The 144179-nt window shown below is 40.7% G+C and overlaps 3 protein-coding genes and 1 pseudogene across 18 annotated transcripts in view; 2 read left to right on the forward strand and 2 right to left on the reverse strand.

The window, feature by feature from the left end:
• The window catches only part of Pik3c2g (phosphatidylinositol-4-phosphate 3-kinase catalytic subunit type 2 gamma), a 352621-nt gene extending 340342 nt beyond the window's left edge, over positions 1-12279 (forward strand). For 5 of the 6 annotated variants that reach the window (XM_006976490.4, XM_015995399.3, XM_076568125.1 and 2 more), the window contains one exon: positions 10955-12279. In XM_006976490.4, the coding sequence (XP_006976552.1) occupies positions 10955-11107 (153 nt within the window). In that variant the 3' untranslated portion in view covers positions 11108-12279. The remainder of the gene's footprint in view (positions 1-10954) is intronic. The other variant, XM_076568126.1, reaches the window with a different exon arrangement.
• Positions 12280-31559: 19280 nt separating this feature from the next.
• Plcz1 (phospholipase C zeta 1) lies at positions 31560-78514 on the reverse strand. 3 transcript variants are annotated; one of them, XM_076568130.1, is made up of 14 exons: positions 78386-78514; positions 77543-77704; positions 76171-76292; positions 69609-69840; positions 64799-65000; positions 58973-59117; positions 56331-56480; positions 53233-53472; positions 50560-50716; positions 47296-47412; positions 45521-45693; positions 34854-34980; positions 32501-32650; positions 31560-31700 (listed from the first exon to the last, which is right to left on the reverse strand). In XM_076568130.1, exons 2-14 carry the CDS (start codon positions 77577-77579, stop codon positions 31612-31614), a joined length of 1941 nt encoding a protein of 646 aa, XP_076424245.1. In that variant the 5' UTR covers positions 77580-77704; positions 78386-78514; the 3' UTR covers positions 31560-31611. The 3 variants fall into 3 exon arrangements, with proteins under 3 accessions (XP_076424245.1, XP_076424246.1, XP_042130148.1); XM_076568131.1 differs by having other exon boundaries at positions 77543-77699; positions 78386-78501; XM_042274214.2 differs by lacking the exons at positions 76171-76292; positions 77543-77704; positions 78386-78514 and adding an exon at positions 68696-68825 and having other exon boundaries at positions 69609-69747.
• Capza3 (capping actin protein of muscle Z-line subunit alpha 3) lies at positions 78237-106575 on the forward strand. 9 transcript variants are annotated; one of them, XR_006070661.2, is made up of 5 exons: positions 78262-79535; positions 87030-87152; positions 87640-87873; positions 93767-93900; positions 97210-97413. XR_006070661.2 is itself a non-coding variant. In XM_042274219.2 (3 exons), exons 1-2 carry the CDS (start codon positions 78702-78704, stop codon positions 93887-93889), a joined length of 957 nt encoding a protein of 318 aa, XP_042130153.1. In that variant the 5' UTR covers positions 78279-78701; the 3' UTR covers positions 93890-93900; positions 97210-97413. The 9 variants fall into 9 exon arrangements, 5 of the variants coding, with proteins under 5 accessions (XP_006976550.1, XP_042130153.1, XP_076424247.1 ...); XR_006070660.2 differs by lacking the exon at positions 87640-87873 and having other exon boundaries at positions 78243-79535; XR_006070662.2 differs by lacking the exons at positions 87640-87873; positions 93767-93900.
• Positions 105076-105887, reverse strand: LOC102906697 (TAR DNA-binding protein 43 pseudogene; annotated as a pseudogene).
• Positions 106576-144179: the final 37604 nt, after the last annotated feature.

The raw sequence follows: 144179 nt of genomic DNA on the forward strand, positions 1-144179 counted from the left end.
CCAAGTAGTTTGTATTTTTCTTACCAGGTTTTTGTTTGGGTTTTTTTTTTCAGCTTCACAACCAAATATGGAGAATTTTCGGTAATTGGAAGCATTGTTCCATACAGGAATGATTTTGCCCAAAATAGTCCCAGCATTCTGAACAGTGCTCTAGATGCTATGGGAACCGGAAAGTACAGACTCAGCCATCAAAGTTCTGACAGGCCAACCTCCAGAAGGCATGGGAGGCTTGTTTTGCATACTAACACTTTCCCTGACTCCATTGTATTTTCTCTACCAAGTTCATCTTATTCTTTTAAGTCTTATTCTGGTGCACTTGATTTTCCTTACCTAATCATTTTATCACAAGCCATTGTGTGAAGAACAGTGAGTCTCATAAAATCTCTTTTGACAGAATGAAAAAGAAAGTAAACATACAGAACACACATCAAAGCTGCAGCATGCTGCAGACGGCAGATCCACTCTGGGTTTCTCTCTAAAGCCACTCCCTGCATTTGTTCTCTTGGACCTCGTCTCTCCTGACCCAGTTGTTTGCCTCTTTGTTCTTGCTTCGTCGTCATCGTCGACCACACAGTCTCCTCATAAATCTCTAAAAACAAAAGCATCTTCCCTTGATGTTTCAGCTGTTTGTTTGTTGGGATGGGTCTTACTGTGCAGCCAGGGCTTCACACTAGCAGGTATCCTCCTGCCTCAGCCTCTCCGTGTGCTAGGATGACAAAGAGTGTTGGCTCCTATCTCAACCTTTCTGAGCAAAAATGTTCCTTCCCTTGCTACCAGCTGCAGACTCTCCTGCCATTACCTCATATGTGCTGTTCCAGTCCTCGGCTTCCTCTTCACCCTTCAATACTCTGTTGTGTGGCTTCTCACCTTTACTGGTAGGGCTCCACTCAAGCTATCAGCAAGCTCCGAATGGTTAAATCCAATGGGTGCTCAGGCTCTTCTCCCACTGCAGGCGCAAATTGACAGTGAGGTACCTTGCAAACCACTCTTGTGCCTCCACGTTCCACCTTTTCCTAATTCTCTTCTATTTTTCTCTGCCCATCATCTTGTTTTCATTTGTTGCCATTCTTCCTCTTAAAATTCTGTTTGCTGAAGTTCCACAGTCCACCCTGGCCTGCCTCCCCTTAAAAAACAGCCCTTACTAACCAAAGGTTTTGCATCTGGAAATTCAACCAACTTTTGATGGAAAAAAAAAAGTCTTAAAACTATGGGTAGCATCTCCAAGTTCCTTTTCTCTCAGTATGCTCTAAGAATCACAGTAACATGCATGTGTTTCTTGAGGAGTTATGAATGAGCTACCGATGATTACAGTACCCAGGGTGAGGTGCACAGGTGTACCTAAACACGGAATATTTTATTCCCTTGACACCTGTAACATGAATTGCTATGTGGTCTTAACAACAGACACCCTTTGGTTTGAGCATCCTCAGGAGTTCTGGAGTCAGTCTCCACTGGACACTGAAGGATGGTGACAGAGACTCATAAAGTCTGGATACAGTCATGAGTTTTCTATCATGATCTCAGTATAAGCTGTGTATGTATTGATTCCTTCACACCCCAACTTCTCATATGACCCAAGCTGGCCTGGAACTCATTTTGTGGCCATGGATGACCACGTACCTCTCATTCTCCTGCCTCCACCTCAAGTGCTAGGATTACAGATGTGCAAACCACACCTTATATCTCTCATGGTTTGGTGGTATTGTGGTCCCCAAAATATTGTGCATGCTAATAAACTTATTTGGGGTCAAAGAACAGGACAGCCACAATATTAAACATAGAGGATAGGCAGTGGTAGCACACGCCTTTAATCCTAGCCTTCCAGAAGCAGAAATCCCTCTGGATCTCTGTGAGTTCAAGGTCACATTGGAAACAGCCAGGCATGAGGACACACACCTTTAATCCCAATAAGTGAGCCTTTAATCCCAGGGAGTGATGGCAGAAGGCAGAAAGATATATAAGGCGTGAAGATCAGAAACTAGCAGCATTTGGCTGGTTAAGCTTTTAGGCTTTGGAGCAGCACAGTTCAGCTGAGAGGCATCCAATCTGAGGAAACAGGATCAGCTGAGGAATTGGCAAGGTGAGGAAGCTGTGGCTTGTTCTGCTTCTCTGATCTTCCAGCATTCACCCTAGTACCTGGCTTCAGGTTTGCTGTTATTAACAAGACCCTTTAAGATTCCTGCTACATGTCCCCTCGTCCTCATTGCTGGAGCATGACATGTGAAGTTCTCCTGGGCTCTTGGAAGGCAGGCTTGCTTCTTTGCCATCTCAAAAGATGGCTTCTTTGGGGGAGGGTAGGGGTTAGTTTTTATTCTTTGACAGCCTCAAATATGTATATATTTTATAACTCAGTGTGTCTAATTAGTACACTCTGCATGCACACACGTGTGGGGCTATCCACAGAGTGATCACACCCCTGAAGGGAAATGACTCCCCTATCCCAGTAGCCCCTCAGATGGAGGTGGGGCCACCTGAGCCCCTTCCTCATCAGGGTTAGAGTGTTGACTGGCTTAATTATGTGAAAATTCAAAGGACACCTTCTAACGGCACCTTCTTCTCCCTCACGCACATGTTCAGCTAAGCACAAAGCTGTGCCTCTTCTGCTAACACTGTCAGACTTGAATCTGGTCTTCTTTTCTTGGTGAAATTCTCTCTGAGGTCCCTGCCTTTCTAGCCATTACAAAGCTGTTCTCCTTCTCCTCTAGAGTGTTGATTCTTTGTCTTGAGACAGGATCTCACCGTGTAACCTCAGCTTGCCTAGAATTGGCTACGTAGACCAGGCTGGCTTTGAACTCACAGAGATCTACCTGCCTCTGCCTCCAAGTGCTGGGGTTAAACGCATGTACCACCAGGACTGGCTCTGTTAAATAGTTTTATTTAGTCTTTTACATTTCTACCTAGAGTGTTATCTAGACATAGTTATTACTCATTCATTTAAATTATTTGAAGGTTCCTTACTGCCGACTGATGACCAAAATTTTAAATGTGGCATTTGCATCCCTTAAATTTTAACTCAGTAATTTTCTTTGGTTCTCCTGTGGAAGAATAGCACCAAGTGTTCCTTTCTTTTTTAGATTTGTGTGCAGTTAACAGAAATAATTCAGATCTCAATGCCCCTCAAGGTCTTTCCCCTGGTGTAAAAGCTAGCATAACTGTAGTTTGTATGGACACCAGGAAATTGAGATTGGTATGGTCCAAATAGCTCACTTTAACTTTAGCATCCCCCAAAAACCCCTTCTGTGGATGTAGATGTCTAGCTCTGAGCTTTGGTTGAGTCACATACTTGATCCCACAGTCAAGGCACACAGCAGAGCCATCCAAGGTTTACAAAGACCACCCTACTATAGCCACAATTGTCTGCCTCTGACTGCTACTGGATTTCTGTCCCTATGAATTTATCATTTTAAATGTTACATGAATGGAAGTGTACCCTTTATAACATTTGAAGTTGGCTTTTGTGTCAGTTACTTTTTCTCATGGCTGTGACAAAATACGTAAAAAAAAAAAAAAAAAAAAAACAGCTCAGGAGAGGCTTTGTTTGTTGGAGCTCACGATTGTAGGATGCAGTCCATCATTGTTGGAAGACATGACAGCAGGCACTTCAGGCAGACGTCATGGTGTTGCCCACATTCAGGGTGCATCTTTTTGAAATTCCTTCACTGGCATGTTCAGAGGCTTGTTTCCATGGTGATTCTGAATCCCATCAAGCTGGCAACCAAGATTCACTGTCAAGCCTTTTTTGTCACTGTAACTCCATACTAATTCACTTAAATAGCTGCATATGGTGCTAATGACCCACTCCAGCCAGTCATCCCACTCTGCCCTTCTCTGCTGCTGTGACCTGTGAATACTGGCACCTCCAGCTCTTACACTACTTTGTACCCTTTAGACCTAGAGTGTAAATTTCCTGAGAATAACGGAAATGTCTCCTTTTCCCTCATATATTTAACACTTGGTGACTTGGAAAAGATATGTCTTTAAATAGTTCAGGTAGGTTTGTAAGTGATACTGTGTGTGTGTGTGTGTGTGTGTGTGTGTGTGTGTGTGTGTGTGTGTATAAAATGTATATAAAGCATTAGTGTGTATACATGCATGCCTACAAGGGATTCTCTAAATTAGTAGCAATATTTTGATGTCTTATTATTCACAATAATGTCCATTCCAGTCATAGCTAAAGATACACATCCAGCAATATGGAGTCTATATCCTTGAATATAAGACACTCGACCTCACTGTTAAGAAACTTTTCAGAGACCCTGTATCAAAGGATAAGAAGGGGACTAGAGAGATTACTGGGTAGTTAAGAGCATCAGCTGTTCTTGCAGAGGACCCATGTGTAGCTGGAGAGTTTCTCTCCAGCTCCCACCAAGCCTCGGCAGTCCTGCAGCCCACTTATAAAATAAAAACACAGATGCTTACATTATTTAATCTGTTTGCCCTAATGGCTCAGGCTTCTTGTTATCTAGTCCCTATATCTTAAATTACCCATTTCTATAAATTTATACCTTGCCACGTGGCTCATGGCTTAGTGGTACTTTACATCCTGCTCTACATCGTGGTGGCTGGCAGCGTCTCTCTGCCTCAGCCTTCCACTTCCCAGAATTCTCCTCTCTCCTTGTTCTGACTATACTTCCTGCCTGGCTAATGGCCAATCAGCACTTTATTTATCAATCAATCAGTCATCCACAGCACCCATGTTTGTGTCCCCGCACCAACATGATAGCTCACAACTGTCTGTAACTCCAGCTCCAAGTGATATGACATCCTCTTTTGTCCTCCATGGGCACTGCACACATGTGATACACATATATATTCAGGCAAACACTCATACACATAAAATATTTTTAATCTAAAGATAAATGAATTAGGTGGATGGTGCCCTACGGAACAATATCTGAGGTGGTCTTCTGGTTGCCACATAAACAACACACAAACACACACACACACACACACACACACACATACACACACACACACACACACACAAATCTATAGCTGTTGCAATAGAAAGAAAAGAAGAAGGAAGGAAGGAAGGAAGGAAGGAAGGAAGGAAGGAAGGAAGGAAGGAAGGAAGGAAGGAAGGAAGGAAAGAGTCTCCACCCTGCAATTTAGTGTTTGCAATCTAAGGAAACACTTAAAAAGTCACTAGACAGTCAGTATTATTTTAATAAGGTGGAAGTTAATTCATCAAAAGCTCAATGAATTATAAAATCAGCAGTAAGTGCACATGCATGAAGCTTATTTTATAATTCTTGCTGTGGACATAAATTTTCTGATGGCTTTGAAATAATCCTAGGTCTTCCTAAATCCATGGCCTGGTGATTCAAAATCACTACAACTCCTTTAGGTAGCTGAAGCCTGCCTAAAGCACAAACAAGCAGTATTTGTATTTTGTACACATTTTAAAGGACAAACAAATAACGTGCATGGAATCCAAACCAGCAGAAATCTGAAGGAATGTGAGCATCAGAGAGTAGATAAAGACTGATCCAGGGACAGTGAGAGGCCAGTTGAATTTAGAGAGCCACAAGACAGAAATAGGTCACAAGATTCTAAGTTTTCTCATGTCATGTTCTTCATCTGTATCAATACAGCAATGCTTATTATAAAAGATACACAAAACGTACATTTAACTTGACATCTGACTTTATATTCTCTTGCCCTCAACTGCAATATACGATCCAATTTCTACGATAAGGCTCTGCTTTATTTCTGTGCATCTTCAAGGGCACCCTAATAGATGTCCTTAGTAAGAGACCCGGCGCTTATTAAAGAGCTCAGAGGCCGATCGCATGGCACCCATGGGTTTTAAATAGCTCTGCTCTTCCACCTCATCTAAAGCACGCTCATTGCATCAGCCACTCACTACAGCTGGGATTCCTCAAACTGCCAAGGCCTTGCAGCATACTGTGAGGTGAGAGAAAAAGACATTGTTCCCATCTTTGATCTTTGTGTACATCTCTCAGACACATAAAAAGGAGATAAGATATTGCATATCGACGTCTTACCACAATTTCACTAAAGTTATTCTTCCCTTTTTTTTATTCATATGTCCCTCAGAGGAAGGGCTAGTTCAAGGACTTGGTCCAGTGGCAGAGGCTCCACCTTTCAATGACCAAAGCTGTGCTCCAGGGCCCAGCTTGTCTATTTGACACTTCCCAGTGTGCATCTCAGCAGGCTTTGCCAGCAGTCTCTCTGAATTCCTGTCTTACAGAAATCCCATGGTGCATCTAGGTCAGAGCAGGCTGCTTAGGGCACCATCCTGACAGCTTTGAGAAACAGAGCTGTGTGTGATTCTAGACCTCACACCATTATTCTGTGTGCTCAGCTACCTCTAACATCTGGTTTAAAACTATCATTGTTAAGGGATTCACGTAATCAGTAATGAAGGTAGACTCTCTACCCTGTAACAGAATTACATGATTATAGTCCATTTGTTCCTACACTGTCCTTTTGGGGGGTATTATACAGAAATTCTAAAGGAAACACTAGAAAGGACAGGACAGGCATGTTACATGTTTTACCTGCCTAATGCTCTCTTGCAGAGTACCTAACCTAACGAGTGGTGAAGGTACACAGACAATGCTTTAGGTCTAGTCAGCAAGCTGGAGCCATTGTTACCTGTTCAACATCATCATTCTCTGTCTCTACTCTGTCTCCTTTTTGTGTGTGTGTATGTGTGTGTGTGTCTGTCTGTCTGTGTGTATACATGTGTGCTTATGTGCATGCACGTCTCTATGTATTAGGTGTGTCCTTCCTCAGATGCTGTATTTTCACTAGGTTTGTTTGTTTGTTTGTTTGTTTGTTTGTTTGTTTGTTTGTTTTTGAGACAAGGTCTCCCAGATGTAAGCTAGGCTGGCTTCAGATTTACAGAGATTCTGCCCTCCTCTGCCTCTGCCTCACGTCCAAGTCCTGGGATTGAAAGACATGCACTACTACACCCTGCTACACCTAGTTTTTCTTCCCATGGGTTCTGAGGCTTAAACTCTGGTCTTTGTTCTTTGCTGATGAGCTATCTCCCCAGCCTCAACTCTTCTGATATTCACAAGATGATAAAACTTGTTCAGTTATATACTACAAGTTTCAGGGGATTGATCCACTATAAGACAGTACTCCCCTAACTTTGTCACCTACAACACTGTGATCATCTTCACAAGAGGACAAAGGTCACCAAATGACAATGTTTCAGGATACATCTTTTCATTAAATATCAGGTACCTGTATATGTAAAAGATATTGAAGCCCAGAGGGCACAAAGTTTATTCAGTCTCAGATGTGACTGATTCCAAAACCCAAATCCACTCCACCACAGGATACTGTCTCTCTCACACTTCTCTGTTCTCAGGTGTGCTGAGCTGCCTTTCATCCCTGCCTCCCTGATATTCTTCCCACTAGCACGGCCACACTGATCTCCTTTTTATTACTCTCCCACCACACTCATGAAAACGCTCTTTAGCAATATTTATTAGGCCCTTGTGTCAAATAATGTACAGTGAATGCCTGTGTATGAGTTAATAGATACTCATTACACTCAAAGCTTTCTATTTGAGGTGCCAATTTCAAGCCCACAAATTCTGTATTTGTCAGAGGAACTGAAGACTTGCCTCATGCTCATAGGTAAAAATGTATGTATATACTATAAAACTTAATTAAAAGAAATATTTATTCTTTATTCCATTTATATCAAGACATACTAAGTCATTTGATGAAAACACCACAAAGAATATATTTATCTGTGTTCTTCTCTAGCATGACCCATCAACTATTCATTGTATGGTAAAAGAGTATTAAAAAACAAAACAAAACACAGCACTATGGGTGCACAGAACAATTAGGAGCTGCTATATACCGTCAATGCTGTAACTTTGGTCACTTTAAGGAAGTGATTTGCATGACTGAGGAAATGTTAAAGCTACCAAGTAACATAAGATTTATAAGTCCCAATGTTTACATTTGGTGTGGGGGTGGGGATAAATTTCACTTCCCAAGTGAAGTCACTTCCCAAGACTTCCTACTTTTCTGGGTGCATTTGGGAATCACTTGTGTCTGGAAGAATATTCCTCAGCCAAGTGATGAAAAAAAATCCCTCTTCTAGTGTATTTGATGGATATTTTAAGTTGATTTATGAGTGCTGAATATTTGGCATAAAACTTGCATTATTCTTTCATTAATTCTTTTTCACAGTGCTGCAGGTTAGTGTTATTATTAACACATGCAAAAGTTCACAGCTGATGACAGATTGGTGTGAATATGTTATTGCTGTATTTTGTTGAAAAATTCTCCTTTTAGAATTGACTTGTCCAATTCACAGAGTCCTTGAGCCAGACCTTTCCCACTGCTTGGGATTGTGCCCCCTCCCCCTCCCCCTCCCCATCCCCACTGTCATTCCAAAGGGCCCTTCATCTGTTTTGTCTGTAGGACAGACAGATGAGGAATTCATTGTTGACACGTTACAGGAAGGAAAATGGAGAACAAGTCAGAAAGTTGAAGGTGGCCACTGTGGAAGGAATGGGGGGAGGGGCGCTTTCCCTGATGTTCTGGATGGATTTCTGGGCACTGAGCATCCAGCTACAGTGAAAGAACATGAGTTACAGGGAGTGAATTTGGGGATATTTGAAGCATTCTCTAAAATCTTTCATTTATCCCAGGCCTGGCTTGGAATACTTCGAACAGAAATACTAGAAATTTGAAGATAATTTTCCATGTGGAACTGAAGTAAGATTCTATAGGATGAAGTAGCTGGATGGGGAGACTGGATAACGTTGCATGCCATGTTCCGAGACTGAGTCAGTTTTTACTTGCTAAGTAAATTTTTGTCTAAGGCAGAGAACAGGTTGATCTTGAACTAAATGTCATTGATAACTTCTGTTTATTCAATATCAGGAAAGAAATCATGGGCAAACACATGCTCAGCAATGGATTACCTTTGGGGCCTCAACCAATGATGACATCAGGCATGATAAAGGGATGCCAACACCTTGCAATTGCTCAGAAACCCTATCCCCAAGCACAGAGGAGGCCATCCAGCTGTCTGGGGACTTTCCTCTCAAGCTGCCCCCTATTTTGCATATACAGAGAACCCTTCCTTCTGCCTTAAAATGTGGCTGTAAATAGCAAACCTATAGCACTGTGTGAAACTCCTTCTTTTCAATGTGTTCTAACATGTTTCCCTGACAACCGTGTTGGCTTTCCACTCAAGGCCTCCATTCCTTTCACGTCTCATAACTAACATCTTCATCCATACCCCACTTCCAATGTCTCTTGACCTCAACAAGTCTATAATTGTCATGACTGTAATGTCCTGAATATTAGAAAGCAAAGTTGAACAGACCCCATTGGGAAAAAAATTAAATCACATGAACAACCATTTATTTATACATATAATACAAGTCATATCTTTAAAAAGAAAAACAAGTAATTGCATATATAAAACCAGAAGAACATCAAAATGTTAACTGTGATTATCTCTCTATGGTAGAAAGGCAGATTTTTTCCTTTCTTTTTTGTTTTTGTTTGTATGTAAGTATTGATTGAATAAACATATTTTTCATAATCAAAAGTCATGCAGTTTTAAGTAAAAGAAGTAATCAGAAAATGATTCCATCACATGTGCAAGGAAATATTACCTTCTCTGTTCAAGCAGCACAAGAAAAACATATGAGCTTGCCTGTCTTTCCCCACAGACCTGTAGCACTGTGGGGTACCCAAGCTCCTATGGCAGTCAATAGATTCAAGGGTGGTTAAAGACAGAGAGTATTTGACTGTATTCCTAGTGAATAATTGACAGAATCACTGAATTTGGAGGGGAAAATTTTAATGGAATCAGTAACTGTTAAGATTCTTGGAGAAGTAGTCCATTATAGTATTAGACCTAGGCTCTTCAGGGTTAACATTGGAAACAAAATATTTTGACATAAACCTATTGTCTCCAGGGTATCAGATGTTAGCATCATTTTTAAAATTCAAATCAGCATGGTGATATATTGTGTACCCCAATAAAACTTATCTGGGAATCAGAGGACAGAGCCAGCCACTAGATTAGACATAGAGTCCAGACAGTGATGACACACACTTTTAATCCCATCAAGCGAGAAGCAGACATCCATCTGGATCTCTGTGAGTTCAAGGCCACACTGGGAACAGATTCAAACAGCTTTAATCCCAGCACTTGAGATCTCATGTCTTTGCTTGGAAAGCACACACGCCTTTAATCCCAGGAAGTGACATGGCTGGGTGGAGAATGGTATATAAGGCCTGAGGAGACAGGAACTAAGAGCAGTTCAACTGAGACCCTCAGGGGTGAGGACTCAGAGGCTTTCAGTCTGAGGATTCATGGAAACAGGATCAACTGAGGAGTTGGTGAGGTGAGGTTGGTTGTTGCTTGTTCTACTTCTCTGATCTTTCAGCTTTCACTCCAATATCTGGCTCCAGGTTTTTGTTTTTTGTTTTTTTTAATTATAAAATGTAGTTGGAAGTTTTCCTGTGTCCCAGTCAGGCAGTGGTTGAAATAAATCTCTCGCATTCACGTCCCCCAAGTAAATACACAGAGGCTTATATTAATTATAACTTCTTGGCCATTAGCACAGGCTTATTACTGACTAGCTCTTACACTTAAATTAACCCATAATTCTCATTTATGTTTAGCCATGTGACTTGGTACCTTTTCACAGTTCTGCCTTGCCATCTTGCTTCCTCTGTGTCTGGCTGGCAACTCCTGACTCAGCCCTTCCCATTCCCAGAATTCTATTTGTTTGCCCCACCTATACTTCCTACCTGGCTACTGGCCAATCAACATTTTATTTATCAACTAATCAGAGCAATACATATTCACAGTGTACAGAAAGACATCCCACAGCAATAAGACCTTTTAAGATTCATGTTACAAATCAGTATTGAAAAGAAAGATGCATTCAATCATATCTGATTTATATGTTCCTTCTCTTTCCATTTTCAGGTGGTGTATGATGAAGTCTTGGAGCTCCAAGGCCATGTCTTAATGCTTATTGTGAAGAGCAAAGCTGTATTTGTGGGAGCAATTAACATTCAACTCTCCAGTGTTCCCCTCAATGAAGAAAAGTGGTACCCTCTAGGAAACAGTATTATCTGACCAATGCCATGAGCATATGCATTATTGATTAAGTACTTGCAAGTTTTTAATTTCTAATTCCCTCTATCACATAAACAAGATATCTTTCTTATGGAAGATAGCAGAGTATGAAGGACATAGGGGAACCAGATCAAAATCAGTCGTTTTTAGTTATTTTGTCTCTATTCTTTCATTGTTTCCCTATCATATTTTCACCTTGGAATATTCACCATGTAAAATTCCATATACAAAATAATGAAAGAATGATTAATTTTAATATGTGTTTTGAATCAAACATAGGTGCACATCTTGTCTTAATTGCTTGTTGTAGTCAAAATTATACTTTCAAGATGTTTTCTAAAGAATGACAGCTAGAAAATGCTCATGAATGAATTTGAAAGCTAAGAACATCTGCAATTGATTTAAAACTTAAATATGTGTACAACCCACATGTCTAGTCATGATCATATTTATTGAGAGAATTGGTGAACACCTGCCATGTATTATAATTTTTCTATCAAGAAAGCTAAGATTTTCTATTATTACTTAGATTTTTTTTTCTTTACCGATTTATGTGTGTAGGTAATGCCTTTCATTACTCTCACCTCTCACCGTATCTCAGTTCCCTCCCGCTCCTATCAACAACCACTCTTCCCCATATTCATGTAGGGATTTTTCTTTTTGAGACGGGCATCTTACTACATATCTGTAACTGGCCTAGAACTAGCTATGTAGACCAAGCTGGCCCCAAATTCACAGTGGTCCACTTGCCTCTGTCTCCCTACTGCTGGGGTCCCAAGTCGTTGGATGTGGCCTAGAATTCTTAAGTTCAGCTCTTAGAAGGATTTCCTCTTGATATCAGTTAATTCATTATCATTGTTTCTCCCAACCATGATCATGTTCACACCTTAAACCTTGCTAATGCCCAAACCCAAAACGTCAGACCTTTGAGTTCACTGTCAAAACTCCTTTTCATTTGTTAAACATCATCATTGCTCTTGAACCTTCCCCTGTGCTCCCCATGGTCTGACTAGATAATCTTATAGAGTGTTGCCTGCAGAGCAGGCAGACCCAGGCTTGTATGCCTTCAAAATCATCAAACTGGACATTTAAAAATTAAAACATCTGCCGTGTAAATGGTCATTGGTTTTGCTTCTGTAATCTTTATTTGCTTCATTAAAACAAGGAATTCAGATTGTTTTGTTTGGTCATTAATCATATAAACATATGAAAGCCTCTATATTTAGTCACTGAAAACTACATCAATTACTTATATTAGCCAACAGGGTCTCACTAAAATGCATGATGGCTCCATCCCAGAAAGTCATTAACATTGGGAGCAACTGCTCTGTTGCTTCTTACACTATCCCCTGTTCTGTCTTATAGACAATGGTGGCACACCCTCTCTTCTGCTGAAACCTCCTCAGCATCTTCTCCCTTTGTCTACATTCCCCCGGGTGACTTTTTTCCCCCGCTTGGACTCCATCAAAGGAAACTTCCACAGTCTCCCACGGCTGCCCTGCCTGCAGCACTAGCAGCTTCTGTGGTTCACCTCCCCACTGGGAAAGAGTGATGGGTGCTTCTCCCAAATCAGTCCCCAGCTGTGCGTTTGACACAGCTCCTTAGCCACATCATCCCAACACTCTGCTCCTCTTCACAGTTTTCAAATGGCTGTCTCTGCCTGCTGCGGTTTCTGTCCTCCAGTGTCCTTCCATGCCCATCAGAGGCAGATGTTTGCCCCACCACTTCAGTAAAAACCTCCATGCAGCTAAACCCAGCTCTCTGTTTCCATCTCCAGTCTGATCTCTCTCATCAACAGTATCAGTGCACTCAGTGACTGCCATCCACATACTCTCTTCCAGTGACTTCTCACACACCCTCCATGTTTTCTATTTGAAACCTTGGCTTGTTGTTCTCATTCTCCAGCTCAAGGGTCTCGTGCCTCCAGGAGACCCCTGGGCTGCAGTAACCCAGGCTCCCTACTTAGTGCTCCCTTCATCCCTGGTAATAGTCTCATCCGTTCTCGAAGCTTTAAATGTTATCTGAATGCTAATGGTTCCCAGGTTTATAACTCCATCCGACAATCCCTCCCAAACTCCAGCTGTGAGTGTCCAATTGCCTGCTAAACATTGCTCTGAGTAGCTAATAAAGATCTCAAATTTGCTATCTCAAAAACAGAGTTCCTAATCTTCCCCTACATGTCTTATACTCTGTATTTCTCTTTCTCTTGGTTAATAATAAGCCTACCTTTCAGGTGTCAATTGAATCATACTTAACACCTCCTTATTCTCTCTGTCTCTCTCTGTCTCTCTCTCTCTCTCTCTCTCTCTCTCTCTCTCTCTCTCACTCTCTCTCTCCTCTCTCTCTCTGTCTCTCTCTCTCTCTCTGTCTCTCTCTCTCTCTCTCTCGTGTGTATGTCAATTAAGTCAATTAAGAAGGCCCATTAGACCTATCTTCAAACTACATCCCAAGCCCAGTCACTTACATTCTTTTCCTACTTCCTCTCTAGTCCAAGTTCCTGCTGTCATCTTTATCGTGGATTACCACACATGCCTTCTACGCAGCTCCTGGTTTCTAGGAACCCTCACCCCTTACATTCTCTTCCCAACACCCTGGCCTCTGGGATGCTGATGTCATTCTGCTCTAAACTCTGTGGGGGCTTCTAATCTCAGAGCAGAAGCCCTAGCCTTTAAAATAACCTGAAAGGCCCTATTGCTGACTTCTCCACAGCTGTCTGTCTCTCTGATGTTAACTTTCGTTGTGTCCCTCTATCCTCACAGATCAAGCCCATGGCCTCCTTTCTGTCCCCTGGGCACCCGGGCATGCTCCGTCCTTGGAATCTTTGATCAGCCAACCCCTTCTTCCAAAAATGGTTCTTTTGGCCCCCATGTCCACTTTTCTGACTCCCACACATCCTTCAGATCTTGAGCAAATGTCTCCATCTCTGTCAAGCCCATCCCATGACACTGTAGTGACATAGTACACTGTGCTGTCCCCAGATACACACCAGGTCCATCCTACACTACTCTGCTTCTCTGGACACTGAATACTCACTTTTCATTTTACATCTTATTGAGATCTGCTTCCCTAAGCCAGGTTTTAAGCCCTAAGCCTACACCAGTTTTCCTCATTGACAGTGCATCCTCAGACAAAGCAAAGGGGAGCTCTTATCCTGGTGTTCTCACTGTGAAGAACCCTGCCTCCTCCAGAAGTGACTATGAACCACATCCAGAGCCTCATTCTAGACCAGCCTTGGTACAAAGATCTAATTCTCTCTCCAGGCCTTTGACTTCCTCTCTGGATCTGCTCACCTCTAGTCTGACTGTACAAGAGAATGAAAGGGGTTGGGGGGAGGGGGAACCATGACAAAGTTAGGGAATGTCACACCTTAAAGAGTGAGGGCCTTGAGGCTGGAGAGGTACTCCACGGTTCAGAGCACTGGTTGCTCTTGCAGAGGATCTGGGTTTGGTTTCCAGCACCCACATGGTGGCTCACAGCCGCTCATTACTCTAGCTACAGTGAATCAACTCTTCTGGCCTCCAGTTCCCATACTTGTGTAGCCACGGCCCTCACACAGACTCACGTGCATAAACATTGACTAAAGATAGAGTCTGTAAATTAAAGAATAAGCACCTGGAAATTTTTCCATTAATTCTTAGGGATCTAGAAAAACACACAAATGCCCAACTTAAATTCACAGTGAGAGAAGCCGAGAGTTTATTGGAAGTACCCATCTCTGACTGCCTTCCAGACTCTGCAAGGTTGGCATAAAGGTGAAGGTGGGACGGAGATCCAGATGAAGGCATGTTTTGCCATGCACAGAGACTCAATAAAGACTGAGAAGGATTTATTTATTTACTTAGGTTCTAGGAGTTTAAAGAAATTGGTCAAATTATAGTTGACCTCTACGCTAACTACAAAGATGTCAGACACAACAGAGAACACACACTTTAAAACAGGTTCCAAAAGGCACAAAGCAAACTATGATAATACTTCAACAACAAAACCAAGCACAACCTGGAGGCAAGAAAATGTGATGGTTAAAGTTGCTACTTTATAAAATTCAAAATATAGAGTCTTCTGCAAGGAAGGAAAAAAGAAAGGGAGGGAGGGGGAGAGTGAGGAAGGAAGGAAAGGAAGAGGGAGGGAGGGAGGGGGAGAGTGAGGAAGGAAGGAAAGGAAGAGGGAGGGAGGGAGGGAGGAAGCTGGGCATGGTGGGTGCCATGTGTAACCCCAGCCTCACAATGCAGAAAGATTGTGAATTTGAGGCCAAACTAGGCTGAAAGTAGGACTATGTGTCAAAAATGAAATGAGATAAAACTGAGAGTTATAAAAAAATGAAAAAGGGAAGGAAGGCCTTTAATTATACATCAGGCTTTACCTACAATAGTTAAGGAGATAGCTCACTGATGGAGTATTTGCCTGGAAGGTGAAAAGCCTTTCTTTTAGTCCCAGGCAATAAAAAACAAAACAAAGAAAAAAAAATCTGCCATAGTTGAAGAAGAGGCCACTGTTATTCCAGAATGTTATTATTTAAATACCTGGCTTTTTAAAATGATGTATGATAACAAACCACAGAGACTCTCCCACTCAAAGGAAACTAATCAACAGCAAGTGCTCTTGGAGAAGGGCCTCAGGGCAAATCCATGTAATAAAGCCCTTAAAAGCCTGTGTCAAAGATGCCCAAGGCCTTGAGGAAGATAAGAGAACATTGAGCAACATGGAAGGATGGATTCAAAGAAGATTTGAATTTTAAATTCTACAGCTAAAAAAGTAAAACAATCAATGTCCAAAGTTCAGTAGAAGAATTTAAAGAGAGATTTCAGCAGGCAGGATATGGAAACAGCAAATACTAAGATGAAATAGTGGGGGGTGAGAGGCAGAGAAGGAAGTGGCTATAGGCCTGGAGGAAAGGGCAAAACAGACTAACACAGACAAGAGTAGGAGCTAGGAGCGAATGTTACAACCTTGTCTTGTAACATTTTGATTTTTATATGAGTTAAGAAACTAATGAGGGCCTAGAGAGGTGGCTCAGTGGTTAAAAGCACTGTCTGTTCTTCCAGAGGACCCGGGTTCAATTCCTAACAGCCACATGGTGGCTTACAACTGTCTGTAACTCCAGTTGCAGAAGACCCGACACCCTCACACAGACATACATGCAGGCAAAACACCAATGCATATAAAATAAATAGTAACTTTTAAAAAAACATTACTGGTTAAAAATCAGTTATTTGTCGATGTATTTGGATCACTATGTATGAAGATGTGATCTTGCCATATCAGCAAGTGAAAGGGGTGGTGCTGAAGAGAAAAAGGTGAAAATGTGTGTGTGTGTGTGTGTGTGAGAGAGAGAGAGAGACAGAGACAGAGAGAGAGACAGAGAGACAGAGACAGAGACAAAGAGAGACAGAGACAGAGTGTTAAGCTGCTATAAAATCATATTTCCAAGATATTAAGCATAAATCTCCTTGTAAATACAAGGAAAATAGGTATAAAATGTACACCAAAAGAAACTAGAAGAGATTTTTAATGCATCACAGCAAAAATAGTTGACTAAGCATAAGAGAAGACAGCAACACAGAAAACCAAGAATGTAAAATCAATATAGTAAACAGAAAATAACCACAAAATTACCAGAGTTCCTTCTTATCAGTAAATACTCTGATGTAAATGTATTAAACTCTCTCCAATCAAAAGATGCAGATTAGAAACTTCCTTAGTGGGCTAAAATCCATAGCTATGAAATCCACTAAACATCACTCTCCATGGAAAAAGACTTAAAACTTTCTGTCAAAATCCAGAAGAAGGGACCAGCAAGAGGGCTCAGCTAGGAAAGGAGCTTGCTGCCAAGCCTGACAGCCAGAGTTCAATCTCTGGAACCCAAACGGTGGAAAAAGAAAATCGACTTGCATAAGTTGTTCTCTCTCTCTCTCTCTCTCTCTCTCTCTCTCTCTCTCACACACACACACACACACACACACACACACACACAAATGTGAAAAATAAAATAAAATGTCAAAGACCAGGAAAAGGGCAAGAATGTACTATTCAACTCTGTACTGAGTGTTGTAGTTGGAGCAATTAAGCAAGAAAAGGAGATACATTCAATAGAAAAAGAAGAAAGACATCTGTGATCAAAGATAAGGTGTCTCACATTAGAAAACCCTGAAAGCTCCACCAGAAAAAGAAGAGCAAACAAATCTAACCAAGCAGTATAAAATACAACACAATAGTCAACTGCGTGTCTGTTCTTGAAAAGAACAAAAATGTAAATTTGCACTTTTTAATTTCCAAGCTTACTACAAAGCTACAATAATCAAAACTGTGGCACTGACATAAAGACAGTCATATGACTGGTGGATATAATTAATATCCATGAAATAAATCCTCCTATATATGGCCAGTCCATTTTTTGATGAACTTGTCAATTCCATTCAGTGGTAAAGGCAGTCTTCTCAACCAACAATGCTGAAATTACTGGATATTTACATGCAAAGAATCAGAAGGATCTAGTACCATACGCAAAATTAACTTTAAATATATGCAAGATCCAAACATAAAATTGTAAACTATAAACTCTCAGAAGAACACACTGGGCAAAAACTTCATGAAATTGGATCTACCAATAATTTTTGTTGCTGTGGAAACAATATGTGGTTTTGCAAAAATGAGAAAAAAAGAAAAACACAGACTTAACTAGGTTGAGTACACAGCTCAGTCATCTTGCTTTGCAAACATGAATATCTAAGTTCATATCTCCAGAACCCACATGAAAAGCTGAGTGTGGTGTTGTGTGTCCATACCCCCAACAGCAATGAGTGGGAGAGAAAGGCAGACAGATGCCTGGAACCTCCTCCATGATGAAGTTTGAGGACAGCGAGACCTTGTCTCAGCAAAATATTGGAATACTCTTAAGATACAACACCCCAGTTTTACTCTGCCCTCCACACACAGATGTGCACCTGCACCCATACACATGAACATGCATACACATACATGTGGCCCATGCTTATATGCAATAAATAAATAAATAATTTCAAAAGCTAAATTGCTATGTTATCCTGCAATTCTCCTTCTGGATTTAACCCCCAAACACTGAAAGCAGAAACTCAAAGAGATCTATGTGCGTCTGTGTGCATCTTTGTTCACAGCAGCATTGTTCATAGCTAAAATGTGGAAGCTATACAAATGTCAAGTATCGAATGTATTGTCAAACTACAGTGCATACATACAGTAAGATATGACTCTACATGGAAAATAAAGGGAATTTTGACATAGGCTACCACATAGATAAACTTGTGTGTGTGTGTGTGTGTGTGTGTGTGTGTGTGTGTGTGTGTGTGTGTGTACATGTACATGCATGCCATGGTGCACATGTAGAGGACAAAGGACAAACTGTAGGAGTCAGTTCTCTCCTCTCACCATGATGGTCCCAGTGATTGAACTTATATCACCAGGTTTAGTGGCAAGCACCTTTACTTACTAAGCCATCTTGCTAGGAATACCACAGCGTGGTGGTATTGTGTTCCCCAAAATATTGTGCATGCTAATAAACTTATCTGGGGTCAGAGAAGAGAACAGGCACAATATTAAACATAGAGAATAGGCAGTGGTAGCAAATGCCTTTAATCCTAGCATTCCAGAGTCAGAAATCCCTCTGGATCTCTGTGAGTTCAAGGTCACACTGAAAACAGCCAGGCATGGTGACTTGCACCTTTAATCCCAGGCAGTGAGGCAGAAGGCAGAAAGATATATAAGGCATGAGGACCAGAAACTAGAAGCTTTTGGCTGGTTAAGCTTTTAGGCTTTTGAGCAGCACAGTTCAGCTGAGATTCATTCTGAATGAGGACACAGAGGCTTCCTGTCTGAAGAAACAGGATCAGCTGAGGAACCGGTGAGATTAGGTGGCTGTGGCTTGTTCTGCTTCTCTGATCTTCCAGCGTTCACCCCAATACCTGGCTCCAGGTTTGTTTTTATTGGTAAGTACCTTTAAAATTCATGCTACACCACACAGATAAACCTTTGGAAACATTGTGCTAAGTGAAATAAACCAATCACAAAAAGCTAAATACAGTCTGGCTACATTTATTTGGGGGAGAAAAACAGAAAACACAGAATAGCAGTTACTTGGAAGTACTGAATGGGGAGCAAGATACTGTTTAATGGGTATTTAATATCAGTTTTCAGGATCAAAGAAGTTACAGGATGGATAGTAGAGGGAAATGCACCAAATGAATGTATTTAATACCACTGAACTATTCACCTAAATAGTTATAAGGATCTGTCATGTGCATTTTACAGCAACAATAAGACAGAAAAATAGATCAGTATTGAAGTGTTTTAGGCTTAAAATACTTTTGCCTGCATTTAAAAGATTATTTGATAAAATAATAATTCTGGGACTATGTCAATGAACACATCAAATAAGTTGTATTTTGTGACAATAAAAACAAAGAGAGAGATGAAGTTACATAGGGCCACAGCTTTCATAATACTTGATACTGCATTGATAACAGTGTAAACTGGATTATTATACTCTAAGATGTTAATTTGGGTGTTCAGGCATAGCATTAAGAAAATAACTATGCTAGGAGAAACAGGAATAAAAATGTTACTTAATATGTCTAACACAAAAGAATGAAATCATAGAGGCCCCAAAGAACCAGAAGAATGTCATCATCAGAAAATAAAGGGAAATTGGTAGGGTTAAGCACTTGTGTCTCTGTAATTACATTAAATGTAAATGGATTAAACTCTCCAATTAAAGGCAGGGCTTGAATAATGCATTTAGTAAAGCAAGATTTAATTATAAACCATCTACAAGAGACTGTATCCAATGATGTAAATAGGCTAAAGGGGGAAAAATAAATTTATGCAAATAGTAACCAAAAGAGCTTAGTAACTATGCTAATATTTGAAATAGAGAAAATAATACTGAAATTGAGAAAATTACAAGAGACAACAAAGAAATAATTATATATAACTTATTATATATGGTTTATATGCAACTAAAATGTTATACAGACATGTTTAGGTTAGTTATATCTAATAATAAATGTAATACTAAAACATTAATAATATAAATATATATAAGGATAAATCCACTAAAAAGTTATAATGAACACACAAAACAAAAATGGACAAAATTGAAGGAAGAAATAAACATCTTATCAACATTTAAATATTATTTTGGTGTCTCATTATAAATAACAATGTGGATCATATAGACAATCTATGGGTATATAGGACACTTCAGACAACAATAAGAGTACAATATAATCTCAAGACCTCAAGGACCATTTCCAAGTATAGATAATTAATTAGGTCACAAGTAACACTCTAAACTTCAATGTATTGAAGTCTATGTATCTTATTTCAATTTTTCTATAAATATAAAACTATTATAAAAAATGAAAGTTATTTAAAGAAACACTCCCCAAAAGACAGATGTCTTGTGAAGTTCCTAAACAATAGAAAGAAAAATTGTAGTTTTAGTACACAATTGAAGTGCCTGCTTTTCCTAATGCTGTAGCTTCCATCATCAGATAAAGTCCATCCTTTATGCATGACAGGGCCAGAAGTCCCCTCCTCCCCCAAAATGGCCTCAGATTGAGAATGAAAAACACTGTGTTTATTTTCATTTTTAAACTCATTTTTAATTCTGTGTCTATATACATGTTTTTCTATATGTGCATCAGATGCATGCAGGTGCCCACAGAAGCCTGAAAAGTGTGTTAGATCCCCTGGAGCTGGAGTTACTGGTGATCATGAGCTTCCAGGTATGGATGCTGGAAATCAAAGTCAGGTCCTTTGCAAGAGCAGTAAGTTTTCCAGCCATTTTTCCAGCTCCTGAGAGACATTTTAACACACTGGGGTCCTAAATAAGTACTCATGAAAAAGGCTGCCTCCATTACAAAGTTGAAAGGAGTAGAGAGTGCAGGAATCATTCACGTTATTACCACCTAGTTATTACTTAGTTTGTGACTAACACTTAGCAACGTGACTGCACAGTACCTTAGAGAAACCTCCCTCCAAGGCAGTGATCATGAACCATGAATCTTCACCTCATGTAGCCTGATGGGCACTTGTCAGAGCTGAAACCCAGGTGAGTGTGTTCATCCACACTCAGTCTCACATCCTAACTTCTTGTGATACTCTGTGGAAACTTTCTGAACTATGTCTTAAAAACATAATTTTACTAAAATAATCTAGTTTGGGGGTGTAGGTTAATTTTCAAGTTTTTAAGATAACTTTTTCTTTTATCTTACCCTTTCTTAGTGAGCCTCATTTACCAATTTCTATAAAATATATTTAGTATAGCTAATTTAATATGGTATATGATATAGAACTCTGTAAACTAAGCAATGCAATAATTTCTTCCTAACTTTGAGTTTTAATTCCCCCCCATTAAAATCCATGCTGATAATTTTCTTATTATTGAGAATGTAAACTTTGAGGTTTTCTTGCTGTCCTCCACCTCAATGCATTAAACCTGACTTCTATTTTTCTCAACTACTGCCATGAACAGATGAGATACCATGCTCCATTAAATGGCTGTTTACTTTCATCCACATTCTACAGTGGATGTGGTATAATGATACTCCTTTCTTGCACTCTTGGAATACTTCTACCAGCCTTTGAAGAAGTCCAGGAGGAAAGATAATGTGGGCCCAGCTGTATTAGCCATCACAAATGAGGAACTCATAGCGTAAGTGAAGCCATCTTGGAACCCTCAGCCCAAAGTCAACTCTACAGCAGAAATTCCCAATGTCATTTCCTGCAATGACAGAAATGATCCCCCCCATCCAATATGACAGCCACTGACATAATCTGTTAACCACTGGAAATTGTGGCTATGATTTTTGAATTTCAATTTTATTCCATTGTAATGGATTTAAATATAACAATGAATTGAACAGATCCAATCTTGGTGACTATAGTAAAGAGTAACCCAGGTAAATCTGACCAAATTACAAGCTCACAAACAGATGAATAATTGTTTCAAATACTATTTGGGGTGGGGGTATTTTTGTGATTATAGACTTCTAGATATATTAAAGTGACAAAATCAGTGTAAATGTGTCTATCTCTGCTTTCATCATTCTTCCAATTTTACATAGAATCTGCAGGAGCTTCTGACAGTCATCTTGTTTACATAGATATTTCCAGGAGCTTCTGACAGTCATCCTGGATGACTGGTGGGAAATGGAGACAAAACTGCATATAGAACAGAAAATAAGAGGGAAACAAGGTCCTAGTCAGATATTTGGCCATTTAAGTCTCTTTTGAAGCAAAATTCACCCATTCTATTTAATAGTAAGGGCCAATAAGCCTTGTTGCTCGCTTAAGCCAATTTGACACATTCTCTGTATTTTATAGCAGAAAGAATAATGTATAACCCATGTCTTATTTTTAATATTTTTCTAAATGTCCTCTTAGCAATCTGGAGTTCAGTGAAATTGTGTGGAATTGCCTTTGAGGTATCACACTGAGGGTCTTCCAACTGAAGAATGCTGTTTTGACTTATTCATGTGGTAGCTATATTATTTTTATAGTTAGGTATTTAAGAAAAAAAATGTATTCCTGATGCTATAGTGACTCTGATGTAGACTGCAAAGAGATACTGCCAATGTGTGAGGACAAAAGCCTCGGCTTTCAGAATGTCAGCTCAGCCACTCAAACCAATAGCGACAGCGGAGAGACAATGTTAAAAGAAAGGGAGGAGACCTAATCAGCATGCTCCTTCTGAGAACAACTAACACAGAGATCCTGAAATATCAAAGCCATCTTCATAAGGCCAACAAGAACTTTGTGGTTTTATTTATTTTAGAAAAAGAGAAAAGAAAAGGGAGGCCTGGGCTGTGAAGAGTTAACAGACCAGCTGGTCTTGACTGGCTAGTGATCTGGTGGATCATTATCTCCAGTCTGGCTCTACAAAGGATTTTGGGGATGTCAAAATCACTGTCATCACTTGAAGGGAACAACTGAATTTCATGAGATGATGACTCTGGCTTCAGAATGCAGCCCCACAATTCTGGGTTGTTGTCCTCAAGTGGAAGGTGGCCTGCCTTTGAGGTTCATTTTTGTTTGGGGGCAATTTTACATCTTTGTCATAAAGACATTTGCAAATCCTGAAGTTGACAGGATCCAGTGTAACTGAAGAAAGGGATGATGCGGGAGAAAAAGACCTTTAAATGACAAAAATTGAGAAAAACAAAGTGGACTTAAGTTAGTAACCATGGTTCTCCTTCCAAACAGCCCTGCTAGCCAGGCTGAAATAGCCTAGCAAAGTGGTTATGTACATGCGGGACAGTGGGTTCTTCTTAGATGCACCTGCTCACAAACCAGCTCCACTCTCTTGCCTTCCTCTTCTCAGCAAGGTGCTGAAAGAAGAGTCAATATTAGAGAAACCAGGTTAATAGCTTTCTGGGAAGATGCTTTGAGGAATAAAGAAAGACGTTTTGCTTTTGTAACCTTTGGGAGTCTGAACTCTTGTGTAAATGATGAGAGCTTACATCTTCCTTCTGTCTCCTTGAATAAGTACAACCATCCCCAAGGCTGTATTTCTGTTCCCACACGCATATATTGTTTTTTCTTACTATGGGTGAGCACTCGGGCTCAGCGTCAAGCATTATCGACAGGCGTTCTGGTGACACTGTATGATACTAGAGAGGCAAGACTGACCATGATCAAAATTGAGTTTCTAGAAAACTAAAGCCGGCACGTAACCCACAGTGAATCTGCAGTGTATCAGTGTGGCAATGATTAGAGGTCCAGCCCACAGTCCTCCATTCAACCCCCAATAACAATAGCCTCAAAATTGAGCATGAATCTGCATCACCAGGAAGGCATTTTAGATCACAGGCCGATGGGCCACAGCTTCTGAGTTTCTAATTCAAGTCCTGGGGTGGCCAGGCTGAGTAGCATAAGCCTATAATCCCTTCACTTAAGAAATAGAGGGAGGAGAACTGGGAATTCAAGGTCATCCTGTTCTATATAGCTAGTTCATAATGAGCCCAGACTGTGCGGGACCCTGTCTATGAATAAACAAGAACTTTGAGGTGGAGTCTAGGGGTTTGTATTTCTGAAATATGTTCTGAACTAATGTTACTTTTCCCTGTCCTGAGGGTCATATTTGAGGTCCTGAAGTACTCAATGAAATCACTGTACCCAGGGCAGGCAACCTATTTCATCACAATCTCTAAAAATAGAATGAGGGCATCTGGCTGTTTTAAGATGCTCTCTGTGATTCCAGTGTGCAGATTAAACTGAAACCACTGGTCTAGTCTAAGAACAACACTAAATGTTCCTAGGAATCTTCATAAACCTTTCTGCACTGAACAGCCTCTTTCATTTGACTTTCTGCAAGGCTGATTAACTGGTTAGAACTTCAATGATTGGAGTTCCAAGACTGGAGTCTGGAATGTTCCAAGTCCAGAGACAAATGTCATCGTCATTTAATGCCCTCCTCTGTTCCTGACCTGACATCTTTGTGACCATTAGGTCAGTCCTTTGAAATGTACAGAGTATGAGGTCCTAACCAAAAATAGTGTGAGTTTCTTTGAGGAAGATCAGCTGGTCTCTGCTGTTTCCAAGTAGCTAGGCTTATCTAAAAGTGTTGTGACTGCTTGTGTAAGTTTGGAGAAGGGATCTAGAGAATCTTGTCAAATTCAGGGACTTCCTAGAGCTTTTGAGTTGTTTACTCTCTGAACTTAAGAAGTTTCCCTGCAGACTGGAATGTTTCACCTCCTCACAGAACATTCTACTATTTCACTTCCTCTTAGAACATCCCTGGCTTTAGGAGCTTCCCTCCAAGATTGACAGTTTTATCTCAGAGGAAATTGCGACATTACATCCAGTTACTGATTTCTTCTGTTACAATTTTTATTCATTTGCGTGATTTTTTTTAGCTTCATTGATATTGATGCATGTATCAATAGTAATCTTTTATTTCATTTAATAATGTACTATTATATGGAAATAACACAATTTATTGTCCATCCCCTGACAAGACATTTGAATTGTTTCTAGTTTGTGATTATTTTAAATCAAGCTGTTGAGAAGATAAGGAAGTTTTAAATGTATTGTGTTCTTTCTGAAGCTTTGTGATTTTATTCTATCATCAAACTGGTAGCATTCAGACTTAAGGAAACAATAAATTTATTAATATATCTAAACACAGTAGCCACAACCATACACAAGGGGGCCGGACAGTTGAAGCTCATAACTTATGTAAAGTTAAACAAAGTGGTTATGGACTTGGACTTCTGGGAAAAAAGAAGAGCCAACATGGTACGGAAGGCTGGCTAAGGAGACATACTGGGGAGAAAAACTGACTCACTGTGCAGTAACAGTGTCTCCCAGGTAACAGAGAGCTGGGGCCAACTCTATAGAAACAAAAGATACCCCACACACACACCAACCTCTTCCTGTGAAAAGATCTTTCCTGGTCAGACAGAAGAGTGTAAGTGGAAAGCTTACTTATATCACTAGTGTAGTTTTCCTTTCTAGATGTATGGACAGCTGTGTTTCACAGAAGGTCAGTCTGTGTCTGCAGAGGCCTGCAGTTTCTCTGTGTAACAGGGAAGAAATCAAGGAAACATATCTGTGGTGGAGTATTTTCCTCTCCACTCCATTGTGTAAAATCCTTGTTAAGACTGTTTTGCTCCTCTTGAGGTAATATCTGGGGGTGAATAGCTGAATAGCTGAATAGGCAGATGGTTAGTATATTCATTACATTCTGTTGCTGTGATAAAACACCACAACCAAAAGCCACTTATGGAAGAGTTTATTTTGGCTTACGGTACCAGAGGGAGAGGCTATAACAGTGGGGAGGCATGGCAGCAGGCAGCTGGAGCCGGAAGCTGGGAGATCACAACCCCAACAACAGTAAGAGAGCAGAGAGAGCAGAAGGTAAGTGGGCCAAAGCTGTAGACTCTCAAAGGCCCCCCCATGATGCAGTTCCATCTGCATGGTACTACATCCTAAATATCCCATAACCTTCCCAAATAGTGCCACCAACTGGACACCAAGCACCTATAGGGGACTTTCTCACTCTACCTACCACACTTAGCTTTATTAGAAACTGCCCAGCTGATTCCAAAGTAAGTGCCCCATAGGATGGGTGTGTGAGAGCTCCAGGTTTCTACTCCTCCTCAGAATTTTCTATGGGAATCTTATTCTAGGGAGAGCTAATTAGTTTTAATTTGCATTCCTCTGATGACAAATGATATGCAGTTGATATTTTCAAGTGCTTATTGGTCATACACATAATTTCCCTTGGGAAATAACTATCCAAATATTTGTTATATATGGAACTAGTTCATATCATAAACATGTGTGACACATACCATGTATACATTTTACACATATACTAGCACATTACATATGTAACATATTGTTTATACTATTTATGTCTGTGCTGGGGATGCTGTGAATGTGTTGCTCTGAATGATCGATAAATAAAATGCTGATTGGCCAGTAGCCAGGCAGGAAGTATAGTGTAGGAAGGATAAGGAAAGAGGAGAATTCTAGGAGGTGAAAGGCTGAGTCAGGAGACCGCTGCATCCAGGAGAAACAAGATGTAAGATACTGGTAAGCCACGAGCCACCTGGCAAGGTATAGATTTATAGAAATGGGCTAATTTAAGATATAAGAACTAGATAGCAAGAAGCCTGAGCCATTAGGGCAAACAGTTTAAATAATATGTGTCTGTGTGTTTATTTGAGTCTGAGTGCCCACTGGCCCAGGTGGGACTGGAAGTAGCTCTAGCTACGTGTCTAAGTCTGTTGATGTGAAAAAAACAGTATGAACAAGGGAACTTATAGAAGAAAGTGTTTGATGAGGAGTTGCAGTTTCAGAGGGTTAATTAATCCACGACCATTATGTGAAGAAGCATGGCAGCAGGCAAGCAGACATGGCACTGGAGCAAAAGCTGAGTGCTCACATCTTGAGGCACAACCACAAGGCAGAGTGAAAAAGCGAACTGGGAATGGCATGGGCCTTTTAAACATTAAAGCCACACCTCCTAATCCTTCCCCAACAGTTCCACAAACTGGGGACCAAGTATTGAAATATATGAGACTATGGGGTTCATTCTTATTCAAACTACCACATATAACTATAGATATGGTTATATGATATATAATATATAAATATGGAACTATTTTTTCAGAGAGTTGTTCCATTGAAAATAAAGCATTTCAACTTTTTTTTCTGTAGTATTCATAAGGATTTTAACCAATAGTAAACATTATTATTTTGGGAACTCACAGGGTCTTAACTATCAACCCAGAAGAAAGGCAATGAACTCATGATCTTCCTGTCATAGTCTCAGGAGTGCTAGGATTATAGATGTGGGAATTCTGCTATTCAGCCCAATGACCAATTGGATGGAGTCCTTTGGATTTATGGGTGTGGCCTTCTCTAGGATACATGACACCTTAAAAGCCATGGGGCAGGGTTTGTGTGCTTTCTTGGGTGGTCTGAGCAGGAGCAAGTGGCAGAGAAGTATGGCTTGCAGTTTGTTCCCATCGCCCTTGGGCAGAACAGCAGGACACTGACAGCTGGATCAACTGCGGCATCTACTTTGTTTTGTGTTGTGAGTGTACCTTATTGATGTCATTCCCTAAAAAACTTTACCTGGCCCATTGAATCAGTGTCCCACTTCATATAGGCATGCATCAGAGCCCAGCAACAGTAAGAATTTGACTCACTGCTTACTTCTAACATGATCCTCTCCCTGGGGAGACTCCCAAGTTTCCCCTGCGATGGGCACAAGGATTCTGGTTGAGGCTCCATTCTACAGTGTATGCTCTGTATCAGAACATTCACAGACCCTTCCTTATGCAAAATTCAAAATGAAGAATCTTCTTTTTGATAGCTGAATGGAAAGCAGCTTTCAGAGACAGGGCAGCTTCTCTGTTTAGCAACCAGCTTGTCATTTAACCTATAGTGCTCACCATTTCCCACTCTGAAGTCAGGCGCATGGAGGCTGAGAGATTTTGTTTTGACTTTTTGTAACTGAAGGCTCTGAACCAGCAGAAACAAACTGTGGTCAGAGTATAGTATATGAGAGAATCTATTTTCAATTAAAAAAATAAATTTTTTTTAAAAAAGCTCAGAGTTGACAGCATTTAACTTCCATGTCACAGTGATCCACATAAGATAATGGGAGATGTCTAAGCTTGTGCCATTTTCTCCAGCCACAGACCCCCAGAGCCAAATATAGTTGGATTCATTGCTCTTTGCAATGAGGGGGGTGCACACGGGGCATCACTGGATGTCTCTGTAGAGCAGCGGCTCTCAACCTGTGAGTGGCAACCCCTTTGGTGTCAAACGACCTTTTCACAGGGGTCACATATCAGATGTTTACCTTACAATTCATAACAATAGCAAAATTATAGTGATGAAGTAGAGACAAAATAATTTTATGGTGGGGGTCACCACAACATAAGGAACTGTGTTCAAAGGCCACAGCATTGAAAGCAGTTATGAAGGGTCTCTACTGGATATGGGCTTGGGTTAAATGAGTTAAGTGGAAGAAGTAAAAGTCTCCTCTGCATTGGACGTGTCGGGATTAGGTACTGAAAGCACTGGAGAGGTGGTCCTGTCAGTAAAGGCCTGCTGAACAAGAAAGAGTACTCACCCACATAAAATGTCCAAGTGTGGCAGCATGCACCTAATCCCAGCACCAGAGAGGAAGAGATGGGAGGATGGCTCTCTGGCCAGCCAGTCTAGGTTCAGTGAGTGATTCTGTCTCAAAAAATAAGATGAGAAAGAGAGATAGAAGACAACACCTGACATCAACCTCTGGCTTCCACACACATGTGCAAATATGCATACAGAGAGAGAGAGAGAGAGAGAGAGAGAGAGAGAGATTAGCAAAAAAAGAATGAGAAGTGAGTCCATGATTGGAAAAACCATCTTATCTATACACAGATATAAATGGAAGCTAAAGCTGTAACTGGTGATGAGTCAACCCTTTCACATTAGCCGGAAGAGGGGAGTACTGGACACTTCAGTGTTCCAACAATGCCGTGTCTCTGACACACACTGAGCATTGATCACACACTTGCTCCATCACAGTAGAATGGGTGGATCTGGAGCTGTTTATGTTCTGCAAGGAAACCCCAACCCCAGTGAAAATTCCACACTAGCTTCTAGCCACCCCAGTGCCCAACTCCAGGTGCAAAGCCTGTACCTAGCTGTCAGTTTTACCAGTTGTAAGCATAAGCGAGCAAAACCAGGAAATATAACCTAGCCTGAGCGAGCATGCACAGCTTCCCTGAGGAACTGACATTTTTACTAAGTCTGAAATGCAAAGGCCTTCTTCATCACGGTCCCAGGAGTTCATTTAGCCTTTTCTTCCCCTCATGACACTATTATTTCTTACAAATGAATTATGCTTAAGAAGCAAGAGTTGAAGCTGACTTCCCACACTATTCCCAGTCTTCCTAAGATGTGAGAACATCCCACGGCTGTGGAGCCTCTGTGGGTAATGTCAAATAAAAATTCTTGGGAAAAATATAATCAATAACATCAGTTCAAATAGTAAATCTTAAACAACACACATTTTTGAAATGTAATCAAAAATGTTTAGAGACAGCACAAAATGCTTGGATGGGAAGTAAAACAATATTTCTTCAAAAATCATAGACAGAGTAGAATATTTAAAAAATTAGTAGGCAGGGGCGGGGTGATAGTTTAGTCAGTAAAGTGATTGCTTTGCAAGCAGGAGGAGCTGAGTTCATCCCCCAATACCCACACAAAGAGAGAGGGAGAGAGAGAGAGAGAGAGAGAGAGAGAGAGAGAGAGAGAGAGAGAGAGAGAGAGAGAGAGAGAAACAGTCAATCTCTGAGGACTGCTGGATAGCCAGCCTAGTGATCTATGAGTTCAAGTAAGAGACCCTCTTTCAAGAAACTAGACTGACAGTTCCTTGAGAACGACCCAGGACACCTATGGCCTCCACGTGCACATACACACATGTGCATGCACACAAGCACATGCAAGTGCTGCTTCACAAACACACACGAATAAAAAAAATAGGTTTCAAAGCCAGTGAGTGAGTTTAATTGGTACCTTTGGGAAAGGTAAGAAGAGAAGGCGTAATCGTTTTCTCGTCTAGTTCAAAGCCTAATGGTGCAAACAAGACATAGTCTATTACAGTGCAGAATTAACACATTGTTTGGAAAACTTACTTGAAGAAAGCCTTTAAAAGCCAGTGGAATTCCAGATCTTCTAAAGACCTTAGAGATTAGAGGTTAGAGCCTTGAGTCAGTGGCTGAATGCCCCCACCCCTGCTGCGGGTTTACAATAGGGAACTCAGCAAGATCCACCCACTGTCTGCTGAATGGAAGCTGAGCATTACTCCTGAGAAACCTAAGCACTGTGGAGGGCAGACTTTCCACAATAACCCATACAGCCCTTAAAAGAGTGTAAGGCCATGCCTTGAATGCCATAGGACAGCACTTGCTCCTTAAGCTTGGGAATATCAATTCACAAGGTATTTACATTTTTACTATTTGGTGTTGAAGGTGACATCTGCTAAAAGATTGCTAGATGAGCCATCAAAGGATAATGAGATTGGAATACATCTTAAATAAACGATTGTATATTGGTTTTTTAGTTACATGTGAAGTTGGATTTGGTATCAATAAATTTCTACTGGGGTGCAAAATTGCCAGATGTACTCAATGTGTCTGCATGGTGGACCCATCATTAATGGTTTTGTTGTTTGTTTTTGTCTGTTCATTTTGGGTTTTTTGATTTTTTTTTTTTAAGAATAGTTAATAAGGAACCGTATTGTCCACCACTTTTAGCCAAGTAAAATCTCACTGTTGGTGAAAAATTGAGGACTGACCAAGAGACAATCTAAAAGTACATTAAGGACAGATTCAAAAATACTGTAAATTAATTCAAGACCCAAGCATGTAAGTATGCATAATAGATTTCTTTTATAGATACGGAGCCTGACTATAGTGGGAATGCAAATCAATTTCATACACACTTATAAAAATGTCTGTATAATTACAGGGTACCAAATCAAGCACACGGCATCTAAGAACTAGATTGAGAATTCAGGGGCTAATTACTCTCTAGGATAGAAGAGGGCACAAAGGGCCTGGCAATCTAATTCCTTCCCACTGCAATAGGTGGTGGTGGGTGTCAGGAAGTTAAAATGTTCTTCAATTTCACATCTTCTGTGCTGCTAAATATTGGCCAACATGTCTTATATGAACAGGCATACTTTTAAAAGCTGTAAATTCTACTCATTAAAAGTGACACAAGCAATTGAAAATGCAACCCTGGAAGCAGACACACAGGAGAAATCAGCAGCTGGAGAATGGCACGTGTGCACCCTCTGATGCCTTTAATTTCCCCCTTTCTGTTTTGCCCACTTAAAGAGGAATGCATTGGGTATTTCTGACTTAATGAGTTTTTTTTATGATTAATAAAAGAAAAGGTACCAACATTCCTTTGAACTGTTTATTGTGATGTGTAGCTAACATGTCAGGTACATTTAGTCACTCTCTGATGTACCAAACGTAAATGAACAGTGAAGAAGGTTCAAGGTTTGCACCTGCTTTGGAAAACAGAGGAACACGACGATAACCTATGGAAGAGGAATTATATCAAATTAGAAATAACAAATTAAGAGTGATGGCCTCTGTTGAAGAAGAAGGTGTCATCTGCTAAGTGTCTTCACATAGTTAATACTGTGGCTGCAGTCATAGTTTTTTCAACCTAGTATGATACTTTTTCATAAAAATGAAACATTTCTAGCTTCTGTTCTAACTTCCATAATTCTGTGTGTCCCCATGATGAGTCCACACCTCATGTGTCTCCTCTCACAAGGGCATCATGATCCAAAATTACCCATCACCCTCTGCTTCCAAAAGAGCCTGCCTGCTTCCTGGCATGCTTCAGCTGGTGATAGAAAAGTGAGCATCCTGAGAGGAAGCCATTTGTAGCACTAAGTAAACCATTCTGGGAAGGTGACTCTGCACCATGCTGGCAGCCCAGAAAATGATCCAAAAAGGTCTGGCTCCCAGGCTCTTAGGACTGTGCTCAGGCAGAAGAATGAGTCAGGGTTTCCTTCTGTCTTATCCCTCTCCTTCACATCTTCTTGTCGCCATGACTACCTTTTACTGAAAGAGAAGATTTACGGTACTGGCAAAGAAGCACACACCAAGTTTCCCTAGCATCCTAGCACGCAACATCCCTACATCACTGTCCACACAAAGAACATATCTCTGCAGTTCCACATAAGAAAGTACATGGATCCACTTCAAACTCCCTTTATATCCCATTGATGTAGGTAAAGAGACAGAGAAACTTGATATGACCAAAGTGTGGCTTTGATAGAGGTAGACGTAAATGATAATAACATCATCTTACATTTGATAACATTACCTTTGTTCATGCAAAGAACTGGTAAAGTGTACTGCCCAAGAAATTCATTTCCTGTTATAAAGCCTTGATTTTCAACAACAAAACGTATCAGTGCTAGTTCTGGCACTTGAATAACAAATGTAAATGTTTCATTCCACCTCGGACTAAAAGCTGGAATATAAAGAAGGGGATACAAGAATATCACAGATACTTTCTCTAAGGAAAAGGCAAATAGTAACAGATCTCCACAATTTTTCTTCCTGATACTTGGCCAGTAAATAACAACAGTAATAATATGTATTTTGGAGCACTTAAGTGTTTAATGTAGTCAGTGGGTAGAAAAATCGCCTACCAACAATGATACTGGGTTTTGAAGACTTTATATAGATCGAAGCCCCATCAGGGTTAACTAGTGAGAAAACTTCAAAGATGTCACCCCACCCCTTAGTGATTCATAGGACAAACTGTAGCACAGAGATGCAAGCAGGGACTGAATCCTTACGAAACCTTCACAAGGAAATGGAGACATGAGGAAGTTAGAGGTGAGGTTTTTCTGTACCGGATTGTTACATGAAGAACTCCACACACAGCTGGACAAGAAAGGCTGTGAGGTGAGCGCTCTGCCTTACTTTTCACTAATGATGATTTCAAAGTCCCAAGTTGATGAATAATTTGGGACTCTAGTAAAATAAATCTTCCCAAGCAATTAGTCCCTTGCCACAGCAAGAAACCCAAGCTGTTTTTTGACTTGACCCAAATCATCCGAAACTTAGACCCTGAGTTAATGGAATCAGGATAATTACACCCAGATAAAATCTGTGCTTATAGGTCCAAAGGTTGAAAGAAAAATTATACTTGTTCAGGTACAAAGACAAACATTCCAAGTCATGTCAGTACTCTTCGTTATTTTTAGGACCACTGACACTACAGACCACCTGCAGTCACTGGGTAACCTTTACCTAGCCTTCCTTATCCAGCTGTACACAACATTCATGTAACAACCTGGTACACAGAAACCTCACATCTAACTTCCTCATGTCTCCATTTCCTTGTGAAGGGAGGGTCTTCTCTTCAGTCATGTTGCGTAAGGATTCAGTCCCTGCTTGCATCTCTGCGCTACAGTTTGTCATATGAATCACCAGGGGTGACGTCTTTGAGCAGTTTTCTCACCTGTTAACTCTGATGGGGTTTCAATCTGTATAAAGTTTTCAAAACCCAGCATCATTGTTGTTCTAAGTGGCAGTCCTGACTGTGTTCTTTGCCTATGGAAACAGTAAATTAATTATCTTATTCTGGAATAATGACCTAAGAATGGAAATAATTCTGTAGGGCGAAGGGGTGGATTTAGATTTGATTCTTTACAAACATTTGGAAACCTCCATAGAAAATCTGTATGCAAAGTCATTGGACCTCCTCTAACACCATTTCATCCTGTATCCTACCTGCCTCCCTCCCTTCCCCTATATCTGATCTCTGTATCTCGCTCATATACACACCTATGCAAAAGTAACTTGCAACTTTTATAGAGAGCATGCAAAATGTGAAATTTGATTAGTGAGTGTATTTTCCATCTGTGACTAAACTGATGAATTAACCATGCCTTATCCAAATATGATCTTTCTTCCAGGACATTCATATCACTAACTACGGTGATTGTCCTAATAGTCTTACAGTTCTTCCTGTCCACCACCCTAGATCTTTATCCTGCGGAGTGGCTTGAATACACACCCTCCATTCCTTTCTGTATGTCACCGTATTCCTTGTAACTTGACTTCTATATCTTTTAATCACTGGATTCATATCCCCCGACACTTTGTATTTCCCATTTCTCTCTTGTATTTTCCCCCTTACCTACAGAAACAACCTCCTTAAAGCTCAGTGCCTTATTCCTCTCAAGACATCTTAATTTTATCTATGCCTGTAGAGAACTCCCTAAGAGCAAGCATGGCTTTTGAAATTGTCCAACAGCAATCCCAATATAACTCACTCCCTCTGTCGCTCACTAGTCTTTCTTGAGCATTCTATAGTCCACCCACCTTGAGCTTCTAGGCTTCTTCTTAGCATCTCGTAATTGTGTCTTCTTCATGTTTGAGAGTCATGTTGTTCTTTCTCCCTTAAGTTCCCCTATCCCCAACTGTGGAAAAGTCTATGCTTTTTCCTATGGCCATCTTCTGGTGCTTCTAAAAATCACGAGGCTTTAGTAAAGCAGGAGCTCAAGTCTGATGAACCAAACCGAATTTCCTCAGAGACATTCCCACAAAACCCAGAGGTATAACCAACATTCTCTCTGAAGAAATTACTTTTAAATTAAATTTTTTCTAAGAATTTGTTTCTGAAAAAAAATAAATTTTTTCTAAGTAGTGAAAGAGCTCACCGTTTTTCTTAACAACACGAGTCTGGTGTTTTATGTGGTCATTTGGAACACCGTACACCTCCACGATCACTAATGTGTCATCTTTGCCAGGGAACAAGCTGACAGGCAACTGGATCCCACTGATGAGCTGTGCAAACAGAGATGAGCAGGAGAACTTAGCCAAGCAGAAAACTGCATCACTATAAGCACAGTTAGCAAGAAGCCTGCCACGGCCATACAGTTTGTAAGCAATATAAGTCTCTGTGTTTACTTGGTTGGGTCTGAGCGGCTGTGGGACTGGCGGGTGACAAAGATTTATCCTGACTGTGGGCAAGGCAGAAAAACTCTAGCAACAAATGGCGCCCAACGTGTTGGCAAGAGTTTCCACCTAAAACTTGAGAAAAAAGATTCTAAAATGGAACTAAAAACAGCTTGTTAATTGTCTCTCTCAAATGAGCAGCAGCTGCCGGTTTGAGTTACTGGCGGGTTCCTGGCGTGTGCGCTTGACCTGCAGTATGGCGGGAATGAGGCCTCTGCAAATGGAACATTAAGCTGCGTGGCGGATTTAGCCTTTGCTAGTACAAAACAAAAAAAGAGGTTTCTGGGCTACACGCTGCTTGGATAAAAGTATAGACCCACTATTTCTGAGACTTGATGGCTCCCAGAGCTGGTGGAAAACGTACCACCGCCAAGTTGGGAAATTGAAGGGGGCGGAGCCAGCAGCCACAGAGCCGTTTCAGGCTTAGAAGGCTACAGTTTAAAGCAATAAGTTCGCAATAAGACAGATTCAGATGGAACAAGACTTTAAATGCTTTACAATGTGTGTAAAAATGTACATAGGCTTGGAAGAGAGAGGAAAAGGAACATAGACAGTTATATAAAGAAATAGAAAGTTTAAAAAAATAAAGTCTTTAAAGAGAAAGTAAAAGTAATATAAAAAATAAGCCACATAAAGATGGCTATCACACAGAGAATCTGGATTATGTTCTCTTTGATATTTGTAGCTGAAGAAAAACATTTGATTGCAAAGGCTGTTGAGTTATGCCAAAATGTATATTTTAAAGGTACCTTGACTTCAAAATTTAGATGTAAGGATATGTTGCTTTGGAAAAGAGGCTCTGTTTTTGTCTCTACAGAAAGCCAGAGGCTATGGATTTGTTCCAGATTAAGATACATCAGGTTTGACCAGCCAAGACCCCCTGAAAGGTCTCCGATGACACCATGGCCCAGATGATCCAACATCCAGAATCGTTTCAAGGCAACTGGCTCAGACGATACAGTCTCACGGACTACTCCATGAACCTAAAATTTTCTTTGTATCCCCATAAGATACTGCGCCCCCCTCCAGCAGGAAGTAGTAAGAGAAGCTACGCCCAAATTCCCAAATATAGCAAGCTGGCTTTAAAGATGTGTAAAAGTTAAAACCTTCCTTTTAAAAAAAAAAAAGAAAAGGGGAAGTGCTGTGGGATGTTCTGTATGTCCTGTGGGAGCCCTTCTTGGGTTCTTTGTGGCGTTACCCAGCAGGTCCGCATAGAGGATGATTAGGACCATGGGCCTGAGTGCAGGTGTCTGAGATGGTCTGCACTTGGCTGTGCTGGGGGATGGTCTGTATGTCAAGTTGTTCTGATTGATCAATAAATAAAACCTGATCAGCTGTGGCTAGGCAGGAAGGATAGGCGGGACTAACAGAGAGGAGAAATAAAAGGACAGGAAGGCAGAAGGACTGCTGCAGCCGCCGCCATGACCAGCAGCATGTGAAGATGCCGGTAAGCCACCAGCCACGTGGCAAGGTATAGATTTATGGAAATGGACTAATTTAAGCTATAAGCACAGTTAGCAAGAAGCCTGCCACGGCCATACAGTTTGTAAGCAATATAAGTCTCTGTTTACTTGGTTGGGTCTGAGCGGCTGTGGGACTGGCGGGTGACAAAGATTTATCCTGACTCTGGGCAAGGCAGAAAAACTCTAGCAACACTACTTGACCCTAACCAGGTGGCATATCCTCCCAAAACAAAGGCTCTATATCAGCTATAAAAAAAAAAAAAAAAAAGCTGGCAGAATCATGGTAATCTTACATTTTAAGCCTTTTACTATCAAATATTACTAGATATTGACCAAATAACTCACTTCCCTCAAGTGCATTTATGGTGGAATTCACAATGTCCAAGGTTTGTGATTTATTTGTATGTATTTTCATTTTAAAAACATAATCATTTTTTACTATTTCAATATTACTGCTTTACTCTGATAATCTGCACTGTCTTTAAATGTATGTTATATATACTGAAATACTTAAAAAAATATGAGGATTACTTTTCAAATATAAAACATTGCACCATATTATTTTCATAATAGCATTTTCAAAAAAGAATTTACATTTGAATCATTTGAATTCATAAATTTTATTATCCACTGTTACATTACCATAACAAGGAACTGGAGCTTGATAAGACCAACTATCTCATATGTAATTTAGGGACAGGGACCAAAAACATACTTTAAAAAGTTACTAGTTATATTTTTATTTAGATTTTTTATTGTTTCAGCTAATTAATGAAGAAAAATGTTGTTTTTATTTTAAGAATAAACATAGACCCAGGCGTGGTGGTGCACGCCTTTAATCCCAGAGCTTAGGAGGCAGAGTCAGGTGAATCTCTCTAAGTTTGAGGCCAACCTGGTTTACAGGGCGAGATCCAGGACAGGCACCAAAACTACACAGAGAAACCCTGTCTTGAAAAATAAATAAATAAATAAATAAATAAATAAATAAATACGAAGTATTTGTAATGTGTTGATTTAAGGTGAGAAATAAAAGTTACAAACCTACAACATAGCCCTTGCTATAGCTACTACTTCGAGCCACACACCTCCTACATGCCTCCTGACTACACACCCAAGCTTCCTAAGATCTCCTCTCCAAGATACAGCAGCTGGACTTGGAGAGCCACGCCAGAAGTCAGTAGAGGAGAGGGCCAGCTAGAGGTGTGCTGACTCTTGGGTAACATCTTTTTACACAGACACTAGCAAAAAGACTAGAGATAGAGCCCACAACCCTCAATACAAGTTCCATAAAAGAAAACAGTGAATCAAACCTCTTTCAACTTAATCTTCTCTTGAAAATTGTACATGTCTACACTGCAAGAGGAAACTTGACAAGCAAATACAAAAACAAAGACACAACTAACAAACTGCTTCAGATTCACAAGTCCCAGAACAGAAGTAAAAGTAAAAAACAAACAAAAAACCATAAAAAAAAAAACCAAGACAACATGTCCCACCCAAAAATGACTAGTCCAATAGTAATGAATCCCAATGAAAAGAACCAGGAAAAGCCTCCAGACAGAGTTCAAAAGAACAATCATAACTATGTTCAACCATCTCAAAGAAAACAAAAGCAAAGTGCTGAATGAAATGCTGAAGTCAATCAAAGATACAAAAATTCAATTCAATACAGATAGAATAGAAAAAAATTAATTCTAGAAATAAATAACTCAGTAAGAAAGAGAAAAACATCCCTAATAGAATAGGTCAGCAGGAAAACAAAGAATCAGGCTGAAAGACAAAGTAAAGGAAATGCATTACTCAGTAACGGTGAATAAAATGTAAAATATATATGGAAGCTTTGGGACAGGATACCATGAAAAGACATAAGTTTTGAATTGTGGGCATAAAAGAAGAAAACCAAAAAAAAGGCACCAAGAATATTTTCAATAAGGTCAGAGAAGATGGCCCAAACCTAGAGAAAAAGATTCCTACCCTTGTACAAGAGACTTACACAATACCAACTAAACAAGACCAAAAAACAATCCCTCTATTACATATTATAATTAAAAAATTAAAAACAGAGAATAAAAAAGGTATTGAAAACTGAAAGAGAGAAAGGCCAAGTCACCTGTCAAGCCAGTTCCTCCAGAATAAAAATTGATTTTTCAACAGAACCTTTTAAAATCAATAGGGTCAGGAAAGACATATTCCAATTTCTGAAAGACCACAACTGTCAACTTAGACTATTATACCCAGCAGAATTATCCACTAAACTAAAGGAGAAATAAAAACTTTCCATGATTAAAACAGATTAAACAGACTTATGAACGGTAAGCCAGAGCTCTACAGAGGACACAAGAAGGAATATTTCAGTATGAAGAGGATGATAAACACACCAAGAGTTCATAGGGAATAAGTAAGCAGAGCAAGAATAGTTAATCAGAAGTCCAAGAAAACACTACAAAATGACAGGAATTATTATACATCTTTCAATAATATAGCTCCCAATACTAATGTATGCAATTCCTCAAATAAAATGATGTATTATAGCAGAATTAATGAGCAATAGGACTCATCTTTTTCCTGTCTCCAAGAAATGCACCTTATCATCAATAATAGACACCACCTCATAATAAAAAGATGGAAAAGGGTTATACCAAGCAAACAGAACTAGGAAATAAGTAGGTGTAGGTATAGTTATTCTAGTATATGACAATAAATTCAAATCAAAACAAATTAATCAGAGAGTACAAGGAAGGTCACTTCATATTCATTAAAGTAACAACCCACCAAGAGGACAATGCAAATGCATGCACCAAATAGGTGCACCCAACTTCAGTGAAGACATGCTACTATATTTAAAACCATAGATAAACCCAACACACTGGTTATGAGTGGATTTAATTCCAACTATCACCAGTAGACAAGTTATCTTAGCAAAAGCTAAACAGAGAAACTCTGGATACCATAAATCAAATGGACTTAACACATCTACAGCCTATTGTACTCAAACACTAAAGAATACACATTCTTCTCAGCAGCCCATGGAACTTTCTCCAAAAATGATGATATATTAGGACTTAATTAAATCTCAATAAATAGGAGATAATTGAAATAATATTTTGCATGCTTTCTGACCTTGATGTAAGACCCGATCTGCTGAGTCTTTTAGAGAAGAAAGTTGAAGCTATATTTCAACCTACAGGCAGAAAAAAAGGACTTTCCAAACAGGATCCTGACAAGACAGACATAAAGACAGACAGCTCATGAATGAGACTTCATGAAACCAAAAGGCTCCCATACAGCAAAGGGCATCATCATTAAACTGGAGAGACAGCTTACAAATGGGAAAACATTCTTTGTTAGCTATAGATCTGACAAAGAGCTAGTGTCTACAATGAACTAAAAAACAAGCAGCAAACAAAGAAAACAACTAAGCATCATAAAAACGAACAACCAATTAAAAGATGCGCCATGGAACTAAACAGAGAAAATTACACTGTATATGTATATTAAATTCTCAAACAAAAAAAAAATCTATAAGCCTAAAGATGCAGTTATAAAAACTGAAGCACAGTCTCAGTCACTGAAGATGAGTATATGTTTGTATATAAATAATTACTCATATAAAAAAATAAGAGAAAAGTAGAGAGGCAGAACAGAGAATGGGAGGGAAAGGGAAAAGAAGAATTGCTGGTGTGTAACCTGTCCAAAACCTACATGTTATGACATCAACTATATACTGAGGTGACTAAAAATAGTGGCCTTATTCAGGAGGCAGAAGTCATTCAGCATAGTTAGACATCTGCATGTTTAAGAAGAACATTGCTTAGAGATATTACTACACTACTCCCAAATATGAGTGCTTGCCAGCTAATTATCAGCTATTCCGGGAAAGGGACTTACCAAAATGGGCCATTTTAGTGTTAGTACACTTTATGCCAAAGAACAGAACAGAATGAGCTAAACTAAAACTCTCAGTTCACAGGTGACAGAATAAACTGGAAGTGCTGATTGTCTTCATCAAGGACTCCAGGAAGCTTACAGTAAATCCAAACCTTCCGGTTTCCAAGTTATGCTCCCATAACCTGTAAGATTAAAGTAACCAACTACAAAGCTCCTGAGAATAAGCATTGAAGAGAGGACTCACTCACATGGCTGAGGTGTGTGGCTGCGGTGGCTGCTTCCTGGGAGACTCACTAACCTGTCTGAGTCCAAGCCACTTAACACCTCAACATGAGATTCTCGGAATACAAGCCCAGAACATTCATAAGCATCTCTGAATACAAACTACCTTGAAACTTCCTTTCCAACAAGATAGCACAGATGCTTTGTCCTATTCTCAGCATGTAACAGATGTTGTCACTCGTTCCATTAACTCCTATCTATGAAGCATGTGGTTTATGTCAGACCCTGTCAATGAGGCTTGAACAGAGCACAGTTCTTATCCTTAAAGAATCCTTAGATAACTCTGAATAAGGACAAGAAAATGACTATAATGCAGTATTCTAAGTACTATATAATATGTACTTGTGCAAGTTGGGACAGAAAAACAGAAGGAAACTAGAAAGAAAAGAAAGAAAGAGAGGGGGGAAAGAAAAAAAGAGGAGGACAACCAAGAAAAAAAAAAGGTTTCCAGAAAGTAATGATTTTTTAAGTTGTGAGTCAGTCAGGTCATGTTATCTAAATTTAATCCCAGCACTCAAGAGGAAGAAGCAGACAAATCTCTATGAGTTCAAGGCCAGCTTGTTAGCCTAGATAGCAAATTCCAAGGTAGCTATGGTTACAGAGTAAGATCTTATCTAAAGACACAGAGAGAGAGACAGAGAGACAGAGACATGGACAGAGACAAAGAGTGGAGAGAGAGACAGAGACACAGAGAGGCAGAAAAGTGAATTATAAAGGAAAAAAAAGATTGCAATTCAAGGAAGTAAATCCTGGGCATGGCTATAGACTAAGTTAAGGCTGGACATGGTGAAACATGGGTAGGGAGAAGTAAGCCAAGCCTTGACCAGGAAAGTAACTGCTAGACAGAAAGGAATGTTAAGTCCTAATGAGATCATCATTGCAGAAAAACCTAGTTTTCTTTTTAACATAAAGAAGAGTGGCTAGGAGGATGGGAACAGGCTGTTTTAGTTTAGTTTCTGTATTGTGATAGAATACCCTGACAAAAGTAACCTTAAAGAAGAAATACTCCTAGCTCTTGGGAAGGAGGGGGACAGAAGCAGGCAGATCCCAGTGAATTCAAGGCCAGCCTGGTCTACAAATCAAGTTCCAGTTCTGGCTGTCACACAGAAAAACCCTGTCTCAAAAAGGAGGAGGAGGATGAAGAAGAAGAGGAGGAGGAGAAAGAGGGAGAAGAAGAAGGAGGAGGAGGAGGAAGAAGAGAAGAAATGCTTGTTCAGCTTACAGTTCATCATCATCGTGAGGAATTCAAGGCAGGAACATGAAGGAACTGGTCACATCCACAGTTAAGAGCAAAGAGAATCAATTCATGCAAGCTTGCTGCTCAGCTTACCTTCTTTTATACATCCCAGGACCCAAACTTAGGGAATGGTGCCACACACTTTCAGGCTGGGTCTCCCCAGACCATTTAACCCAATAAGACAATCTCTTACTTGGAACTAGAGAGATGGGTTTGTGGCTGCATTCCCACTGAGCTACACCTGGCCTGGGCTCCAGAGAGCAGCACCTAGCCCTAGTCCATCTTTTGTTTAGCAGACACCTTTTGTTTCTCTTGTTGCCCTATGTGAATCTTGTCTCAGAGTCTCCTAAGGATACAAAGGCCTGTGCAAAATTTGGTTCAGGAAACCTGGAAAATGGTGGTACCTAATGAATCCAGGAATTTGCACTTGGCATTGTATTTTTGGGAGCTTCTTTCAGGTTGTTTTGAACATATGGAAATCAAGTGGCTAAAATGTAAATATTGAGAAAAATAAAATTGCCCTGGGCAAAAGGAAAGTGCATCGGTTTTTAGAGACTGGATCCCCCTGCAACTGCAAAAGGCTAAATTCATTCTTAAGGTTCCTCTGTGTTTTCTTTCTATGGATCCGCATGAACCCACACACATGCCGCCACATTTCAAGACATGGGTCAGTGGTTAAGAGCACTTGCTGCTCTTCCAGTGAAACAGAGTTAGATTCCCAATACTCACTTGGCAGCTTACAACCTTCTGTAACTCCAGCTCCCAAGGATCCAACACCCTCTTCTAGCCTCCATGGGCACCAGGCATGCACAAGGTACATAAACATATACACAGGCAAAATACCCATAAACATAAAGTAATAAAATATTTTTAAAAGAAAATCTCTTGTAGACATGCCCACAGACCAACCTAATCCAGTCTCTCACGGAGACTGTCTTCCCTGGTGGTTCCAGACTAGGTCAAGTTGACAGTTAAAACTAACCATCATATAGGCTGATTGGACATATTTAAAAAGCCAAAAGAAGAGACCTAGTGATGGATAATGAATTCCTGAAACAGGACAGCAGCAATTGTAGACTACGGGAATGGATAATGAAGACATGTAGTGGGCTGGATAGATTTTTAAAATGGATGACATAGGAAGTGAGGGAGATGTATAATACCATCCTGTTTTCTGGTCTGAGCTGGTCAGGTGAATGGTGCCATTCATTGACATGTCAATAAAATATTTAAAGGTAGATTGACTAGGAAGGGATGTTCGGGTTTAAAGTTTTTAAGTTTGACAGACTACTTACTGATTTAAGAGTGTGGATGCTTGCTAGACTGTTTAAAACATGCTTTTAAAAAAAATGAGATCAGGTTAAAAATTTGAGCCTTATTGGTGCTTAAAATCATGAACCACTGCATAAGAGAATTTGAAAAGAGTCATTAGTTTGGAACAAGGGTTAGATAAAAGCTTTATTCAATATAAATATTTTAGGAGTAGGAATAGAAAAAGGAATCCATCAATGAAAGTGAAACAGATTCCCGTGGCAGACAGACAAAGAATTCAGTGCTAGACAAGCACTTGAGTGTGCTATGAAGGGCTCTTAGGAGTGGCTAATCCACCTTTCCCACTGAATCAACTACTTAAAAGATTCAGAAAGGAGGCTAATATGATGATCCCCTTGTTTAAAAAAAAAAAGCCCAGTGGTTAATAGTACTTCCCCAGATGCCAGAAAAAGTGTCAGCTAGCCAATACTTGGGGTACCTGCTGTATGATTTCTAGGTTTCTACTTTGACTAGGTTATAGTGTCACAGCATCCTAACAGCAGGGGCAGAGCCAGCTGTGTCCCTCCCCAGCTGCTTCCTACCAGCCCCAAAGAGTTTCCTCCCTGGCCATCTTTGCTCTAGTCTCCTGTCAAAACTGGTTTTGGAAAGTAGCATAAACTTCCCCCTGATGCCTGTTCTTCACTGGGATTAAATGGCTCGGGCCTGAAAGCAGGGAGAGTGGGCCCCCGAGTCCTGACAATGTAGACAGAGATAACACAAAAACTGCAGGGAAGCATATTCTGGGGACTCTGGGGTTTCAGGCACCGCAGCCGAGAGTGGAGATCGAGAAGCCACTCAGCAGCTGGCATAATCCCAGCATAGACCATATGGCTGGAAACAGCAAGACCGCTGACCCGAATTCCAGAAGAGCATCTGAGATGGGTCCTATGGTTGTAGGAGCAACTGGTGAAACAGAAGGAGCCACTCTGCAGAGGCCACACGGACCCAGTTCCTTAGCTGACAAATCCTCCAGTTGCAGACTTTCTAGGTAGAGGTACAACCCAAAGGAGTGGCTTGAAACTAAGTGGAGAGAAAAATGCAACCAGGCTCTGTAAAGGTTCTGTGACATTTTACAAAGTAAATAAACACTGAATTTAGGTCATAGAGAATGAAGAAAAGTCTGTGCTAATGGAGACAGCTGCTTTTGCTCTCAAGGAAATTGTATAGGAAGCAATAAAGCAAGAGACGAAATAATGAGGCAGGGAAACAGGAAGGGGCAGGATGCAGCTAGAGACAAAAAAGGAAGCAACCTGAGGTAACTGGCAACTGGAGACCAAAAGTGCAGGAGAAAATGCACATCTATATTAAAAACGAAAATAAATTCAGATACAGGATTCTGAGAGGATGGCTCCGAAGTTAAGAGCATGCACTGCTGAGGACAAGAGTCCAGTTTCTAGCACCCACAATGGGCAGTTCACAACCAGCTGTACCTCCAGATCCAGGAGGATCTGATGCTCTCTTCTGAACTCCCCAGGTACACACACACACACACACACACACACACACACACACACACACACACACAAAAAAAAAAAAAAAAAAAACTAAATAAATAAATCTAAATATTAAATCTAGATTTTTGAATCATCTATTTAGGGAATAAATGTTAAAGCTCTCCCAAACTACAGGGAAAAAATCAAGAACATTCTAAGCTTGTAACACATTAATAGACATCCTTGTATGGATGGGTACAGAAGAAAGTATATACATACCTTCCTTTATTTGCAATCAAACAGAGTTCAGAGACTAGTGGGGAAAGAATACTGCACCACAGAAGTAAGAGATTAATGAGAAGGAAATAGCTCCTAGAATGTGCTGGTGAAATTCTTTAAACTTAAGGGACAAAAAGTCGCATGTCCACAAGGTCATCAGCGGGCAGAAATCAAACCACTCCATCACAGTGCTAAATGGCGAAATACAATGGAATAATATAAATAGATCTCTCGGAGGAAAAGGTTTTAGCCTCAATATTTCTATTCCCTGGCAGAAAATCATTCATGTGAAAATGCACAGAACGACATTTTTCAGACAACAGGAAAAGATGCTAAAACGGCATCCATTAATTGTGTCTAAAAAGATTAACAGGAATTTAAGAGGCATTAGAGCAGATCAGTAGGATTGAAATATTAATGTACACTATCTAGTTTATGTAACAACCAGCAAATACAGAACAAGGCATTCATCTTACTCGTATTGTGAGGGTAATTGGGCGGCCATTTCCTGTTGCTTCATTTGGGTTAAAGCTCAGGGTTGCATCTCTTAGAAAGTCTGGCTTCAAAATGTATCCAGAGCCTCCATTATCCAAAAATTTCCCATTCTGCAAATCCATAGGCAGTCCAGGGGTTTGGAAATTCAAGGCCACTGTGATAAAAAAAAGTATGTTGTCAGGAAACAGGGAGTGCAGTTAAAAAGACTCAGTTCAGTGGTGTGTCAAAATCATCACACACTGCTTATCTTCATGTATTCCAAGAATATGGATCATTCCTCTAATAATTCATGGTTCTTAAATATTTTATTGCTGTCTTACTCTGGTAATTTGAATGAAAATGGTCTCCATAGGCCCATAGGGAGTGACACTATTAGGAGGTGTGGCCTTGTTGGAAGAAGTGTGTCACTGAGGGTAGGCTTTGAGGCTTAAATTACTCAAGACAGACCCAGTGTCTCTCTCTCTTCCTGCTGTCTGAGGATCCAGATGTAGAACTCTCAGCTACCTCTCCGAGATCATGTCTGCATGCATGCTGCCATGCTTCCTGACATGATGATAAAGGACTAAATCTCTGAACTGTAGGCCAGCCTCAATTAAACTCTTTCATAAGAGTTGCAGTAGTCATAGTCTCTTCACATGTCTCTTCACAGCAATAGAAACCCTAACTAAGACACTTGCCTATGTTAGTGTGCATCTGTGAATTGTCACATTTAATTTGTAAATTAAATTATTATATAGTTGTTGGTTGGAGGGCTAGTTTTTGAGACAGAGTATCATATAGCCCAGGCTGGCCTCAAACTCTCCATGTAAGAGAGGAAGACCTTGAACTCCCAAAGCCCTTGCCTCCCTTTTCCCCAGTACTGAGATTACATGCATGCCTCATGATATCCATCTACTAGACAGCTTGGAATAAGGAAATAAAAGTGGCATTCAGTATGGATTACAGAAAAGCAATGTGTGTGTCAGATAACATTCATTAAATATAAAAATAAAGAAAATAAGGCTGGGGCTCTGACAAAGGGGTAGAGTGTTTTCTTAACCTGTGTGGGGCCTTAAATTCACTCATCAGTACTGGTATATACTATTAAAGAAGAGAAGGCACCAACTGTATCACAAATATCCAGGTCCAAGAGGTGGATATGTTTTCTAAGAAGGTGAGTATATATAGTGCCTAAAAAGTGGTCCTGGTACACAGTCCTTCCTCAAGCCCTCCACATTGCATCTGACCCCACTCCCCATCTCCTTAGGCCTACATGTGCACCTCTCCACAGTCCAGGAAATGAAGAGTGATCAGTGACAATGACACTGAGTGGTTAGTGCTGGTGCCATGCCTGCTCTTTGGTTAGGAACAAGGCAAATCTGGAATGGAAAAATAACCAGCCCAGTGACCCTACTCACCTTTTGAGGCTATGAATATCAAAGCTCCCACAAAAGTGAAATGATGGAAGATACTTGGCTTGAAGAGGGCTCGAACTTAACTCAAGCAAGGCACCTGGTCTTCAATTCCCCTCCTGTCCCTCTGGTCTTCCTGTCCCTCAAGCATACATGTTCCAGTATCAAGTCCTTGTGAATTAGTCTAAAACTTCCAACCTTCTCTAGTCATTTCGGGAAAACTTAAGCTCTAGAAACCAGTGACTTACCATGAGTGCCTGATCCCACTTCCAGAACCAAAACTTTTCCAGAAATGTCCATTAACTCACACAATGAGTTAATTTCTACTTACATTTGCAGATAGCTCATTATCCTATGTAACATACCCATCTGACAGCCTACATTCCAAAACTCTTGAGGGTTAAAATTAGAAGAGTCTGCTCTCATAAGTTTTGGGTAAACTCTGGTAATGAATGTCCTGGTGTGGAGAATGAATTCATGTGCTAAAAGAAGAAAAAAGTAATACAACTTTGTGAAGCATTTGTAATCAGTGAAACAAGCTATTTTTGTATATTACTCATATGTGTGAAACAATTCTTTGCATGTCCTTGACAAAAAAAAATTATCACAAAATAAAAGAGAATCCCATACATTTATGCTTGTAGAATAATTCATAATATTTTATAATAACTTCATGGAATAATTTATGTACATTGACTATATACTTGAACTATTTCACTTTTACACATCCAAATTAATTCCACATTAATACAAGAATAAACACAATTCCAAAATAAATTTTTTTAAGTAGCACATTTACCAATTTGGTTTTTTTACCCTCAATTTTCATATTGAGATGGACTCACATGTAAGTCATACAAGGCTGTGTGTTTCTAGTTAAATTAATTTAGCGATCTTTTCACATAATTATAGACTTTGGAGGGACCATCGAGTTATTGGCTTAGTCCCCAGACCTCTGGTCCAGCATCTTTCTTTTCAAGTGTATCCAATCTCTGCTTTCAACCTTCCATTTTATATCTCATATCTCTGTTGCTGGGCTATCTACTTGCTTGTAATATGTACATATGTATGTATGCATGCATATGTAACCAATATGTACTCTGTGTATTTCTGCTTGTCTATACCATTAGTGGCTTGGGATTAAAAACTAATTTGCATCCTTTACCATTTGACTGACATCCCTTTAGTTTTTTTTTTTTAACACAGATGCCATGTTTTCTTCAAGATTTTGCTTCTTTCACTGAACAGATCTCACTGCCACAACCATTTCTGACAGTATGACAATCAACATTGAGGGAAATGGTTGCTATGTATAGCCCATGGTATTTGCTAATGGGACAGAACTCTTTCCTCCTTGTCCTAAATATTATTCTTTAAGAAGTATTGCTAATTTAAAAGCCAAATGTTGTTTTGAAATCATGCTCCCTTCTGTTCTCTGAAGAAAGTCTATCTGTAAACACAATATGCACACTTGGGACCTAGAGCTTACCATCTACATAGTGACACATGAATGATAACTAAGGCTTCAGTAATGATAAACTCAGAGTGTTAACATGATTGGATTAAGAAACACCCAGGCATCAGTGAGGCACAACTACATGTGTGCCCATGAGGGTATTTCTACAGAGGATTAACTGAGAAAGATCCCCTTAATATGGGTGGCATCAATCCATGGACTAGGTTCTTGCATTGTTAATAAAAAGGAGAAATGAGGAAAGTCAATTGATCACAAACATCCATCTCTCTTGCTTCCTTATCTAAAGAGATGTGAGCAAGCAGCTGCTTCATGCACCCACCACCATGGAATTATAGCCATCATACTTTCAAGGCCAGGATGGACTATGTTTCCTCAAACTGTGAGTCACCTCAGCTTCCTTCCTGAAGTTGCTGCTTGTCAGGCACTTGGTTATGACAATGAGAAAAATAGCTAACACAGTCTTGTAATGTGGTATCCCTGTGTTGTTTCTGAAATTTGCCACCAGAAATTACACATAATTTATTACAAACGCACTTCATAGTCTTCCTAGAAACATATGGAAATCAAATAAAAAAAAGAGGAAACAAAACTACATACAATCTCATCACTCAATTAAGAATTACCAATAACTGAATGGTGTGTTTCTTTCCATTCTTTTCTATCTATATGCTAATTTTTCAAATGGATTTATGTTATGTATTCCCTTTTACTGGTTGCCTTTTTAAAAAAAACTTAACTGGAATAATGTGAAAATCATTCCATTTTTGATAACATTCCCAGATTTTATTTTTGTGATGTGTATAATGATAAATATAGTAATAGTAGGTATCTATGCAGTCAAACCTTTGCCACTGTTATTAATTATTTAATTACTGACTTTTGGTACAAGAAAAATGTTCTACTCTCTTTATGATGCTATGCACTATATCTGGGCTTACCCTTACCCAATCACTTTCTAAAATTGTTTATGTGTGTTTGTGTGTGTGAGAGAATTGTGACCACTCCCACTATGCCCAGAGTTCCTGTTCTTATAAATCTAAAAAGCTGCCCAACAGTTTGAGGTGTCAGATGCCAGCTAGTAAAGTAGGTCATCTTGACCACACTGTGCAGTAAGACATATACACAACTCAAGTTGGGGTGATCAGTCAGCAGATAAGAGTTCCTGCTGAACAAATATGCAGCCCCAAGTTTACATCCCCACTGCCCATATAAAAACCCAGCATGGCTACATGAGCACCTGTAGCCTCGGCGCTGCGGCAGGATGGGGATGCACTGGGTGGATCAGTGAAGCTTGCTGACTACCAGCTTAGCTCCAGGTTCAGTGAGAGATCCTGTCTCGAGGGAATCAGGCAGAGTGACACAGTAGGAACCTTATATCTTCAACTGGATTCTGCATGATCACAAGTTCATACATCCACATATACATATCAGTCTCCTCTCTCTCTCTCTCTCTCTCTCTCTCTCTCTCTCTCTCTCTCTCTCTCTCTCTCTCTCTTTCTCTCTCTCTCTAATGGTTTCATAAAATATTCCTTCTTGTTCCATTCTACTCTGTTTTTTTTTCATTCCACACCATTGAATAGTACTCTATCTTTTATTTATCAGACCCTCCGCTGCTGTGCAATGCACCTTTCCAAAGCATGCAGTAATTCAGGCCACTCTTGGATTGCAGCCTGCTTCTGCTGACACTTTCTCCGAGGGAAACCCCAAGTGTTTGACAGTGAGCCCTGTCACTCAGCACTCCGTAGTGCCATCTGCTCACCACAGATTTGCCCACAGAAGGGTCCACACTTCACACTCTCAATTCAAATGTCATGACTTAAAGAAGGCACTTAAAGCAAAATGTTGACACACCTTTAATCCCAGCACTTGGTAGGCAGAGGTAGGTAGGTCTCTGTGAGTTCATGGCCAGCCTGCTCTACAGTGTGTTTCAGGCCAGCCAGGACTCCATAATTATACCTTGTCTAAAAAATCAAGGCAAAGTTTTGTGATGTGAAAGAATGCAATTCAAAAATACAACCCCTTCAATTTTAATATAACCCCTAATAATTTAATAAGAATATATATTCATAAATATGCTCAACCCATGTTAACCCCCCTAGCAGTGAATAAAATTAACTTAAATACTCTATCCTTTGGAGTTTTTAGCATTTACCTCTCAGTTTTGAAAGTTTTCGAGCTCGAGACTCCCCAATAGAATTATTCTCATTAAATTGCTGATAGAGTCTTGAATGTTGTAAGCTCCGGAACTTCTCGGCTTTAGTATAAATGACAAGATCAGATAAGGCCAGAGCTATTCTTAGCTTCCTGCTCTAAAAATAAAATGCAGTGGTTTCACATTTTTACACTAATCATTTGAAAAGTTCCTTTTCTAATAACAAAAATATGCTTTTAAAGAGATCATTTCAGTTTATTCTTAAGCTTATTTCTCCCAAAATCCTTTGGACTAAGTCAATGTGATTGTTCTTATGACCACAATATTTAATAATCATATGGACTAGACTGAACTTAAAAATCTAGTTAATGTTTCAAGATCTGAGAATAGTAATGTTTACTATTTTCTCACCCCCCCAATCTCATCTTATTCTCATAAATTTTACAAATTTAAAAACTGTAATCACGAATATATCTCCAGTTTGTTCTGACATTTGGGGAGAGTTTCTGTTGTGTAGTAGATATTTGCTCCTCCACTGCAGTTCTCCCAGTCACTTCCCAGGTTTGTGAAAAACAGCCCTTACTCATGCTCCTGCTACACATTAGTATTTAAGTTAGTACATAAATGATAGATTTCTTCATGACATCCTGACACATATGTATTATTATACTTTGCTCAAACTCATCTATCTCCCACACTGCCCTCCCCGTGATCCCTCTGGCTGCCTCCTGTTCTTCCCCTCCTCAATTTTTATGTCACGTGGATTCTACTATCTTCCCCTAGTCCCATTTCAATCCTTTATATTTCTTCATCCTCTTTAGTAGTCCTCTTCCTACTTTTGAGTCGTATGTGTGCGTGCGCGTGCGTGCGTGTGTGTGTGTGTGTGTGTGTGTGTGTGTGTGTGTGTAGATGTGCATAAATTTGAATATTGATTTCCATATCAGAAAGAACATGCAGTGTTTGCCTGAGCCTGGCTGCTCTCCTGTAGTATAATGATCCCCAGCTCAAAGACAGTAGGTGTCAAGAAATAAAGAAGACCAAAGCAAACTAGGATGCCTCCATCATCCCTCTGCAAGGCTCAGGGAGCACTTCAGAAGGGGAAGCAGAAAGATTATAGGAGCCAGAGGTCAGGAACATTGCTGAGAAATAATGTTTTCCAGACACAGCACGGCCGCTGCACCAGCGAACCCACAGCAGGTGTGGTTGCCTGCACAAGCCCCCCACAAGATCAAGGCGGCCAGAATTCTACCAAGAAGAGGGTAGGAGCACCTGTGGCTCTATTAGCAGTGGAGGATCACGGAAGGAAAGAAAGCCAGTTTTCTTCAGCAGTGTGGCAGTGAGAGGTTGCTCTACACCCATGAGCATATAGATGAAGATACTAGATGAACATACAAGATCAACACACAGGCAGCATTAGTTGGACTACAAGGAGGAGAGGGAAGGAAGGAAAGAAGGAGGAGGGAGAGGAAGAGGAGGAAGAAGAATTCACTAAGTGGGAGGAGTGTATGTGGGGGCAATGAAAGGAGGTGCAAGGGAAACACGGAGTGGATATGACCTAAACATATTGTGTCTGTGTATGAAATTACAAAAAAATAAAAATTTAAGATGATAAAAAATAGAAACACATATCAAAGACCCGCAACTGAAAAATAATGGAAATCCAGTCAATTTAAAAGATAAGACAGAATTTGATGAAGTGGAAACTAAAAATTGACACATAGAACCCATCAAACAAAACGTTAGCTCTTTGAAAAAATAAACCAGATCAACAAACCTCTATCCAAACTAATCAAAAGAGAGGATATCAGAAGAATAAAGTTAGAGACATAGAGGGTGTTACAACAGAGTCTGGTGAGGTACAAGGGAATTATTATTATTATTAGGAATACTTTGAAAACTTAAATTCAAAAGAAAAATCTAGAAGAAATTGACAGATTCCTAGATGCATAATGCTTCTCCATGTTTAAATACAAATCATTCCACAAGGTCTTCCCAGACAGAGCTGACCACTATAGTATCAGCAAACTGATGCAAATGGACAGACCATGGGAGACATTCAAAACAAAATGTCTCTCTCTTAGATAGGCATGCACTGTGTTTGATCCTATAAAGTATACAAAGCTGAATTTTTGCACTAATCATCCCCAAATACAGAGAAAGCAGGACCAAAGATGCACAAAGAAGTCTGGCTACCTGATTTGAAACACTACATCAAGCCATCCCTCAATTAAGATTTGTTCATGCAAGGGAGGAAATAAGATCTCATCTCATGGATACTAGCATATAACACAATGCATGCATTTTAATATAATATTATATGTAATACTAATGCATACCATACTGTGCAGCATTAACATTGACTCTGTTGCTTCTGTCTCTGCTGCAGGACAGAGAAATTGTGTTATTTACCTCTGCATCCTTTCTACTCTGTAAATGCCTATTACTTAAGAGCTTTATTCCATCGAAAGCATTTTAGAAAAAGCTACCTCAGAAAGAGAGAGAGATTTCAAATGTTCTTATCCACTGCCAACCTCTTTCAGATAAGATTTTAAATTGGACTCAAGTTCTCATTAAGAGGAAGCTGACTCCCTTACATAAAATTATTTCAGCTCTCCACTGACAACATTAGAAAGCTTTGATAGCTTGTAAGATTCTCAAAAAACATGTTCTCACCTTTTTGGTGGCAAGTACTCCTCCGGTCAGCTTTGAGAGACTTATGTCCTTTGCCTTCTGGAGCCGTGAGAAAAAGATGTCTTGTGTTTCTGGTCCACTTATTAATTCACCATCATCATCTTCATATATCTCTTCTTCTAACTCTAACACCTGGCCCTGTTTTTTAGTCCCCTTCCTCTCACGGGTTTCCAATAAGGTTCCTATTTTTTTATTTTTCACTAATATTTTGAATTTTAGTGCCTATAAAAACAATTGGAAACAGACCAGATTTACAAGTAAGTCATCACTGCAAACTTGAGAGGTACCCCAACATATATACAATAAAAAGAAAGCAGGACTGAGTCTGGGAATTCACCTACAGTAGCAAGATATGGCAGGGACCTCATTGTGTTTTAGAACGCTATTCATGCTCATTAGGACCAGCAGTATTATAGTACTGACCATAACTCACCATAAAAGAAGCCTCCTGGGACTTACCATAAGTGATCTTTTTTATATTCCACAAATTGCTACTAATTGATAAGTTTGAAATAGGTTGAAAAGTGTATTATTGTGCATTGAAATGTCATATTGTTGAAGACAAAAGATTACAACTTCTGGCAGTAGATAACCATACTCTTATCCAACAATAAAAGCATCCAATGAGAGCAGGTATATAAAAATGTCCATCAGCCTGTCTGACATCCAATATGGATTGCATTCAAAACATCTAAGGCTTCTTCAGTTGAAACTCATGCACGTATCAATGACTTCGTATTTCCAGTCCATCAAATCACAGATGTAACAAAATTTACCACACCGGGAAGAGTCATTAGCTCTGAATTCAAAGCCTTCTTCATTTCTCAACTATCTCCGCCCTTTTCAACAATTTATTAATATATTTGAGTGCCTGCTATATCACCATATCACATAAAATACTGAAATACACGTTCTGAAGTAAAGCTTGCCCCTAAGGAATCCTTAGTCTTCCTTTCTTCTGTCAGATTCATACCTTGAGTCTTCTCTTTTATGACGGCCCTTACATTACTCTCTAATGTGGAGTTTACCAAAATGTATTCTGTGCCCGCACACCAAAGGCACTATGAATGATGCTTGCTAAAGAGACACATTTTGGGTATGTACTTCACAATTAAGAAGTCAAAATCTTAAATCATCTTTCATGACTCAAATGTCCATTACCTGCATGCAGTCCTTCCACATCACATCGTGTTAACCCTTTTTAGTTCCCCACTGGACACCTGAATCATGAATGAGAATACAAAGCTAATTGTTTTCCTAGTCTTAATTCTGTTGTGGATTTTTTCCATTCCTTTTGGTGGTGGATAAATTCATAAAAAATGCAATTCATAGTGAAAGTGTAAAATCCAGCATGACTCTCCACAGCTTCAGAATGGCTATCCTAACTGTACAGGAATTGGTTGACACCTATGGACTCTGAGTTAAAGTCTTAACAAAAGCTTTTTAAATCTAAAATTGTGGGACTGAAATAAGGCTAAGTTACCAAGTTCCCAGGTAATTATCTCTCACACTGAAGACTGAACACAGTGAGAAAAAGGAACTTTCTCTCTAATCACTCATTGATTCCTCAGAAGTCACCCCCCTACAGCAATGTGGGAGCTGAAGCCTCCTGAAAGCCATGGAGTAGAAAGCAAGAAAAAAAGACATGCTAACAGGATGCAATATTCATAGAGGGTTATTTAAATTTTTCCCAGGATTGGATCATGGCTCTGAAGTTACATCTTGGGTGATTTATGTCCAGCATTTTGCATAAGTTCTTACAACTTTTATCAATTAAGCATGCTTAGCCTTAGAGCATTCTTCCGAGGTAAAAGAATCATGATTTTTCCACTCACCAATAAGTTTATGTTGTCTGTCTTAGTTGTATCATGTGAGCACATTCATTTTTTAAATTTTTCATTCATTTAAACAACATGAGGAAAAATATTCAAATATCACAAAAATAATGCTATATTACCAAAACTTTAGTCACATCAAAACTCAAGTATTGATTGTTAGAAAATACTATTGAGGAAAAAGAAAGGTCACTTATCATTTTATGGCATTGGGAGTTATAGGTCAGCCACAGAAATCTAAGAGAAGTGTGTTTGAGAGAGCAGGTCACACTGTGTCTATGCCTAAAGCAATGTTGGAACAGAAGGCAGCATTTTAAGGTAAGAAATGAGCAGAGAAGACTTGGGTCCTGTGTGTTGCTGAGGAAACAGATTGTGTGTGTTCTAAGACAAACCCAGTGGGATCCATCAATAGAAGGACTGATGGTGACGTGGTTGAGCAGCTCTCTGGGGCAGGCAAAGAGGAGATAGACAGAAGGGAGTCCTAGGGGCTGACTTAAAAGAAGGGGAGTTTACTCCCTGCCTGCTGATATTTCAAGTATGGATTCTGTTACAACCTGGGTATCTCACCTCTTTCTTAACATTTTGCCTATAAAGTATATCAAACTCTTGAGGTTTTACATTAAAATGCCTCCATAGGTTGCACTCATGGATGAAGTAAAGCATATCACCAAAAATGGATTCTACATCTATCTCTGCTTTTGGTTCTTTTCCTGTTACTGTTCTAAAATATCTTGACCAATCCACTTAAAGGAGGAAGGATTTATCTCAGGTCACAGTTCCACATCACAGTCCATCACAGCAGGGAAGTCACAGCAGCTGCAGGAAGTCGAGGGAGCTGGTCACACGAATGCATGCATGCCAGTGCTCAGCTTTGTCAGTTAGAACAGGTTCCATTCACGAGATGGCTCTTGCCACATCAGTTAATGCAAGCAAGGCAATCCCCCAACAAAAGCATGCCCAGAGTCCAACCTCCCAGGAGATTCTAGATTATGTCAAGTTGACAATTAGCAGAAACCACCAGTTTCTATGAATGTCCTTCATTTACATGTTCTCTTCCTTCACCAACATCACTTAAACTTAACAGAGCATTTCTTAGACAACATGTAGCAAAGCACCTTCTCTGTCAAATGATCAAAACCAAGCATCTGTGCTGGTCTCTAACCTACTCGAGAAGGTGACCACAATGTTCTTTGTTTTTTGTTTTTATTTTTTTCCTTCATCTGGGCATCTCAGACAAAGCATTACCTCTGGAGACGGTAGTCTATCTGGAAACTCATCAAGCATATCGGAGAGCAGGAAGTCTCCAAAGGTACTCTGCAGAATGTCAGCCATCACTTCCTGCTGGCCAGGCGAGCAGTGGTTCTCCAAGGACAGCACCACTGGGTACTCAGATGACTAGAATATGAACCATTGCTATGGTTACGCATCAGAACTTTTAAATTGCCCTAATGCAATTCATCTAAACATTTTATCTCAAAATTCACCTCCAAGAGTCTTTGCAAAATAAGCGTGCTTTAAATTGAAAATCATCTTTTCAACTGACAAAGCAAAAACCTCCATAAAGAATATTCACCAGGCTTGGGGGCTTAGGCTTGTAATCTCAATTCATCAGGAGGCTGAGGGGAAAAGCACCCACACTCAAGGCTAGCCTGGGCTAAAGAATCTAAGGGCAGCCTTGACAACCAAGTAAGAACTGGAGTTAAAATAAAAGGTAAAAATAGAGGTGGAGATATAGCTCATTGGTAGAGCCTTTGCCTAGCATGCACAAAACCCTGGCTTCAATCTCAGTGCTCAATCCTGGCCTCAAAAGATTTGTGAAGCTGTATATTACCATAGAAACTGCTGTAACATATTCTTATGGGAAGAAAACTTACCTAGAAGACCTTGGGTGTTGAAAGTCCCCCAAAGGTGAGGGTGGATTGCTTAATTAACAAAATAATGGGTTTTATTATAATACTCTCATGGATGTCCATCACTGTACATTGTAATATGTCTATATTCACACATATTATAGGCTATTCACCATAAATGAAATTTCTTTTTAAATTTCATTTTCACCTAGGTTATTGATTTAAAAATGTTATTAATTTTTATTCTATAAATTTACTGAATTCATTTACTAGTTCTCATAATTGTTTGTGAGATGTTTGGGTGTTTTTTTTTTATTTGTTATCATGTCACCTGAAAATAGAGAAAATTTTATTTCTTCCTTCATAATTTTAGTGTCTTTTACTAATCTATTTCTATGCTTATACTTATTTAGTATGTGTGTGCACACACATGTATGTGCACGCCCTTACCATACACATGTGTGGAGGTCAGAGGACAATGTGAAGAGTGTTTCCTTCTTCTACCATGTGGGTTCAGGGATCTAACTCAGTTTGCCAGGCTTGGTGGCCCAAACCTTTACACACTGAGCCGTCTCACCAACCCATCCTTTTATTATTCTTGTCCAATTGCTCATCTCTGTTCTTTGGAGTCTTAGAAAATTTAGACTTTTACATCCTTGTGAGGACTTTGAACTTTAAGACTGTATCTATTACCTTGTAGTATCTAGTTATCCTAAACTAAGTGAGGGATGTCATTCAAACATTTAGGAAGAGCATTTTAGACAAATGGAGCATTAAATACAAAGATTTTAGATGTATCTGAAAAACAAAACAAAACCCTGATGAAACAGAGGAGTTCAGAGGTCACAGAAAACTAGTCACCTGGGACCTTGTGAGTCAAAGGTGGAGTCTAGTTTTTGTTCTGAAAACCTTTAGAAGTGGTAATGATGTGGCTCTGATGCACATGATGGATAAGAAATAAATATAACCCAATTTCTAGTTTATGTTTACAGATTAAGTGATGTATTCAGAGGGGAACATTGAGTTTATTGAACCTTCAGGTTTCCTTTTGTATGTACATGTTTAGTTAATCTCCACCCCACCCTCCGCCAGAGCTGAGGACCAAACCCAGGGCCTTGTGCTTGCTAGGCAAGCGCTCTACCACTGAGCTAAATCCCCAACCCCTGTTCATGTTTATTAAGTAATTACTGAGGAGGATTTAGTTAAATCTTTTGATGGTACAACAGTTGTCATTTTTTTTCTTTCTGGTTTTTCGAGACAGGGTTTCTCTGTGTAACAGCACTGGCTGTCCTGAAACTCTCTCTGTAGGTCAGGCTGGCCTCAAACTTACAGAGATCCACCTGCCTCTGCCTCCCAAGTGCTAGGATTAAAGGCATGTGCCACCATGTTCTGCCCAACAGTTTCAATTCTTAAGAAAATAAATCAGCTATATTAAATTTCACAACAGATTATCTAAAGTTACACCATTAGCCAGCTTAGAAAATGGAGCCAAGTATTGCTCAACACTCCTTTAAAAACTGTATGAGAGATTGCTCAAATCAGCCCAAATCAGATCAGACTTGTCAAGTGAAGTTAGATCTTTGCATCTGTAACTAATGAATTAGTCAATCTAAACTTGAAAGTATACTTCAGAACACTATTTGTTATTATCATTGCTGTTGTAAATAACTTCAGCAATGAAGATGATGCACAGTTGACACATTTTATTTTTGTCTTAAAAGTAAAATATTTGGGCATGGGCAAAATGGTCATTATTGTCTAGACTGGTATATCTCAAACTTTGGGTTTATGACACATCAGAAAAATAAATATATTTCTTAGCATAACACAACACACACAAGACTGAACAAGAGGTCCCATGAACACTCACTACCTTTCACTTTGATAAATGTACCTTTAGCTACTAACAACAACCACATGGATTTGGCTGCCTATTGTAGCTCACAATTTAAAATGTCACAGGTTTAAAGAAAGGTCACACTTTGCAGAATTTGGGAGCAGTAAATCTAAATGACTGTAGCAGAGACATGCACATACCATGAAGGCGTACTTGTTTATTGCTTGGATAACAGTTTTGAAGAGAAGCTTGCTGGTCAATGTGTAACCGTGGTACACAATAGGTTCATTTTGTGCCCCATCCCAGCAGTCAATTTCCAGACAGCGGCAGCCTTTCACAAGAGCACTAACAAAAGTTAAGCAAAATAGTGTCATATCCAGACCATGAACAATGGGTAGAATAAGATCAAATATTCAGACTTTTAAAATAAATATATAAGCCAGTCTGCAATAGAGAAAAGTTTTGAACCTTAGAAAATTGCAACCTTATAAAGTAGAAACATTCTCTTCATGTCATACAAACAGACTGGTTCTCCTGGGTCAACCATTTTACTCTGTATTGATCTCTTTACAAAGCTTATATGTACTAGGGTGGAAAAGATGGCTACCTCCAGTTACACTTCTGAAGCTTTATGCCCCCAACACAAACAGTATTGCTAATGGTGCTATGGCTGTTGACTTTGTCATCCTTGTGCTATATATACAAAGGCATCTGGAAATAGTAAAATACATTAATAAGATTGTATCTGATTCTTTTCATCACACTAAGTTTGGGGGAGTGTACTACATGGTGAGAAGGGGAAGGAGAAAAGAAATATCATGGCTTGTGCAAGTGGAAAAGAGTGAGCTTGACAGCCCAGTAAACATGTTTGACTGTCTCATGTCACCTCATGCAGGGACCACTGGAGCCCTATTCCAGCTATACAAAACAAGAAGTCTGCATACCTGCTCATCTATGCCGCTTTGACTCAATTTCTTTGGAGAAAATTTTGAGTGACTGTTTCAGAATGCACAAATTTCACAGCTTTCTCCAAACTGAGGAAAATAGATTCCCACTTCTACTCAGATCTAAAACTAATTTGATTTTCCATCTATCAAATAAATCGGCTTCTTGATCTATGCATAAATTCTATCTTGGGTTCTGAAGTCAGTTGCACCCACTGGGTTTAAATGGATTTTCAGTGTTCTTACCCAGAGAGTGACTGACACTTTAATAAACATATACCTTTATTTAAACCATGGCAACTGAAGCAGATGGCATTCAGATTTTTCACTGAGTTGATAATGGTGAAGGTGCATGAAGAGAGCTGTTGCTAAGGTCTTCAGGGATAGCCTTGAGCAGTCTTTTACATCAGTGTGAAATAGGTTGGGCTTTTACCAGAGTTTACTATAATTTCTTGATTTAGTTGCAAAAAAAAAAAATGTTTTACTGTGGTGGGGATACAGCTCAGTGGCAGGGTGCTTTCTAAGCTGCACAAAGCCTTAGCTCAATCCTCAGGATTACAAAAGGTATGTTTAGGGAGTCATTCAAATGTGCATAATAGAAATAAGATTTTTATTTCACATGTACACACAGTTGCTTAGAACTAAATACACCTTCCTTCTTTTGTTTTCCTGTGTTCATGTCCTGATGGGGACTAACATATGCTAACACAAAGGCCAACACCACTGACACAGTGCAAAAGTATGGCATCCTGCCAGAGGTTAGACTCCCACTGTATCCATTGTTCATTATGCTCTGAGTTCCATGAAAATGGGAAGCTACACACTCATAAAAACTGTCTGACACAGAATTAACAATCCATTGGTGTTCTGTATTTATATGAGAAAATGACAGGAGTCCTGGTGCCTAAGAAGAAAAGGAAAGGAGATAGAACTAAACTACATATTTGGAGGAGACAAAGCTGCATAAAACCAGGCTGAGTTGAAGCACCAGAGTCCTAAAAGGTACTCACTTACTTGAGAATGGGTTAAGCAATTCTCTTGTCTAAGCATAGAACTACTCTCTCCACAAAGAAAAGACTGAAGGCTGACTTTTTCAGAAGAGTCTTATGTTATCTGTTTTGACTAGGTGGCAAGTTCCCAGGTGGAGGTGTATTGAATCCCAGAAGATGTCTAGCAATGTCCAGAGGTGGTTTTGGTGGCCACAACTGAAGACAGTGATAAGATTTAAGCAGACACCTTGGAGGTGCATGCAGGAATGTGGGTAAACATCCTACTATGTGGAGCATGGACCTCTCCCACCAAGGGTCATTTGATTCAAACATGAGAGTGTGGGAAAGGCTGGCTCCACGTTGTAGTAGCATGGGCGGGAGACTGTGGATTGATAGACATTGATCATATGCTGCATTCAGGGAAACAATGAGATTGTGTGTTCCCTGGGAAATAACAGATAAATGATGGGAGGAACCTGAGACCCAGGACAGCTGAGCAAAAGAGAATGGATGGATTTTCTATATCTTGGAGGCATCACCAAGACCATCTTTCTTGGCCGTTCTGGGGGTTTAGGGAACTGTTTAGTTTTTCATGCATACCTCTCTGTGGTGGTGTGGTGATGGACCATAATGGAAAGCTGCAGAGCTGTGGTCTGTGGGAACCTGTCTGGAGGGCTCTGAGAGAACTGATTAACCAACATTAATCTTTACAGAGGCAGCTAAGGCACTGTCAAATTTTAGGAACATTAAACTGGGCTAAGTTTGTAGAATTATAAATGAACATGTTTCTAAATTTTTTACAGATATTTAGATTTTTAAGTTAGAAAAGGTGGAACCTTTACTTGTACTGTTTCCTAATTCCCATGATAGAACATCTGCTTTGCCTTCCTTTTAGGAATTATCAAACCAAACTATGCTGTACTCTTCCATACAGAATATCCATTCTCTAAAGTTCTGTTGGGCAATGAACTTGAACTCCTCTGTATCAGCACTGTCTAAGACTTGATGTGGAAGAAAACTTTTGACAAAGATTTGTCAACAATACTGATTCTCACTGCTTCTCTAGACTGTTTCAATTTTACCCATAATTGAACCAACCTTTACAAAAACTGCACATTCTGAACTTACCATTTGGTTCCTACTAAGAAAGTTTTAAGTGGGTTGTACTGTCTGGTGCTAGACATTTTTTTCCTGAGGCATGTGATCTGTTTGTTAGTCACTCTGGTTCTTTTGTGAGAATAAAGGGATGTCATTTCTCATTCACTAGGGGAATATTCTCTCTCTTAGTAGCCATGTTATCTTCGGGTCACTATAAATCTTATAGCTAGTTCTCTTCTCCCTTAGTTTCAACTGCTAGAGGTCCTTTGATTGGGTACTCTAGCATGTGTACAAGACTTTGTGGCATGAAACTCCTACTCTTAACTTTATTTCATCTATTAATCTTTAAAATCTCCCTTAGATACTGCCTAGACAACAGTATAAAATACTATGTTTTTTATTTATGGGAAATTACTTTCTATTGTGTGAACGGTATTCTTTTATTTGTAAATGAATTTCAACTGCAAAAAAAAGATCTGGATTGGGGCTAGGGCATGTAGCTTAGTTGGCAATGTGCTCGCTCTCACCTCACGCAGGAGGCCCTGGATCCTATCTCCTGCACAATATCAACCATGCATGTCAAAAAACACTTATGATCTCAGCACATAAGGAGTATCAGAAGTTCAAGGCCATCCTCAACTATATCATAAGTTAGAGGTCAGTCTGGGATACTTGAGACCCTGTCTCAAAAAACAGCCCTCATATTTGGAGAGCTTTTGGTGAATTAAAATGTTTAATGTTAAATATGGTGTTGCTGGCTTTTTATTTTAAAGATGAAGTAGATATGTGTGAAGGTCGTAACTGTCATGTGATGAAGAGGGGAGAGGAGAGAGAGGTAAGAAGAGGACCAGAAACTCACACACTCACTCTGGTATACTGCTTTTATCATTTGCAGAGAACAAAGACATTTGGAAGCATGCTCTAATGCTTATCTTCCAAAGGTGTTTTGAAGGAACAAGAGAAGAAATGCAACTAAACACAAACCCAGATTTTTTTTTCAGCTGATTGGAGCAGTTCTTGGAATTCAGAAGTAATTTCCTGTATATCTGAATAGATGCAGTTTGAACTTATTTCTTTCCTTAAAAAAACTGGAATAGTATCAAAATTTCTAACATAAAGTTGTAACTAGTAGGACTATACTGGATTCTTAAATGATAAGATTGTTGAATTTCATTTTTAAGTTATTACTTATGTTTTAATTTGGACACACATCAATTTATTTATAGTTTTATGTTATTGTAGGATTCTATCCTCCCTATATGATATTTTCCTTAAACAACATTATTCAGTCTCATAGTTTTAAATATTACCTATAAACCCATGGCTTCCAATTACATTCTTCCAGCTTGAAGGTTTTTCTGAACTACAAACTCCCATTACACTCATCTGCCTACTTGACAAGGGCCTTGTGCAACAGTTTGGTGTCACAAAGTCGGCACAGAAGCCCTGACTCTCTCGCTTCGACCACGCACTCCACAATGAGCCTTCTGAGTAAGCATCAACACCTCAGTCAACAGTCTCCCTACAGGCTTGGCTGCTGGGCCAAGCAACCTGATTTCTCTCCCTCACTTACCCTGCCTTCCACATGACCTGTCATACTTTCATGGTTCTGCCTCCTCAAAGCATTCAGCTTTTTATCATCTTGGCTTTTCCCCCATGTCTTCACCATCTACAATCATCATCACCCAGTACGTTGTACCTATCCTGCTCCTAGGGTGTCAAAGTGTGATGCTGTCTCAGGAAAATCTCATTGATGATTCCCCCACCTTTCCATGATCAATAAGGCCTTCATAAACTGACCCTCCTCCCCAAACCCAAACCCTTCATTTACCACACACCTGTGGCCAGATGTTTTCGCTAACTTCTAAGATTTGAATATGCCAAGTCTTATTATTTCTCCATTCTTTCATGTCTCCCTCTTTGTCCTCAGCCAGGATAGTTGAGAAACCTTTTCTGATAACGTTAAGTAACACCCTGAAGCCTACATTGCACTCTCTTATGTTGTTCAGTTTATCTTTTTCATAAGTCTCATCAGCCCCTGAAAATACTCATTTACCTTTTTTATCTGCCAATTCTCATGAATTTGTATAAAAACAATGAGGCCTCTAGAAATTCTCATTCCCCGCTAGATCTCTGCTGACTAAGCTGGACCCACTGTTACAGCACTGTGTCTTATAGGATACAAAGGTGGAGTTACCAAATGGCCTGATTTAATCTCTGTAAATTATTTAACATATTGATTCATAAAAACCACTGTAGAACACCAAACCACACAACTTACTATATTTATGAATTGGCTTTACTAAAAACATTGTGTCCTGATGTCTAAGAACTGATACTAAGTATATTTGTTAAAATCTGGTGTATTCCAAATAAGCATAACAATCATATTTCCCTATAAGAAATGTACAAATTGGTCAAGAAACTTCAGAGAGTGTAGACACATGGAGCAGAGGTCAGCAGGAAGGACCAGAGGGGAAACCTGTGATGTTAACATACACAGTATGTTGTATTTCCATTTCATCCAAAGGAAAGATCATCAATGTAGGAACAAACTACAGTTCCTAGTCCCTTTAAGTTTTGTTTTCATGCACAATCGCCTTATAACTCAGCACTCTTACTGAGTCAGTACGACAGCAGCTTTATATGCAGGAGACTTAAAAGTCAAAGTAGCTGATTGTGGTGGCACATTCAGGTGTGATATGCTGAAGAGGCAGAGGCAGGAGGATCATGGGTTCAAGGACAGCCTGGGCTAAAGATTCTAGTGGCTGAAAAGATGGCACCGAGGTCAAGAGCACACATGGTTCTTGCAGGAACCAGAGTTTGACTCCCAGCTCTCACAACCAGTGGCTCACTCCAGCTCCTTGGAGATCCAACACCCTCTTCTAGCCTCTGTGAACACCTACATTCATCTGCACAGAACTATACACAAACACATACACATAAACTTAATGAAAAATGAAAATAAACTTTTTTAAAGAATCAAAATAAATACCTTACATATCCCCAAATGTCACTTGCTCCCACTAATTGATCAGATATCAAATATGTGTTGTGAGAAGATGAAATAAAATAATTATTTAACGGCTGATTCATATCTTGATAGACTGTTTTACACTTTTCTTTAAATAGCAGACATTCTGGTGAAGACATATATCTTGCAAAACCTTCAAAGGACATCTGCCCTTTATTCTTCACTATAAAAAATAAGTAAAAAGGATGCAGACATACCATTAGTAACTTACAAGTCTTATATCTCATTTGTAAACCTAGTGGTAGAACATATTTATAAAATAGATATTTAGAATTAATATTAATAAATTTCTAAATCTTTTCTGGGAAATAAACTCATCTTATCTATGTGTGTGTCTGTGTCTGGTTGTCTATATAGACACCACATATATGTAGGTACCTGCAGAGGCCAGAAGAGGGCACTGGATCCCTTGGAACTGCAGTTATAGATGGTTGTGAGCCACAGTATAGGTGCTGGGAATCTAACTCGAGTCCTCTGGAAGAGCAGCAAGTGCTCTTAACCTCTGAGCCATCTCTTCAGCCTTGAGAAACAATTTTTTCTAGTTCTTTTCATTCTACCGCATCAACAGTTACACATGTATTATTCTATTACCTTTGATTATTGTTTTATCTTATAACTATACACAAGTATGGCTGTTATAGGTTACTGAACTTCTGTTTTGGATAACAGTCTATGGGCCGACCACTGTGGTACCCAGAAACCAGCCCCTGTTGACTTTCCAGTCACTGTCCCAACTCGGTGTGTGGAGACATAAAGCACAGATTAGTTTTCCTTTTGTACTTTGTGTGGATGGATTCACACAATGTGCTTTTTGTTGGTTTGGTTGGTCTTTTAAGATTTTTAAATTTTTTATTTATGTGTATGTACATGTGTCTAAGTGTGTATATGTACACATGAGAGTAAGTTTATGCTTTTTAAAGATGTTTCTTTTATTCATGGGTGTGTGTGTGTGTGTGTCTGTGTGTGTCTGTGTATATGCCCACATATATGCAGATGCCTATGGATGCCAAAAGAGGGTGTCAGATTCCCTGTAGCTGGAGTTATAGGCAGTGTGGGTACTGGGAACCAAACTCTGGTCTTCTACAAGAGCAACAAGTGTCTTAAATCACTGATCCATCTGTCCAGCCCAGTACGCTAGTTTTTGTTGTTGTTTTTTTTTTTTGTGTGTGTGTGTGTGTTTTACTTTCTTTGTGAGGTTTATTCCTGTGGTTACCTATAGTCACACATGACTCATTTCCATGCTTCCTATAGAATTCCATCAGGCGAGTGTACTATGCCTTATTCCTGTGTTCCATCCTTCATGAGCATGTGATTTCCCATGAGAAGCTGTCACAAAAATTTCTGCTGTAAACAGTGAGTACATGTACTGGGCTGTGAATATGCATTTCTGCTCTGTGCAGGCCCATACTATGATCACCTACAGCTAATTAAGTCTCAGCTTTTTACTCACTATAATGTGCACAGTGCACCTGTGCTCTGGATCCAGAAAGCTGGGTTTTGAATGTATTTGTTTGTCATGTACTACTTTAGAGTTGGGCCTTTCACTTTAGAGTTGGGCCTTTCACTTTAGAGCCTGGGCCTTTCATTTTGACTAGTGTCTGCTCCTTTTACTTTAAACTAGAGTCTAGGTCTTTGAAACCAAGTTAATTTCTAGAAATTAGTCCTGAAGAAGACAAAATCTAGATAAAAAGTGGTGTGCATACATACTAGCATTAGCATTGTTTATGAAAGCAGAATAAATAGGAGAAAGGAAAAAATGAAAGCTCAAGGTTTGGGACAGTGCAAAGTAGCCATTAAAAATGGTGTATCATAAGAATATAGTGATATAAGCCAGCCAATGTTTATGATAGAATAAAAGTGTAAAGACAGCTTTCAAAACACTGTCACTAAAAGAAAAGCAAACAAAAAAATATCCTGCTGTTCCTATTTTAGCCAAAACATAAAAATCTAGAAGAAAACACATAAAATTTTATAGACACACAAACTGTTTCAAAGCCATATAAACTCAAGAATATGGGGATTTTCAGAACAAAAGCATCATGCAACTTAACAACTATAGTTTGCATTAATTTATTCATTAGATTTGGCTTGTAGTCCTTTTGAGCTACTGAATAGTTAAGTAAATGTATTTGATAATAGAATACAAAAATGAAAGACTAGGGAAATGCCTCAGTTGGTAAAGTGCTGTTCAAGCACCAAGACCTGAGTTCAAACTCCAACACTCGTGTTAGAAATAAAAGACATGTCTTTAGTCCCAGCACTGTGGAGGCAAAGACTGAAGGATCCCTGGGCCATGATGGTCAAATGCCCAGCCAAACTACTGAGCTCCAGATTGTGTTAGAGACCCTGCCTCAAAAAATACAGTGGAGAGCAACTGGGGATGACACCCAACATTAACCTCTGCACACACATCTGCACATATGAACACATACACATGCAATAAAGAGTAGAAAACAAAATAACTTTGTGCCACTTAAAACCGTGAGATGGAGAGCTCAGAAGATGGCTTAGTAGGCAAAAGGTACTTGATGAGCAAGCTTGCATTCCATACCTGGAAACACGGGAAAAAGAAAACCAACTCCTGAAAACTGTCTTCCACCACATACATGCTCTCTCTCCTCTCCCTCCTTCCTCTCTCTCTCTCTCTCTCTCTCTCTCTCTCTCTCTCTCTCTCTCTCTCTCTCTCAATCTCTATCTCTCTCTCTCTCTCTCTCTCTCTCTCTCTCTCACACACACACACACACACACACAGAAGATATTACAAATACTTTCTAAAATTACCAGATTATGATGAAAATTAATCTCAAGGGTTGTGGTACATATGACATGCAGACATGAGACAAGATCAGGGAGTTCAGCAGCATTGAGGACTATAAGATTTTGAATTACACTGACTTTTAAGACTAAAAAGTGATCAACAATTATATTGATAATGTAGACTTGATTTCATATTACAGTGTCTATGATAGGTAGAACTTCAAAAGATGGAAGGGAGAACAATGCAGTGCCCAAATTAAAATGAAAACACAACTCCACAGTGCCAATCACCATCCTTTTGTATATTTAATATGCCACCCAGAGATAAGAGTGCCAGTGTGACTTTTTTTTTTATAATGTTTACTAAGTCAATGCTTCTGAAAGGACTCATTGCAAATGACTGTTCCTAAACAACAGCTACATAAAGAGCAATAGCCAGACCATCCATCAACTCACAACATCCTTAGGGAGAGCCTGTTATTAAAAGAAGAAAAGGTCAGCTGAGCTTACCAGCTAGTATTGGTGACTTGACTGTTAGCTGCGTCACATACTGGTGCAAGTTCTTTATGTTTTTGCAAAGCCAACAAAGGTCAACAGTGTTCAGGCCAAGCTATGACTAGCACTGTACTTCATCATGTCAGCAACCAAGTGGGCACAGTCCTCCTGACATGCTTAATGCTGTCCTGAAGCTCCAGCCCTAACTCTGGCCTAGAAGGTTCTCTGTGATTTACCTCCGCCTGTCTGTGAAACTCGCCTCTCCCTCATGCCTCAAGTTCTAATCACCCTCATGAGGGAAGATTCTCCTTGAAGTAAGATCCAGTCAACACAGAGACCCTCAACTGGTCAAGATGCAAAGAATGAAACATTGTGGAACTGCACAGTGCTAAATGGCACCTCTATGCCACACCAGTGCCCATAAGGCTCAGGGATCATTGAAAAAGAAATGAAGGAAAGACTGTCAGAGCCAGGGGTAGTAGATGACGTCAAGAAAAGACTATTTCCCAGGCACCACAAGGCAGCTGTGTATGTGAACTCATGCCACATCATAAGCACACTGCCACACACTCCCTGACACACACTCTCTCTCTGTGACACACTGACTTGCCACAGGTGTGGAGCAGCAGGGACAGTCATGGGTTGAGACCTCTAAAAACATGGGTCAACGTCAGTCTCTTCTTGTTACAAGCTGATCATCTCGGGGGTGGGGTACAGTGGTGGAAAGGCAGCATCTCTGTACACAAGACAGTAGATAAAAAGGGAGACCATGACTTTGTACATCTGTTTTCATTTAATTCTCACATACTCATTTCACATGCCCATCGTTTCTTACTTAAACATATTTAAATAGAACAATGCATAAAATGGCAGGCTGCCTATAATTTTGTTTTATTTTGATTTTGTCTTCATCATATCCATGAGATTAAGACATTTTTAAAATATATGCATGTGTCTGTATGTATATATTACTTTAGAGTGTATGTGTGTCTGTGCATGTGTATGTATATGCGCATGTGTTTGCATATGTGTATGTGTGTGTATGTGTGTGTGTGTGCGCTCGCGCACGCGCGAGCGTGCGTGCTCGTGTCATGGTACAAATGTGGAAGTTCGAAAACATCTTGCAAAAGTTAATTCTCTCCTTCCACTATGTGGGTTCTGGGATCAACCACAGGTCATCAGGCTTGGCAGCAAGTTTCATTACCAGCTGGGCCATCTCAATGGTCCTTCAAGATACTTTTCTTTACAGGCACAGGTAATAGAACTGTCATCTTGCTTCTACAGTAAAGGATCTGAACACTTCCGAAGTTCAGTTCAAAGAAGGAATCTAGCCAACAGAGTAGGGATGAATGTCATTGTTGCACATTATAGCTTAAAAAATACATTGGATATATAAACACAAAAGCAAAATTTATACTTCCTAGAAGCTCATCCATTCCCAAAATTTTAATTTGATGATCTTAATTTACAAAAGCACTTTACATACTAATATACTGATAGGTTTTAACTGTAATCTTACCTTCGTCAATGGGCTCATACTTTTGGATGATCTCGGTTGAAATGGGGTAATTTAACTCCAGTTCATACTGCTCTCGAGTTAAAAATTCAGTCAGACTTTTTTCAGAAAGAATTTTCCGGTTTTCAGAATACGTGTTGAAAATCTCAATGATTTCTTCTCTGTGGGCAATACACCGATAAATGGCTCTAAACTCTTCTATGGTGATTTTCCCTTGTCTCTGTATGTCATTTTCCTACTAAAAAAAATGACTGGTGGGCTCACAGTGGAAAAATCAAAAATACAAAGTAAATGTCACCATATTCATATACTGCATGATAATCTATAAAAGTTAAAACTTATGTGGGATCCTTATTGAAAATATTATGCATTAGTCTGCGTGGAGTGATGTCAAAATAAAAAATGGTTAACAGCTGGTCGAGTCAGAGAGAAGGTAGAAACGGGAACACGGGAAGATAAAGATTCAAGATTTTTTCAATTATGTATTGCCTTTGCATACTCCATTCCACTTCAACTCCTTTCTAAAGCCAGACCAGGCTGTGATTGTGTGCTGCCGGTTCATAGCCTGAACCATACATGCCAGATACAGTCAAGATCATGGCAGACTGTAGAGGCTGTGATCCTTAAGAAGCACCTTGAAGAGAAATCTCAGCAATTATTACAGGGTTTGGCACACAGACAAGATGGGTTCTGCCAAGTAAGAGTAGAATCATCTGGAAGTTATGGAAAATTTATATTTAAACTCTATGAGATAAAAGATAAGGACATAGGCCAGGCTTGGGTTTTAAAAGTAACAAAAGCACTATGAGGTTCTGAATCAGGAAAAATGTCTGGCCTAAGTAGGAAAATCGAAAAAGGGGCTGGGAATTGGGCTCAGCTTGGGGGTGTTTGCACACCATGTATGACGCTATGAATTTGGTTCCCAGTACCATACAAATTTGAGGTAGTGTTGCATGTCCATAATCACTGAATATGCTTGTGAGAGCAGGAAAATCAGAAGTTCAAGGCCATCCTTTGCTACATAGCAAGTACAAGGCCAGACTGGGCTACATGAGACTCTGCCCAAAATAGTAATTCAAACTTTTTAAAATAAATTAAAAAGTGGAAGTGGTATGGCTAATTGTTTATTAATGACTGGAAGCCGTGGAAAACTGCAGAAAATGCAATTCAAGTAGGAAATGGTGAACACAATAAAAACATCTATTGGTGGAGCAGTGGAAGAATTCAGAAACACTGGGCTTTGTAATCACAGTAACAGAATTAGCACACTACAAACAAACAAAACCCCACCAGGAAACAGAAAAGTCACAGGAGGAGTTGTGATTTCGAAAAGGGCTTTCTGAGAAAGTATATTGACTCTCTCATTGCACTGCAAACATCTTGAATACAAAGAACCCTCAGGTTGGAGGCCATCAGGTTGAGGTAAAATGTTTACAGAGATGACATTGCCTTTCAACCCCCAGAGTGTGGTGGTAGTTTGGAAACCCAAATTAAACTCTCTGAGTTTCTTATTTTTATCTGAAACATAGGAACAGACAGTCCCACCTATGCCATCAGACTGCTGTGAGAATGGGAAATACACACCAACTAGTAGAACTGAATAGGGGTGACTTGTCATGTATTATCTATGTCTGTTCCCTCACATCCTCCAGCCAAGCTGTGTCTCATCTTTTGAAGTTTTTCCTGTGAACTATACAACATTGTAGAACCCCTGGGGTGCAACAGGAGACAAGCACACTGGAAATTACCTTTTCATTTCACTGGAAAGAGTTCAGGGGTGATGATCAGAGAATTTGCCAGGAAAGGGTTTAAGAAACAATCTGAGCTGGGACTCCAACAGTTCAGAAAGGAGCGCTGCCCCACATAAAGAAGCAGCGTGGAGAAGGGTCCAGCTACTATGCCAAGGGGAAAAGAGGGGACAAGCTTTGGAGGGGCCACTGTCTGTGCTGATCAACTCAGATTCCAGCTCTTAAGAGTTCTGGAAACAATAACAGCACCTTAAAATTAAATAAGCTCAAAATAAACTACCCTGGCTCCAATTATCCGTTTTAAATTCTGGAATTTGAGGCCCTTAAACAGTGAATATCATAGAATTAAAATAATTTTGTTGTAGTCCCATCCCACTCAATTCTTCATTGAAAATCAATAAAATTCAAAGAGGGTCTGTAACTCAGAAAAGTTCTTATTACTCTTGACTTTATAAATCAGAACTCCTAGACCTCCTGAACAGCAATGTGAAAGAAAATGTATGTTACCCATCAAGTATCACAAGTGTTCTTACATTCAACCAAGATACAAAGTTGATCATCTTGAATGTTCTTTGCTGTCTTGATTTTAGGTGTGTGCTTTCCTAGTAAATGAAAGCTGCCCTTTGGTACAATAATAATTTGGAACAAAGACCAAACAAAACCTCACAAATCCACATAATTGTTTCAATTAATCAATACCAAAAGAAAATTGTGGGTCACAAATTAATCAAAATACCAAAAATAAAAGCTACAAAAGATAATTAGGACTGTACCATTGAATGTGGGTGGAGGGGCAGCTAATTAAAAAGGAAAGAGCAGTGGAAGCAGTTTAGAAGTAATATCAGGGGAAACAGGAGGAAGAAAGACAATGGGTAAGAAGATTTAAGCTAGATGCTGAGGCATAGAACAGCTAAAACTTTGAGTATCACTGTATTAATATGTCCCCTATATGTAAACTGTAGCCAGTCCCACCAATGTACAAGACTAATCTACAAACATGAGTACAAAGAACACATTCCATTGCACAAACCAGTAACACACTTGCACAAATAAATTCCCTACCACGCAAAGCTGATGATTTCCGCTGTCTCTTAAATGATCTCTACTTCCCTATATGTACTATGTATGTGTTGTCATAGCCCCTGAAAACACAGTGGCAGTCTCTGCTCTGCCACCCTTGTGCCTCACACAGCAGACGTCCTGAATTGGTTACTGTTCACACAGCATAGGTGCTATGCTAGCCCCTGCGAGGAAGAAGCTGTTCTCTTAGTGTGGGATGCCCTCCACTGTCATCTTAACCTGCTGGCGTCTGCTAATCTGTACATAACTATAGAAATCATTGTTGTCTCGTATCTGTTCCTGGGTTGTATTAGGTATCCATCTCCTAGATCAGTCAGTGAGTTTGTTTCTTATATTCTTGTTATTTTAAAGAGTACTTCACTGAAGGTGTTCAGAACTGTCATTCATGTAAAGGTTTTAGATTTACCAATAACTTCTATGAATTAAGAATATTTTAGTACATTTATTCGTGTGTGCATCTGGGCACATACATGCCATTCCACACATGTGGAAATCAAAAGACAACCCTCAAAAGTGGGTTCTTGGCTGAGCGGTGGTGGCGCACGCCTTTAATCTCAGCACTTGGGAGGCAGAGGCAGGCGGATCTCTGTGAGTTCGAGGCTAGCCTGGGCTACAGAGTGAGTTCCAGGAAAGGTGTCAAAGCTACACAGAGAAACCCTGTTTCGAAAAACCAAAACAAAAAAAAAAAGTGGATTTTTTTTTTTCCTCCACCTTGTGGGTTCTGAGATTGGATTATCAGTCTTGGTGCCAAGCTTCCTTACCCAGCGATCCATGCCACCAGCCATCCATCTAACAACAGACTATCACAAAGAAGGAAAAATAAACTCCTGAGCAGCTGACTGGTGGATTAAGCATCTCACACATGAAGTTCTCAGACAGAAGTGTGTGCAAACCCTGTTTCAGAGGATCGTGGAACAAGTGCAGGGATGTAAAGGATTCTTCTGCTGCTTACTAGAGAATGTAACAGAGGAGAAAGATGTGCGAAGGAAGAGCAAGGTAGAAGGCAGAATCAGGTCAGCTAGGCAGAATGAAAGTGGCTATGGTTTGTGAGCAGAGGCAGGGGGGAATGGGCTACCTCTACCCAGCTTCTAATTTCCAGTCAATTCTGTACTGCTACCATATTATTTACCAAAAATATTTGATGCTTTCCTAGTCATAACTTTATGACTATCCAATGCCAAAAAAAAAGGAAATTTAAATTCTGAGGTCTCCCCTCTAAGAGCTCCACTATTAAGCCAGGTATGTTGATTCATGCCTATAACCTTAGCACTTGGGATGTAGAGGCAGGCAGATCAAGAGTTCAAGTTCACCCTCAGCTGCACAAAGTATCTGAGGCTTGCATGGGCCACATGAAACTCTGTTGAAAATTAGAAGAGAAGAAGGAGAGAAGGAAATGAAAGTTTAAAAAGAAAGAGGAAAACAGGCCGTGGTGGCATACACCTTTAGTCCCAGCAGGGGAAGCAGAGGCAAATGAATCTCGGTGAGTTCAAGACCAACCTGGTCTACAAAGTGAATTCCAGGACAGCCAGAGCTGTTACACAGAGACCCTGTCTCAAAAAAAAAAAAAGGAATAGAAAGAAAGAGGAGTGGGGAGAGGAGAGGAGAGGAGAGGAGAGGAAGGGAGGGCAGATAGGGCAGATGAGGGCCCTAAAGGGAAGAAAAGGAGGAGGGGGATTTCAGGGAGGGAAAGAAAGGGCGAGAAATAAAGGGAAGAGAAGAAGAGAAAGAGAAAAACAAAGACAAGAAAGAAAAACTTTCTGCCTTCTGATCCTAAGCCGCTTTTCTCCCTAGCCCCCCTAGGCATCCTTCTCCAGCCACATTTGATTATTTTGTATTCACTAAATACTCCTGCTGTGCATTCTCTACACACTGCTTCCCCTTCTGTCTCACAGTCCAGGTTTACTGGGACATTCATCACCGTCTACTCAGAGGAAGTTCAGTATTCCTTTCTCCTGAGAGAAAGTGCTTCCCTCCTTCCCCACAGTGCAGACTTTCTAAGGGAGTGATGTATTTAACAGTGGTTGCTAATTGCCTGGGTCTATGAAGACCTAAGTCCTGTAGTAACAAATTCTTGATATTCAAAAGGATACAATTTCATACTTGACTGGCAAGCAAAGGTATGATCGAAAACTGGGTACATGTATTGAGGTCACATGTAATACTACTTATAAAATATTATAATGCAATAAATTAAAGACCATTACAAGACAAAGCAATAAATCTTTTTATAAAAGTATAATAAAAAGAAGTTCAATGAATTGTTGCTCAAGCCATGACCCAATAATTCATCTTTAGAAAGAACTTCGGAATATGTCTCCAAGATCATAAACTTATATGCTTTTTACCCAAATTTATAATAAAAAGTCACCTTGTAAGAAAATAAATTTATGCTGTAATCTATGTCAGCTCCTTAGGAAATCAATGTATTTTGAATAATTCCTAATGAAACTTCATTCGCTGCTTACTAAGACCATACTTTGTGCACATACTAGGTATATCCATAAATAATATCTTTTTTATGACTTAGAACAATCCTGTGGGATTAATATTCCCACTACACAGACTAAGAATTTGTTTAGGAAAGTTTTGGTTTTCAAAAACAGTAGCTAAGCCTAAAATCTCTATACTTTGAGACATTGCAGTATTTTAGTTTATACAAGTCAGCTTTATTTCATTAGACTTAATTCGACAGAAATGCACCCATATAGATAGAAAAATTTAGCAATTAGAGTATGATGAGAGTTGGATGCTCTGGCCTGGAAAGAGAACTCAATAGACAAAGCCCTTGCCCTGCAAGTGTGAGGACTGGGATTCAAAGGGCCAGCACCCACCCGGAAAGCTGGGAGCGGGTGACAGCCCACTTATTATCCCAACTCTCGGGAAGCAGAGACCGGGTTCCTCCAGGCAAGCTGATTAGTTAACCTCGTAGAATTTGCAAGCTCGGGTTCAGTGAGAGATGCTGCACTGGTAAATAAATGGGTGAATAATCAAGAAGATACCTGATGTCAACCTCTGGCTACTATGTGCATGCCCACACATGCAAACATGCATACACACTTCTATGCACACAGTACACACATGCATATGCCTCAAAGACTTAAATGTTCAAGATGATTAATCTGAAGACATACACAAAATTCACTCATCCAATACACATTCCTTACCTTTTTACTCAATCAACCTTTGAATGTCAGTTTAGCATAACACAACAAAGTAGCAGAAGGCTCATAGGTAAGTTTACCACGGTCAGCACTATTGTTTCTAATGTTCTCAAGGTCATGGGATCATAGGTTAAGGCTTTTTAAAATGTATTCTAAACATATTTTGGCTCTATTTTTTTTAAAGTGCATTCATACATTTACATAGATGGGTATGTATCACAGCACATGTTAAGGTCAGAGGACAAGCCAGAGTGAAGTTCTCTCCTCCCACGATGAGGGTTTCAGAAAGAGAACTCAAGTCATCAGACTTTACTTGACAGCCACATACTTAAAGGAGCCCAACTATGTCAGAAGAAGGCATTAGAACCCTAGTTCCAGGCAGGTGTGAGGCAATGTGTGCATGCTGGAGCTGGACACAGGTCCTCTACGAGAGCAGGAAGTGCATTTAACTAGTGAGCCATCGCTCCAGCCCCGTGTGTATTTTCTAAGGAAGCACCCAAATGTCTACAAATATCTACTTACACTGCAGTGAATCCTTCATAGGTTGTGACAGGCAGGGGGAGGGTATCATCTCACCTTAAAAACATTCTTCACATGAGAAAAGCTGCATGGAATATTAAGTTTTTCAAGCAGTTTGTAAGTATTTTCAACGCTGATTTTTCCACCTCTAAATTCATCCTGAATATTTGACAAAAACCATGTATGAAGCACAGGAAGTTAAGGAAATTCTCAAAGAAAGTCACTTACTGAGGCTTTAAAATTCTTAAAGAAATCATTTGTCTCCAGTTTGAATGAATCATCTTTCCTGTGCTCAAGCAGAAGTAAATAAATACTATTTACAACAAAATACTATTGTCACCAATTATAGTACAGGTATAAAAGATATAAAAAAGACACAGCCCAGTTAAAATGCAAGATGATTCTTAAAAACTGGAGAAATAAAATTAGCACATGGGAAATTCATTACACAGTTGTTATATCCTATTTGCCCAGAAGTCTGATCCTGAGAGCTACTGGACTCCAAGATTCTCCCACCTGCCTGACCTCCATCATCCAAAAAGACGAGCAAATCAACACTCAATCTTATAGAAGACAGAGCATTAAATAAGTTCATAAGACATTGTTAAACATAGGCTGAGTGTTCAATAGTGACTATGACTGATTTAATTACTGCACTAGTCAAATGTCTTGGTACAGGCTTGCCTCAAAATTGGTTCAAGTACCTTCAGAAAGGGTCACAAATATCATAATGCAGCCTGGGGGTATGGTTGAGTTGGTAGAATGTTCTCTTAATCATGCTTGAGGCTCTGGGTTTAATCCCCAGTGCCACATAAGCCAGGAGTGATGGTACATGCCTATAATCCCAACACCCCGCAGATGAAGTCAAAGGGATCAGAAATGCAAGATTCTCTTTGGCTACATGACAAATCTGAGGCCAGCCTGGGTTACCTGGGCTACATGAGACCTATTCTCAAAACTATAAAAGGGTAAAAAAAAAAAAAGAAGCTACAATGAGTATATCTTTGATATGAAAAGAGAAAGTAGAATAATCAAGTCTACTTATTATATACAGATAAATGTCAAAAATTAGGATTCCCCAACTTGAAAAAAATAGATGAAGATGAAATAATAGTGTGAGACAAAAAAGTCATGGAAGCTACATTTGCTCCAATTTCTGCTCAGTTTTAGGTTGTTAAAACTAATGAGTAACTCTTAAACTTAATGGCTCTGACTGAATATGGAAAAGTCATTTTCTTATAGCTAGTAACAACAATAAAACACGGGAATCTATGGAAACCCAGAGAACCTCAGGACTGTAGAAATAAACAGAAAGTTCATATTCAAATAGTAGACACTTGAGTTTAGGACTCTGTAAAAAGAGTGAGAGGCACAAGAAAAGAAAAAACCGAGAGCAAGGGGAGAATGGGGCAGAAAGACCTGAACGGATATTTTGCTTCTGCATACTCATGATATCGAGTTTCCATGTTTTCATGATCTGTGCCACGTGTCCTCCCATAGAGGTCTCTCCGCCTAAGGTGTTGTCCTTAGTCTTAGAAGTAACTCTCCCTCTTTGTGATAGTCATCAGGTGTTCTTACTGCTGCAGCTTTTCTAGGGAAGAGGCAGAGAACAGTCTGTTGCCTTTGCTCTTTGAAAGTAGTGCACACACACACACACACACACACACACACACACACACACACACACCACACAGAAAACATAAAAGACACACACACACACAGAGAAAACATGAAACACACACACACACACACACACACACACACACACACACACACACACACACACAGAGAAAACGTGAAAGATGTGGTCCCTGCATAAAACATTTGACTTCTTATGTTCTGAGAATTTTCAATTCCCCCGGCATTTTCAACAAACTCCATTTGTGTTTCTATTTTTGTGTGCGCACACACTTTGATAGCACATGTGTTGAAATCAGAGGACAACTTGCAGGAGTCTTTTCTCTCCTTCCACCATGTTGGGCATGGGGATCACACTCTGGCTGTCAAGCTTGGTAGCAAGCACCGTTACTGACTGAGCCATCTCTCAGCCCTCATTGTATCTCATTTGATTTTGCCCATCTTGTTTCTAACCCCTCAGACCTTTCATCACAATGTTCACCCTGAAGGGTGGGGCAGCTATCCTAAGGGCCTGAGTGGAAATCAGTGCCCTATGACAGCTGAAGAGACAACACACTGTCCAGCATCAACCACAAACCCCAGGCAACTTCTCTAGACTGCCAAAAACACATAATGGACACAGAAAAAGACACACCATTTGCGGAGAAGACTCATCAGGAAGCAAGTTCTTAAAACCTTCACAATTGGTAGAGCTGGTGGGCCGGGCACCACAGCGTCAGGGTGACTATCATTTTCTTCTTTGGTTCTGAGCACTCATTGTGACATCATTCCAAGTTCCATGCTTCTCTGTGACTTCACCAGGAGATACAGAGCTTGTCTGACTGCCCATCTTCATGCGCGGACATACTGATCTAAGGCTTAAATGATTAACACCTTGAATGGGCATGGATCGCTTTCTCACCCTGTGAACACCATTCATTTCAGAAGCTCTGCTTCTGCTGCAACTAGACATGTCACTCAGCGTCTTGAGTAGGAAAGAGAAAGAGAAGGTCATCCGTAGACTCTTAGTCCAGGCTCCTCCTGGGGAATTTGTGAATGCCTTTGATGATCTCTGTCTGCTTATCCGCGATGAGAAGCTCATGCACCATCAGGGTGAGTGTGCCGGCCATCAGCACTGCCAGAAATACTGTGTTCCACTCTGCATCGATGGCAACCCAGTCCTCCTGTCTCACCACAATGTGATGGGTGACTTCCGGTTCTTTGACTATCAGAGCAAACTTTCTTTCAGGTTTGACCTGCTCCAGAATCAGCTGAGAGACATCCAAAGCCATGGAATCATTCGGAATGAGACTGAGTACCTGAGATCTGTTGTTCTGTGCGCCTTAAAACTCTACGTGAATGATCACTACCCAAGTGGAAATTGCAATGTGCTGAGAAAAACAGTCAAAAATAAAGAATTCTTAATCGCTTGCATAGAAGACCACAGCTACGACAATGGAGACTGTTGGAATGGTCTTTGGAAGTCTAAGTGGATCTTCCAGGTAAACCCATTTCTAACCCAAGTAACAGGAAGAATTTTTGTGCAAGCTCACTTCTTCAGGTGTGTCAATCTTCATATTGAAATCTCCAAGGACCTGAAGGAAAGCTTGGAGGTGGTCAATCAAGCCCAGTTGGCTCTCAGTTTTGCAAGGCTTGTGGAAGAACAAGAGAATAAGTTTCAAGCTGCTGTCTTAGAAGAGTTACAGGAGCTGTCCAATGAAGCCCTGAGAAAAATTCTACGGAGGGACCTTCCAGTGACCCGCACCTTGATTGACTGGCAGAGGATCCTCTCTGACTTGAATCTGGTGATGTACCCCAAGTTAGGATATGTCATTTACTCCAGAAGTGTGCTTTGCAACTGGATAATATAAAGGACTGCTCCTGGCTGTTGTCTCAAGCTAAATGTTTGTTTTCTGGGGAATGGGTGCTTGCATATAGCTGAGAAGTTCTTGGACTTGTAATTAGCCTGCCGCTAGTCCCATGCAATTTTAAAGAGGGAAGAGAATAAGAAATAATTTTATATAGACGGTATTGACAAACATGGCAAGGAAAAGGGGTGGATATATCTCATAATGTTAACTGTCACAAATTCAGAGATACTTATGAGAGCCTAAAATAACTTGATAGAGGGGGAATTGCCAGGATTAAGACTGTGACTCCTGTGTGTTCGTGTGTGTGTGTGTGTGTGTGTGTGTGTGTGTGTGTGTGTGTGTGTATGTCTGTTGGGGGTGTTTTTATCTTCTCTGTGTGTGTCTGTGTATATGTTGGGGGTGTTTTTGTCTTGTGTCTGTGTGTGTGTGTGTGTGTGTGTGTGTGTGTGTCTCTATATGTGTGTCTATATGTATGTCTCTCTGTGTGTGTGTGTCTGTGTCTGTGTACCCATGTGCCTGTATATCTATATGTTTGTGAATTCAGCCTCTCTTTGTAACTGAGTAGGTCTGCACATGCATATCACTCTGAAAATGCTACCTCACATTATTCCATTCAGTCTGAGACCAACCAGAAGTAGGTAGATCTTAATAAATGACATAGGGTTTGGATATCCTATGAAATGAGTTTATCTCAAATCTCTCAGTTGTGGGGCAAGAGAAATGGCTCAGTAGTTAAGAGCACTGGCTATTATTCTTCTATAGGAACTGGGTTCAATTCTCAGCACTCACATGGTGACCCACAATTGCCTGTAACTTGAGTCCCAGTGCCTCCTGGGATCCTCCATATACATAGTGCTCAACACTGCATACACATACAAGAAAAACACTCAGACACATGAAAATGAAGGGGATTAGTAAAGCTGCTTCCACCTCCCTCCCCACACCCTCATAAGGAGAATGTGGAATTGCTGTAAGTCTCTGGGCTTTGAGAATAGCAGGGTCTAAAAACCTAATGCTTTCTTCATAGCAAGCTTTGTACTAAATGTTTTACACACAGCATTTCCTATCTGTCTGGTTCTAGTATTAAGCCCATTTTATATTTTAAAAAAACACTAAGGTTTCAACTTGCTCACATCACCAAGAAATATAACATCTTAATCTAGTCTGTTCAGGCTGCTACAGTAGCCTGTGAAGTGTGGGGCCCGTGAGATGGCTTGGCATATAAAGATACCTGCTGCTAAGCATGAAAGGTCCCTGCTACCATGCCTGAACCTGAGTTCCATCCTCAGGACAAACATGGGGGAAAGAATGACTAAATGTCATACTCCATGAGATCGGCTATCTGGAGAGGCTTGTTTGATCATGTGAAGAATCCAACGTGAAATGCTCCCTTCCCATGGCAAAGGCCTTGATTCCAAATACTTAGTCTCCAACTGATGCCACTATTCGGGGCAGTTTCTGGGAACTTTTAGAGCCTGGGCCTATGGGAAGAAGCAGGTCGCTGGGGACATGGTTTTCAATGGCTGCTTTCTGCTTCCTCATGTCTGCATGAAGCAAGCAGTGCCCTCTCCCACAGGCTCCCGCCCATCAGGATGTCTACCCAAACATGGTCAGGAGCCAGGATCGCCGCGGACTGAACTCTCTAAAGCCGTGAAGAAGGGAACCCTTCCTTTCCTATGTTGTTTCTGGCAGATGATTGGCCACAGATAGGAGAAAACCAAGTAGCACCCAGGCATGGTGTGCTCTGCTGACATTGTGAGGGCAAGCCAGCACACAGCTCAACCCAGTCCTGGGTGCCATCGCCCGATCCATGCTTCCCTGGATCTTATCTCTACCAACTGTTCTTTCAGTGAATTCCCTGCTGAAATCTCTAACAAGGACTGGAACGCAGTCGGTAGACCTCATCCTCCAATCCTGACTTATCTGTAAAGGAAAGTAGTTTGTATCTTGAATTCATGCAACTGAAAAATGCTCTGGTTCCGTCCCATAAACACTAGAAAAACAAGAGCCCATGGAGGAATTTTTAAACATCAAACCTTCCCCCAACAAATGGTTATTTATTATTAATCTATTGACTTCTGTGTGTACATGGTGTTTGCATGCTTGTGGGGGTGGGGGTGGGTGGGGTGTGTGTGCACATGCCTGTAGAAGCTGCATGTCCATGTTGGGTGTCTTCTTTGATCATTTTCTGACAGTCTCTCACTGAATCTTGGGCCCATCAGTGTGGGTAGCCTGGCTAGCCAGTGACCCTCTACGATCCTCCTGTCTCCACATGTCACTCCTAGATAGTGGCCATGCCAGCTTCTTTTCCTCAGGTGCTGGGGTTAGAACTCAGGTCCTCATGCTTACACAGGAAGCACGATACCTGCTGAGCCGTCTGCTCACTCCTGGCTCTTTAGCTTTATTAGAGAATTCTCTGGATATGTCTTAAAAAACACAAATTCTCAGAGTCCATTCTGAAACATTCTCTCTCTGTCTCTCTCTCTCTCTCTGCCTCTCTCTCTCTCTCTCTCTCTCTCTCTCTCTCTCTCTCTCTCTCCCTCTCTCCCTTGAGATTGAACCTAAGACTACTTGCCCTCTATTACTGAGCTACACCCCCCCTACCACCGGCATATCTGCATTTTAAAACAAGCATCAAAGCATCAGAGGTGTCTCTGATACAAAGGCTACCAGTCAGGACCACACTTTAGGAAATATTGCTGTAACCTTAAAATACTATGCCTAATTCCTGTTTTCTTAAAATCATTTCCCAGAAATCCATTGCCCAGTGAAAGCCATTTTGACTACTCACTGTACATGGACCAAATCCAGGATTTCATCTGCTATTAAAAAGAAAAGAAAAGAAAAACAAATCCTAAAATAAAGCAGAAAATAAAATTGTTCTCCTGAACTAAAATGAAGCCATCAGAAAAACCCTTTAACAGAAACATTAAGTAGTTTGTGATTACAGGGGTGAGTGGTTTTTCTAGATCATTCCAGAACAGGACCCAAGAGTCTATGGAAGAAACTCCAGAGACCTTTAGCTCCCCATCTATATCATTGCTTTCTTACAACTATGAGAAAATACCCTGACAAGAGCAAGTTAAGGACAGGGAGGGTTTGTGTTGTCTAATGGTTTGAGACTATGATCCATCTTGGCAGGGAAGTGCTGGTGGCAGGAGCGAGGTCACACTGTACCCAGTGTCAGAAAGTAGAGGGTAAGGAAGCCCAGTGCTTAGCTCACGTTCCCTTTAGCATGCCGTCCAGAACCTACTTCCAAGGAAAGATGCCACCCACAACTGGGGTGGGTCTTCAGATTTCTAGTAACTCAATCATGCACTTGCATTCCCAGGGGTTAACCTAGTCTAGATAATGCCTTACTGGTAAGGTCAGGGCCTTCTTTCCTGGTTGATCCTAGACTTTGTCAAGTTAGTGATCAGTACTAATCGTCACACATTCCAACATTCAGCCTTGACAATAACATCATTAGCTGTGTTTGCAATCCCAGCCTTCCTGTGTTTGCAATCCCAGCCTCCAGAAGGCTGAGACAGGAGGATCACAAACTCAAGTTGAGACTAGCCTAAATGATGTCATGTCTCTAAAAGAAAAACAAAAACCATTAAATATAAAAATATTGCTGATATTTTTAGATATCTGTCACATGTACAAATGGTAGGAAGTGCTTAAAATGTAAAGTATTGATCTATTTTTCTCCATCTAACTTTGTGGAGTTGTTTTCAACATTAAGGATACATAACAAAAATTTATATTTGATAATCTTTTACATAATGCATGTATCATAAGCATTGGCCCCATATCATTCAAAATTTCTTAAGCATGTCAATTTAATTATTTACATGGTATTCATTCTATAAATATACCATAACGAGACAACCATTTCTTTCTTCATATATAATTTAATTTTTTAGGATTTCTCCTTCTATGAGTTACTCTACAATGAGCATATATTTTTCTACACTTTGGGTTATTTCTAAAACAAATTACCCCAAGTTTCATATTGAAAAGAGACAAAGGCATTAATGCTCACACTGCATGTTTCCAAATGCTCTACAGACACATTCTTAACAAATTTATAATCCCTCAGCAACATTGGGAAAGTTCGGAGCTGGGCAGGATGGTTTACACCTATAATCCTAGCACTAGGGAGCTAGAAGCAGGAGGATCAGGTCTTCAAAGTCATCCTCATCTATATGAGTGAGTTTGAGACCAGCCAGGCTACATGATTTCTACCTCACAAAAACACAAAAGGAAGGAAGGGAGGGTCTAACTAACCACAGAGGTCTTGATAACCAATATCAATTTAGTATTTAAAACAATATGGTGCAAAACCTGGAAACGTATTTCATTAGCTTATGCCACATCAATACCAAGTATATTTCCTGAAGAAAATTTTCTCTATAAGGTGACTGGCATGGAAATTGCAGTTACTAACTTTTCTTCTCTCTCTGTCTCTGTCTCTGTCTCTGTCTCTGTCACTCTCTCTCTCTCTCCCTCTCCCTCTTCCTCTCCCTCTCCCTCCCTTTCTCTCCTCTAAGCACTCTCTTGGAAGCAATGTCAAGTGAAAACTATAGGTACATTTATTTTCCCCTTTCCTAAAAATCATCGGTTTTTGTATTTCTATCTCTGTAAGTGCTTTTCTTGTTTCTTTTCTTTGCCAACTTATTAATAATCTTTGTTACTTCCCACTTAATAAGTTTTCTAATTGGCCTACCTTCATTTCTTATTCGATGAAGCTTTCCTCAATTAACTTTCATAACCCTTTACTGACTACCCGCTGATATCATTCACAATCTTGATTAAACACCTCTTTGTCACATCAATGGACTAGAGAGTACATTTCAAATTCCCTTAGCCTTCCAGGGTCTGAGAACTGAGCAAGCTTATTACTCTTTATTATGGACCACTCTGGTTCCTGTGGGCTTCCAGAATCTTTTCCAAAAAGCCAGGACTGATCACCATGCACTTTCTCTATCCCTAGATTAGAGCAAAATGTATTTCTAATTAAGCATGAGACTTGTTCATCTTAATCTAGGTGTACATATTTTCCTGTTTCTCTTAACAAAGAAGAAAGTGCCTTTCATTTATTAGCAAGGGAGCAGAAAACTAGGAGACTCTGTGTCAGGACACCCAAGTTCAAGTCTTTATTCTAACTATTACTACTTTTACAAGATGGGAGGTGGTGAAAATGCATTCATTACTTCACTGATACTCAGTTTTTCCTTCTATTTCAACCCTGAAATGAGACACTTCTTGGGCTGTAAGCCTGCAACATCGAGGTGATATTTTACTGATTTTGTGCGAGCAGTAAATGGTTGATGAATGAATGAATAAGTATCCAAAGCAAAGAAAACTTCTCAGACTACATGCACATTTCAGGATTCTAACATCCAGATGTCCTTATTCCAAGCATAGCCTAGGATTTTAAAGGTCTTCTATGCCTAGGACATTCTCTTGACATGTGACCTTATGGCTCCTAGAGTCTTTATTAACATCTAACTGACATAGATTCCTTAAGGAGGGTCCAATGTCTCCCTAATAACTGTGGACCTCAACACAAAATATGGCAAATTGGAAAATACAAATGTTTAATAAAAAAGGCTTAGGGACAAATATATGGGGCCACAAAGAGAGGTGAAGCAACACAAAAAAATCAGGTCTTCGTGTCTGGATGAAGCGGTGGCTACCAGACACTAAGAGCCAAGTCTCTTCGGCAGGTCACCATGAAGGTGCTAAATATAACAACAAAGAAACAAAGACAATCTCAGCAGCAGTGAGCCTGGACAAAGGAAGCTGACAAATTATTCCTTCAGAAATGTTTATTGAGAGAAAAGGTCATTTGATAGAAACTGCATAATATATTGAAAATCACAAAGCAGGACCTTAAAGGGCTTCATCGACAGTGAGACTAAGAGGGACCAAAGAAAGAAAGCCACCCTCTGTGGGAGGGATGGCAGGTGGGAGGCCTGAGGGACAGGGAGAGAGAATGTTGCCATTGGAGGGACTGCAGGGGGGAGGCCTGCGGGGTCTTTTCTGCAAAGATCCTCTGAGTAATCTCAAGAGCAAAGGAAATGCCAGACTTTTATTAAGGTTTTGGGGAAGCTGGCAGGAAGTTGCATATCACGTGATTTATTTCAACATAGTGCCTGACAAAAAAACATGGAGAAACCAAGTACTGGTTAGGACCATAAATTAGAAGCTCTTGTTAAGCCACAGCACAGGCAGGTTCCTGGTTCTCTATCCCAGGAAGAGCTGCAGAGAGGTGTGGCCTGATCTCTTCAGGCTGTAAGGCCTGCCTGCTTCTGTCTTAACCGGTACCTGCATGCGCTTTAAAAAAAACATATGAAGTCCTTAAGGAAGGAGGTTGCCCAGCTGAGGAGACCATCAGGGAAGAATCAACATGATCCTTCTACCTTCTTCACTCTCCAGACTCCTCAACAGCAAACCCAATCAGAAAACAGAGCGGGGGAGGGGGGGGCAGAAAGCCATTAACATAAGCCCACTCACACTAGCAAAGAAAGGCCTCGCAGGGAGCCAATGAAGGGATCAGACATCATCTACCTAAAGGTTCTGACACTTCAAAGAAGTTATTGGTGAAATGAGTATCTAACATTCACTCTGTATATTTTATCTTTTAGTTCATTTAGTAAAGTCATTAGAAACACACACATGCACACAGGCAGCTTTTTGGAGTAAAATTTTTGTATATTACATTCTTTTTACCTCTGCTCAAAAAGACAATTCCCTCTTCTTGGTTATAAATACAACAGCTTTCTTGAATTAATTTTGTTACATAAATTTAACTTTTAGCATACTGTTCTTATCTCCCCAGCCACTTTTCACTCTTATTTTAGAGGATGTAAAGTACCCTCGTTTTTGAGGACTCTGTTCAGGCTCCATCCTTAGAAGAATAAAGAATTTGTAGTGTGGATATGATTTGCTAATTGGACAGATTGGGCTTTTCCACTCTGGAACATGATCTGTGACTCTAACAGCACTCAGGTGGCCCACCTTTTGGAGAGAATGCTGGCCGAGATTATCTTTACTGCCTGGTTCGTAACAGTGTTGTCCTCTCAAGTCTGATGACAACACTTGTGTGTGTGTGTGTGTGTGTGTGTGTGTGTGTGTGTGTGTGTGTGTGTGTGTGTGTGTGTTTGTGGGTATGTGTGCAAGTGTGTCTGTGTGTGTGCATGCATTCATGTGCATAGATGTGTGCAAATGTCTTCATAAGAGCCAGAAGAGGGTACCAGAATTGGGGTTATAGGCAGTTATGGGTACTAGTAACTGAATTCCAGTCCTCTCTAAGAGCAGCAAGCCCTCTAAATCCCCAAGGTCTATCTCCAGTGCCCCAATATTTCTTAATAAATATTCCCACATTCACTTCATCAATTGTTTTCACACTTTATTCGTAATTTTTTAAATATACTACAGGTGAGAAGAAAGTAAATGAACTGTGAGGACAGGGAAGGAAATGATTAAGTTAATAGCCAAAAGAAGAGAAGCAAGGAGCCAACCCCAAACGAAGATCCTGAGAGCACAGCAAGGGAAATAGAGGTAGGAGCCAGCCAAGTCCGTAAAGGTCCACAAGCATTACCTTCCATCCCCAGCTCCTGAGTAAAAGCAGCATGTGGTGGTTTCCTATAACCTCACAGAACCTCAGTCCTAACAAAGCAGAGACAGGATTGCTGGGCATTGCTAGCTTTCTGGTCTACCCAAATCAGTGAGCTCCTGGTTCAGTGAGAGACAGGGCTCAAAAAAATGAGGTGGAGGGCTTACAAGATGACTCAGAGGGTAAAGCCTGAGTTAGGTCCCTAGAATACACACACACACATACACACATACACACACACACACACACACACACACACACACACACACACACACACACACCAGAATGAACATGGAAGGGAAAACAAAAAGTAAAAACTGTTTTGCCCATTCAGAAGCAGCAGGAACTTAAAGATGACCTGAACTGTACCTTCTCACCACACACTCTCTCCCTGCTTTTACCTCCCACATCATTTCTGCCTCACACCGTAAGTGGCAGGTCTGCAGAAGTAGGGCTGAAGCTGAGGGCAAGGTGAGGTCACCCGGGGCTTTGACAAAGTGCCGCTAACACATCTGACACTGAAGTCTTCGAGCTGAAAGCTAAGGAGTTGCCCTACCACTGTTCCTGCTGGAAGTGAATTTGACTTCGTGTACTGGCATCGGTCCAGGCCATTGATTAGAAGATACTGAAAGAAAGCAGACCTGTAAGGAGTTGGAATTCTAACAGGTAAACTTCCAAACTCAGGTATTTCATAGCAGGCCCAAAGATTTCAAAAGCCTGGTTGTGAAAACCCAACATAGCTTCATTTGGGGCTCACTCGAAATTATAACAAGTTTCCTTCTTCCAGAACTGCTGCACAGAGGCATACATCCACTTTCTACATGTCCTGTTTCTCACCCCATCACCTTCAACTCCATTCATGTCTATCTGCATGCTGCCCCTCCCTCCTTAATGGCAAAGAAAATTAGCTGAAAGAAGTTGCTGAACTATTCATTTTTTTTAATTTCTACTTAGGATAGTTCAATGAATATGTCAGGAGCAATGGCGTCACAAAGACAAAATCCATTTCTTGTTTTAACCAAGAGCTACACTGGAAGAAATTAACTGTAAAATTATTAGTCAGATTTCTTTTTTCTGGGAAATTACTGTGAAGGGAAATCGAGTTGTCATTTTTCAAATGGGTATGGGAGATGCTCTGGTGCCCTTGACTACAAATCACATGCACTCCCGAGAGACCCTGGAGTTTCTGGCACAAAGAACAGTGTGAGACTGAGTATTAGATAGCCAATTTATATCCAACCCAAAAATGTGATTCTTCAAAAATATCATACTCTTCTGCAGTTCATTTCATAGCAGTAGGAAAATATTACAGACATTACAATAGCCAAACTCAAAATATATACATGAATATTTTAAGTGTATAACTGAAATGCATGCCTGGGGCACTGAGCCAAAGGGCATTTGGAATCTCGAGGCAGAGAAGAGATTTTATGAAGTCATAGCGATTCCCTCCCTCCTAGATTGTAAGTCCAGACTCAGAAAACTAGCTGGCATCCTAGTTACGTTTCTGTTGTGACAAATACCATGACCACCAGCAGCTTTAGGAAGAGAGGGCTTATTTCATCTTGTAGGTCACAATTCTTCATTGAGGGGAGTCAGAGCAGACACTCAACGAGGAACCTGAGGCAGGAACTGAAGCAAAAGCCATGGAGGAATGGAGGAATGTTGCATGCTCCTCATAGCTCACTCAGTTTACTTTCCTATACAACTCAACCACCTGCACAGGGGTGGCACCACCTATGTATGGTAGGCTGAGCCCTTGCACATCAATCATTATCAAGAAAATGTCCCACTGGCTTACATATAGACTAAACTGGGGGGGGGGAGCATTTTGTGAAGTGAGGTTCCCTCTTCCCAGATGATCCTCGTTTGTGTCAAATTTGACAACAACAACAAAAATAAAAACCTAACTGCACACTAGAAAATTCCCCTCTATCTTCTTGGAAATGCAATGATGGAAAATCCTAAAGTAATGCTTACAATAAACACTTCCGAAGGGTATGCATGTCATGGGAACATCTGAAGATGAGTTCAGCAGCGATCAGTAGAGCAAAGTATAAACTCTGACCCACAATGTTCTACAGCACTGGACTTAGAGCATATAGAATTTCTATCAACTTTTTTTTTTTAAGATTTATTTATTTATTATGTATACAGCATGTATGACTGCAGACCAGAAGAGGGCACCAGATCTCATTACAGATGGTTGTGAGCCACCATGTGGTTGCTGGGAATTGAACTCAGGACCTCTAGAAGAGCAGTCAGTGCTCTTAACCTCTGAGCCATCTCTCTAGCCCATCTATCAACTTTTTTTTTATAAGTTATGGTCCTGAAAATGTCCCTGTACCAGGAACTGTGAATCTTGGAAAGCAATCCAGGCAATGGGTCTCTGTTTGTATCTTGATGGTTCAATGCTAGCTAACACAGTGAGGAGACTTGTATTTTGGATAGATGTCTTCACAGAGAGCAATTATTGCTATAGTGTGTGTGTGTGTGTGTGTGTGTGTGTGTGTGTGTGTGTGTGTGTGTGGTGCATGTGTATATGCACATGTAGGTGCAGGTGTGCGTGTGTGTTTGAAGCCAGAGGTCAATGTCAGGTGTCTTCCTCTGTCACTCTTCTTCCATCACTCTCAGCCACCTCATTTTAAATGGTTGTTTTAATTATATTTGTGTGTGTGTGTGCATGTGTGAGACCAAAGGACAACCTGTAGGAGTCAGTCCTCACCTTCACTGTGTGTTTCTCAGTCTGTCAGGCTTTGTGACAAATACCTTTACCCACTGAGCCATCTCACTGTCCCCACCGCAAACACACATAGCATGATTTCCAACTCTAATGTGGGACTGAACTTGCACGTTCCGCTCTTCTTGGATGTAAATGTCAAATCCAGTCATAAACATTTCATGGAAATAAACCAAGCTCTTGCTTATAAGACATGTGCTTCCAAACAGCCGTTCGATACCTTGCTCAGTGAGCTCCAGATAGCTTCCTACCTAGTTGTCAATCTCACATAAGCAAGCAAGGGTATTTATTCATTCAGTTAATATTTGCTGAGCCCATTCCATGTGCCAGCCCCTGTATTCAGCACTGGGAACACAAAAAGAAGTAAGACAGCATTCCTGTTTGTAAGTAGGTCTCCTCTGAGCAGGAGACAGAGGCCGGTGAAAAGCTAATCACATAATAAGTAGCAACAAACCTCACCCTGTGGGAGAGCAGAAGAGGGTACCAGACTCTCTCTGAGGATGTCAGAGAAGGCTGGTATGGTGGCTGCTGCCAGAACCCCTACCCTACCTTCACGGCTGGAGTGACCACATCTCTTGCTATTAGGAGCCCCACTAGGGTCATACACATGATCACAGCCCCTTCCCAGGAGCAGCTCACACTCATAGGCTGAACCACACTTGGAAAATCTGTGATTGTCTTAACACACACACACACACACACACACACACACACACACACACACACGGTGGGGGGGGACCGACAGGTAGATATGCAGATGAATGGATGGGGATGGATACAGACAGGCAGACAGATACATGGACGAATGGACCCGGACACAGATGGATACATGGAAGGGGACATGGATGGGGACACACACAGAGAGATGGGGAGTGGAGAGAGAAGATAAACAGACAGATACGCAGATGACAGACAGGGACATGGATGGATACATGGATGAGGATGGACACAGAGAGACAGACACACAGATACATGGACAAATGGACAGGGGCTCAGACATGGACACGGATACATGGACAGGGACACGAATGGGATGGACAGGGACACACACACACCTGACCAGGTCAATAAGGCTGTGTAAAAAGCTCCCAGGCATCTGCAGGACTGACTAGACCTTTGCTACGTCTCTACATTCCTCCACCCACTTCTAGCCCAGGAATAGACAAACCTTTCTAAAGGAGCTGGGTAATAAATTTAGCCTCTGCAACTACAAAAGGTAAACCTCAGCAATATCTTTTTGTTTTCTCACAATTTTCTTAAAAAGATGTAAAAAAAAAAATTATTCTCTCTTAGCTCAGAACTGTACACAAACAAGCCAGAGACCAGAACTGGTTTCCTGAAGGCTGCTCCAAACAGCCCACAGCTGCTCATTTTAGAAACATCCAATGAAAGCTGTAAGTTAATCTCTGTTTGGAGGCCGCTCCTGGGAGCCCAACTGTGAGAAAGGAAAGTCATGGAGACAGGCAGTTTTAACACCAGTATGCTAGTCAGAAGTGGGGTGACAATGTTAAACCTGACCTTAATCCTGCAGCCCTAGAAAAATAAGTTAATCGTCTTTACCCATTCTTTCCCAAAACCCATCTCCCTTTTATTCTCCGAGAAAGCCTTTTCTGAAATGAAACCTTCCCCAGGTAACTTCAATAAATGCTTCTTAAAATTTGTCCATGCATGGCTCCTAAGAAACTTGTACATGATCCTAGGTATTTAGGTACATAACATACAATAAAACACTTACTAGTAGTCAATAGCAAATTTATTTTAAAGCAGTTCTTTGGTATATACATGATTTTACCACTTATTAAAGATTAAAACAAATTTGCATACTGATGAGGTGATGTGCTTGTTTGGCAAACATAGAACAATACAAAGATATGCTAATTTGATATTTGCATGCCAAGGATTGATAGCAGCAAAATATTTAAAAAAATCTTTGTCTTCCATAACTAAACCATTTTGTATGGGTACAGAAAGCTTTGTATGTACAGCCAAAACACTGTAATCCCAAACATACAACAGTCTCTATTCTGAGCTGCATTTCAGGCAGGGTTTGTTGGTGGTATATGGTGTAATGGTGTGCAGTGTGCAAAGTGTGCATATGTGTTCAGACCTAGGCTGCAAAAATTCCTCATGATGCAATATAGACGGTAACTATCAAAGACACCTCAATTCATTACATGTTTTACTTTGAATTAATTTGGGGGCGTTGTACATCCAGAAAACTTTTACACTTGCCAAAATCTTTATAGTTCCCATATCCAGTCACACAACCCCGGATGGGGTCATAACTCACAGTTAAAGACACTTTGAGTTCACTAAGATTCACAGCACAATTGAACTTTTCCTCCCCACTCCCATAAGACACAGATGACTCCTTCCTTTATGGATGATAAGGCCAGACACTGACCCAGAGAATTTCCGTTCTTTGTCTCCTACATGATGAACTGAACCATGTATCCCCATACCCTAAAGAAAACAAGCATGACACAGGGATGAACATTACTTATTCATCTGTCTAAGGACCCCTTCTGGTGACATAAACTATCATAGCTGGCAAACTATTCTGGCTGTAGCTTGTCTGCTCTTCCCACCCAGCCCAGGCACTCTGACCTTCAGCTCTGGGCAGCTCTCTATCACAATATTCTGGAAATTTCCCATTAGTTGCTTGTTCTCACTTGTTCCTTTGATAGTGAAGACATAACTGTAGAAACATAGTGTACCAAGACACCAGGTACAAACGGCCTGATTGGTCAAAAACATTGAGCAGTTTGATGTTGGGGACACAGAGCTCTGGTTGGGGCCAGAGCTCAAGGGACATTCGGGTGGACAGCAAGCTGAGGACATTGCATATTAAAGCAAGCTTTTGATCTTTAAAGCTGTGGTGTTCCTGCCTTTGTACTGCCTCCTCTTGAAGACCAAGTGACTTGGCCACTAGCAGAGAACAAGTCCTACAAGAGAGAAAAAAATAGATATTAAAGCTGTCACCAAAAAGAACACCGTACCCTGCAGTGGAAACCTCTAGCTGGCAAATCCTTAAAATCCTCACAAAAAACAATAATGGAAAACTGTATGTCCACTAGTCCATTTTTAACTCAATATTGATACTGAAGTTTCTTTTCCTGGGTTGCTGGAATTACAGACATGTACCACTGTGCCTGGCTACAAGGTCTGTCTTTCAAAGTTTAAAGAGTTCTGTAGAACTGGTGGATTTTAAAGATTTGCCAGGCTGAGGACATCACATATTAAAGCAAGCACACACTTAAGTGAATAGAAATGAGGACTTTTTGGTGTGCGATAATATCACTCAGCTCTTTAAATTCTATTAAACTTTTTAAAAATTCATTACATTCATTTAGTGTATGTGTGTGTGTGTGTGTGTGGAGGGGGGTACATTCATGCCAAGCAATTGCAGATGAGTAGAAGCCAAAGGACAACTTGGAGTTGATTCTTTCCTTCACTGTGTAGTTCCAGGGGTCAAATTCAGTTGTCAGGATCAGCAACAAGCACCCTTTTACCCACTGAGCCATCTTTCCAGCCCCCTTTGAATTTTACACACACACACACACACACACTTCTAAAATAATGTCAAATGGCAATTTCTTTGAGTTCTTCTATTGTGTTGACCACAGATAATTTGAAGCTGCCTTGCTGTACAAGATATTGTTATCCCATCATTAAGTCAATGGGATTAGTTTAGAGCATGAAGAAAACCAGGATTCTTCCATGCCCAGCCTCATGCCTATAAATCATTCACTCTCGTCTTATTTAATCAGACAGGGAAGGAGCGGCTATAATAATACATTTAATTCATCTTTGAAACAGGTCAAAATCCAGGAACATCAGGGTCAACTTGTTCAACCAGTGGAAAAATATACCATGTACCGTAACTGTGCAAAGGCAAACTATGTTGCTAAACCATCAGCTAAATGGAGTGGCAAGGTTTAAGTTTTCATCCAGTAAGTGTTTGTTTACACATATTTTTAGAAATATAAAATTCAGGGCTGGGATCATGGCTCTGGTGCTAGAGTGCTTGCCTAGCATGCACAAAGCCCTGTGGGTCCAATATAAAGCTTCCTTTGTCTAGAAGGTAGAGACAAGAGAATTAAAAACCCAAGGTCATTTTTTCATGACAGAGTGAGTTCAGGACTAGCCTGAGATACATGAGACCCTGTTTCAATAAAACAAGAAATATAAAAATCATTGTAAAATAGTCAGATGCTTACTAAAAGCCATTAAGATAAAACATTTTCATATCTAATATAACATAATTTATCTACAGTCTTCCAAATTGGAAATGTGACAAAATGCCATCTCATATACACATGAGTACAGTAGACAGCTAGGTTTAAGCGCTATTAATGAAGTGAGAATAGTGGTCTCAGTTGGTTTATAGTCCTTTGGTGTGTGTGAATGCATGCATACATTTAACTCAGGTGTTCAATTTCCTTCTATTACTCAACAAGAGATATCTATAAAATAGACCCAGAACCAAAATTTCCTTGCATTTTATGACAGAAATTATATGTACTGCTAAAAATTACTTTATCAGTTAGCATATTTTTGCTAGCATAAAGCAGAAAATATTAAATATTTTATAGATGAATGAAAACAGAGTAAATATTTTATGAGGTTGGACATGGAAGCTGCAGTAAAATCTCAGCACTGAAAAGGCTGAAGCAGGAGGATGACCATGAGTCCCCAGGGCAGCCTGGGATGCAGAGTGAGACTCTGTCTCAAAACTAACAAACAAAAAGAATAAATATCTTATGAAGGGTCTTAGAAACAAGTTTACTTGAGCAAATGATGAATTCCCGTCTAAAAGAAACAAAATGTTCACCTACAATTTGCATGCAGCAACCTTCAAAAATTTAATGGTCTCAGTTTTCAGTAACATGTAAAAGAAACACTTAATGTTCAGCTAGTGAAGCCCTGGGTCCAGCTGTTGACTCTTCATCTTGAGCTATGAACACACTTGTGAATGCCTCAGTCATTACCGGCAGAAGCCCTAGAAATCTCTTTCTGTAAGGCTCTCTCTCTCTCTCTCTCTCTCTCTCTCTCTCTCTCTCTCTCTCTCTCTCTCTCTCTCTCTCTCTCTCTCTCTTTCTCTAATACCTTCTTTTGTTGTCATTTGGTTTGGTTTGGTTTTTGAGACAGGGACTCACTATGGAGCCTTGGCTGACCTGGAACTCACTATGTAGACACCAGGTTAGCTTTAAATTCCCAGAGATCTGCCTGCTTCTGCCTCCCCAGTGCAGGGGTTAATGGTGTGCACCACCACACCCAGCACAATCTCTTTAGAAGGGAGCATTCTTCTACAATACTCAAAGCAGTGGAAGAAGCTCATTACTGGACCACACTAGCCAAGTTCAGAGCACGGACAGAACTCAGATGCCCTTCTCATAGCATCTAAAGCTTTTCATACCCTGGGAAAACACGCCTTAGTGAGATGAGGTGGTAGGAGGAAGGACTGTGAGAAGGAAAGTAGCAACCGAGACTTTTCTTGAATTCTATGAATTTTCTTGAACAGTATGAGCTGTTCTCTGCAGACATGCCACAGGAAAACTACAGTGCACAGGAATTGGGCCTCTAGAAGTTATCTTTTACTTTTCATTGTAAAACTCAAACATAATTCTCATCCCATCTGAACACTGAGGCCATCTGCCTCTCTCCAAGTTACCAGTGAACAAGCTGTTCCCAAAAGCTAATGTAATACAGGGATGTGGGGATGGAAAGGGGTGGGATGGGATGGACAGGGTTGGGATGGAGTGGGAGGAGAGGGGAGGGAGAAGAAGAGGAATGGAAGGATAGATGGAGTGGGAAGGGGGGAAATAGAGTGGGGTGTGATGGGAGAGAAAAGGTGAGGGGTGGAAGGATAGATGGAGTGGGATAGGGTGGGATAGGATGGGAGGGAAGGGAAAAGGTTACTGAAGACAACAACAGGAACCTCACTGTCCAAGCACTTGAAGTAGCTCCAGGAAAGAATGTGTCCCTCCTGTTAGAACAGTGTAAGAGTTGGGGTGACAGCATGCTTGCACTCCCAACACTGAGGAGGCAAAAAGGTGAATCCTGGAGCTCAGTTCCCTACTTGGTGAGCTGCAGGCCAGTGAGAGAACCTATCTCAAAAAAGAAGCAGAGGATACAGCACCCAAGGAACAACACTCAAGGTTGTCCTCAGGTCTCCTCATACACACATACACACACACACACACACACACACACACACACACACACACACACACACGCACACGCAGCACAGAAGGCAGGACAATTGACACCAGCAAGAGAGAGAGAGATGGGGGATAAATCAGAACAAAGTATGATCACATGTACTTTGGCTGGAAATACCACAATGAAACTCTGTAGGCTGACTTTAACAATTATTTTTAAAAGCATTATAAGTAATGCTTGTTTATTGCCTAACCTTTTTGACAAGAAGATAAAAGAGATTTTAGTGGAAAATTTTCAGACAAATGCTTGTGTTTTAGAGTTCTGCCTGTTCAAGTAACTGGCATATAAAGAGACTCACTGAAGATGTTCAGTACATGTAAAGCAGGAAGGGCCTCTTTCTTGGCTAATAATTTATCTAAATTTTGTACTTCCCAAACTATCATACACATGTGTATGAAACTTTATATGCATGCAATAAGTAATAAAAAGGAATTTGACTGTGAAAACTATTACAGAAGACTATGTATTCTTCACATTGATGATGATTAAACGTTAAAGAAAAAAGAACGGGAAGGCATTCTACAGAAAACCAAGCAGAAAAATTACTTGAGTGCTTTAATTTCCATTTTAAAAATTAATCTTGCAGCATTTCCTCCTGAATCTTATAATTGGTTCTATAGTTAATTAAAATTTCATTAGCGAGCAGATATGAAAAGCACTGCTTATTTGAAGTATTTATTATTCCTTCTCGGATGGCTAATGAATTAAAGCCTCAAGTGCCTCTGTTTGAAAGTAACCACCCTGCCCATCCATCTACTCCCAGAGAGTACTAAGTTAAAACCAAGACGGTCCCATATATTTGGTACTATTATTTTTCATAACTAAATTGCAAATGTAAATTAATTCGGTGGTACGTCCTGAAAAATTAACTACTATTTCAGCTAACATCATTCGTTCCACTCCACTCACTTCAGTGATTAAGATTCTATTTGAATTTCATTTTCATTTAAGCATATTATAGCTTTTGTCAACATTTTCCTCTTTGCCCTAAGATCTATGTGAAGTTGTATCAACAGCATTAACTTTTTTGGCTTTAGGTTCTCCATGGAGTGAGATGCTCTGTCTCTGTCTGGAGTTTGGGTCACATCCCATCACCTGCTCTAAAACATTTCTACGAACCCATCAATAGAAACCTGGGTGCTGCTGAAGACACTCTGGAATGGTTTGTGTTGAGATGCCCAGCCCCCACCTCCTTAGAGGCCTGTACTGAAGCTTTGGTTCCCAATACAGCAGTAACAGAGGCCTTGTGGGTGTTTCAGTTCTGAAGTTGTCACTGGTCCGTCAGCAGAGTCATTTTTAGTGGATTGTTGGGAGGTGGTAGAAACCTTTAGAGCTGGATGGTCTTAGCTGGGCAAGCAGGTCACTGAGGGTGGGTCCCCGAAGGATTCTCTCTCTCCTTTCTCCCCTCCACCTCCCTCCTCCCTCCCTACCCCCTCCCCTCTCTCCCTGATCTCCCCCTTCTCCTCCCTCTCCCTCTGTGTCTGTCAGTCTCTCTCCCTCTCCCATCTCTCCCAGAACTTTTCCTTCACCACACATTTCCTGACATATTTCCTCCTCAAGGCCCCAGAAACCACTGAACTAACTGACCATGGACCTGAAACACAAACCAAAGGAAGAAACTTTTCCTCCTTTCATCTGATTCTCTAGAGTAGTTCTTCCCAGTGACAAAAACCCTGACTAATATATTATTTAATATATTTCTTAATAACACATGGCCTACTAAAAATGGATTCAATCGTCTACAAAGCAAGAGCAGGTAAGAGAAAGAGGCTGAGGTTTTTATTAACAGTGAGTTTTATTTAGATCCATTTCCATATTCAGAAAACCATGAGAATCATTCTTTAAGGGCTTAAAACATTTCCTGTTGTGATCACTTCTCACTGCTAATTAAAAGTCAATTTTTAAAAAAACTGTTGCAATTATAAACATTCAAGCAGGCTTACTAAGCCGAATATAGGAAGCAAATTTTTCCCACCTGAAGTAGAAGTTAGGCACAGCAGTAAAGGGCATATGTAGCTTTTGGAATACTCTGTTTACACACAGACACACACACACACACACAAACACACACACACACACACACACACACACACACACACACTAACCTCAAATCCTAGATCCATCTAAGAGAGTAATATGGGTGCTGGTGGCTACAGCTACCCACTTCCTGTCATGAGACTGACTCACATGAAATTGCTGATATTTGGTCATTAACTGAACTGCATGATTGGCATTTTCTTACAGTTCAGCCTACATGTTTGGTGTAGGTTTCTCTTGGTTTCTATTTTGGTGCTGAGATTGAATTCAGCCCCTCAAATGTATTAGGGACAGGCTCTTCCACTGAACTATAATCCCAGGCACATCGCTCCATTTTCATCTATTTCCTGTGTGATTTTGAAGCATGCTAGGAGTTCTGTGGAGTACCCTGCTCCTGAGGAGTAGCAGGAACTGGTGCCATGTGAGAGGATCTTGTGGCAGGTTCCAGGGATCTGTCCCTGTCTGATCAGATAATCTGTCTTGTTCTCTTTAATATTATGAGCACCTAGTAATACACTTAAAAAGAAAGGAGACTAAGCCTTCCAAGAATAATTTTGAAAAATCCGATACATGGGAAGGAGAAATATGGTCCGAGTACATGATATATGAAAATGCCTTTGTGAAACTCGTCACCAAGCACAGTGAATATATAACAAATGACCCAACTGAGAAAGTGCTTGCTGCTCAAGTGTAGGGACTTGGGTTGGAATACCAGCACCCACATAAAAAGCTTATTGTGAGGATGCATTCTGTAAACATAGCACTGGGAAGGCAGAGGTAGGGGATCTCCTGGAACTCTCTGACCATCCTGCCAAGTCAAATCAGTGAGTTCCAGGTTCAGTAAGAGACCCTGTCTCAAAAACATAAGGTGGAAAGCAATTAAGCAAGACACCCAAATATCGACTGCCAGCCTCTACATGCATGTATATACACACCCACCTGCACACATGTGCACACACACACACACAAAAGAAAGATGTAAATTAAAATTCATCAAAAACTCATAGATACATTACAGAGTCATAGAAAGATACTGAAATCACAGTATAACAAAATACAATGACTTCATCCAGTATCCTCACATTAGAGCAGTTGCTGAGGCCCCAAGAGAAGTGCTGTCTCCAAGGCAACAGGGCAATTTTTTAGCAAAGTCATCATAGAATTCAATCCTTTAAGTTCTGCCCCCAACCTTACCATCAAATAGCATTATTGCTTCACAAATGCATGACCCAAGACCTCCACTTGCTAAGCCATGCCTCTAGTCTCTTCATGCATGCTTATGTGCTATGATCTCTAGACTTTCTCTTTTTACAGTCCATATTTCCAAGTTTCCTCCTGATAAAGATATGTTGACCATCATGTATCACACATATTTTAACAGTTTCTACTTCCATTTGTTCTCCACACATAACTGTTTTAGTCTCAGCCTACCAGAAGTGGAAGTACAAACATCAGGTGTCATTTTTTCAGGGCTGCCTCCATATTTCTGCCACTTTCCAAATAGGACTAAATCTATAAAAAATATCACTTCAAAATCAGGGGGAAAAAAGGAATTGGAGCACTTTCCATAATGAGAGTGAAATGGAGCATTCTGGGTACAGAAATGGACTGCATAGTCATCACAAAGAAAATCCTAGCCACCTTCCCACAAAGCAGAGCTAGTCCAAGAGCTTGAAAGATGAAAATTGCAGCTTATTTCCCTAACAGATGCAAACCACTCTTGCATAGCACTTGCAAGAGAGCATCTTGATGGAAATAAAGCATCAACCTTAACTAAGTAGACTGCTCTCAAACGGAGCAGTTATAGAATCCAATGTAAAGCCTGTGGGTTAAAGAGGTGACAGAGATGACCTCTGCCTGCGAGGTTCACCTCTTCTGTGAGTCCATGCTATGTGAATCCTCATGGGAGAGTTTAGAATGGCACCTAGGGCGCGTGGATTCATCACCCCCCAAGAACAGAGGGGGGCTATTCAAAAATGCAAAACTCATGTCATTACACATTGCTGTACAGGTATTGCATATGGGAGTGACATGTACCAAAATCTAAAACAATAATAATAGAGCAATCACAAGTGTTCAAGCAAGCAAACCTGTTCAAAAAACATAGAAAAGTTTATAGACCCAGAGAGCTTAAACAATTTATCACTAAGGTCAAGGGACGTACAGAAACTAAAATAAAACATGTTTTCCCTAAGATCTGGGTATTGGTATGTTTAAACTTTCATCTATATGAATTTTACCTTGTTCGCCTGTGTGAAATTGCAATCAAAATGTTTTCTTGTCCACCTGCAACAATGATGCTATCAGGATTAAAATCCTCATCTCTAGCACTATCGTATACTGCACCCTTTGTGATATACTGAATTACTATATACGTTTGAGTCTGTTTTCATCAATCTTTATGTGGCCCTTCCTTTAAGTCTCTGTCCCTCCCCTTACATCCTCATCACACACTTTAAAAATGTAGCATTGGGATTTTGTCATGGCTCTTTATTGAAAGGTCTTGACTGTCTCAGTGTTTTTATTTTCCACTCAATTAACTTTGGAACTTCACCAAAGTTATTTTTCAGTTCAGCTGGGGTTATGTTAGATTATCATCAAGTGTGGGAAAACTGACAGCCATTCCAACATTTTCTAATTATTGTGATCTTCAAAACACTGAGTTACATTCTGTAATTCAATTTATTCACACGAACCCTAGGACAGGTCACTATTATCACTAATGTAAATAGCAAAAAAAGTGAGTTTAAGAAATTTTTCTTTCTCTTTCCTATTTTACTTTATTTGTTATGCATTTGATTTATTTTAAGAAAGTTACTCATGTAGCCCAGGCTGCTTCAAACTCGTTATGTAGTAGAACATATTCTCAAACATTTGACCCCCCTGCCTCCACTGCTCAAGTGCTAGGATTACTGGTGTGCATCGCCATGTGTAGCTTTATTGGATACTAGGGAACGCACTGAGGCTCCATGTGTGATAAGCACATACTAGACAAAATAAGCTATGTGCTCAGTGTTGAGCTTTGGGGATTCTTAAGAGAGACTAGGTGGCAGACCTAGAAAATCAGCCTGAGTCTGTTAGGTGCTAAGCCATGATCTTAATCATTGCTGGGGTAAAAAATAATAATAATAATAATAATAATAATAATAACTGAGAAAAACCAACATACAGAAGGAAAGCTTCGGTTAGCACACAGTCAGGAGGTTGCCATGTGGGGATGGTTGGCCCATTGATCTGTAATGTATAATGGTGCAGGATGTCAGGGCAGGTCTGTGTCCTGGAGACTACTCACTTCATGCCCACCATGGAGCAAAGAGCAAGAAGAAAGCTTGGTGTCTGAGAGTCCCTTCACAGACACACTTCCAGTGACCTTACTTCCTCCCTTCAGGCCACCTTCCGAAGGTCCCACCACCTCCAAACAGTGCCACAGACTGAGAACCACACCTTTAACACAGCCTCTGAGGAGGAAGATGGGTGTGGTCACTCAAGTCTGTGATCTAAGCACTGGAGAAGTAAGTAGCAAGGATGATGGTAGGCGGTAGGGAAGTAATGCGCAGAATTGTGTGTTTGAGGTCAGCTGGTCTATAGTGTGGAACCCGTTAAAGAATAATCTAAACCATTGTGTTACCGTCCATCAAGTGCACAACAGCAGAGCATTACATTTGTGTTTCTTTACATTTCGGAAGTTGATTCCTAAATATATTGATTGTATTGTTTTGCCATCACTGTAAAAGAGACTCGCAGTGACTTTTTTATCAAGTTGGTTTATCCATGTCTTGTTTAGCATTTTCTTCCTAATAATTCAAGGTAAGATTTGTTAGTGTTTCCTTGGTGCTCCACCCTTTTCAGGCTCGTATGTCATATTTGATGCTGTGTCCCATGCTTGCTAACTGCATCCTTGAGAGTAGGAGCAAGACGCAAATACTGAAGTCAAACTGAGGGACTTCTGGGAAAGTTAATGAAGTTGCACGTTCAGATGGGGATGAAAAGGTCCACTGCCATCTCCCTCACTCTGCTTTCGCAACAAGACCTAAGAGAGTGAAGAGAGGAAGAGTCATCAGAAACGGCAAAGACTCAGTAACAGGGAAATGATCACATTAGGAAAACCGACCTTCATCCTGCCCTCACATAGCCCCCATCAGCACTCTGCATGAAGTGAGAAGAGAGTATGTGCACCCCCTTTCTTCCTTCCCTCCCCTCCCTTGCTGGATTCCCCACAGGGGAACGCAGGGTGCAGCACCCTTCCACAGATGCATCTCTGTACAGAAGATGACTATGGAAGAGGGGGGTGAGTCTAAAGGGACACACACGTGTTTTCAGCTCCCAGCAAAGGGTGAGCTGCACTGCTCCTGGAACTGTTAAATGAACAATTTTCAAAGACTCCATGACTTTGGAGCCTATATTTTCAGACAACTGACATGATTTTTAATTTCATTCTTAATGATTACATTAGAAGGTTTTCTATATCTTGAGTGGATTTTAATACTTCTACCTTCAGAAAGTTATTCCGTGTCATTGAAATGTTCCCATTGTCTACTTTGATGTGTTGAAATCTCTTAGGATTTCACTCTCCTCTCCACTTACTGTTCATTTCTCTGTCTTATTCCAAGAGCTCATACATTCTTTTTTTAGTTTATTTTAGTTTATTTTAGTTCCATTCATTTAGTTTATTTTACAAGCCAGTTCTTCTGAAGATTTATCACTTTGATTGGGATTCCACTTCTTAATTTTCTTATTTTTAATTTATAAAGTTGTGTGTGTGTGTGTGTGTGTGTGTGTGTGTGTGTGTGTACACACACATATATATAGACTTATATATAGAGTATAGAGTTTTATATATATATCCTCCCACTAGTATTTTCTTAAGGCTTTGTTATTGTTGTATGTTTTATTCCAATCTTTAAGAATTTTATTCATTTCATTTCTTTTTTTTTTAAATGTTCAACATGTGCATACATTTACCCTTGGGTAAGACTACCTTTGGCCAAATAACATAGATTTCATGTGACATATTTTTTGATAAGCTGTTAAACTTTTGTTTTCTTTTTGGTACTAGAGTAATCAGTGGACATGTCTTAAATAACTAAATGATTAAAGAAGTCTTATTAAAATCATAATATTAATACCAACTTTACTTTCAAGAACAAATTTCCCCTCCTATGGTCTCTGCCTTTTTGGAGACACTTGTTATCCTGAATTTAGTGGTCATCATTTTCACATTTCTAATTATTTTTACTTTTAGTTATGTGCATGTCTGTCCATAGGTATATGTGCATGAATACAAGTGTCCATGGAGAACAGAAGATGAAGCCAGACCCCCTGAAGCTGGAGTAACAGACAGCTATGAGCCACTCACCATGAGTGCTAGGAACCCAACTTGGTCCTTCTGCAAGAGCAGCACACACTTTTAACCACTGAACTATCTCTCCAGCCCCTCATTTTTTAATTACTTAAGTTGGTTTTATTTAAGAATTTTCAACAATGACAACTGTTGTAAGAAGCATCCCAACACGGAATACAGAACTTCAGAAGGCAGCATTCTCATAGCAGCTAACAGTCACAAGAATTTCCAGCCTTCTTTGAGATACTTGAGCTCACTGGTGAGCTCTGCTTCCAAGCCCTCCTGCAAAACACATAAGTTCAGTCAATGTTCCCAGCCCATCAGCTTCAGTTCATGTTCCCACACTTCCATATCAGTAACAGAGGAGAACACACACCATACAGCATCCACAGTAGTTGACAGATGGGGAGGGAAGTACAAGCATCATTTCACTTAACACATTCAACTAAAGTGGGTTTTCAAAGAACAAAGCTTAAAGTCTTCCAATGGATGATGTCCTTTGGTGCAAAAACATTCTCACATTACTTGCTACATTACTCTCTGCATAATCTCTCTCCAAAGGACTGAGTGACACATCTCACCAAGTTAGAAAATATCCATTTTTCCCTCAAGTCTCTGCGTGCACTCTCTCTCTCTCTCTCTCTCTCTCTCTCTCTCTCTCTCTCTCTCTCTCTCTCTCTCTTCTCTCTCTCTCTCTCTCTATCACTCACTCATATTAGCCTTGCATGCTTCTGTGTCACCATCAATCCCACACAAGGCTTCCAAATTTCAAACAGCCTTCTGGTTCCATATCATAGCCTCCCATTCACAGTGCTGGTGCGACACCATGAAATAACAAGTAGCAGATAAAAATAGAAACCTACCATCAAGGAGCCAGCCTGGGCAGGGTGATGATGAACTCTTGGATGAGAAAGCACAGAGACAGGAGCATTCCTCTTCACAGCACCTCTTTCGATGAAGTGCTTCTTTCCCACACATTCATAATGAGATGAACCACAGAGACTAAATGAAGGATTCATATTGTACTTTCATATATGAAGGAAGACAAGTATTAAAAACAGAACCAAAAGAACCAAACACCATGACATCATAATCCCCAAAGGGAGGTGTTCCTAAGGAAAAAATCCATGGGGTATGATCCAAATTAAAATAAGGAGAAAAGAGTATAATTCTAACCAATGGTTTCTGCTTTAGACATGCAAAGAACTTAAGAAGTCCAATGACAAAATGTCACAAAGACACCTTCTGGGATGAACTGTTGTGTGCTGGTTTATCAGTTGGACAAACAAGTTCACATTCAGCCACCCAATATTTTAATCCTTTATGTAACAAAACATAAAATTCATTTAGCTTTTCCTCTTTTTCTGAATAAAAATGTCAAAAAATAGCACTGAATGTACTTCAAACTGAACAGATCACTCTGAAAATCTTAGTACATATATATTTTATATATACTTACCACGATTTCTGAAAAATTTGAATTCCTACCTTTTTACACCAACCAATCAACCAAAACCCACTGCCTCTACATTCCCCAACCAGAGGATTTATAATCCATGCTTAAGCCAAAGCCTCCATCAAGACCACTGCCTGACCCTGCATTTGATGCTGGCCCCCAACCAAGACAGGCACCAGAATTAGAGTCACTGTAGGAGTTACTTCCCTAAGCAGAAGCCTGATGTGGCTCCACTGCATGCTGCTCTGGCTTTGGTATTACCAGGTGGGCTTGACTGGCTCTGTGATGGCCAGCACGCCCATCAGACCTCAACTTCCCTGCAGGAGTCTCCGCTGCAGCTGTCATCACTGGGTTGATGCTGAAGGTTCCAACGTTCATCCCTCCACCCATGTTACCAACCTGGTTATTTCCTAAGCCAGATCCACCACCTCTATTGCCAAACTCACCCCGATTCCCAAAGCCACCTGGATTACCACCAAATCCTTCACTTCTTCCTAACTACCTGTCACTATTGTGCTTAGTTCTGCATTAGATACACGCCACTGATTCCCTTAATGATCAAATCCTCTCCACAAAGAGATTTTACAACCTTATCGTTGTAAACACAGCAAAGGCAAAAGCCCAGAATGGTTTGGGAAGGAAGGCACCCACCACTTCCCCATGCTGACAGAAAAACCACTGAAGTTCTCCGGCAGTCGTGTCCTCAGCACAACACCGGAGGAGCTGACTCCTCCGAGGCTCATCTGGGCTGTGTTTAGATTCAGAAGTTTACAGTCACACCATTGGCTACCACATGGCGTTAGGATATTTCTTTCATGGGTTTCATATTCCACAAAAAGCCAAAGTCTTCTAGTGTTAAGATCTCTCTCGAGCTGCACCATAGGACCATCTCTGAAAGTGTTGTCATAGCCTGTAGGGTATTGTGCTGTGGGATGGATGGTCTTTCTGTATGCTGTGAATATGTGTTGTTGCCGTTCGTTAGTAAAAAAGCTGCTTTGGCCTATGGCAAGGCAGGATAAGAGTCAGGCAGGAAATCCAAACAGAGAGACAAGGAGAAGAAAGGCAGAATCAGTGCAGATGCCATCCAGCCACCCAAGGAACAAGATGCCAGCATGCCGGTTACACTGCGGCAACATGGCAAAATATAGGTTAATAGAAATAGGTTAATTTAATATATAACAGCTAGCTATCAATAAACCTGAACCATAGACCAAACAGTTTGTAATTAATATAAGTATATATGTGTTTATTTGGAACCAAGCGGCTGCAGGATACAAGAAAACTTCCAGCTACAGTCTTGCTCATGTTGTCTTCCACTGGTGAGTCCAGGCTGCAGTTTCCAGGTTGACTGCTGAGAAAGCAGAGCTCTCATCCATTTTCCTTATGTTATCTTCAGAACAGCAGACAGCTTGGACCAGATTCCCCCAGCCAGCAGCAGGGGAATGCAGAATTCCTTCCCTGAGCCAGACACCTTTCATACACTGAGGCACTGGGTTCCTGTAGCAGCGGGCCACATGCCCTGGAAACCGGGCTGTAACTGTGAAGAGCAATAACATGTCATGGTCTTCTGCTCGTGTTTCATGGCCTCATCATTCTCATATTCTGTTACCCAAATATATTCAGACATCTTTGCTTAGTTCTCCTCCAGGCTGCTGCCATTAAGCATGTCAGGGAAACTGAGGCAACAAGGGATCTTGTATGAGCTTTGCCTAAATCACATTTTAAGATCCATCCATGGCTGCTTACAATCAGAGGTTACTTATTTGAACTGCTTTGGAGTTTTCTATCACCTTGTATAATCCTCCAGCCATGCAGCAGTTACTCTACAGATAAGAAAATACTCGGCACCCCACATGATGCCACAGCACTCAGGTGTGCCTCGCTTGCTGCAAGAGAGCAAGAGTTGCCATAAGACACCTATAACTCAACAGGAATGACAGATAAGGCACATCCTCACCTTAGTATAACAAGAAATTGCATTCAGAATTGACTGTTACAACCGGCATGCCTTCTGCTTTTGAAATATGTTGGAGGTTTTCTTGGGTTTTGGCCACATCCAGATTTCATTTGAGTAAGTGCTCGTCTGAAAAATAAAAAGTACTTTCTCTTCATGTGTGACAAAATCATATTCCAAACTATGAATTTAAGATTATTGATCGGTTTATTTAAGATTATGTATAGTTTATATCTTCTTACTCTAATATGGAAGTTTGGGAGAGTGTTAAGTTCCCCTACTATATTCTTTTAATAGTAGTAGTAGTAAAAGTAGTAGTACTAATAGTAGTGAGGGATATGTGTGTGTGTGTGTGTGTGTGTGTGTGTGTGTGTGTGTGTGTGTGTGTGTGTGTGCTTGCATGAGTGTGTGCATATATGCATGTGTATGGCATGGTACACACGGAAAACAACTTGTGGGAATTGGCTTGCCCCTTCCACCACATGGGTCCCAGGTCTTCAGGCTTGGCAGCATGTGCTTTACCGGTTCAGCTGTCTTCCTTGCCCAGGGTCCCTACTACTTTATGCTTCTAACAAAATCTGGAGTTGCAAGTTATATTTTATTACATTAAGGCATTTTGTTTCAACTTGCATCTATTTATTGATATTGTGAACTAACCATTTTGTTATGACCTTTACTGTTACCTGCTTATCATTCTTTATTTTTTTAATTCACCTGCTGTATCTCTTTGCCTCTGTTTCATTTCATAATGATGTGCTCTTGCATGAAGCAGGTCTCTTAGCTAAAGAAAAATTTCTCCATTAGATGGAACCTTATTAATATGGAGATTTAGTCCATTTATATTAAATATCATAATTGCTTCCTTTGCTTAGGCTTCAACCAGGTTATTCTATGCATTCTTTTCCTGGTTTCCTTTATTATTCTCTGCAGAAATTATTTTAAAAATCAGGTTTGTTCCTACTCATAAGTCTGATAAAAGATTTGTGATGACCTGTATTAAATTAACATCCATGCTCATCAACAGAGCAATATAACTTCACTTTCCCTTTTGAAAAGTAGAAACTCAAACTCTGAATGCCTGCCTTTCTTTCTAATCTCTCTACAAATTATTGGGACAATAATAATACCAATAAAAATGGCTATTATTTATTGAGTACCTAACTTATTCCACTCACTGTTAAGTACTTTATATGTTGGTTCATTTTACCCATATTATCGTCCTATGAATAAGTGTTGTTCTTGTTCCCAAATAAAGTGTGAAAACTGTACTGCAGAGGGTTAATTTGCCTTGCTCTAAAACCTATGATGTGTCAGAGTCAGCCTTGGAACCAGTAACTTTGGAATCAGCTCACACACACTTAACTACTACACTGAAATAAGTCCTTGCAAGTTGATAACCTATGTTCTATTTTATTGTCTAGATGTTTAGAGAAAACTCAGTATTTAATTTAATGTGTTTAAATAGTTACTAAAATTACTTTTATTGAACACCTCACTCATGTTCCTAGTCAAATACTACCACCACCTTCTCACCCTTGACTTTCATATCTAAAATCATAATTATATATAATATATGATAAAATAATAATAATGCTTCATGCACCCCATCTTCCCCCCAGACTTAATTCATTCTGCCATGCTTACCATCATCGACCCTTGCATACATTAGCCTTGCTTATCTTTTTCTTGACCTCTCTACTAGAATATAAGCTGTAACACGAATTTCAAAAGGTCTTATTAATAAAAACAAACCCAGAGCCAGATATTGGGGTGAATGCTGAATGATCAGAGAAGCAGAACAAGGCACAGCTAACTTCACCTCACCAATTCCTCAGCTGATCATGTTTCCTCAGACTGGAAGCCTCTGTGTCCTCATCCGAATGGATCTTAGCTGAACTGCTGCTGCTAAAAGCCTAAAAGCTTAACAGCCTAAAGTTCCTGGTCCTCACACCTTATATACCTTTCTGCTTCCTGCCATCACTTCCTGGGATTAAAGGCATGTGTCACCATGCCTGGCTGTTTCCAGTGTGGCTTTGAACTCACAGAGATCCAAATGGATCTCTGCCTCCAGAATGCTAGGATTAAAGGTGTGTGCTACCACTGCCTAACCTCCATGTTTAATATTATGACTGTTCTGTTCTCTGACCCCCAGATAAGTTTATTGGGGTGCATAATATATCAATCACAATAAGCCTCATGGGGCCGAGTGCTCACAGCTGCATCCCAAGCACTTCAAACAGTGCCCAAGACACAATCCTCACATACAAACTCTAAGTAAGGAAATGGGGTGATGCCTGACCGTGGTCACCTCAAGGCCTCCGAGTCGTTAATTTCATCATTCCTGAGCTTTGATTCCCTTTCCCTTCCTTCTTGCACAGCCGAGGACTTTGAGTTCACAAAGAAAATGTCTAGTTATGACATTACTTTTTACTTTTCCCTGGAACTATGTGTCTTTTAGCCATTACCTTATAATGGTCGCTGACACGGAACCAAATTCTGGGGATGATTTCATTTTTATCTCCTTATGTGTAATTTCAAAAGTCATTTTTAATGGATATGGATTTTTGAAAAAGGAATATATATCCTACCTCGAAACCTCCCATTACGATGTAAAACAAACTGCTGTGTTTGAGAAGTTCATCCAATGAGATATCATGCAAATGGAAAGAGAAAGTGAAAATGAAATAGTTAAGTTTTAATTTATGAACAATAAAGAAAATGCCAACGGATCAAGCAGAAAAAAATTGACTAAAGTAAGAGGCTAAATTTTTCTGTAAAAAGAAATTGTCCTTAAATAGATTTAGGAAAATTTTGAGATGTATTGCTTGTAACAATACATTTCCGAAACATTAAGAACATTAGCAACCAACCACAAGCCAGGTTTTGGTCTCTGTTGGGTTTAATCACTGTGCAGTGCAGCCTGTTACCATTTTATTAGCATGAATGTTACAGTGGACCAGCGTTTGACAGGAAGACATCAAAAGACCCAGGTAACTTCATACCAGGTACCTACGGTGGCAAAGATATTGAACCTTAACTGCACAGAGGTGACTAAGAGTAGAGGTGAGGGCAGAGTCATGGTTGCATGAGATTACTGTCACTGTGCTAGCAAAGCTCCACCAAGAATGTGCGTGTCTTGCCCTGTACTTCTGGAGGTCACAGTTTCCAAGGGTTGGCAGGGCTGTGTTCCTCATAGAGAATCAGGAAGAATCTATGCCCTTGTAGATGCACCTGGTTTCCTTGGCACCTCACCTGGGACTGATTCTATCATTCAGTCTCCTTCTCAGACTCAGTCCCCTCCCTACCCCTATCAGGACCCTTGTGATTTCATCAGCCCCAGCAGGATAATCCATCATAATTTCTCCTTTTGGAAATCTGCAGTTGAGGGCCTGGGGAGGCAGCTCAGCTGGTCAAGTGTCTGCCATACAAGCATTAGGTCCTTAGTTCTATCCCCCAAACCCATGTAAAAAAACGAAATGGACTACATGTGTAACACCAGCACTTTGGAGACAGAAGCAGGGGGATCCCTGGGGCTCCTTAGCTAGTCAGCTCAGTGAGCTACAGGCCAGTGAGAGATCACATCTCAAAACAAACAAAAAAGGTGGAGATGGCCTGTGAACAATCTGCACACACATGGACCCTCACAAAAACACTCAGGCACACACAAGAAAAGACCCTTAATTGAATCACATCTGTAATATCCCCCTTGCCATGTAAACTATCAGACCTACAGATGTGAGGTATTAGGAAACACAATTGCTCCAAATTCCTCCTATTCCATGTGTTATGGACAGTATAGGTACATGATAATACTAATAATTCAGTAGAGTAGAGAAGGTGATTGATTTTAAAGAAGACTGAAGACAATGTAACAGCAAATCCTTAAGAAGAAGGAGACCCAAAGCTCCATCTCCCTCTCTGACAGTGACTTGTACATTTTAGGTACTTGACAAGTATCTGAAAACACTATAAATATTCTGGAGGACAAGTATTTACTGAGACCCTACCAAGAGACCAAAGCTTGGTTGCTACATTTGCCTCACCTTCATCAAAATTAGACAGTAATGAAGTTATGCAACAGTAATGATTTGAAACTATTGCTGTGAAATAGTATTTAAGAGAAAAAGAAGGAGTGCACACCCCAATCTCACTTACGAGGCAGAGACGAGAGGATGACAAATTCAAGGTTCTCAAGATTCAAGGCTGAAGAGATGCGATTAAGGTGCTGACTGTTCTGCCAGAGGACCTGGATTTGGCTTCCAACACCTGCAATGAAGCTCCCAAACTTCTGTATCTCCAGTTCCAGGGGACGATGCTCGCTTCTGGCCTCTACAAGCATCAGACACTCACGTGGTGCACAGACATATGTGCAGGCAAAATGCCCACATACATAATATAAAATATTATGTTTTAAAGTATTTTTAAAGAGAATCCATGGTGGTTCTCAGTTCATAGTGACTTCAAGGCCAACCTGGGCTACATGAGGATCTGTCTTTTTAAAGAATATTAGAAAGAGATAGAAAGAAAGAAACAGAGCCGGGCGGTGGTGGTGCACGCCTTTAATCCCAGCACTCGGGAGGCAGAGGCAGGCGGATCTCTGTGAGTTTGAGGCCAGCCTGGGCTACCAAGTGAGTTCCAGGGAAGGCGCAAAGCTACACAGAGAAACCCTGCCTCGAAAAACCAAAAGAAGAAGAAGAGGAGGAGGAGGAGGAGGAGAAAGAAGAAGAAGAAGAAGAAGAAGAAGAAGAAGAAGAAGAAGAAGAAGAAGAAGAAGAAGAAGAAGAAAGAAAGAAAGAAAGAAAGAAAGAAAGAAAGAAAGAAAGAAAGAAAGAAAGAAAGAAACAGGGAGAAAGATAAAGGAGAGAGAGAGATCAATTTTAGAATAGCAAAAATCTAAATAAACACACTAAAATTCATAAGATATTGCCAAAAGTAATATTTAAAAGAAAAATACCTTTTTGAATATGACACCAGCTTAAAACTCAAGAAGGAAGTCAAATAAAGTTGAGGGAAATGACACAGTGAAGAGAAGAAACAAGTACACATGGAAAAGACAAAAATCAGTAGGAACTGATCAGCATAAATGAGCTGGGAGGCAGGCTCAGAGCACACTAGCTCAATTCATTCACTGTGGCCCTGGGGTGGGAGGATCAACCCTCAGCTCTCACTCAGCTCTTGCAGAAGGCAGGGGGCTTCTTCCTTATCAGGGGTACCTCTGGGTTAGAAGAGAATATTCCCCTAGACAGCCTTTAACAGGAAGCCTCCAGCTATAGATTTCCTACACTAAATGAGAACTGGGTCAATGGGACATGACTTCTGGGAGAATGGAGTTGTCAGCACTCAATTCTCAAGAATGTCAAAAGAGAAGTGTTTAGGTTGTTCCCAGTTTCTGGCTGTTATGAATAAAGTCACAATGAGCGTGGGTGAGCAAGTGTCCTTGTGGTAAGATCGAGTGTCCTTTATATGCCCAAGTGTAGTATACCTGGGTCGAGGTAAATCAATTACCAATTTTCTGAGGAACCACCATATTGATTTGCATAGTGGCTGTACAAGTTTGCACCCCCATCAGCAATGGAGGAGTGTTCCCCTTGCTCCACACCCTTGCCATCATGAGTTGTCACTGTATTATTGATATTAGCCATCCCCTTCTGAGAAGTGTAAGATGGAATCCCAAAGTAGTTTTCATTTGTATTTCCCTAATGGTTAAGGATGTTGAACATTCCTTTTAAGTGTTTCTTAACATTTGAGATTCCTTTATTGAGAATTTTCTGTTTAGATTTGTACACCATTTTTAATGGATTGTTGTTGTTTTTGATATCTAATTTCTTGAGTTCTTTATATATTTTGGATATTAGACCTCTATAAGATGTAGAGTTGCTAAAAATCTTTTCCCGTTCTGGAGGTTGCCTCTTTGTCCAATTGATGGTGTCCTTTGCCTTACAGAAGTTTTTTTAGTTTGGTGAGAGCAGGTGTATTTCTGACTCTTTTGCCTGCTCTTGAGACTCTTTTTTTCTCCAACCTTGACAGGAGAGCTTTTGCCTTGTCTTATTGTATCCTGTTTGGCTCTTGGAGGCCTGTTCTTTTCTGAAGAGGAATACAAAAAGAGAGTGGATATGGAGAAAGGGGAGGTGGGGCTGGGGTGGTAGAGGGAAGGGAAACTGTGGTCAGGATGTATTGGATGAGAGAAGAATTTATTTTCAGTTTTTAGAACTCGGGGATTACTGTTTACAGCTGTGGCACTCACTACCTGTGCTCACCTGCCAGTCTCTCTCCTCAGCCGGGGGGATTGGGGACTCAGACAGCACATGAAGGGAGGGCTGTTCTTTGTTGTCTCTGAACATGTTGACTGCTCATGGCTGAGAACTTCTTTAGTAAAGCTAGAAACTGGGCAAGGCTCTGGTCAGTGTGGGGCTAGTTTTCCAGTCCTATGCATTGGTAGCTATTTCCCAGAGGAAAACTCTCACACCATTGACAAATTCTAGGTCAAATTAAACAAATAATCATTTAAGAGGTCGCTCAGAGCAGGACACGGCAAGCCCAATACATGAGAGGCTAAGGCAGGAGAACTGTGAGTTTGAAGTCAGCCTGGACAACATAGTGAATTCAAGCCCAGCCTAAACTACATAGTAAGAACCTGTTCCAAAAGATAATAATAATAGAAGTGGGGCTGGAAGCCAACTCAGTGATTAAGAGGTTTAACTGCCTTGCCAGTGGGCTCAAGTTTAGTTCCCTACAGTTACATCTGACTACTCATAACCACTTCTAAATCCAGGGGATCAGAGGCCCTCTTCTGGCCTCTATGGGAACCCACATGTGTGTTCACACATGCACATACACATACATATAAATAAATAATATAACACATTTTCAAAGTCATTTAAAGAGTACCAAATATTCTCAACTGTAACATTGATATAAACTAGAGGACCAAGTAGCATTGATAACTATTTACAAAAATAGATTTTCTAACAAAGTAACAAGAATAACCACAAAAATGAAATCAATAAGACAAAATGTGAGTGGTTGCTACAGAGTACTACATTGCCACAGATTCCGTGTTAAGCTTCGCTAAATTTTCAAAAATAATAGATCCACAATAATAACATCCTAGAATTATTCAAAACAAAAAGGCACAAGTTTTCTTGTGAAGCAAGAACAGCTTTGATTGCTAAATCTAAAAAGGAAATGCCAAAAAAGTTTGTTAGACTAATCTCAAACAGCCTAGTATAAAAATTGCCAGTGGTCCTGCTGGGACTTCAGATTGATGTATCACCAGGAAATTAATCAGCATGACTCATCACATTAACAAAGGACATAGCTGACAAAAACCCAGTTCCAATGTTGTCTAAATGAAAATTTTCAAGAATAATTTTTAACTGACCTTCAAAGGGCATTGCTATTTCAAATTATATGTTGATTGCTTAGCACACTCAAGGCTATGAGTTTAATTTCAGTAACATACACACAGTTCGAGTTATATGCTGATGCACTCAATACAGATCTATTTGAGTCATTCCTTAAAAACTACCAATGAATGAAGAACATTTAACTTTTCTACTTATATATTAGGAATTACTGACAGATCATGTGTTAATGTTTTATGATTGTATTATTGTTATTTTTACTTTACGTATATGAGTGTTTGTATGCATGTATGTGCACCACATGCATATAGTGCCCACAGAGGCCAGAAGAGGACATCAGAACCCCCAGAGCTGGTGTTATACATGGCTGTAAACTGCCATGTGGATGCTAGGAACCAAACCCAGGTCCTCTATAAGAGTAGAAATGCTCCTAACCGTTGAGCCATCTCTACAGGCCCCATGTATTAATGTTGATGATAGTACTTGAACAAGGGAAGAAGGTAACAACCTTAAGAATAAAGATATAGTGGTGCGTGCCTTTAATCCCAGCACTCGGGAGGCAGAGCCAGGCAGATCTCTGTGAGTCTGAGGCCAGCCTGGCCTAAGAGAGAGTTCCAGGACAGCCAGGGCTACACAGAGAAACCCTGTCTTGAAAAACAAACAACAACAGCAATGAAGATATAAATGAATCAGATCTTTAGCTAGAGTGAAAAGTGCTTAGAAGGACATACTCAAACTTCAAGTGATGAAGCTATTACCAGAGGCAATAACCCACCAAGTTCTAAGTCACAAATTCAATTGCATCTCCTTCTGAAGTGTTACCTGATTAGCATAACTGAAACACAGAATGAATTTCACTGATAATAGATGTCAGCATATTAAAATGAGAAAATGTTCACTGAATTTGGGTCATTGGGTTGGGGGTGGGGTTTTTTTGTTGTTATTTTGTTTTAAAACAAAAAAGTACTTCAAAAGTTGTCACCATATAATGTAATTCTAGTTGGTAATGTTAAGTGTGGAGAATATCAAGACCATGGTTGTTTTATAAAATAAGCTAATGGCAATAATGAATTGTATTTATGACTTAGTATGTGGCATTTTCTACGGAATGTGCTTAATCATTAATCGAGAGGTAAATTCAATTCTACTTCCCGCTTTATAAACAAGGAAACTGAGGATGAGAAAGCGCAAACACTGCTGTGGTTTGGGTAGGAAATGTTGCCTGTAGGCTCATGTGCTTGAACACTTTATCCTCAGCTGACAGCACTGTTTGCGGAGGTTTGCGGAACCCACAGGAAGTAGAGGAAGTATCATTGTTTGGAGGTAGTGGGTCACTGTGCGGAGGTTTGCGGAACCCACAGGAAGTAGAGGAAGTATCATTGTTTGGAGGTAGTGGGTCACTGTGGGCATCACTTTGGGGCTTTATAACCTGACCCACTTCTTGTTTATGCCTCATTTTCTGAGTATGTATGCAGTGTGACCAGCCAGCCTCCTACTTCTGCTCCCATGCCTTCCCTGCCTGGTTTACATCTTTCTGTCATGATGGACTCCATCACTCTGTAACTGTAAGGCAAAGACAAACTTCTCTTCCCTAAGCTGCCTTTGTCAGGGTATTGTATCACAGCAAAGTTTAAAAGAGCAAATTAGAAACTTGAGAGTGAGAAATGAAGCTGCTGTTATGTGATAAGCCTTTGGAGCTGGTTTGCTGGAGGAGTGTGGATGATTTTGGAACTCTGGGCTGAAAAAGCCCTCAAATGCTGTAGTCTGACAGATTGAGAGACATGGCATCTCTTTAGAATATCTTCATTTCTGCCCGCTAGTCAAACGACTAAGAAAATACTTTGTCTATGATTACTATCTAGCAGAGGCTGGACTCAATGACTTCCCAGGTTCTTGATATAAAGTGGTACCACATCCTGCACACACACACACACACACACAAAGTATCAATGGCAAACTGATGTCATCTCATAAAAAACTGATGTCATCTCATAAAAAACTGATGTCATCTCTGGGTATGTAACTAGGCTGAGGGATTCAAGACAGCTTCTCTCTAATGTCAGTAATTCTGATGAAAATGTCAAAGGCCAAACCCTATGGAGTCAGTCAGCAAAACCCCTACATATAGCATCTCCATTGTGAAACCCTGATGGAAGTCCCACATGATAGCTGGTCAGTCTCAGGAAATGTCCTCCTAGGAGGGAAGTGGGGTTGTTGTTTTTGGAAGGCCATTGCTAAAACATGAATATCACTTACTTCTGCCATATTTGATTGATGGGGTAGGGACTCAAACCTCTCAGATTTGAGCACAGAGAAAAAAGAGATTTGTAGCTCTTCTAGTACTTAGAACTGCACTTCAGCAAGGGGCCCAAACACAAGGGGTTCAAACTCCGCCTGATCCCACCGGTGACTGAATGTGTTGGGGACCCACTATAGAAAACATAGAACCCCTCCAGCCACCTTCACTCAAGGACACCACAACATCCTTGCCCAGCCTTCCCAAGATGCACAACAGTTTGAGAGTAACCATCCTCCCCCATCTCCTTCACTCTGGGTCAGCCAGGCCTTGCTATCTGTCTGATTTCCAGGCTTTATGGATTCTTTGTTTCCACAGAGGCATTGCCTCTAACAAAAGCTGTGCATATTTGATTCCAGTGGGGCATCTAGTTCTCAAAGAACTCACATGAATATAAAATTTCTATCAGTGCAAGGAGAGCTGAAGGGTGTGTGGCTATTTTTATCTGTTATTGCTTATTCTATGCCCTGTCACTGCGTCTCCTCAAAGTAGCCGACTTCACCTGCAGTATCTCCAGCCTGTTGTCCTGCCTCTCTTGCAGCTAAAGATGAATGAACAATCAAATTCAGGCAGCCCACAAGCTGGGTGGAAAAGTCATGATGTCTCTTGTTATATGTATGTAGGTATGGGTATGTGTGCATGTATGTCTTTATGTATATACAGGGAATATATGCATGAGAGTACAGGTGTCTGTAGAAGCCAGAGGTGTCAGGATTCCCTGGAAATGGAGTTAGAGGAGGTTGTGAGCCCCCTGGCATGGGTGGTGCTGAGAGCTGAACTTCAGTCCTCTACAAAATCAATCCTCTTAACCACTGAGCCATATGTATCTCCAGCCTTGTGGTGTCTTTTACTGTTAATTCAAAGACAGAAACCCTGGGCAACAAACCGTATGAAGTGGCATTGCCAAAACAGCCCCAGAAATAGTCAACATGACAACAAGCCAAAGTTACTGGGGACCAGAAAAGATGAAGAGAAGAAAAGAAAACCCACAAGCAAAAGTCAGTACCAAAGAAGAGTACCATGCAAGCCTGAGGGCAAAGTGATACACATTCCAGAGCTGCCAGATTCCTGTCTCTAGAGGCCCAGCTGGGATGTGCAAGGTGTTATGGCTTGAATTCTGCCCATCCCCATATGCAAACATTGAAGTCTTAGCTTCAAGGACCTCAGAATGTGGTGAAATTTGGAAATAAGGTAGATGTAATTCATTCACATGAGGTAATACTAAAGTAGAGTAGGCTCCTTGTCCAATACATTGGTGTCCTTGGAGAGTGTGGGGACACAAATACACAACCTGTGAGAAGGCAGCGTGATGCTTCCACAACCAATAAATACTACAGCAAGCCAGAAAAACGCCAGAACTGGGTGAGAGACCACTTCCTCACAGACATCAGACAGACCAACCCTGAATCCTCCAGAACACTGAGGTAATCAATTCTTGTTTACGCTGCTCAGCCCATGTCACTTTATGAGGGCAGCCTTTGAAGCTAATCTAACCCCACATGCATGCGAGCTCACCTGAGTGGGTTCCTGTTCCCTGAAAAGCAATCATCGTAACAGGAACGCAAGCACCTGACTTTCACTGCCTGAGCAGAGGAAACACCCTGCCTGGACCAGAATTCTGCTCCGAAATTTATTTTTCATCTCCTCCAGGACAAAGATAAATGAACAATGAACGGGAGAAATTTAAAAGTTCTCTTCTAAGAGCATGATGAAAATAGTTTTAGCCCCCAAAAACTTTGAAGGCAGATAAAACTAAAATCCTGCCTTGGGGAAAGACACTCTCAACCAGGCACGTTCAGAAGTCCAGAGTTTCTGCAGGATAAAGCAGTCACCAGACGCATAAGTCATTTTCTATGGGATTGCTGTTCATTGCCCCAATAAAATCTAGGGAATATGTTTTTAAACACCTGTAGTTTCAGACTAGAGGAGTAGATTATTTTTCCCCAAAAAAGTGAACTAGCAAGGCTACTGTGTGCACCTTTAAAACCTGTCTTTTGTCTTCAATCCAAAAGTGTGTGCCTCTGGCCTCCACTAATTCTGTGATTGTTGCAACCCAGAGCAGACTGTTGCTCAGGTCAGAGTTCCAGCAGCAACATTTCCCCTCTCCTCAGTCCCACAGACTCGGGCAGGCACCCCACTGAAAGCCCTACCTGTGAATCATTAGCCAACAGACTCCCTCCCAAGTATTGAATTTCTCAGGGGCAGAAGTGGGTCTTCGGGTTCACACCACGTCAAAGGGCCACCTGTGGTTACTGACCACTGCACCTCCACTTGTCCACCCACTTCCCTGCTGCATTCTGGGAAAACAGAAAGCCTAGATGCAGACTTTACTGAAACCTCACTGCTTCTCAGAGACCTACAGGAGGGACTCAGCTCAGCCACATGGGCCTGATCCCTCTTCAGCACGCCCTCCTGCCGATGCTGTCCATCTGTGCTTCGGAGGTCTGATCTCAGAGGCCAACCATGAGGTTTTCTGTCATCTACGGCATTAGTAACGCTTCTAACAGACTCCTTCCCCTAACAACACCTATCATCCACATCCAAGACCATTCAGTAAAGGTAAAACCGATACATTTTTAACAACTTATTTTTATTTTATTTATTTTTAACTGGGGCTGGCGAGGGCATTCATATGCCACGTGTGGAGGTCAGAGAACAATTTGCAAGAGTCAGTTCCCTCCTTCCATCATAAGGATCCCAGAGATCAAATTCACACCTAACTGCGAGGCCCTTTACCTGCTGAGCCATCCCACTAGCCTGAGAAAACGATGATGGTGATGATGATGATGATGATGATGATGATGGTGGTGGTGGTGGTGGCGGCGGCGGCGGCGGCGGCGGCGGTGGCGGCGGCGGTGGTGGTGGTGGTGGTGGTAATGGTAATGAGGAGGAAGAGGAGGAAAAGAAGACTGAGAGGAGTGAATGAATCCAAGTATGGGCAGTTACTAGCTCCTTTATCTAGAATACATTAATCATTACAAACTCCACAAAAGCTGAGTGTTTCTGAACATATAAGCCACAAATTATCTATTGTTCATTTAGCAGATGTGGAGCAGTCATATACAAAACCTGACTATTCCTTGTATAAAACCCTTGCCAAGGAGAACCACACTTTAACCAAGTAGGCACTTTGAATAAAAAGTCCTATAAACTCACGGGTTCCTTTTGAGAAGATAACAAAATGCACCTTTTAAAATAGGAGACTTTGAGAAGGGCAACATTTCTAACCTGAAACCTGACAATTAGTCCTCCCGACACTGACCTTTGGTGTGGGCTAACCATTATATGTTTGCTAAAGACTAGAATTCTCTAAATCTCATCACCTTGTGCAAACCATTGTAAGCTTTTTCAAAATTTCCTTTCCATAGAGAAAGTTCTTCCACTTAAGGAATCGTCCTGCAGATATCTATAAACTTCAAAGAAATGTCCCCAAGTGCTTGATTTCCTGAAAGATGTGTATCTCCTCGTAAACACACAAAGCAACCCAACTTCCTTCCCCTGACTGGTTGACTATTCCTCATTGGAGACCTGCCCTGTTAACAGTCTCTTTTAATTTTTTGTTCACATGTGAATAGACCAAAAAGAATTATAAGGCTGTATTGGGGAAGTGTCACCATAGGCAAAGGTCTTGCCACACAAACCTGAGATCTGAGTTTGAATTCCCAGTATCCATGTGAATGCCACATGTGCAGCCCAGGTCTGTAACCCCAGTACTTCAGGGCAAAACTAGCAGATCCCACTGGTCTGGAGTCCAATCAGTGAGTTCCAGCTCTCAAGTGACTCTGCCTCAAAAAATAAAGTGGAGAATTGATAGAAGACTACCATGTTGACCTCTGACCTCCACATACACACACATGCCGATATACATGCATTCATCACACACACACACACACACACACACACATACACAATTTAACACTTTAAAATTTTATACAGTTAGTGTGCACAATGTGGTTTTTTAGTAGGTGTATACTAATCTACAAACATGACATCTTTCTAGTTTTGGATATTTTAAATTTTCACTCAGCTGTGTTTTGTAGTGTTCTGTGTATAGTTTACAAATTTCTTGATAACCTTGTCCCTAAGAATTTTATGACTTTGGTGTTACCATGAGTTATGTTTTTTATTTCATTTTCCAGTTGTTTTTGCCTTCACATAGACATATCAACCTGATAAACTAGAGCTTTGCTCAATTTACTTCTTAGCTATATCAGTCCCTCTAGGCACTGCTTAGGGTTTTCTATGTTAAAAATAACGTCATCTGAGAGTAAATAACTTTGATTCTTTCCAACCTTGGCTCTTCTATTGCCTCGCCTTGCCTTATTGCTCTGAGAGGCCTTCCAGCACAGTGCAGAGTATAAATAACTGAGCAGATATCCTTTGCCTTGCTCCTGGTCCTCTTAAGGAGGCACCCAGCCCTTCACAGTTACAGATGATGTTTACTGTGGCTGTCTGTACCCAGTTAACGAGACACATCTCTGTTCGCCCTGAAACACTTAACATCCTGAATCCAAGCATAGTCTGCATTGCCCGGCTTCTGTTGTCACTCCGAGTTCACGTGGCTCCTCCCTGTCATCAGCAGGCTATGCTGGTGTCTAGAGTTCAAATATGACAGTCACGCCCTACCTTGGCATGCTCACGTCTGTGTTTGCCTCTGCTGCCTGGAGTGCCATGCCAGAACAATAAGGCTCCCTTGCTCTGGTCTTTGCTTCAATTTCACTGAATGACTGAGAGACCATTTCTGGCCACTTAACGAAAAGAAACACCCCTCCCCTCCCCTCACTTGACTGCTCTCTGCTCCTTTCTCCTGCCTGGCTTGTCTTCTTTGAAATATCATCATCTAACATGGTATACACATCCTTGGGTATTTAAGCTTTTATTATTTATTCTCTCTCTCTCTCTCTCTCTCTCTCTCTCTCTCTCGCTCTCTCTCTCTCTCTCTCTCGCTCTCTCTCGCTCTCTCTCGCTCTCTCTCTCTCTCTCTCTCGTATTTATATGCATTTCCACATGTGTGCAGCTACCTGCAGAAGCCGGAAGAGGGTGTCCTGGGACTGGAGTTACAGGTGATTGATTATGTACCACCTAACATGGGTGCCAGGAACTGAACTCAAGTCCTCTGGAAGAGTAGCAAGTGCTCTGAACTGCTGAGCCATCTCCCCAGTCCCATTCTTTAGGTGTTCAAATGTCCTGCAATTACCTAAGATTCTTGAAGGCGGACACTTTAGAGATGTTAGGTGACTTATATCATACCACAACCTGCTTCAAATTCTAGTCCAAAGATCTGGATTTGGCAATTAAAATATGAGAAAAAAACTGATTCTGGGATATAATTACCAGGCATGATTGTCAAAACTACACCCAATGAAGAAATCTTGAAAGGTATTTTTCTCTAATAACTCAAGAAACACTGCCCTGAACTTTGTCAGCCCTAGATCTTTTTCTAGTTGGCCCTTGACAGTGACTGTTCTTTAACTCAAGAACAGCTGAATGAAAAGCTTCCATAAAAGGCTTTTTCCTGCAGGGTTGGGGAGATGGCTTGGTAGTTAGTGTCTGCCACGCAAGCATGAGGTTCTGAGTTCGGGTACCTAGCGCCTGTGGAGACAGCTCGCTGTGACAAGGTGTGGTAGCTCTCATCTGTAATCCTAGCGCCATGGAAGTAGAGCCCAGGCACTTACTGACAAGCCAGTCTAGGAAAATTGGTGAGCTCCAGGGAAATCTCTGTCTCAAAAATAAGGTGGAGTGTGTAGAGGAAGACACCTGAAATTGACCTCTGACCTGCACGTACTGGCACATGTGACTACACACACTCATAAATAAAAACTTGAGGAAATGTCATGTATTATAATAATGGTCCTGGGTTGTTACTTGGTTGGGATGACTTGTGAGCTCTGTGTCTGGGGTGTAGAGAGCTTGACAAGGTGCGATGCTCTGGATCTTAACATTCCCCAAGGACCTGTGTGCAAGGCTCAGCCCCAGCTGGCAGAACTGTTAGGAGCTTAGTGGTGGGGCAGGTTGGGGCCCTGGGAGTGTGCTGTGAAAGATAGACTTGGAATCTCCATCCTTTTTTCTCTGCTTTTGCTTCCTAGCTACCAGGAGGTGAGCACTTTTCTTGCCTCCAACATGGTATTGTGCCTCATCACAGACCGGAAGGCAACAGGGTCAAGTGACCATGGAACGAAAGTTTTGAAACTGTTATCAAAAGCAAGGACTCCCCCCATGTCAAAGGGACAGAAAGGAAACTGTCTGATATATATGAAGTCCCCAAACCTTGGAAATAGAAGACATAATGTTAGGCTTAGAAAGAGATGTGTGTATTAAAGTGGAATGTGTCAACGACGGAAGCAGAGAAGAAGGAAGGAGTGGAGGTGTGAGTGAGATGCCCCCCCCCCATAGTCTTGGGCATTTGAATGCTTGGTCCCCCATTGGTAATACTGTTTGGGGAGGCTTTGCTGGAGGAAGTATGTCACTGGAGGTAGGCTTTGAGACATCAAAGACTCTCACTGTTTCTATCTAGTCTGCTTTTTCCTCATTGTGTTTACTACTCAAGATTCGAGCCCTCAGCTCCCTGCTCCTGCCACCTTGTTCACTCTGCCATCCGGATCTCTGACCCTGTGCAGACATAAGCCCAGATAAACACCATCTCCGTAAGTTCCCCTAGTCATGGTGTTGTGTCACAGCAACAAAAAAGCAGCCAACATAGACGGTCAGGAGGGGTTCCACCACACCCAGGGCAGAAGGAACCTCCATCTGAGACACTGGGTCTTCGTTGTTCCAAAATTACATGCAATATAATTGTGGGAATGAATGCACGAAGTGTTCTTACATTGATAGACTTTAAATGTTGAATGCAAGTTACTAACACTTTCTGATTGTTACAATGATATGCAAAAGAGATTAACTAACCAGAAAATTAAAGCAGCCTTTTCCTTTGATAAAACTGCCCCTTTTTCTTTTTTCCTGGCAAAAAAAAAAAAAGCCCAAAAACATAATTTACAGCATCTTACTGTCAAAGCCATATCTTGAGAGTCAGTGTCCACACAATATCACATGCAGCAAATGGAATATTCTGGACAAAACCTTAGAAAACAAAGCATCTCATTTCATTTCAAGACATGCAGATTTAGAGCAAATCTTAGGTGCTCAAAGGAAATGGCATGCTGCCAAGGTGCAGGGTCATTTAAATAAATTGAAATGATGAGCTTTTTCCATTAGAAAATGGTTACCTACACAGGAATCCATGGTTACACTTATAGTATTAGTTGTAAGGGTTACGTCCCAATGTTTTTGAAGTCCGTCCTTCAAACAAGAGTTAATAAGCAATAAGCAATGCACACGTTGAAAGTATATTACATATTCTCACTTGGAATTTTATATAAATCGGGCATGGTCATTCACACCCATGACCCCTGCACTCAGGAGGTGGGGGGCAGGAGGATAATGAGTGTAAAGACAGTCTGAGCTGTATGTGAGGACCTGTGTCAAAGCAAAGCAAACAAACAAACAAAAAGGAAACAAACTTTCTTCTAAACAGTCATTTACTAATTGGCTTTGATTGGCAGCGCCCAAAACTGGATTTACTTTTTCAATTGACATAGTATATCATCCTGCAGAAAGGATTGTGGTTTTTATCTCATACTGATGACATCAGTTAAATACATCATAAGTCATGACTGTTCACTTCTGAAAAGGTGTAATGTGTTCACCAGAAACCATGGCATGCACTATATGATTGCTTGTGTTACTTTGCAATTGGATTAGGGAAGATCAGTGTTTAACTGGCTGTGTGGAATTCAGTATGTCTTGATAATTAGAGCATCTAGTCCTAAACTGAAAACAACAGTGAGTTGCCACACTCTTCTCACAGAGACATGTAAAAAGGTTTCTATTTAGACATCCGAAAGCAATACACACAGGCACACAACCAAAACCATCCGAAGGGGATCATTTCCACCATCCCTTCAGGAGTAAGCGAGTTTGAGAAAACTAAAGTCTCACCTCATCACACTCCATTCTCAGCAGCCTACACTCCAATTTTAATACAAAATTCCAATGTTAGTCACTCACAGTCATATCCTTTCTGAATACTGTAACAAAATACCCTGCCTGGCAAAAGAGACTTAAGGGGAAAAAGGTCTATCCCAGCTCACAGTTCAGTGCACAGTCCATTCTGACAGGGAAGGTAAAGGATCAGGAGCCTGAGACAGCTGGTCCTAACACATTCAAAGTAAAGAAGCAGAAAGCAATTGGTGAATACATGCTAATTCTCAGCTCACTTTCGCCATCAGACACTCCAAGACTTGCCCCCTGCCCAGGGACTAGTTTCATCCTCAGTGGACAGGTCTTCCCATCCCAGTTAAAAAGCAATCAAGATAATCAGTCAGCCACAAGAATGTCCAGAGGCCAGTCTCAGATAATTCTAGACTTTATTGAGTTGACAGCACTCACCCTCCAACACACTAACTCATGGATGTACCTGGTAATAAAAATGGAACTATAAGTCATATATACACATTTGTTATAAATATCTACAAAGTCTAGGGCTGCAGATACAGTTCAGTGATAAGAGTGTTTGCCTAGCATTCACCTAGGGTTCCGTCCTCAGTACCACATAAAATTGAGTTCAAGGCCAGCCTGGTCCGCATAAATCTCTCTCTCCTCTCTCCTCTCTCCTCGGCTTTTATTTTTATTTGTGTGTGTGTGTGTGTGTGTGTGTGTGTGTGTGTGTGTGTGTGTGTGTGTGTGATATTCATTTGTGTTTACTTCATTCTACAAAGAATCAAAGCAGTGAATGACACCACTCTGCATAATTCCACAATATGAAGGGGTTTTCGGTCCTGTCCTTGAGACTGTTTATTAGACAAAACAAATCTAGTCATCTTAACCAACCACATCAAAGAAATTAAGTCCAAATTCTTTCCTAAATATTGGGATGTAAAGTACTGGTCTATTATTCATCTGTGAATGGAAACGAAACATGGTATAGCATTAATTTTATTTTAAAATGCTATAATCAGATTAATTCCATCTTCAGCTATGTCTTCAATGATTCTTATTTTCTGTCACTTGTGTGGAAGCCCAAATTACTCAGGGTCCAAATATCTGAGCTTGCATTACCCAGCAGGCCTGCATAAGAGAATAGTTGAACCACGGGCCTGGGTAACAGGTGTTTGGAAGGGTCTACACTTGGTTGCATCTAGCAAGGGGGAGGTCTTTTGCTCTTCCCCTTGGCATTGTTATAAAAAGCCCTTTTGAATAAAGTTCTGGGCCATCTGGTATTGACCCAGGTCCTCCCGAAGCTATTCTGTGTTTCTGTCTTTCTTCCTTTCTGTTATGCCTATCATTCTAGCTACAAGTTCCTTATTCCTCTCTCCTCCTCGTAGGAACCCTGGAAAAGGTGGAGGCTGGTCCCACACACTCTTGTCTTTCAGATTTTAATGCTTTATCCTTTGTGCTGGGATCCAGATGATAGCTTTGAATTAAGCTATAGGGACAAGAGAAAAGCGGCAAACCCACAGGGTATTGTGTAAGTCCCTTCACCCTTATGTTTATTGTACAATCTTTTTAGCTAGTGCTGGAAAAAAAACCTCTAAGCCAATTAAATTACAAACATCTGACAATTTGGACACCTGATACAGAGGCAGAATCCTAATTTAGCCTCATCGAGTTGCTCATACGATGACTAAAGAGCTCAAAATTAATCTAAAAATTTGCACCCATTATTCATACCCTGTTGGTGTTCTGCTATGATGCCTGAGAGAAAGTGATTAATTCATGTGGAGCACCAAGGTCAAGTTTATTTTGGAAACAACACCCCCATAGCATTAAGTTTATATTCAGTGACAGTTTAGACAGCGTCCATGCTACATAGAACCGATGGGAGCCATACAACAATAACAAAAATAATCACACTACTTGGTGACATTTTAAATACTGTTTGAAAGAAAAAAGATTATACATTCGTTTTTCGCATATTTTAAGAACACAGTAATTTCTCCCTGTGTCAGTAGCCTGATCTGTGGGGAAAATAGACTCTCATTTCCACTTCTAATCTCTCTCTATTTTCAAATAACCTTAGCATAACTTAGCTTTAGCTCATTAACTATAGATATCCATCACTTTTCAAATTAGATATGCTTCATTGAGTTTGGCCGCACTGCGAATTTACACAGACTAAGTTCTATACTTTTTCAGTGACCTCCCAAATATAATAGGAAATGTGATAACATTGAAAAGTTCTCCTCATAAACTTTTGGCACAAGAGGTAAGAGAGGAAGGGCTGGCTGGACCACAGAGGCCCCCTTGGGGTAAAACCCCATGTGGCTCGGTCTGTCATCAGCTTGAGAGGGAGCTGCAGGCCTGATGTTCTGCATCACTTGGGAAATTGCCCCAGTAGCATGGGAGAGACCTGAGAGACAGACATTTTCCCGGATCAGAACAGGCAGCTTCAGCTCCAGGCCTGTTTTGGTTTGTATATGAAATGTCCCAGGATGCATGTGTTTGAACACACACCCACAACCCCAGTGGGTGGAACTGCTTTTGAGAGACTGTGGAACTTTCAGAAGGTTGAGGCTTACTGAAGGAAGTATGTCACCTTGAGGTTTGTACCCTAGCCTGCTCCCTGTCCTCACCACAACGGTGTGAGAAGCTGAGGAATCCCAGCTGCAGGTTCCTGCCACCACAGAGTCAGGGTCATGATGGACTGTGTCCCTCAAACTGTAAGCCCAAGATAAGGCCTCTGTCCCTTAACTTCCTTCTCATCAGGTTTTTTTCACCACAGCAGTGAGAGAACTCAGGCAAAGGCCCCCTCGAAGCTCACCGACCACAAGGGCATGCTGATAAGCGTGTGCCCTGGTACTTAAATGCTAAGCCCCAGGAGCCCAAAAGACCTCATGCCTAAAAGGTTTTTGCAACAAAACAGAACTGACCTGAGTCATTTGGCTGCAAAATGCAGCCTGTAGCAGAGAGAGGTTATTTATAGACTTAATTAATGCCAGTTTGGGTGGATACTCATGTTTCTATGCCAAGCTAGGAGTCTGTTTGTACCCTAGAGAAACTTAGTAACTTGATTAAATTGCACAGTTGTAAAAAAAATACTAATAAAAAAATGTTAAGATCTCAAATCTGATGACTCTTTAGAAAATAATGAACCAGAAGTGGTGGCTCATGCCAGTAAACTAAGACGGGAAAATTGCTGCAAGTTCAAGGCTAGCCTACACTAAAACGTGAAACCCTGTCCCAAAGGGAAAAAAAAATTGCCATGCCCATAGCTCAGTTGGCAGAGTGACTAGCACAAATTAAGCTTTGGGTTCAATCTCCAACACCCCGTAACCTGAGCATGGCTGTGCAAGCCTGTAATGGTAGTGCTCATGACTTAGAGGCAGGGGGTTCTTCAATATCGTCCTCAACTACCTAGTGAGTCTGAGGCCAGCCTAGGATATGTAAGACCCTGTGTCAAAATGAACCACAAAAATATTTTAATGAATTAATTTCAAATGTGAGTAAATGACAATCTCCATTGGAAGATGCTTGTATTCAAATTGCAGGGGGAAATGTATGGAGATATTAGCCAGGAGCTAGGTCTGGTAGTAGGTCTGCTACTACCTTAGGCAAAGTAACCGAACTAAAATCCTTCCAGTTGTGAGATGTCTGAGAATGATGTGGTCTTTCTCAAATAGCCTGAAAGAAATGTAATTCCAGAGAACTGGAGAGGATATTTGATACCCTGAGAGTCTAATTCAATGTTCTTACATATTAAATGAAGTATTAAATAAAGAAGAAATTTGGTCTGATTGCTCAAGATTTGGATGTCTGGTATGTTTACACATCTGGCCAAGCATACTTTTATCTTCTAGAAATCTACATTTTCTCTGCTTGGAAACAATTAGGGATTTGAATTTTATGTATCCTCTGAGTCTTCCATTACTTAGGACTGTGCAGAAGGAACCGTGCTGTGTCTGTGTAGAGGAGTCCTAATCAAAGAAGTCTTCCACGTGTGCAGCGTAAACGGTGTGGAGAGGGGTGGGGGCACCGCTGTCTGTCTTTGCTGGGGTACTTGACATTTGCTGTGGCTGTGGGAGATGCAGAGCTCCTGGGAGAGGAATTACTGAGAAGGTGCACAGAATACTTTACAAAACCTTACTTTCTCACTTTACTTTTCTTTTATTTCTTGATGTTTAATTCATTCTAATTAGAAACTCCCTTATCCTGTTTTATTTATATCACTTTGATTATTTCCTCCTAGATTTATGCTTCCTTCTGCTAATCTCTCATACTACAAAATCCTTTCCACACAAAGCCTCACTGGAACCCTTTCATAACTATTGAGGTTCATGTTTGGTTATTCAGAGTTTCTCCCCCAACTCCACCCCAGCTCATACTCTTTTCTTCAAACCATGCAATGTACTTAATAACATGTGCACATTATCTTTTCAGAAAAGCATTCATCTTCGCTTGAAACAGTATACTGTCTAACAGCAAGCTTTTCAAACATTAGGGGGTGATTATTTGAATTATAAAAGACTTCTTTAAAAGTGACTCCCTTGGTGTGTTTAAGTGTCTATTTACTTGACTCCTGGGCCTCTTATAAGAAAAGTAGCTGAAGCAGCCACTGAGAAATAAAGGTCAGTCCTCAGAGAAATGCCCACCAGGACAATCAGGGCAATCGTTGGGAAAGTGCCATTACATCGCCATTAGTGTTCACCTCATCATTTAGACAAAGCAAAACATCCTTGCAAGAGATAGTGGAGGCTGGGGCATCATCATTGATGAATTCTCCACCAGTTACAGGTGTAAAGTAAGCCTCCTATTTCTGATTAATTAAGCAACATCCATTAAAATATAGTTTAATGGTTGCCAAAAAATAGAAAAAAAAAACTTTAATTAAACTCCGTGGTGACAAAAGTATTACCAACCAAAATAATAACCAAAAGGGCATTGATATAGGAAGGGGCCTTAGTAGAAAGAAGTTCAGCAAGAGAGAGAAATAAGGAGGATGATAGAGCTGAAAATGACCAAAATGTATACATATGCATGTATGAAATGCCATGTCACAGACCTTTCCAAATTAAGGAGGAATCAGACAAAGAGCCAGTAAACAGCTTTGGGAGGGGCTAAAAAGATAGCTCATTAGTTAAGAGAGCTTACCGTGCAATCATGAGGACTAGAGTTCAGATCTCAGTACCTACATAACAAGCTCTAGGTATCCCATGCATGCCTGTAACCTCTGAGGCTTCCTGGCTTCCAGCCCAGTCAGTGAACATAAGGTACAGGTTCAGGGAGGCACTCTGCCTCAAAGGAATAGAGAGAATGTACTGCATAAGGATACCCAACACCCTCTTTTGGTCTCTACACACACACACACACACACACACACACACACACACACACATTTGAATATACTTACACACACAGACATGCGCACAACACAGGTAAACCATTTTTTAAAACACTATAGGATACTATAGTGTGCTTTTTATGCATTAAGCATGTAGATTTTCTTACTTTTTAAAAGTATTTCAGAGAGAGAGAGAGAGAGAGAGAGAGAGAGAGAGAGAGAGAGAGAGTACCCATGCCTCAGTGTGCTTGTAAATGTAAGAGGACAACTTTGGGGAGTCAGTTCTCTTTCCACAAGGTGGGTTCAGAGAATTTGAATTCAGTTTGTCACATAAGTGCCTTTTGCTAATGAGCCATCTTGCTAAGCACTGTGGTTTCTTTCAGTATTGCTAATGATCCGAACTATCCCAAGATCTACTGAAATAATTGTTATAGAATATCGTTCCACAAAGTAAATAATTATGACAGACTTTTAAAATGTGTTGTTTATCTCAGAGAACTGAGGCCTGCTTATAAACAATGGGATAACAATATGTTAGAAAAACATACAAACATAAAGAGTTAAACAGCACATGTAGCACATGAACATACTGTATTTCAAATCTGAGGGAAGGAGATAGTTCTAAAATGGAACTTTGTCTTTCATGTTGCTGATCAGCTTTCAGGGTAACTTTGCATGAGTTCTTAGCCTAGCACTGAGTTGGAAGTGTAGTTGAAGGGCGGAACCCTATGAGAAGAGATGACCCAGGCAGAAAACAAACTCATGCAACACGGTATGAACCTGTGTGACAAAGTGACAAAAGATCACTCTCAAACTCACACCATGAATAGTAGTTTTTAATCCAGCCTCAATGTGTTGCTGTTACTTTTCAGAATTTGGAATTATTTTTAACATGACAAGGATCAGACCCATGACCAGCTTAGTGGGGTTAACATTTAGGCTTTACTAACTGGAGACTCATAGCTGTTAAAGGTCATTCAGTAGGTCCAAGTAGCCTCAACACTAGGGAGAAATTTCTAGATAGAACAGAAGCAGGGGTGGCTTTGGCCATCTTGGTGCACCCCATGGAAATGCTGAAAGGTGGTAAATATTAATAGCTGATAGTATAAGAAATTTAATTGGAAGCGTGGGCCCTTTTATTGAGTTTATTTCAGAAGCCAGAATCAACAGATTTACTCTAAAAGTCCCTGATAGACTGTTTCTCTACCCTGAAAACCCAGTATACCAGCCTGCTGAGTATTGAACATTAGCATACAGAATTAATGTCCGACAATCAGCATAGGAACAAATGTTAGAAAGTATGCTACAGTGAGCCATCCAGTTAGGAACATTAGAATTGATTGGGTCCATCCCAACAAAAGAGATCTTTATCCATCAATTATTCAAAAATCCCCAGTGTCATCATAATGACGGAAGTCTGCATAAATGTCGAACTTATGAAGTCCATAAGAATGGAGGTAATGCTAGAGTCCTGTGGGAACAGAACCTAATGGTGTTTGAAACTGGAGTCACCACAGTGGCTGATGTCTACACAGAGGAAGATAGAGCACTGCAAGTCCCATGAGATGGGTGGGTGAGAATGTTTTAGCAGCCACTTCAAGCGCATTCCACTTAGGCAGCAGAGATGTGTGGTGTCGCTTATCTATTTGCACAGCAATGATATGAAACTGTTCACTCCAAAGCTTACAGCTAGACAGGACATTTAGTTATCGTGCAAGTCAGTAGGTTAGCAGTTTGGACTGAACTTGACTTGGCAGTTTTGGTCTTAGCTGGGCTCACTCATGTATCTGGCAGTCAACTGCAAGTCAGCAGACCTTGAATGGCCTCAGCTGGAACCAGAGCAACTCAGAACTGGGTCTTTTCTGCAGCAAGCCAATCTTTCTCACTGCAAAGTCAGAGCAGTAAAAGCAACAAAAGCCAGGCATGCATCTTCAAGCCTCTGCTTACACAGAATGTGCCAACCTCCCACTGCTCCATTCAAGTCCGATTATTGCCTAGATTGTCCGTCCCTGACTCTGCTGTCTCCCTTAAAGCAGTTCTACAAGCAGACTCAAGAGGTGATGTAATGGACTCATCTCATTAGTTAGAGAAAACACAAAATAAAAGGCCTGGAGTGGCTAGTTATCTGTTACGTCTCCATTAAAAACCATCTCTGAACTTTTAATATAAAACAACTGCCATTTAACCCACTTCCTGTTCAGGATGACTTTTCGACAGCTCTTTCCTAAGCTCAGTCAACACTGCTGCTGAGGCTAGGTAAACTACAGTGTCCCTACACAATGATGGACAGCTGGTCTACCTATCAGCTGGACCATACATATGAATACACTAACCCAGAATGCCCCTTGATAAGAGGTGACAATCCCCAAGGCTTGATTAATTGCTTTGTTTAACGGTTGCAAAGGTTCCATTGGCCAGAGTGAGTCATATGGTGAAAATGAACAAACAAGTAAAAAAAAACCCACAGAACAAGTCCAGGATCAGTGTTGGAGGAGATTACACCAGCGTGGATACAGGAAGAGGTGAGTGACTGTTAGTGCATGTAATGATGTAAGGGCAACTTGGGAGATCAGCCTAAGGGCATTATCAATGCAATGACTATACCACAAGAAGGATGTTAGGAGAAGAATTTAAAGCGTCTCTGGTAATATTATGACTCTATTTCTTATGGAATTTCAACAAACAATAATAGCAAATTTATGTTTAAGAAATTTTGATTGAGGCTGGAGAGATAGCTCAGAAGTTAAGAGTGTATACTGTTCTGGCTGAGGACCCAAGTTCAGTTCCCAGCACCCATTTTGAGCAGTTCATAATTGCCTGCAGCTCTAGCTCTACCACCCTCTTCTGACCTCCATAGGCACTGGACTTGCATGTGCAAATCCATACACAAACACACACATATAAATATAATGTAAAAATAAATACATGCGGGGGTCCCTAAAAGTGTCAGGGTGGCACAGAAATGATCAGGTGAAATAAGAATGAAACTCCAATCAACTTGACTTAGCCATTACTGGTTCAAACTTCTAAAGTCCCACACCAAGTCATTTATATTTAAGCCATATTTAAACGCAGTGCAATTTTGGGGGGAAAAAAGGTCTTCTGATGACAATTAACTCAGTCCCACGTGTACAACAAAGCTTAAGACATGTTTACATTGAAACTCTTTACAGAGTACACATAGCTTCTTCCATGGAAATGGGTTCTGCTGACTTAGAAACAATGCTCAGGGTAAGGGTCTAGGGGGAATGACTGGGGTGACCATGATGAGCATGGGTGGCAGGACTGGCCTAAGATAACACAGAAGTCACCGAGGCTATTGTAAAGCCCAAGTGACATCTCTCATAAGGATGCGTTTAATGGACGTGGAAGCAGTGCTCAAGACTTAGGGGGAAACGGTCTGGGATAAACACAACAAATTCTGGGAAATATGAGTGAGGCCCGGATCTACAGATAGACAGCAAAGGGTCACCAGGTTGGAAACTCCATCGTTTGCCAGTATTCCAGGAGGAGGGCAGGCAAACATCTCCTTCCTTTGAAGAAACAAGTCTGCATATTTAACTTTTCCTGGCTTCTCCAGTGTTCATGTGTGTGCACGAGGAACTCCTGCCCTCTCCAAATGCAATTCTTAAAAAGAAGAGTTCTGGTGAGATTTTGCTATATGTGATTTTCTTTCCCCTCAATGTATATAGTTCAAATTAACAACATAAAGGATTTGAAATGCTTTTAATTAATCCAGCTAGAGGTAAGTAAGTCTTTAGCTACAGAAGATGTTTCTTGAACCATAAGTCTCACAGAGTTGGGCTTTCAACATCTCCAGTTTCTATGCATTATATACTGATAAGTTAGTTCAAATACATGAAAACAACTAGTCATTTTTTTCTGAGAAATATATACAACCACAAAGCCCTGAAAACTAATATCTTTGTGAAAACAGAAGGAAAAACAGTAACCAGATATCTTCAAGGATGGCTCCCAGATTTCACAGACTTCAGCATCATCTGGTTACAGCCTAGCAGTTAGGATGGACGTGCCAAGGTCAAGTCTGAAACAAGATCTACCGGATTCACTGAGCAAAGACACCTGGCCTAAGCTAGGCCAGAAAACTCTTCCCATCCTAGGAAATCAGACTCTGAGAATGGGAAATTCCAAACAGCATGACTGACAGAGATGAAGCAGATGGCCCATGTCACTCCCTAAAGTCTCTGAAGACTGCCAGCTTCCTTTCCCTTTAGGTATTTTATGCTGGCTTTAGATTTCATAAAGTATTTAAATGTTTTTATGTCCAATAACCCCTTCTCCTCCCTTTCTCTTTTTTAAATTACTTGGAACAATTAGATTCCTATATGTGGCAAATGGTGCAATGGCCACTCAGCACACCCTTCAGTCCTCATTTCCCTTGACAAGGCAAAGCTACACAAGCCTCCAAACTATCCTCTGTACCAGAGGACAAGGAGCTGTCTCGTTCTATTTCTGGGGCAGCCTGTGCTATATCACTGTTTCTAGAAAAGACTCAGATTGACTACCTGGCAACAATTTGATTTGTTTGGATTCCTTGCCTCTCAAACACAAAGCCACCCTAACTGACCAGAATTGGTGCATATTACAAGGGCGGGATTCCTTCCACCTCTGCCAACTCCTGGAGACTCCTTCTCTATGAAGGCTTAAGGAGTATCCTCTCCCCCGGCACAGCCCCCTCTTAAAATCCCCTGTGTTGGGTTGAGACACATGTTATGGAACAGCATTATAGTGGGGAAGCCTATAGCCCTGGGACTGACTGCTGTGGTTATAACTGTCCCAGCAGAAGTTAAAATATTCTAGAGGAAGACACCCATGCCTTTCCCTTCAGCTATGAGATTATAAAAATAATAGACTCCACGGAGTTGGAATTTCTCCAGGAAGTTCATGGTATGGATAGGAAAGGCTGAAGCCCTGATAACAGCCAGAGGAGGAACTCATGGTCCAGAAAGAGACTTCACATAGTTCTGACACATTCCAATGTAGACAACGAAGAATCGGTGATTGTTAGGACCGCACTTTGACAAGGACTGGTTAGCTATGCATAGCTCTTGTCCTTTATTTCAACCTAACTCTCATGATCAGTATCTTGAAGACAATGTCACTGTGGTCTGTACTAAGAAGAGAGTACGGAGTTGGTGGAGGGGTTCACAGAACGAGACAGTTGTCATATTTACAGAAGAGATGTGGAAGCTTGAATGACTTGAGGGACATGTGACTGCCTAAATCTGGCTGACTCATAAAACTACAGTTCACAGTGTAGTAAGGGCCTCTTTACTGAGCAGGAGATGAAAAGGGTAGAAATTAACACTCCTTCCATGTGCTTCTAGAAGCTCTTTGTACATATAGAGCCTTTGCTAAAGCCAAGCCAAAACACTTTCACCAAAGCAGCCATCCTAACAATCCTGTGTCTGTTTTATGCGCAGTGGTGGGCTCTGTGAGAAGGCGCTCTGCAGAGGTCGCTATGGAGGTCACCAACTGCATCTTAAACGTGGAGACATGGTTTTGTGTGACATAAAAATTTTGCTTGCAAATGGTGGACTTGCCCGTGAATTATATAGAAGGCTCTGCTCTTTATCCACAATTTGATCCAATCTGATACAGAGGAAAGATAGGAACAAAGGGAAAAAAGTAAGTAGGGAAGGAAGAAAAGAGATAAAAATGTTGGCATCATTTATGCCTGAAGATAGAAGTGTAGCATTTTCATTACAGTTCCTAAATTTTCTGCATTTATAAGAGTTCTATATAGAAAATAAAGCATAAGGAAGGGCTTAAAGTTTACGATAGTCTCAAAAAGAGTAAAGAACTACCGCTGGGAAATAAAGGGGAGAACAGACTGGTGGTCCACTGAGGCCTCGGGGTACCTTGAAATGAAGGAAGCAGAGCCATTTGGGGCCAAATCACCCGACCCAGAGAAAGAACAGGTAATGGAAGACAGTTCTCATCACTTCCCATCCACCTCAGTCTGTTCTTCCTTGGTGATCTGCCTGTCAAATTGTGTATGAAGCCGCAGAACTGACGGTATTCACAAGCACAGACTATAAGTCAGCAGTGAACTCATCCCCTCTATCAGAATAGTAAGTGTCCATAACCCCCAAAACAGGTTCAAAAATAATTAATAACAAAGTTAATACTGTTGTTAAAAGGCAAAATTGGGAAAATAATTTACATCGAGTCCTTTGGACAATGTTCCTAAGAAACTCACAGTAATTGGTCACCAAGCTTGCTACTTTCTCTGCCAACGTGTCTCCAGAGTTTATTTGACCAAACTGCATGCTCAAACAGCCCAGATATTTATAGCTTTTTATCTATCCAGGCAGGCATTGGAGTGACCTTTCTAAGTGAACTGACTACTTAATTGCCTTGTCGTGAGGTAGTCGTAGACTGTGTAAGGAACTAGACAGAGAACTGTTATTTTATTTTTATATCATGTACAATTTATCCCTCCACACTATACTGCAGAATACACTTTTTCATCTAATTCAGAAGAGGAAAAAAATATATTAGAAACAAGCTCCAGCCTGTCAAATAAAATCCGAGGTAACCATCTTGCTGGGTACTTTCCCCTCAGTGTTCTGTAGTTTGAACTGTCCTTATTTCTGAAGGGCAAATGAACCCAGCAGGTGACTGAGTGATGACGGCTTCTGACTCTTGGAGCTCATTTTTAAAAAACATGAGCTGCTTAAAGCTCGCTGATTGCCATACCGAGCTGTCAGTCCTTCTCAGTACACGCCTCTAATTTGTGGACTGAATCCTGCCTTGCCTAGAATCAGCAGCCGGGTTTCAGTTCCCAGGAGGGCAGGAAGACATACCACAGAATTAATTCCCAAAGACATATTTGCAGGGTTCTGTTTTCCTATTCCAGAGATGAATTAGAGGAAGTGGTTTGAAACGAAGTGTTCTTGATGAAGTGAATGGAGAGGGTTACTCCTGTAGACTCTATTTCATCTCAAACACGCCCCACTTGGGTGTCCTGGGGAAAAGCTTCTTATTCCCCCGGGAAGTTATAAAAACAAAGGCAGTGAGATAGCAACAGGAAAGCAAATCTCATCCTCTGGCATCATCTCCTCTATTGATGCTTTGGGGGTGAGGGATGGAGAGGTAGGTTAATGTGTAAAGCAGCTGCCATGTAAGCATGAAGGCCTGAGTTCAGTCCCTTAGATCTACATTTTTAAAAAAATCTAGACATAGTAGTGTGCATTTCTAAGCCCGGGACTGTGGATTGGAGACAGGTGGCTCCCTGGAGCTCCCTGGACAAGCAAGCTAACCAATCAGCAAGCTCGTCAGCTAGCCAATCAGTAGGTTCCAGATCCCAGAAAGAGACTAGTTTTAAAAAGCCAGGTAGACAACTCCTGAGAAAAGACACTTGAGGCTGACCTCTGACCTTCATATGAACACACACACACACACACACACACACACACACACACACACACACACATACACATTGTGAACACATACTTTCACACGCAGCAAAAATGCTTTGGGTGTATTCTTGGAATTCTAACTGCAGTTTTGTTGCTTTTTTTTAAAAAAAAATCATGGATTTGTTTGTTTGTTTTTTTTTAATCTTCAATGCAAAATATAAAAACTATAATATGCTGCACTCTAAAGCCTGCTATGGTTACCAAAAGCCATGTATACACCCTGACCTTTGTCTCACAAAAGCGCAGGGTGGTTCTTTGGCAAGAGAAGGGACACCTAGTGCAAAATCTAATCATGTGGAGGACCAGAGAGCACCAACCCTAAAAATTGACTTTTGCCAAAACTAGAAAATGAAGACACCTCCATATGCTGCAAGGTTGTCTCTGCAGCCCCTGGACCTCGACGGCTTCATCACTTGTCACTTTGAAGATGCGCATTAATCAGAGCAGTTTGCACTCCAGCCAATGTGTAACCTATGGGCTTTTTACAAACCTAACAAGCTGCATCAATAAAATGCAGCTGTTGTGGAGTGAAATGGGGCCATGCATCATACTATGAGCGGCAGGAAGGTAAAGATGACGAGTACATAAAGTTGGGAATGCCGGCATCATTTTTCTCCCCAATCTCGACTTGCTATCTCAAGTATAAGTATCAGGTGGTACAGAAAATAAACATTTGAAGTCGTTCTGGAAAAGCACAGGGGGATGCTGGGGAGATAATTCAGTCGGTAAAGTGTCTGCCACACAAAGATGGGGAAATAAGTTTGACTCCCAGCACCCTGTAAAAAAAGCCAGGCACAATAGCTTTTAATATCACCACTGGGGAGGCAGAGACAGGAGGGTCCTTAGGGTTTGCTGGCCCATCACCCTAACCAAATCAGTCAGCCCCAGGTCCCAGTAAGAAATCCTGTTTCAAAAAGCAAGATAGAGGCTGGTTTACAGAGGCCCAGAGGACCTGAGTTCAATTCCTAGCACCCACTTTGTGCAGTTCACACTGTCTGTAACTCCATCTGCAGAGGATCCAATGTCTCTGGCCTCTATGGGCACCTGCACTCACGCATGCATACACAATTGCAAATAATTTTTAAAATCATAAGAAGAAACAAAACAAGGTAGACAGCTCCTAAGGAATCATCCAAGACTAATCAACAGTGTGCACAGTATGAACATACATGTGTAACTACACATACATGAACTCATACACACTTGTGTGTGTGCACTTTCATGTGTACAAAGAGAAAAGCACAGAGGTGGGTGTGAGAATAGGGTAGGCAGAGGGAAGTGAGCATGTACATTATTTCAAAAGGCTGTCTGGATCCACTTGGTTCTCCAACATTCCTGGTGGGTCGGGCTTTTCACTGACTGTTACTCACTACACCCAGTACTGACTGGATCTCCATAGCGCTCCTTCCGTTCATCTTATCTTTCACTTACCTGGAAACTGGACTCAGTGCTTTAGAACATGGGAGCGTTCAAACATAGATCCAGCTCTCCAACATACTATCCACACACACGCACGCTCGCACGCGCGCACACACACAAACGTGTTACTGACAAGCTTGGTGGCTCGGACCTGCTATCCTAACCCTAGAGTTTAGACTACAGGAAGGTTTCGGTGAGTTCAAGGCCAGCAGGTAAAGTGTGTGCACGCACGCGCGTGCGTGTGTGTGTGTGTGTGTGTGTGTGTGTGTGTGTGTTGTACGTGCATATGTGTAGCATATGTATGTATATATATAGTATGTGTGTGGTGTGTGTATGTGTGTAATGTGTGTGTGTTGTATGTGCATGTGTGTAGCATATATATGTGTATATATAGTGTGTATGTGTAGTGTGTAGTGTATAGTGTGTATGTGTAGTGTGTGTGTATAATGTGTGTATGTGTGTGTTGTATGTGCATGTGTGCAGCATATATACATATATATACAGTATGTGTGTAGTGTGTGTGTGTGTAATGTGTGTGTGTTGTACGTGCATGTGTGTAGCATATATATGTGCATATATAGTGTGTATGTGTAGCGTGTAGTGTGTGTGTGTGTGTGTGTGTGTGTGTGTGTATGTGTGTGTGTGTGTCTGAAGGTTTTATGGGAGGATAGCAAGGAGGATGTATGTTTCCTATGGTTTAGCTAAATTTCTATTTTATCCCAAGCCATTCTTTCTCAGCTCATCAGTCGGCCTCTTTCTGAGTCCTGGTCTTTCACCCACACTGGTTAAACTCTTAAGACCTTGGCCCAGGCTCCTTTTCTCACTTAAAGTGATGGAGATCATCAGATCCCATGAGATTAGGAAACCATTTTCCCGGAAAGCAGAGAAATAAATTTGTTTCCTTTTGGGTTTTAAGAACCTGAAAGGAGGGGCCTATGACTCAGTGGGTGAAGCGTTCTTGCCACCAAACGTAAAGATCTGAACTCAATCCCCAAGACACACATGGTAGAAGGAGAAATCCGATTCTCACAGGTGGTCCTCTGACCTCCACATGTGCTCCATGGCATGTAAATGCCACATACACACACACATAAATAAATAAATAAATAAATAAATAAATAAATAAATAAATAAATAAATGTTTTGTTTTTGTTTTTTTTTTAAGAATATGGAAGTGTCTCAAGAGTAGTAATTGTCAGCCTTAAAAACTGGGCCAGATTCAAAACTAGAAATGTCTCCAGGAGCCTGAGAGAAAACCTCCCCACTCCCCTGTCCCCAACAATCTTCTCTCTTCTCTCCCCTCCTGGTTTTTCTTGTCCAAAATGGGGGCAGGCTTCCAGAGAACAGGATCTTTGTTACGTGGGTTCTCAAGTCTATTATATATCACTATTTTCCTAATAGGTTTCTGAGCCTTGTTTTCAAAAGTTATGATTTCAGAAATCTGGTCAGAAAAATCTACATTTAAATGTTCCTTACACGGCTTAGAAAAAAGCAAAGAGCGCCTTTCCCAACCATACAGTCACAGAAATAAGATAGAAATGGATTTCTGTCTCATTTACACCCTGACATGGGAGATCCAGATTGGCAGGGTCACAAGAAGCCACCAAGTCATTACAGAGCTCATTTTTCTTGTCTCACTCGGCAAGAACCAAGAAATGCCTGCAAGCATAGTCCAGGCTCTTGACCAGAAACTTCCTCTCAACCATAAGGGCAGAGGTTGCCCACACTTCCAACTCCCCACACCCATCCTTTCCATGAGGGTTGTGGGGATCTTCTCTGTGGAAAACAGCCTGCCGTTGCATATCTGTGTGTCCAGGCGGAAATGAAGACCACAAATGTGAGAACCCAAGCTCCTCCCACACTAGTGTTGGGACTGTTCAGGCAGGTCTGGGTGAGTTCTATGTCAGCAACAACATTGTGTCCGAAAAAAGACAGGTGGTAGCAAAGGAATAAATTACTCTCTGACATCCACATGCATGCCTACCTATACACATATGTGCCTCTACAACTTGAAACACATATACGTACATGCACACACATATATGCACACAAAATATAAAGGTGTTATACAGATCAGCAATCCCAGCATAAATAAAAGACCGTGTGTTCTCTTGTGTATACAGAAGTTGAAACTAATTTGGCATGGGAAGCTCATGTTGAGTTCCTTCCCAGTGACGGTGACAGATTTGCACTTCTTCATTTGCAATCTCTGGTTCTGTCTGTGGTGATCAACGGCACCCATTTGCGAGGTGACAGTTTGGAGTCAACCTGTGGTCACGGAACTGAACAAAGTCAACTGGCCCATGTGGGAATTGAATTAATGATGTGGAACTGATAAGTGCTGGACTCAGACGAGCTGAAATAACTGAACATGAACTGTCATCATAAAGACACAGACTAAAGATGATAAGACTCAGGGAAGAGCAATCTCTCTCTGTTCCTCTCATGAGCCCATTCATTAAAAGCTTGCAAATAAAACTGGCTGACTTGACAGCAGGTGCCCTCATGCTATAAACCAAATGAAGATGAATTCCAGCACTTATTTCCATTTATATCCCAGTCAGAACCACCAGACAGGGCACAGTACACAATATAATGCATTGGTGTGTGTGCCCCCCCCCTTGTAGAAAAGGCAGAAATGTTTGGGGTAGGAGTAAAATAAACATATTTGCAGAATCTAAGATTTCACATTTAACAAACATCACGATGTCTTTTCCAGACTCCTCTATAACACGGAGAAGCTGGCATGGACATTTTCCTTTTCCTACTGGTTATAAACAGGCCATTTAGAGCTTCTAACGTTAATGTTTTCTCATCATACTGGATCTACTTAGAGTGAGTCAAACAAAGAATTTTTGCTGTTAGGGGCACACACCATAAGTGTCTGACACTAGCTACTCCCTTGCCTAGGTCTGAATTCAGTTCCAAATGTTAAGATTAACCATGAAGTTGGGTGGATCAGAAATTTTCCACCTTCTGAAATAAGCCTCAGAGCAGCAATTGAGTTCCCTGGAGCAGTGACTAAAGCCCTTCAGTTGCTCATGGCCCTTCTAAATCTATTTGGTGGCTAAGCTGAGGAACTAATGGACAAATCTTGAAAACAGAAAAATGGCCCCAAGGCTTTGATGTGGAGCTGGAAAGCAAGTTCCTCTCAGCGCTGCTGTGTGCAGAACAGACCTGGGGGACCAACAGCAATTATAGAGGAGTTTCTGTAATATGCAAAGTATCTTAGTGAGTAAAAAAGGATTTTTCCCTAGGAAAGAAAAAATACATCAACGATAATTCTTTAGTAAAATTGGTTCCTTAATGGCTAAGGAATCATAACAGAAAGGTTGAGACTTAACAGTACTTGGTTTTTCCAGGCTCAGGGGTGAATGGCACCCCAGGCTCCAGAGGATCCAGCACCCTCTTCTGACCTCTGCAGACTCACATCCACACATAGACACACAGACAGACAGACAGACAGACACATACACACACACACACACACACACACACACACACACAAACACACACAAATAAACACACACAAATACATAAAACAATAAAAAAGATACTTGTGATTTCAGTCCCCTGAAGCAGGGTAGACTTACTTAGTGACTTGACATATATCTCCCCTAGAACGTGTCTGTGTGTCTATAGGATGAGCATGCTGCCATAGGCTGGAATGTTCCTTGTCGTCTGTTAGGTCCATTTAGTCTACTATGTTGGTCAGTCCTGGTTTTCCCTTGTTGATTTTCTGTCTGGGTGATCTGTCTATTATGGAAAGTAGAATACGGATGTCTCCTATAATTATGTTGTCATTTGCTTCCCCCATCAGTGTTTGCTTCATATATCTAGGTAATCTGCTATTTGGTGCATATATTTATAACAGTTATAACTTCCTGTTGAACTTTTACCGTTACATAACACCCTCCTTGGCATCTGTGACAATCTTGACTGTGTATTTTATCTAAGTATAACCAGCTCTGCCTTCTGTTACATAGAATATATTTTCCATCTGTTTTATCTACTCCTCTGTTGCAGAGATAAAATGCCATGGCCAAAAGCAACTTAAACAGTTTATTTTGGCTTATGGTTCCAGAGGGATGGAGTCCATCGTGGCAGGGAGGCATAAGGAGGAAGCAGAAAGATCACCTCTCATCTGAACACAGGAAGCAGAGAGAGGGAGAACAGGAAGTGAGGCCAGGCTATAGCCCCTCAAAGCCTACCCCCAAGTTATGTGCTTCTTTCAGCAAGACCCAACCTCCTAAAGATCCCATAATCTCCCCAAACAGCACCACCACCGGGTGTTCAAATACATGAGCCTCTGGGGAACATTTCTAATTCAAACCATAACAGCAGCCCTCGCCTTCAGCCAATGAACGTTCCTAAGTCTAAGCTTAGGTCTCTTTTCCTTGCATTTCGTTTTGTTCATCCACTCACTCATTCTGTAGCTTTTGATAGGCATGTTTAGCCCACGTGTATTTAAAGTGGTGATAATAGGTAAAGAATATTATCATTTCATCATTTCCTGCTTTGTGGTTCTTTCCTCTCTTCTTGTTAGCATTCTATGATGTTTTATAATGGAGGCGTTTCATCTTTTCTGTGCATCTTTTGTTTATCGACTGTACTTTTTTGTGGTTACCATGGGGCTTTCTTTGAACATTTTGTTGTTACATAGAAATCTGGTAAGCCGATAACAAACTATAACTTTACTCTCTCCAAATGCATATACTCTATGGAATTAAGGTCAGATTTCACTTCTTTCTATATTGTGTTTCCATTGGTAAATTACTACTGCTGTGTCTTGACCACATTTGTCCTTTCATTCATGTACAGTGGGACTTCCAGGCTGACATTACAGCACCACTGTATTCTGTGCTCACCCTCATCATTACCCTTAATGGTGAGATTTATGCTTCCTTATGCTGCTTTTCTTTGGTATTTTTTAATTTTGACCTGAAAAGTCCTTTTAGCTCCTCTACTAAGACAGGATGGTGATTGGCTTCGTTTTTATTTCTGGGAAAAGTTATTATCTGATAGTCTTCGTTTTTTAAAAAAAGAATTATTTATTTTCATGCACAGTGTCTGCAGAGAGCAGATGAGCGCATCAAATACCCTGGAACTGAAGTTACAGATGTGTGAGCTAATAGATGCTGGAAACAAACTCCGGTCTTCTGCAAGAGATGCAAATGCTCTCAACCTCTGAGCCGTCTCTTGCAGAGTCCCTTCTCATGTGTGCGCTGGCCTTTTGGGTTTGTTTTTCAGTGCTGGGAAGTCAAACTCACACCCCTGCATATGCTAGGCAAACTCTCTGTCACTTAGCCCATTCCAATACTGAATACCTGTTTTTGAAAGCCTTGTTCAAATATTGGCTATT

This window comes from Peromyscus maniculatus, chromosome 3 (genome assembly GCF_049852395.1).
Source record: "Peromyscus maniculatus bairdii isolate BWxNUB_F1_BW_parent chromosome 3, HU_Pman_BW_mat_3.1, whole genome shotgun sequence".
Classification (NCBI taxonomy): Eukaryota; Metazoa; Chordata; class Mammalia; order Rodentia; family Cricetidae; genus Peromyscus; species Peromyscus maniculatus.

Coding starts and splice junctions, on each gene's coding strand:
- Capza3 (XM_042274218.2), top strand. CDS start 78,702: ATGTCACTCAGCGTCTTGAGTAGGAAAGAGAAAGAGAAGGTCATCCGT. Junction 79,536..97,209: donor TCCTCTCTGACTTGAATCTG/GTGATGTACCCC, acceptor TTTTGGCTTTAG/GTTCTCCATGGAGTGAGATG.
- Plcz1 (XM_076568130.1), bottom strand. CDS start 77,579: ATGGAAACTCGATATCATGAGTATGCAGAAGCAAAAT. Junction 56,481..58,972: donor TAAACAAGTACGCCTTCATG/GTATGTGCATGT, acceptor TTCATATTCTAG/TCATCTGAGTACCCAGTGGT. Junction 31,701..32,500: donor AGTTCTTTGCATGAACAAAG/GTAATGTTATCA, acceptor CCTCTTCCATAG/GTTATCGTCGTGTTCCTCTG.